Consider the following 114,906-nt stretch of genomic DNA (forward strand, 5'->3'; position numbering starts at 1 on the left):
AAAATATTTCTTTTATTTTAAGGCGCTTTATATTCGACAACGTTATTTTAAAAAAAAAAAATGTATTTTTATCATTTAAAAGCAGCATATTTTTTCTGAGTCAATATTAATATAGAAAAAATTTGAATTTTAGACAAGTAATAAGTATATGATTATTGATTTCCAACAATATTGCATTAATTATATTAATATATTATCACATTTAATTATTATTATAACATGCAATATCTACCATATTGTATCAACTTATAACTCAAAATTCAATAATATCTTTCCATAAATACCGTATAACAGTAAAAATAGATTCTTAGTATAAATAGATAATTTATTAAAAAAATCAAAAACATCATTGAGTAAAGGATAAACGATAATTGTGGTGCAGTATTATTAAAGTTAGAAGAGACTAAATGATATGATACATACTACGCCATGTCGCCATGATAGTTTAACGAAAAATGTTATAGAAGGTGACGTAGAAGCTTATATTGGAAGAGGAATGCCAAGGATGGAATACATGAAACAAATCATGATAGGCATGGGATAGGATAGCTACAGAGAACTAAAGGAATTAGGTTACAATGGAGAAGCATGGATAACTTCAGTAAACTAATCAAACGATTGAAGACGCAAAGAAGAAATCATTGCATATATTAAAATCCATAATAATCTAATAAACGTAAACATTTTAAGTTCCACGAATGATGTTTTTAAATTATAACAAATTAATTAACATTGTTATATTTATCGTTTTAATAAGTATAATTTTGTTCAAATTTGAATTTAAAATGTCTATAAAAAATAATTGCCTTTTTATATTTTATGGTTTCTGTATATGAACTGCTTTACATGAATCTTCCATTTAATTTTCAAAACTTGAATATATTATCGAAAGTTTTTATGAATTTCTAACTTTACCTATAAAATAGTTTTCATTTTTTGCAAATTTGACGAAATTCGTCAAAATTCTAATTTTAAATGTATGTTATAAAATTGATGACCTATGTGTATTTTTAATATTTTTATACAGACACATAGGAACTATAGTGAATAATTTTAACTAAATTTATAGAAAAAAAATTTTAAAATGTTGAAAAGGTACTTATAGGTTATCGCGACTACCTTTCTTTACGCGGCATAATTTAAAGAAATGAATTAAAAGTTATTAAAACTATTAAAAAACTAGGAATAAAAATAATTAACTCGAGGAGGAAAATGGTTCAGTCATGCATTTTAAAATTTTAAAATGCCTATATATAGATTATATCGTGCTTTTGACACCACATGAATTCAACCAAATAACTGTTTACATTATGTTAACGAGCAGTACTTTTTTGTTGCACCATTTAAACCTTAAGGAATCCCCAAAACCTTCCGAAATTCTGTGTGTAAGCACCAGTTTGGGGATCGACAGAATTGTAAATGGGGCCAAAGGTTAATTGATTGAACCCAGCATTCTGTAGTGGTAGTCTATCTGCAGTATATATAACTACGCCAATAATTAAAATAAATAGTTGTACCTTGGTATATATTGTCTTTTATTGCTTGTATAAGTGTAGACGTAGTCCTATGTTAAACTAAAAATATTCCGTCGTTTCTCGGCTAATACCGAACAGTTATTTGATTAGGGAGTCGCAATAACCGATAAATACCTTGAAATTCAACAAAATATCAAAAATTGTTTGAGAAAAAATAATTATTTTACAGATGAATATCGAATGTTTAAATACACCATATTTGATGCTCATAAAAAATTAATTTGGCTTTCAGGTAGAATTATTTTTATACATATATGAGTTGTAAAACTTATAGAGAACCTTATATATTTTCAAATCTTAAATATATAAATAAGTTTTTATAGTTTTCTATAACTACAAAATAATTTGCTAATTTTTACGATTTTTATGAAATTTATCGAAATTCTAATTTTAAACGTATATAAAAAATATTGTAGTTTTAAATTGTCGATATTTTTTAATTGAGAAGTTAAAAATGTATGAGTAGCATTGTATTTAATTTTAAGCATTTCTACTTTTTACCCAGCGAATAATTTAGAAAAAAAAAGAAAAATTTTTTCTCATTTCTATAAATTGTTGATAAATAATCACTAGATTTTGAAAATTTGATCCTAAATAGAAAATAATATTGTAAACATTTAGTGAAATTTTCAAATATCTACGATTATTCATATACAATCAGTAAATGCATTTTGTTGAAAATTGGGTTTGCGGAAAAATTGCGGTTTTTCTTTATTTTTTTTTCCCGACTATAAAAAAAAGTAATGGATATTTTTTACTTATAACTTCCTCAAAATAAAGCTAGACCTAATTTTACTGTCCCAAAAGGTGATCATAGAAATATAAAATATAAGACATCATTGTAAAGTCAGTACATTCATCGTTATATTCAAAATCTAAAAAAATGGATGGTTTCATTCAAAATACTTAAAAACTACAATTATAGAAAATAGTGAAAATGTAATTGTGTCAAAAATATGTATCAAAAACCAACGTCAATAGTTTTTAAAGTAATGAGTATTCTTAAATCAAAGAATCAGTTTGAATCATTCTAATATTTCCTGAAGTTTGCTCTTGTAAAACATCTTGCTTTGAAACTTGTTCTCGTCAATAATCCAACACAAGTATAAATGTATAATAAAAATAAAATAAACCTTATTTAACATATACCTACTTAATACCTACAACATTTAAATTAGATATTAATTTAGCAGATGTAAATGTAAATCTATTTCGATTATCTAGATTCTAGATACAAGTAGCTTTTAAGTTGTAATGCTTACATTATTATTCACATAAATATAATGATCTACTCAACCACCGTCGTCCATAATATAAAATAGGTGGAGGCTGATGACATCGCGTAAATACGTAATAATAAATACGGAAATGCCACAAAATGCAAGTACTCGGGCTTGGCGTCCCCTCCCCCCACAACAAATTCAATAAAATGATATATTACTTGTTTGATGATTAATAGGTACTTGCAATTCATACATATAAAATAGCTACTAGGTACTTGTGCCTATATACCTAAAATAAATTAAATAAAAAAACATGCTTTTTAATCCGAGCCTATAAGATTTTTTCTTACGACATAGATAACATTATATATATTTCCTCGAATTGTCCTGCAACGTGATATAATAATCCACTCATTTTATTTTTAAAGAAAGCTTTTCTGTCCCTTTGGCTTGTGTAGTTGTGTATATAATATTATAGTTGGACTACTAAGGCTATTCCTCTAAAATACTTCCTGAATATTATCCTATTTAAATTGTTAATAATATTATGTATTAATATCGATTCATGAAAATACGAGATTTACTTTATCTCAATGTCATAAATGCCATTTTATTATACTTACTACGTGGGTCGTATATATGTAGTATGTGCAACGCGCCAATGCAGTACCGAGTATAGATAGGTACATTGTTATTTTCTCATCAAACAATATCCCTTGGGGTAGGTATCTACCTAATATTAACATAATTTTGCTATACTATAGTGCTGCTATAAAATCCTTTAAATTATATATTACTCACACAACATGATGAACTAAAACAATAATTATTAAACGAAATAGATGATCATAGACTTTATAAGGCACACAATCGCCTTTATAAAAATAATAATTTATAATTTGTAATATGTATGAAATGCATTCGTTTCATAAATCTTATTACGATTCTTATAATACTATGGGTACCTAACTATTATCATATTAGGCATCTAAATAGATATTTATGGTAAAAATTATGTTCTACATTCCTTTAATGAGACACACAAGTTTCAAGTATTTTCCTGAAAAACTACTTCTTAAAAGTATGATTTGAGTGGTCATGTTACAAATGTATAAAATATTATATATTAATACTATTCCAACTAGATAGTTTGATACATAGAATTAATATTGAGTAAAATTAATTTTATTTTTCAATAGTTTATGCCAATATAATATTATACCAGCTGAAAGTAAATAGGTATCACGTTACTTTCAATATTTTTAACACTTGTGCGTACTGTAACTTATTATGTTATATATTTTAGCTTACCTATATTAAAAACTAGTCAATACAAGTATAAGTATTGAAATTATTTCACTTTGGTTGTTAAAAATGAAATAACTAAAATGCCCTTATACTTCATAAATATGTATAGTAACATTACAACAAAATAATTATTATAAAGGTTAATGTTAAACACAGTAATCAACTAAAAAAAAACAACCAGTATTGATCTTCTTAGCTGCCTACCAGTCATGTCATTACTGAATAATAAGATTTCTATGATTACCATTATCTCGAGTCTAATCATACAAGATATTGAATGATACAAAAAAAGAGATTGAAATTCAAGACTATATTAAAGTATTAAAGTACAAGTCAATTGTTAAGTATACAATATAGACCAACAGAATATGGATCTATAAAATAGGTACCATAAAAGATTAAATATATTTGAACAATATACTATTCACTCTATAATTTTATTCACAAAAATTACTTTGCTAAGTAACTATCTTAATATCTTTAAATATGAATGGGATCGCCACTCACTTATGAAGAATTACTATTTAAAGTGTAAACCCCAAAATTTAAGCTTTTTCTTATGTGTATAAATCAATATATGTAAAATAATGCTGGGAAGTTAAATGATATTAGTACATATATAAATGTATGAGTATTTTGATAGAATTGGAGATTGACATTTGCATTTTCAACTTAGGTAACAATTTTGTTATTTTTAAAAGCACTGAAACTATCAGTTTAATTATGATCATCACCAACAGTAAACTAGGCACAAATGAAATAACTGGACATTTTTTAGATTTCATTTAAAATTATTTAGATCAAACAAATAATTTTCAAATCACTTAATTACCGCTAATCATTCTACAACTAATGTTACCATACTAATAAATGAAATGTAATAAATAAGTATTAATGATTAAACCAAAAAATAGCATTTTCAATTTTAAATAAACTTTAATATTGGCTAAACTCAGGATTTTATAATAAACATTATGAACAAACCAAATATGCAAATGTATATATTATGTACATAAAAAAAGAGTTATAGGTAGTTATATATAACTAACAGATTTAAAAATGTGATTTGTATAGACCGCTTATTGACATTAAAAAAAAAAAAAAAAATGTTTTATTACATTTATAACAGATTTTATCTATTTCAAAATGTAACATTAATTTCAATTTCATGTAAACTGTATAATTTTACAATATTTTATTGAGCATATTAAGTTATTGTATGAATCTATGAATATATAAATAAACATGTACATAGCAATGATAATAAAAACATGATTAAACATTTCAATAAGGCACATTTGAGAACAAATAAGATACTGATTCACCATTGTGTGTCCGCCGAACTGCCTCAGCAAACATCATTGATACATCTATACACTAAAAAATAAACATATAACATTAATAAATGTGGAGTCTTTAATAAACATATGCTTTATATACACTTTTGTACATTTTTTAAAATATAATGCTTATAGTTTTGAATTTATAACAATTTGTTAAAAATCATTCTTGAGTTGTGATGTCATAAAGTTTGGGAATTATGGCATTAAACAACAAACTTTATTATAATAAAATAAAAACAATAAATAATTATAAACTTCAAAAAAAAATAAAAATTTGTATACAGCCTACCCCCTATAGTAAATTTTTTTTTGCTGAGCTCATAAAAATATTAATTTTACAAATCTTACAAATATATGATAAAAAAAATCATGAAAAAAAAATATTTTTGTATATATTATGAAAAATGATTTATGTTGGATTATTTTAAATATTATTATTATTATGATGAATAAAGCACTAAAATCCAAATTAATATATTATACTTACACGAATTTTAGGACATTCTTTCATATGCCCATCTTGTGGAATGGTATTGGTAACTACAACAGCTTCAAAACATGCATTATTAATACGAGATATAGCGGGTCCAGAGAATATACCATGAGTTAAAATTGCATACACTTTAGTGGCACCTGCTTCAGTTAACCTAAAAAAAAAGAAAATATTAAAATCTTGTAAAATAAGACAAATTATATTATAATAAGCTTTTACTTTTCTGCAGCATGACATATTGTGCCACAAGTGTCTGCCATATCATCAACTAAGATGGCAATGCGTTCTTTAACATCTCCCACTAGAACCATTGATGCCACTTCATTAGCTTTCTTTCTCTCTTTATGAATAAGAGCAAACTCAACATTTAGACGATCGGCTATTGATGTGACTCTGGAAAAATATAATTTTTAGCTATAAGAACTCTTAGATTTGCTAATTTAAATTAATATGGTACCTTTTAGCACCACCAGCATCTGGTGACACTATAATGCTGTTTCTCCATTCAGGTATGTTTTCTTTTATCCATTTTAGTACAGCTGGCTCAGCAAATAAATTATCAACAGGTATATCAAAGAAACCTTGTATTTGAGAAGCATGTAGATCCATAGTTATTATATGATCAGCACCAGCTACTGACAGCATATTGGCAACTAATTTAGCGGATATTGGTGCTCTACTCTATAATGGTAAATAAAAAATTATTTTAATTTTATTTTTTATGCCATGTAAAATAAATATATATTATATAAATATGTATGTGATTAATAGTATTATATGGGTATATATGTTGTTTTTGCCTATACCAAAAGCCACCCATTCACCGATAAGCAAGTCATATGTTAAGTGTTAGTAGCTTGGTCAATCAGTGAATTCATGGAAGTTTCAGGTAATTTATTATTTATTTTCAACATAATCCTTAACAATATTTTACAAAAATGTTTTCCACTGATAAACCAACCACTATATAAAACTGAAATAACTACTAGCTTGATAATTATTGATTAAATAGAATCATGCACCAGTAATTAATTTTTATAAAAACTCTAAGTATTATTATTTCTAATTATGAATTTATTTAATGTATAAAAACAGTTGAATAATAATAACAAAATATATCATCAAAAAGTTCCCCAGTTTACTGGAACTGATCAGAACAACCGACTTTAAAATAGAATATTGGCCTTTTAATATCAATTATTTTTATTAATTATGAAAAATAAAAAAAAATTATATACAATTATAGATACCAAATTTTACATGGATACAAATTGTAATGCAACTCTAAAAAAAAAATACTATACCTACTAATGTTTCTAACATTTAATTCTTTGAAATGGTAAAAAAACACAATATATTATATACATTGTTTTCTACAATTTTAAGTTTGAAACAATTAACTATATAAATTAGATTAATATGATAATATTGATATCATACTAATGAAATAAAAAAAATAAGATATTCAAGTATAAAATTTTAAAAATTATAATCAATAAATACATCAATTACAATTTTGAAATTAAAAATGTATGTTAAAGTAAAAATCAATTAATGATATTCAAACAATAAACATGCAAACATAAAGAAATGTTACAGAAACTTTTGTTTCAACAATTCCTAAAAAACATTTTTTTAGCACCTGATTGCCGATCACAAAATCTCGAAATAATTCCTGTAAAAATAAAGCAAACAAAAATATGAATTGGATGGCTAATTCATTTCTTGAAACTAAACAACTGTAATAATAAATTATAGCAATTAAAATAGGTAACATAAATTGTGTTAATTGCGCTACCATTTCACTCAATATAATTATTAGTTATTAAGACTCAAACATCACAATATGTCCAACATGGTTCTATTATTTTATAATTGGTTTAAAATATAAATGAAACCTATTATAGTTATGACTAACACAAAAATTAATTTATTTTACATAAATATTATTTAGTTGTTTTCAATGTTTATACTCGTAAAATAGATAATTTTATTAAGTGCTATTTTTATTTTATTTTTTTAATATGTGTATGGGTTATCAAAATGTAGTTTACACAACTTAAGTATTCAAACGATATTATAAAATAAACTATGAAACATGCAATCAAATTATTTCATCATGGATTTTAATTCAATGACATTATAATATACATAGTACAAATTACACTAGCACTTATTTTAAATGAAAATGTTACGCTGCAAAATTTACAATAATTATTTTACCAAGCATCGTATTATGTTAAATTTTTATTATATTATTTGTAGAATTATTGTTACCGTGAATAAGTACTTGTATCTTTAATATAGTTAAAATAAATAAGTTAGGTTGGTTGTGAAAGCAGGTAATTAAATAAATTGCATAGTATAAAATGATACCCTAAAACAAAAAAATATATATGTGCAGGTGTTCATGCCAAGAAAATAAAGTAGTGTAGATCCTAACTAAAAATAAAGTTTTTAATAGAATACAAAAAAGAAATTTAGTAGGTAGTAATATGTTAATATTATATAATATACACATGCGGCAAATAAGCTTTTACAAATATTGCTAATATTTCTTTTAAAAATGTATCCACAAAATTATTGTTTATAATTAAAGCAAAACATGAAATGATTAAGCTTTGTAGTAGGTACCTTTGTCGAGTTTAAAATTAAAAGAAAATTTCTGAGTGAAGCGTTAATGGTAACATAATGGTTACACTTTTGGCAACTATCCTAATTTTTGTCACCTATATATATATAAATAATAAGCCTTTATTAAATTAATTGCAACACTACGTGACATCCAATACTTTTCATTGTAAACATACAATAATTTATAACTGCGTGAAATTAACAAGTGATATTCAACATAAGAGAATAGGGGCTTTTAATGGCACAACTACAATAATAATATCAGTGATATAAAGAATCAATAACTGATACATTGAAAACTGACATTTCAAAACACACAATACCCAACAAGACGCATATTTTTTATAAATCCCATAAAATAATGTATGAATTTAGTTAAAATGCCCAGGTAAGTATATTTAATAATGTGTCATTGAATAAAACTATACCCGAAACTTCCATTCATTGCACTTGACGGTTGCCCTTGATCTATTATTGTCATTCTCGGGGATGTCGCCATTCTTTTGTTTACAGCATGAACAGTGAAAAATGATTAATAAGTAAGGTGCGGATTAGAGTAATATTCATCATGCAAGTAATAAAAGGAAAACAGATTAATTGGCATGTGAACATTTTGAAAAATATATATTTTTTTTAAATATCTGCACATAAGAAAAGAATCAAATGTATTATAATAATAAAAAATGAACTACCTAAATAACTATGAACAATTTTTTTATAGATACTTATGAAAAGGAATAACAAATAACTAATACAAAAGTATAGCCTAGTTTATAAGCCATATTATATTATAATAAGGACCTGTAGTAAATTTTATTATCAAACAAAATATAAGATTAAAAGAAAAACCTTTAGTACTAGAAGCATTTTAATTCTCTATAATAAATTTAAATAACAAAATCATCTTAAATTCAATTATCTTGAACAAATGGTATTTATTAAATGGTACATTTTCTTCTTTACACAAATGCAAACTTTAAATCATTGAGGCTGAGTTAATTATTAAATAATTGAAGTACATTATTTTATAATATTGCATATTCTTCCTTCAACATTATAACATTATTATACCTGATAATTTTAACTTTTAAGTTATTAATACTTTAAACAAAAAATAATTATTCTATTTTTTACATTTTAACACATACAAAAGATATTTTTTGTTAGTTAAGATATAAATAATTTAAAGAAAAAAAAATAAATGTACGTAGAATTGCAGTGTAAATAGTTTTTTTTCTTTTTAGTAAATATGTACTAATGTAAAATGAAAATGTAATAGTTACTACAATATTCTAATTGATAAATGATTATGGTTTAGAACTAAAATTAATTTAATTTAATAACTTACCTTATCCTTTTTATCTTGCCTAGCATATGGAAAACATGGTATGACAGCAGTAACACGTGAAGCAGATGCTATTTTACAAGCATTTATCATGATTAATAGTTCCATCAAGTTATCATTAACTTCACCACTACCACTTTGGATAATATAGACATCTTCTCCTCTGACTGATTCTCCAATTTCAACACTAAAACACACATTGAAAAAAGATTAAGGACTATGAATAAATACATGGAAATTACTTAACATAACAAGGCTGTAAATATGAAAAAGACAAATTTAGTCATGTACTTATAATTATTGTAATTATTTACATACCAATTTGAGTTATATAAAATAATAACTTAAGGAATATATTGTTTTTAATCATAATTGTACCTAATCAAGTTATTGCCAATTTTTTTTTCATTTTTTATAATTTTACAATTTAAATGGGTTTTTAATTGAAAAACCTTATAAAAACCATTCTCATCAGTTAAACAAAATCATTGAATATTAACCAATATACCCAGTTACTTAATTTAGAGCGAAAAATTAGTTTTTCTAGATGAATAAAAACATAATTAACTCTATTACATTATGTTAATGTGACAACATATTACTATGTTGCTAAGGAGTATAAGGATTATTGATAAAACAAAGCAATTGATGACAGCAGTTAAAACGACATAATACAGTACTTTACAATAGGTTATATACTTATAGAACATTATTGACCTTAAAGATACCTATTTTTTAATTATGTCTATGAAAGATCTTTATTATAAATACACTCGAAAAGATGATCAACAGGTAGCTTAAACAAAAAAAAGTATCATTGATGCTTACAGAATTTGATTGTTAGAACTGCAAAACGTCTTAAAATCATTTGTCTCGGTGACAGATAGCACCTATACGCTGTACGAGACACGTCTTTTCGATTGACATAGTAAACAGCAGTACAGTGGACGTGCATTATGTTGGTTGATGTTTTACACGTGTACCGGAAGCATTATGATACCTATGTCAGGAATTGAACGCGTATGGAAAAATCACGAGCATGGACGTCATTTAAACTGAGATACGCGCGCGCAAACACGTGTTTCCGCCGGACAAAACCATTTTCTTAACCTACAAAAAAAACGTATCCGGAAAACGGAACTGACGGTGAATTTCCATCTCCTTACCAACTTAATGACGTGAAGTGTGTCGAAGGGTCAAATTATATTCGCGAAAATGGATTTGTGACAAGTACACGACCTAGACAATAGATACCGGTACGACCTAAGCAGTACACTCGGTGACGTAAAACCTACGACGAGAAAAATCGGCAAAACATAAAACCAGTTTCCGCGGTGCTTATGATTAATATGGATGCGTGGGACGTGGTCTTGTAGCTTCTCGGCCGGAAACACAAACGGTCATAATATGACAAACCATAGAAGGAAAATAATGAAATTATGGGTTAGACACCGACGCGTCGGGGGGGCTTAGCTGTTAGACCGGTCGGGCGGCGCGCTTTCAGTTACCATGTTTCGAGGTTGCTAAACTTCTTGGTGACCACCTTGCCGACATCGATGCCCAACCGGTCGACGATCCGTTGCGCCAAGTCCGGGTGCGACGTGCCGCTGAACACCTTGATGTTTGGCATTCTGTTGTTGGCGACGTTTGATCGGGTCGTGACCAAATTTGATTTTACTAGACACCTGGCGCGAATGGGTTCGGATGATAACAAAGGCATACTACCACGGCGATCATCGTAATTCGTAACACTATGCAAACGCCCGCCTACCGGCTGCCGCGCGTACCCCACCGAAAGATCGTCGCTGCCGTCGGTGGCGGCGACCGTCAGTACTACGCGCCGGGCGGCGAGCTCTGGTAGTCCGGGCGACTGGCGAACCCTTAGGGCATCCGCAGGGGAACCACGTGCACGGTATAAAAATATATGTATATAATGCTATTACAATTAATACCGATGCCACTACTTAATATTATTATTATTAGTCCGCGGCTTATGGTGTTGTAGTCTACAACTAGGTAATCCACTTATATAATATTAATATGTAATACATTTATTAATTATACCTATCACAATTATTAGCACTTATGTCTTATATTATGGCCTTGATGTACACTGACACTCAACGGTGTCCAATTTTATATGTCACCAATTTTGTCGACCGTATTATTTAATGACAAAATCCTAGACGTTTGGTTTTTTTTAATTTTGACCCTAAAAATATATTAAATAGTTTATAAATGCTTTATTGTAGTATACAATATGGCGTTAGGAATATAACGAATTATTTAATAAAAAATCTGATCTTATCTTAGGTTTGCAATTTTTTTTTCTTAAGTGTTACAATTTAAAACAATTTTACAGTCAACTCTTCATCAAATACCTTGTGTAACTTATATATTAACAGCTATATAATATGTGTATTATGTGCAGTATAGTTATTATAGTTAACACAGTAACAATAGCAACATTAATATATAATTATATTTAACAGACACTTAAATTCTATACTACAGTTAATACCTAAACATAAATCCGATAAGTATCTTCTATTTCTATATATAGCTAGATATACGTATGGACGTGTGGGCGTGGCGACATATTGGACTTCTATTTTCCCACCTAGGATAAACCTATAGTTTTTGTGTAGGTAATTTAATTTTGTATTCTTATTTGGTGACATTACTATAGAAACCTTCCTCATACTTACTAACATTTGTCAAATTAGTCATTATACTATATAGTATGTATACCTTATAGGCGTGCGCACGGGAGGTTCCGGGTGTGCCTGGGCACCCCCTGACATGTAATTGGGGCCCTAAAATGTAAGTCCTATAGCATATATATGAATCCGTATTTTAACTAATGTTACTAGAATAAAAATAATATTTTTTCATTAACTTTGTCATTTTTGGCTATAATAATTTTTAACTTTTATACATCGTGATTTATAAAGGTAAAAATGTAACCTGTAGTTATATATCGGCTATACACTATACATAGCTTACTTCGCTTACATTTTTCATTGCCTTTTGTTAAGGTATAAGTGTATAACTGTAATAGTGTATTAGTGTAATGTTAAACAATAATTTTGTCTCGTCGACTATCGTACCCGTTATCCTCATACTAGTCATACCTCGTATATCTCGTATAAGGATTTAAGACTATGATAAAGGAGGGCAAAGTGCACTAGGGCACTAAATATAAATACATTTTAGATTATGAGTAAAGCAATGAATGTAATAGTTATTTACAACGATATATATTTTTTAATTTGTTTCTGTCTGTTATCACTTTTTAGGGCAGTAACAATACTTCGATTTTGGTAGGTTTTTGGTTGCAGATTATAATATCTAGTTGGTACTTTGAAAGGGTCAAAATTAAAAAATGACTTTAATCAAAAAACAACAAAATTAAAGAAAAACTGAAATTTTTAGGCAAATCCAAATCTTTGATAAAATCGATTTTGTTTTTTAATGTATTTTGAGAACGAATAACCAAAGATACCTACTTAAAATTTTCACTAAATGTTTATATTATTATTTTTTATTTACGATTAAACTCTTATGTAAAACATCTTTTGACGTTCCCTGAGGTGGGGTGGGAGGTAAATAATTTGTAGCGTTATAAGAGAATGCGAAAGATTGTCGATTGATATCCCCATTATTCAACTGTTGCATTATCAGCAATAAGTGTATGTGCTATTTGCACCTAATATATTATGTGTGCATTTTTACTTGTGACACGTAAGTGTATGTTAGTTTCAGTATTGAAATAAGATTAATTTCCGATGAATAGTTTTATAAATAAAAAACTCCTTACATAATACTTAACATTAACAACAATCAAATAAATAATGTTTAATTATAAAATGACTATTACAAAGTATGTATGCTAAATTTCAATAAAAATTCCACTTAAAAATAGAGTTTTCCATTTTTATTCCTTTTAATAAAATGTTGAATTCCTTTCTTAGTAGGTTTCTATCTCTATATTATAAAATTAAACTACTGTCAAAATGTCATATTCATAGCTTTGGTGATTCGAGCCAGGCAATGATAAATTCTAAGTCAAGGCAAGTTATTTTATACCCATATATATAGATAATTAAGATAATTATTTTTATTTTAAAAACAACGCTCTTTACAGAATCTAAAAAATAAAACTGTAGAAACGATAATTATCAAATCATAAATTGAAATGCTATTTTTTTTTTTTTGAATTTATATTAAAGAAAATTCTGTAAGATTTATTTGGATGTTTTAAATCTGTCAAGTTATAAGTTAATTTATTAATAATATACTTTAGTATAGATACTCTGATACTCAGTAGTTTCAGCTTGGACGTTTAAATGTTGAAATTCTTAATTGGGATTATAGCATAGGCAATAATTTTTCAGTGCTCATAACTTTGCTTGACACAATTATTACACAATATTTATCTGTTATCTCTACAAATTTATTTTTTAATATAATAGGTATTTAAAAATGTCAAAACCATAAACATTAAATACCAGTAAAAATGCCTGGTAAAAATTATAAAAATTAATCGGTATGACAATCATTTAATAATATATGAATGATAGGGATTTGGAGTTGATTGGAATTATAATATTTACTATATTATATTGTTATGATATTATATTAGAGCTTAATATATAAACGGTTTGGACTAAAATAACAACATATTTTTTTTTTATTATTCCGAATTGATAACAACGACGTGACTGTATACTGTATAGTAAATTAGATAATAAATTGTTGAAAATAATTGTTTAGTTTTAATTTGAATAATCTATATATTATAATAAAATAAAAATATATTAATCTACAAAATCTATCCTATGCGGTCATGCGGATATACTCTTACATATACTCGCATTAGTTTTTCTGTTTTTCACCGTACAGTATAGTACATAAATTATATAATGAATAATATTTCTACAAATTAACCAATCTTCTATAAATTTTTTAATTGGCAAATTAACAAGAACAACTTATGAGGAATCTTACTTATTTAAAAATAAATTTTCAAAAAGATAAAATTTTTCGAAATAATAAATATGGAAATTAATATCTATGGATTACCTTAAATAGCCAATTTATATATATAAATTATATAACTAATTTATGACTATTAAATGTGTGTAAGACATATTGAGTTTAAGATTTATTAAAATTGAATACATATCAACATTGTCAACTATTATCATCAGTGGTGGCCCAAGACACAGACAAACCGGCGCCTCCAAAAAAGGGGCGCCGGAAGCGCATTTGAAGATGTTCAAAAAATTGTAAAAACTTATGGCTTTTTTATATAATTATATTTTTTTGTAAATAATAACAGTGTGTAATAAATAATAATAATACATTCATCTACAATAATAAATTGTGTAAGACAATAAAAATGTTATAATATAAGCTAAATTTTCAAGAGCACCGTTTAAAAATTTGCCCGGACTCCATGTAATACCTCGAGCCGGCACTGTTCATCACTATTCGGTATTTTTATCATAACAACATATTAGTGTATTAGTATAATATAAAATGTAAAGAATAGTTTATAAAATATCCTAACCCCCATTTCATCATTTAATAATGAATTTAGTCAAATGATTATACGGTATTTTTAAATTTACCTACTTTTATGAGTGTCTTATGATGCATTACAAACTAGTTTTTGACAACATTAATGACTTCTTATGTTTGGGGCTTAAAAAATTTTTTTTTATCTCCTTAACAACATATTATTTCATGAACTAACGGAGTGATATTTCCAACAACAAATATTTCATGTTGAATATTTACAAACACATAATTATACTTCGCACTTTTCCTATTTCACCATTGTTCTTTACAATTACTTGTTGATTTAAATAAATAGTAAATACACCCCGGGATCTGCAAGACATAAGATCAGTAATATGTTAAATGACAGCCAATAAACATATTACGTTGATTTTATGTTCATCTAATACTCATCTTATGTTGTATTTTTAGCCATTTTTATTAATTATTAATTATATTTTACGCAGAAAATCTTTTAGCTACCTATTATATTTATTTATTATTTTTATTATCATTTAAATAGCAATTTTTATTAGTTCAGTTAACATAATTATATTTATGAAAATAAAAAAAAATTGAAAATATTTTATATTTATTAAAAAAAAAAAAATTTCATATTAAATAATAAATAATATACCTAATATTATTAAATAGTATAAACTTTTCAAAAAAAAAAAAAATGTGTGAAAAATGTCCTACTATTACACTAAAAATAGTCGGTAGGAGGGGAATGTTCATTTACCATTAGGTTTACCTATATTGTAAAGATTCAAAAGTCTTGAATATATAGTTTATTTTTAAACAATTAATATTGTACATATTTTTTCAAATAAAAAGAGTCTTATATTATCATATCTTAATTTTTACTATATAATATTGAGAAAAAAAATTGTAAGTTAGCTGAAATCAACCCTAGATCAGTCCATGAATGATATAATGTACAGTTTATAATTGAATATGTTTAGGTATAACACTTAATTTATTTTTGGTAAATGGTTCTAAGTTTAAATCAAGCCTATTTAAAATATCTAAATAAAAAATACATTTTTAATGGGTTCGTAAATTAATTTTCTTGTCAAATTCAATAAATCCACACTAATATACACTATATAAGACTATAGAATGTGGATTATAATAGTATAAATTAATAATTATACAATATACCATATGGATATAGTCTACATACAGTGGCGGATTTTTCGGCCCCTCTCCCATTAATCCCATTGGCATAAGTTAAATACACATATTTATGTGTATTTTTTAATTACTGAACCATTTAAGATTTGCGTTTTGGACTATGGACCAAAATTAAATCCTGGATCCGCCACTGTCGACTACATATATGTCGATATAGTTAAAGTTGTTACGAACATTCTATTGTGTATTATTGTATATATTAAATACTAAAATATATAATGTCTTAATCTATTATACTAGAATTATTAATAAATAACAATCGCTAATTTTTCTGATTATTAACACTTTTAATCTATAGTTATTTAATAATGAATATCGAATAAAAACTGGGGCAGAATATTCCTTTTGACTATATATTTGGCATTATTTACCATGTGGCATATAATATATTAGATTATTAGGAAACACAATTGTATGCAGTTATAGTTTATTTGCATATAAAACGGAAAATAAATATATTTGTGCTATGTATTTACTTTTTATGTTAAACTGGTAGTAACTAAATATAAAATATCGATTTCACGTAAATTAGTGCTAACCCTGACCTTTGGATAACAAGTATACATTATTATTATAATTCATAAACGTTATTATTACGTTGTTATTATAATTACATAAGCCTATATAATCTACAAAACATATTATGCAATGTTGAATTTATATTTTAATATAAAATAATTCTTCTTGCACTCTCATCTGGTATCAGCGTCTTATTAAGTTTATCAGAAATAATACATTTTAAGTAGCTAATTACTGAGGTACACCGTGTATAGTATCGTATACTAGTATACATGTATATCATAATATCATACAATTATAGTGATTCCTATAAACCAGCTTGGATTTATGATTATCAGAGAATGTAATTGTTCGATATTTAGAGTATCACTACATAGTTTTTGACTGCTAATATAGAACCTTTCCACTTCTCAATAAATTCTTCAAACAAATAATAAAATATATTTTCTGTTAATTAGTTCTTAAAATTATACTAGTATAGATTAATTCAAGTTGTTATAGCATTTTAAAAATTGTTAAAATAAATTGTATTATATACTATAATTATGGAATATTTGTTGTTTTGTGTTAACACATTTAAGATGGGTCTCCTAATTATTATTTATGGTTATACAATGTATATATTATAATTAATTTTCCTTTACGAACTACTTATTGCACTCTGATCGGTCACAGTGTTTTAACCAAAATATTTATAACCTTTCCTCTCCCTGAGTATTGGTGTATTAGGATTTAGGAACGCTAATACTGCAGCCATAATAAAAATTAAGATGTCATTAATAATTATTAAAAGAGATTCAGAAGATTAATTTAATAAAAAATAATATTTTGTTAATACATATTGTATATTACATGTTTTACTAGAGGTATTTATTTATATTTTATAAGTAATATTCATAGTACCTCTGGCTATGTAATCAAGCATTAAGCAAGATATGTCATTATTTCAACTATAACTTACGAGTTAATCACCGACCATCATATTGTGTTACATCAATTATACTGACATAAACAAATAGATACTAATATAATATAATATCTTGTCGACTATTATAATTTAAATGATTTCATCATCATTGCTCACCATGCTAATATACTATATAATATAGTTGTGGACTCCGAGAGATATAATTAGTGTATAACAGGCAACGGACATTCGCATTAACAGCACGTCAGCATGCTTTTGCTTTTGGCATAATATCCAATACCTTTAGTAGTAATATAAATAACTAAAAGTTAAAACTGATATCAAATTTAAAATAATTAGCACCCTAGGCAAGCATTTTTTCTGTAATAACCGTAATAATAATCCTAAATTATTATTAAGGGCAAACAGGATATCTATGATGTCTTACGAAATACAAATAATGAACTATGAAGTAATTACGTTAAAAACTTAGCTTGCGAGACGGGAACAGGAGGGGTCGATCGGATCCGCCCCTGATTCAAATCGGTTGGTTTGTTTAGTAATTGCAGAAGTTGTTGTTTACGTACACGTTGTATCTATAGTACGTTGGAGTCTATGAATATTAGGTATAACTGTATAAGTTATCCAGTAACCGCACATTCTACAGGATTAAAGATAATGCTGTAGCTATGCTATATACAATGAGAACTTGCATCAATGTTATTAGTAGCTATTTCTTTTAGAATAAATGTAGTGCTTTTTTAACATTAGTGTTTCGGGTGTCTGTTGAATTCGAAATGTGGTTATTGTCGATATATTTTTTAATATTTCTCCGTCATTTATATATATAAACGCGTCCACGACATTTTTTTTTTGAATATTGGCTACATTTCCATATTGACTTAACATCACTTTCTATTTCTTTTACGAAAATGTAAACATTGAATGGAAGCATATATACTTTTCTCTTTTAGTCTTTAACATTTAAATAGCCATGGCCCATAATTTCACAGAAAAGGTGAAACGTACCAACAAGGAAACGACGACCCGGCAATATAAAGTTTGTCGATTTTCGACCAACTGCATGACTGCATAAGGCATAAACTGGCCAATAGTAACATTGTGATCGTTAATTGTAGGTACACTTTTATACGTAATACCTCAAAGCCACAGATAAGTAACAATAATTACGATAGCGATTTATAATCAATGATAGTAATGTAACGTACTAACGCGACATTCTATGTTTTTCAGGCTATAGTTGATTTAATGTATATAATATTATAATATATATGTGTATATGTATATTACATATATGAATATACGATTTAGGTATTATGAGATGACCACAGTGAATTAACGCGCGATGAATTCATATGCTATAACTATACCATGAACTAATATAAATAAAGGCTTACAGTCTCCGCTCAGATACGTTTTTTGTATGCAATGATATCTCAATTGAATTACAAAATTAATACATTCAATACAGTGACATACTTGACTACTTAACACTTATTAATGCACGTCGGAGAGGTGCTCGTCTATTTATTTATGGTTCTATACTTATTAATAAAGTATAAAATATTTACCTATACAAAAAATTGAGAAGAATGCTTTTATTGCAGGCAATTAAATTACTTAATAGTTATTAATTACATTACAAATTACATTTACATTGTTCTTGAATTACTATTTACTTTATAACGCAAATGGTACCGCACTACTGTAGGCACATTAGGTGTAAATTATGATGAGCGTGTTAAATTTTAATTCAATCATATAGGTATCATTATAATTTTAAGATGGTTCCGTTTTACATAAATAGACTATAGACATATATGTATAGTTATAAAGTTATTTATTTTACTTTATTTAAGTATTACAGTAGATTGATTTAATTTTTTCGAAAATATTGCATTTATTTTATTGAAAGCTTTTAAATTTTAATATTCAAATTATTTCTACCTCCACAGAAAATAATTCTTCCACATTTCATTAACTTATTCATTTTATATAACATCCAAAATCTTAATCTGTGAATATTGTTAAAATGATACCATCATAATAAATTATTTTTCTGTATAAAAAATATTGTTAATTTAATGAAATTTATAAAACAACAACGTAGGTACATATTTTAACTTAATATACATTTTGGAATCAATACCTAATATTTCTACTTTCTAGTATTTAGTAATAATCAGGGTGGTTTGCAACAAAAACATAAACAGTATACCAAAAATGTGTTATTTCACACTTTTATGAACATAATTTTATAATATACAATTAATTTTTAAATACCTATACGAACTACAGTATATTATTCTGATTCCAAGGGGAAACAATGTAAAAAAAAAAAAAAATGAAGATGACTTAAATATACGCTGCTGCTGAAGAGGTAAAATGTGGATTTTCTCTAAGGGAAGCAGCTGGAAATCATAATTTAAATTATTTTGTTTTATTAATTTATTTTTAAATACACAAAGTTTGAAAAATTATTTAAGGAGAAATAATTATTTTACGATAAACGTCTATTATCATAAAAATTTGAACTTCTTTTTGTATATAATAGGTTGAAAAATGTATTAAAAAACCTTGTATTAAATTTTTGAGAATATCTTCTCAGAGAATAATTTTTAATCGACAATTAAATATCGTGCTTTTTACAGACAAAAAAAAAATTAAATTTACAATGTCTAATAAATTAAGTTTCATTATCGAAATATGTCAGTGTCACCTGTTGATGGTCGTTTCCTTGAATTTTTTACTATACGTAATTTTAAGGAGTAATGAGTGATGTGAGTTTTTCAAAACTAAGTTTGCATATAAATAAGTATGTTTTGCGATATATTTGTAAATAATATTTGATTTTCATAATTTTTACTAAGTGCGGTAAAAACGTAATTTTTAGGACTTTATGTAACTTTGATTTCGTGGGTGCGAGGATAAGAGTTCGCGTGAATTTCTAAAATAATTTTTTATGTTTATGTGGATCACGTATGCTTTATATTTTGTGTTCAAAAATAATAATTATTATTGTACCTCCCGCAATAACCAGTGACAGTGACCACCATCTGAATTCAATCGTGTAGGTATTATATCTACCATTCTACCAGTTACACAGCCTTGCGAGATGATATACATGAATATGATACGTATGAATGTGTGTGTCTGAAATGGACTTTGCATCGTATATATCCTGGTGTTCATTACGTCGTATCTTTTCATCGCTGTAACAACAATTGCCTATATAGTATAGGTACAGTTGGCCTTGTTCAGTTTGCCGCGGGCGTACTGATGCATCTTTTAAAATGCTTTCAACTTCAAATTTATTCTCCTATGAAACGTCGTGCTCAAGACCACCTCGTTATGACTATTGTTGTCGAATTTCCGAAATTGGCAATAGGTAACAATAATATCAAGTTCGCGTGAAACTTAATCTATATACCTAAACGCAATGATATACAATATTATTACGTACAACATAAATATGACAATTAAAAACTTTTAAAAAACAATTGTACATTTTTCACGGGCCGCGGTGGTTACACACAATTCACACAACTTCCTTTATGTTATATGTAATATATACTGTATTAAAAGTAGTTATATATATTATAATATATGTTGCATCTAATAGGTAGTATAGGGACATAACTGCAGCGCATAAACAACTATATCGTGTCGTCATGATGAAATGAAACTTTTATGTCACAATTTTATTAAATGGAAAATAATACGAACAATTATTATGTTATTAATATAAATAATGTCCTTGTGTTATTATTTCGCACATAATATCTACCTATATTTGTTACAGTCACATAACTGGTAGAATTTTGATGCAAGTGTGTAGTAGCACTAGTACCTAGTGGCTACTGGCTAGTACCTACCGGCTACCAGTTACCTATATGTTGGTATTCCAATATAGTCGACATCATTAAGATTTATTCATTTTTAATTGTTTTATAATTATTTTATCCATACAGCTATTACCCATCATCCGGCAGGTTGATTTTACTATTTCTATACATTCAAGTATATGACGTTATATACCTATATGATATATTGATATATATCATTATAATTTACATAATTTATATCCACCAATAGTATAAAATCATAGTATTATAATAATATTATAGGTAGAATGTAGATATAATGCGGTCATACGGATATAAACCCTCCGCATTTTCATAAATTGAAAAATCCGTTTCGAGTGAGTTTGGAATAGCCATTATTTAAACTTACGTTTGAACTAGACTACTTGATCTTTTTATGTAAGCCCATAGTTTATTTTATAATCAATGGCCCTAGTAACGGATAAAGACATTTTTGTTCATTTCATCACGGACAGGCACGTACCCGGGGGGTGTTTTGGGTGTTTAAACACCCCCCGAAATACTTGGGTTTTTGTATGGTTATTTACTTATTCAATTTTAATGTTAATTTTTTTTATCAATGTTTGTATTTAAAAAATGTATTTTAAGTATAGGTACCTAATTTTCATAAAAATTGTTTGTATATTTATTAAAAAAAAGTTCTACTTTTCAATAACTGATTTTCAAGACCAACCCCCAAAATTTTTTTCTGCGTACTTCCCTGATCATGCACAATACATTATATTATAGTTCATAACATGACTTATATTACGTATAGTATCTTTTTTATTGTTTTTAAATAATTTGTAAAAAAGGCATACCTACCAATTACTATTTTTTTTTTTTTTTGGAATTGTATATACTTTTTCTCATTTATTTATCCTGGCAACACTGTTTTTAATTCCTTCGCCAGCATGCTTGTGGCGGAAACCACCTACTAAGATAAGGCAATTGTATGTGATATTGAAAACAACGGCTACAGCTAAAGTTTAACCGCCTATTTTTTTAATAGATACTGAGACTGGAATATGAATAATTGTGTTCACTGTTCACTACGAATTTTTATTATCTGACGGGTTTTGTGCCACTAAATTAGCAGTTACTGGTTTTATTTTGTTTTATTCTTCTTGATTATTAATTTTAAGCCAGAGCGATTAACTTACTATGATGTTATGAGAAATCAATTTAACGATCTATCACCAGTATACATTTATGATTTAATTGTAAAATGAAAACAAAAAATCAAACAATGAATTCCGTAAGTAATAAAAGAGAGAACCTTTTAAATTGTTTTTATTTAAATCATTATTTTTATTGGGAAAATATATAGTAATAAATACAATTAGGTATTAGTACAATTTAATTAAAGTAATTTGTCATTTTTCAGAAAAAAGTACAAAATAAATTAGATCTCGAAGAAGTATTTTGTATAGCATGCAGGTGTATTTATTTACAACCAGTTACAATGCCATGTGGTCATACACTCTGTTTAGAATGTTTCAAAAGTATGGTGAATTTAACAGCATACCAGTGTCCATTGTGCCGCAAGCGTATTAGTAATTGGCTTCGAAAATTCAAAAATGATTGGGATGCCATGCTTAATGTGAACCTTTGGGAAGCTATACAACAGCAGTACCCAATAGAAGTACAGAAGAGGTTAAATGATGAAGATGATGGGCTTGAAGAACGTAATTATTAATAATTTTTGTTTAATACATATCTAGTAAATGTCCAGTTTTCACAATCTTTTCTATCAGTGGCATATTTACATCTTATTTTTTTTGGGGGAGGGTGGTAAAAAGTTTATTATACTTATTATATATTTTAATTATTTTTCTAACATATCTACGTACAATATTATGCATTATACTTAATAACTCATTAGGCTTTTTAGCTAGTTGGGGAGCTACATATTGTGAGGGAGTTGGGGGTTAATTCACTGATGGTAACTAAAAATCAAGTCATTTCTGTGGAAGAAGGGATTTATATTGCATGCCAAACTATCTTGCCACACCATATCCAATACTTCAAAGTTATGGAACCTTACCACTTGGAGCTGTGAGACAAGTATAAAATAGGAAATCCACTGAAACTGGTAAGAGAAAGGATCTTAAAGGCATGAACTGTCCCAACTCAATAAGGTCTTTGGGCCCAAGAAAACAAAAGTGAGAGAGGCATTTATTTGTTCTTCTATGGTCTGTAAATAACACATATTGTTAATAAATGATAGGCGAAAGTCATAAAAGCTCAGGAGTACTATATTCTTCATAACTTAAAAGTAGATTCATACGAATAAAATTAGGTAACTGAAAAATAGAATGCACTTGAGTACTTTGTAATCTAAACACTAATAAATAGAAAAATGTGATATAAATAGCTAGATATAGCTTGAATCAAATTTTTTTATCATTTCTAATAAACTTTGAAATATAAAGTGACTAATTAATAAAACAAAATAGGTTAGGTATATAAAATAGACTAATTAACAGCATTGTATAAATGTATTTATGTTTAGGCATTACAAACCATGACTTTAGTCGAATTGAACTCAAAGAAGGAGAAATAAAAAAAGAATTTGATGACATGGAAATGAATATTTTTAAAGAACAAGAAAAAAAAGAGCTGCAAAGTTTGGAGATTGCTAAAAAATTACAAGTACATTAAATAGATAATTTAATTTATCATTTTTAATACTTGTCATGTTTTAAATTCATTTTTTTCCTATTAAAAGGAAGAAGAAAATGTTAAGATTCAAAAACAAATATCTTTGAATGAAGAATTAACACGTGAAGATTCTTTACTTGCAACGTCAATTCAAGAAAATGTGAGAATCTAATTTTTTTTTATATTATTCTTGTCATACAAATACAAATTAATATTATTGATAGATAATGAAAGAACTTCATCAAGAAGAAATAGTTTTAATACAATCAGATTTGGATTTGGCCACAAAATTACATGATGAGGTGAGCATATAGATATATATAAAAAATAATATTATAATAAAAAACCAATGATTTTATGTTAAAGATATCGACTGAAACAAAAATGTGTATAAATAATTTAGCTTCTAAAGTGAGTGAAATATTTTTAATTTTATTACTTGTATGATTATAAAATAGAAATTGACTTAATTTTTTTTTCTAGAAAAATCAAAAGAAAAAAGGACCTCTGGATAAAATATTTTGTAAGATGTTTAATAGCTGTACATTGTTAGCTTAGTTTAATATATTTTATATCTGTTTAGCAAAGAAAACTGAGAATAATTCTAAGATACAATGGAATAGTATACAAAATTGTAGTTTATCTAGCACTAACTCTTCATCCAGTACATTAATCTCAAATCAATCTTCTAATGCATCATTTTCAAGTAAGATAATTTAAAAAAGTATGTTTAAGTATTGTCTGGTAATATGATAAAATTATTTTTTAGGTTTTCCTTCAGATCCATGTACAAGTTCTTCAACTACAGATGTATCTGAAATATTTGAAGATGAAAATTTGGATACTTGTATTTGTGGACGTTTGCAAGATAATTTGACTACAAATAATCCTTGTGCATTTTGTACAGCTCAAATAGCATTGTTGAACAAATTGTGGACTCAACAACAAAATGATTTTTTGATGGCTAAAGATTTAGAGAAAAAATTACATATGAATAACTTTGAAGATTATAATTTGAGGAAAAGATCAAATTCAACTGTTGGTCTTGGGCATAAGAAAAAAAGAAAACTGTCTAAAGGACAGTTAACATTGAAACAAGTATTAAAGGACAATAGCAACACAACATTTTGTAAATAGTATGAATTGTTTTTAAAGAAATATATTAACTAGGTATTAGGTATATAATTTAGAAAAAATAATTAAAGACATTGAAGATTTAAATACTTATAAATAGATTTTGTAATAAAGAGAAGAATTTTGTCAACATTTAGTTTTTTTTTACTCTTACCAAATTTAAATAAAACATAACACTTGATAAATTTTAATTTTAAATGAAAAGCTATGTAGCATACAATTATAATTTTTAATAATAAAAACAATATTCTATTTATTTTTGATAAAAAAAAAAACCTTATTTGTGATAAATTTATACATTCGTGTATTTACATACAGAGACTTATCGTTCTTCCAGGGTTAATGTTTCTTGTGGATACAAATTTAGTTCTTTCATGGTTTGAGTAACACCTAATGTTGTTAACTATAAAAACCATAAAATTGATTATTTAATAATGATATAAATAATAAAAAAAGTATAATTATTTTTACTTACATCTCTTCTAGGCCAACTAGAAATTACTTTAAACTCTTCTTGACTGAAGCCATTTATATATAAATAGTCAAACAATACCTAAAATATTAACTTGTTATTAAAAGCTTTAACTCATATTATTTAATTTTTTCATAAGGCCTTTCTTGGATTTTAAAAGATTGGTTGAATTCAGTCTTACAAAATGAAAAATCAGCCAAAAGAAAGGCATTGAGAATTAAATGGTGAATTAACACACAGTAGTGAAGGATTCAAATAAATTACTGTACACTGTGTGTTATATTTTAAAGGTAACGGGAATTAAATGAATGGATGATTTTGAATTTGATCCAGAATTTTTTTATTGCGTACTCGCAATCTTTCAATGCTCTATCTTAATCATACATTTATAGGTATAATTTATTGATAAATTCCAATGATATTTATAAATTTGATGTAATAATAAATACACCTTGTAGTTTAAATCAAAATAAAATATTATAATACCTATAATTACGAATTACCTAAATTAAAACTTTTAACATCAAAGTTGCTCAGAAAATTAAAGAAATCCAAATCCAGTACCAAAAATAGTAGTTCCTAATTAAGAAATTTTTATTTTACTGTGCATGCGCTGAATAGTTAAAAATTTGAATTTATCAATTACAGGTGTATTTATATATCATATATGCAGTAAAAAAATTCCAAATTAAACTCATAGTAATGCGTTTGAAATATTTTCCGTTACCTTTAAAATTGAACACACGGTATAATACTAACACAGTTTCAATCATCAGGACCACTATATCAAAAATAGTCTATTAATCCCTAGTAGATACATTTAAAATTTAAAATCTCTTTTTAGAAAAAAATCCAACTTTCTCAATTCCAACAATTTTATTCTAGTTTTGGGAAGATTTTTTTTTTTAATATTAAATTAATCTATATGCACACATATTGTGAATAAATAAATTGAGAGAGAAATTATTTTTAACTATACAATAATATTTCAAACTAAAGATGTTACAACAGTTAGATTTAAATAAATGTGTAATTGTTCTCATTTACCAATATTTTAATTTTATACTCAAAATAAATGAATGGACACAATATTTATGTATATTTATAATTTAATAATAAAATAAAATAATATGAAAAAATATTATATATGAACAACATATAATGAATAGTTTACTTGTAAATTATCTGATGCCAGAAACCGTCGTTCTAAAAACTTTCCAAGAGGAAGCCTGAATCTGATTTTAGCAACTTGATCACCAGGTTCTGGTTCTGCTGGAAGAGATGCTACAATACGTTGTCGAATAGCCTAGAAAAAACAAATTTATGTTAATAAATACAATTTTATAAATTTTATATCACAGTAATACCTCTTTTTCTGCAGCAATTTGTCTTTCTTGACTTTCAATTTGAGATCGAATTGCCTTTTCTTCCATTTCTTGCACTCTCTTTGTTTCTTCTTTAGCTCTAAAATGATGTTGATTAGTTTATTAAATAACGTTTTATAACTAGTATTTTAAAAATTGTAAATCAGAACTAAAAACCTACACACCTCAAATTAAAAATATGGTTCAAACCAATAATTATTATTAATAAGTATACCAACTACCAATTACGATTACATTAATAATTAAAAAAATTAAAATTAAGAGGACATTGTTCCCACATATTTTGTCTCTGTCTTACTAACATATAACAATTTCCGTGAAGCAAATTAATTTTATGCTGTTAGTTTTTATACTAAAGTCAATTTACCTATTATCAAACTTAAAAGATAAGAATGTTATCCAAGGCATTTCAGAAACTTTTGTTGATATTTTTATTCTAAGATGAGTTTAGCTGTAAAGAATATTACACCTTTAAAATGTTCTTAACACACTGTATTAAATTTATAATATTAATAAAAATCTCATGAGATGTTCAAGATAATTACCTTAACTTTAAGTTTTATAACAGGTAAAGTGACTAATATTAAAACTAACAGCATAAAAATAGATTTTGTTGAACACAAATTTTCTGTCACACATAAGACAAAGATAAAACATAAAATGACCTCTTAAAAGGGCACTACACCCACATTTATTGTTTCCATCTTTTAAATGTGTAACATAACAAATTTTAACACAGAAATTAACATTTAGATTTGTTAGTTCAAAAATTAGAGAGAATTGACTTATTATGAAACTTCATATTAAGAAAATTATATGTGTTTGTATGATGGTTTTTTATGATAGTTCAATTTTTTGGAGAATTCAGCATACATAAAATAATGTATTTAAAAATGTCCACAACTCCCTCATAAATTGAACTATTTTAAACAACCAACATACAAATAAAGATAATTTTCTTACCGTCAAGTTTCTAAATAAGTTGATTCACTCTAATTTTTAAACTACTAAAATGAAATGTGAATTAGTAAATTTGCTGTTATACGCTTAAGAAACATAGACAATAAATGCAGGTGTAGTGTTCTCTTAAGCTGTTGAAATATACCGATCAATAGCCAATGATTGTTGATAGGCTTCATCTTGTTCTACTTTAATCATTTCTCGCATATTACGTTCCCCTTCTTCTTTAATTTCCACTTGCTGTTGTATAGCAAACATTTCTTGAGCATTTATAAGGCTCGATAGTAATTCACTTATATTGCAATCTCCTGTAAAATTTATAATAGGCATTTAGTAATTCAAATTAAAAATTACAGAATGAACTTTAATGAAGTATTACCATTTATAACTGATAATATTTCTGTATTTGACCGATTGCGCGTAAATAACACTAAAGCTGGAAGCCTGTTGATATCAATAGCTCTCAAAGTTATTTCAGCCATTGCACCCAATGATAGAGAGGCTGATTGCAATATTCTAAAAAAATATATAAAAATTGTATTTATAATACAATTTTAAATTTATTACTAGTTACCTATTTCTGTTAGACGGGTGTGTCATGTCCCATCCCCATACTAAAAAATTTGTATTGAGGTACTGTACAACTGATTCAAAACATAATAGTTGTGTGCAAAATACATTTGACAACACACTGCGATCATGGTGCAAGTATACAGCTAATAAACGTTTCTAAAATAAATACATTCAAAATTATTGATTTTAGTTTTTATATCTTAATAGAAATAAAAGCTATTTTATACAGTAAAATATAATTTGTTGGTAATTGATTATATAATAAATTTCAAGTCCTTATATCATGTTAATAATACTTACATCTCTGGCAGGTTTAAAACATGCAATTTTGATAGCTTGATCCAACGTTCCCAAAAAAAACTGAGGTCTCATATCACCATAACGATTTTGAAATTCATCAATGAACTGAATGACACCAGCAAGTTCATCTTCAGTATCTTCAGCAACTAAATAATTTATAATCCAATTAATTACTGAGAATAAAACATATTATACAGCAAAAAAGTTTGTGATATTTTGAATTTTTTCTTTTAATCGATATTATATTAATAATAATATAAAATGTACCTGGCATGTATAGCTCTTTTGATCAAACTTACTTAATGGACGGATCCGAGTAGGTGCCTCAGTGTCCATGAACATAGTATCAACATCATCATCGTCGTCGTCAATACCACTTAATGATTCTGCTGCATCCTCAAATGGATCTTCTTCTGAAGATGATGACGATGTGGATGAAGAAGAAGTAGATGATGAAGGCATTGGAGAATCACTTGTTTCCATATCCACAACAGACTGCTTCAATAAATTTTTTTATTAATAATTTATTCAAAATGATCGATCAAAATACTATAGTAGTCATTAGTTAACTTGATATAGTGGTGCTATTACGTCTAACACTAACAAATAGTAGTATCATCTAAATAGTTAGCTGTACTCTGTATAACGAGAGAACACGTCACAAACCAACCAAAATCAGTTATTCTGCGCATTCCCCACTGATACCCAGTCATAAGTGAACCAATTTTGATAGAATGGTGATGCACAGAATCGGTGTGTTCTCGCACTGGATAGACTATAAGTAATTTTAAGACAACTATTCTAGCATGTTTACTTATCAAGAAATACATATTTTATAGGATACCAATAATCAATCACTCTAAAAAGTTTTTATTAGACAATTTAAGCAAGTTAAAAGTAATTAAATAAATTAACTATTGATCATGTTTTTTTTTAAAATCTAGTATATTTTATGAGGTTATGTCCAGAGTAAAAAGGTGATGACATTTTAACAGTGGCACAATGACTCAAACAGTTTGTATAATATGAATAACCAAGTCAGTAATTTTTGATTGATTTGAAATTTATTTATTTTGTTAATTTTGTAGTTCATGTACACCAAATAAATGAGATTGTTTATTAAAATTTTAAGAGAAATAAAATCAACATCATAAATTATTATTATAAAAAATTAATGGTAAGTCAATACATTTTTAATAGGTTTTTGTAGGGGGCCATAGTAGGTACCATAGTTGATTATAAGTTACATAATAATAATAAAAAAAATACTTACATTTAATCTAGTGTTGTATCTTCTTCTGGTATGTTTAAGTATTGAGTTTGATGGCTTCAATTTAAAATCATGCACTGGGTAGTTGATATGAGATTCTTCCAAAGTTGTAGCAGGAGTAACAAAATGCGGCCAACCTAACCATTGTTGATTACTTATAGGCAATTTAGTCAAGTTAGCAACAACTTCTTTCACTTGTGCAACAGTCTGATCAGACGAAAATGACAATTTATAAACTTGATATTCACTTGAAGTTGTAGCCTCCATTGTTATATTTAGAGTGAACATTCGCAAATTAGCTCTTTTAAAAAGTAGTAAAAGAAATATAAAATTAACTAGATAATATAATCAAAATATTTAATAAATATCATACCTTCCATTTAGCTCTTGATTTAAATCTTCATCGCCACTATTAAGATTCAGTTTAAATCTATCTGGAAGGTTAAGTTTAGAAAGTGTATCTTTATTTGAAGGATGTTGATTATTTGGCCACCCATTAAAATTTTGTAGGCAACATGGTATGTTAGTTTCAGCATAAACCATTGTTTTTAAATCATCTAAAATAAAAAGAATACTTATTAAGTAGATAAAATTGTTTAATATGTAATATTTCAAACATGATATAATTTAATTTAAAAAATCTTAAGTTGTACAAATTAAAGAACTTAATTAATTAGAGTATAGAGTAAAATTAAAAATACAAGGAATAAGGTATTATATTTTGTTAAAGTAGAGAACTAATAATAGTATTAACTAACTGTTTATCTACAACTTTTATAAATGGAAGTTTAAAAAAAATAAAGCAAATAATCTTTAAATTATAATATTAGAATTAAAAATTTAGCAACAATTTTATAAGTTTTTTCAATTTATTATTATTATTATTTTTGACATTAGTTTACCTAAAAATACCTATAAAAAATTTATAAACATTAATTTTATTACAAAGTAATAAATAAATGTATTTAAAAAATGAAAATAAATTATTAGGAAATTACCAATTGTTGAACTATCGTTGACTTTTATTGTGGCAATTATATGGCCATTTTGTTCAATTTCAATAGTAATTAAACGATGAGTTTGGTTTGATGTTGACGCAATCATACCCCTGAAATCATCTGCAACCATTACAGTTGGTGCATTTAGTTGAGTACTGCGTCCTTCGGACGGCAAGTGTTGGGTGTGCTTAGGCGTGACATGTTGGACAGCAGCCTGAAAAGTAATAGATTTTCAGATGATTCAGCTAAGCTAATACAAATATCACGTTTTGATAGAAAGCTCGTGTAATTACCAGTAAGTCCCAATCAAAATTCGACAAGTGCATCAATGCTTCGCCAGCGTTATCGATACCGGTGATGGCCTATAGTATAATAAGACAACAATATTAGAAGGAGGTCGACGGGAGTTCTTTGTCCCCCACGAACCAGAATATATCATTATTAATATTAATATTACCTGAAAATCAGCTATAATGCCGTTTTTGTCGTCCATGTTGCAAGACAGTAGGAGTGGTGTCGATAAAATGAAAAAAATCACCAGATGGATCAGTTGGACATGACGATTATTACTGTGGCTGGTACCTACTGCTAAGTGATGGGCACCTTGTCACCAGACGAATCTACTTGCGCAAACAAAATTGGGACGTTAATATCACTTGTGCGATAAGCGGACGAAACAACAATATGTGACGGTGAAACGCGCTGCGAATTGTAGCAGTTTACACTCTACGGCGATGTTATTATTAGTTTCAAATTAATACACTTCGAACGTTTCGACTACCAGTGTACACAGTGCTTTGTATCGATATTCGGCAGAGACTAGTGTTAGAATTGTGGGGCTGCAGCGCGCACACACGACACACAACGGGAACGTCGGGAACAACGGCGCAAGTCAGCTGTTTAACGGTGGCCGTGCGGGACCTCCACCATCAAACCATCAACCATGACTTGTCACTATGTAGCAATATAAAGATTATACAGTGATTGTACTTTGTGTACTTTACTGACGTGGTGGGTGAGTGGATGCGTCAGTGCGGGCGGGCGTAGCGTTCATCCGTTGGTATTGTTATTTGTTATGCTATTGCCTACTACTATATATATATATGTATAGTAGGTATAATATTATAGTTCATAGTACACAATATAGTAATGTTATTGTCCGATAGTCCTAGTCCGTACTCGTCGCCCGTTGGCTAAAAAGAGAAAACTCGATAGGTGACAACAGCTGCTGCTGCTGGTACCATCTGTTATTATAGTATCATATATTATTATAAGACGTATTTCCCGACTTCTCGTTCCGTGTTGGTGAGTGTCGAGTGGTATTGTACAACTTGACTTACCGATTTGTGATTTCCTCTGCCGTGCTGGCTGTCAGAAAAGATGGTTCTGAATGTTCAGACGGTACAAGACTCGTCGAAACGATAAAACTTCGTTATCAAAATATCAATTAACACGGTATTTTTTTGTTTTGTGAGGTATTGGGGTAGCACACCTAAAATTACTGAATAATAATAAAAATAAATAATGATTATTGATTAATTATGTATAAAATTAGCGGTGCTCCGGTAGCTCGGGTGGTACGTAAAGTACTAGATACCATAGAAAAATGTTTAATAAGGACATGTGGCACAAAATTAAGTTAAAAATTGTTCGGTACAAACTGTAAATTGTGCAAGAAATTGTTCGGAGTGCTTACACTAAGCTTTATCTGCGAAAATCCGCAAATCACGTCTTGTTCAAACATAAACAAAAACAATCGCAACAACGCTAAAATAGTCAAATGTCCGTCTTCAATTCTTTATTTGTGCCAACTAAAATGTTATGTCAGAATTTGCATAAATCATGAACAAATCAAATGGTTGCCTATACCATTATATTAACGTATACCCAATTGATATCAATTCACCTTGTGTATACCATTAGTATCTTCTCTACTAGACCACGCGCTACTTTTAACCTTTAAGGTCATACTCTATTATAGTCTCATAGGACCACAGAATAATTACTGTATGCATAGGACAAGGAAATACTTATACTAGAGAGCCTAAACAATTCTATATCTAGGCTCTTTAATTTATACTACAACTGAGTATAACAATCTTGAAACTTTTGAATCCCAGTAGTTCTAGATTCCAAGTCAAAACCCTCAACAAATAATAATTAATAACAGAACCAGAGTCTAGAAATTAGAAAACACCATAACCATGTCCATATGTTATCAAGTTGTTCGGTTGTTCCATATAATATTATCATTCTTTATTGTTATTATTATAACAATTTCGCGCCAATTTGTATGCCACAGCCCACAGGCCACTGCTACGCATACTGTATAGAACAATATTAAATGTTACCTTATGGCTTATTAATTTATTATGTCTCAGCATTCTGGCATTCAGTATTTCAGTTACAACTTTTAAGCTAAAAGTATATTACTTAGCAGTGACGTTTTATTAGTTATTAATTTTAACTTACTATAATTGTTAGTTGTTCGTTCGTATTCACTTAAACTGAATAGCAGAGTACAATTTTCCATTAACGTCGTTTAAATTTCTTTTATTTTAATTTGTACAGATTTGTATACGGTATTTTTACTGCTATTTTTTCGACATTCGTCACTTCGTTTTATGTAAATTTTGACAATACTGTGCAAAGATAATCTCTCCATTGTCTCGTTGGCCCTGATTAATTTTGGTAATATAATTGTGCCATTATTTATTAATTTATTATTTATATAATATTAATTTATTATTTATATAATATTAACTATTATGATGGTTCTACTCTGATTGACTTTTTTCTAAGATGATGTATGTTAAAATTAACATCAAGCATTTGAGAAGACACCAAACTCGAATGTGTTTGCTCTATCAAGTAAACTTATAATATACTAAATTTGTATGGCAGAATAAATTTTGTGTTGTTAGTTTTAATAATGTAGTGAATTATCTAATGTAAAGGTAAGAATATTATATATGCAAGAACATCTCATATGATTTTATTAATATATTAAATTTAATTCTAAACTTTTTAAAATTGTTTTATTTTACAGTTGTAACTTATTAAAGTATCAATAAAATAAAATGAGATGCCTTATAATATATTTAGATCTATATCCTTACCTTTAGGGTTGATATCTGGTAATTTACTCAAAATTATAGCTAATAACACAAATTTGATTCTACTGAACATAAATTTGCAATGTTGTAAATGTATGAGACTGAGAAATTACATGTAAGTTCTTAAGGGAGGTATCACACCCGCCTAATGTTGTCTCTATCTTACAAGTAGTTCACATTTTATTTTGTTAGCTTTAATAACGGAATGCATTTCAGGTAATTTGTTGATATTTCTATTTTAAGTGAGTCATGAAGATTCTAAAGCAAAAACTTTTTTGGGCGGGAGAGAACCGAGAAGTAATAACTAAGAAACAAAATTTTTACCATACAAATAGGAGAACTTTAACTATGAATTATTGTTTTTATTTTTTAGATATTACAAATAAAAAAAAAAAATTATTCAAGTTTAAAAATAATGGATTTCAGACAACATGAAATTTTTTGTTTAAGTGATAGGTATTAAAAAAAAATTTTATTTCACAGATAATGTTCTTAACTATATTATATATCAATTTGGATATAATTAGTCTTAACTATCTCTACAGTTTAAGTGGTTCTATTCCAAGCAAAACAGCTTTTACTATGTTTTACATGTGTAAGACAAAGACAACACATGCGGGTGTAGTATCCTCTTAACACCAGTGGCGTATTTTGGGGGGTGTCCACGGTGTCTGGACACCCCCAAACCAAAAAAAAAAAAATTAATATTTAATGTCGATAAATTTTGAAGGGAATTTGGCAAACAATAATATGTGATTCGTTTTTTTGACTAATTTAATATTATATAAAGTCATAAATTAATTTTAAATTAGTTAATAACAAATCACATGTTATTGTTTACCAAATTCCCTTCAAAATTTATCGACATTATATATCAATTTTTTTTTTATATATAAAGTAATACACTAATTAGAAAATAAAATAAATTTAGTTTTAAATAATATAATTATTATCCTATTATATTTTTAATTATTTATAAAACTGTTATTCTTATAGCATCACTGGTATCAAATTTAATAAGCAAAATACATTGTAATAATTATGTTTATAGTAGGTATTTTATACCTGTATGATTAAATTACATAAAAATTACTATTTTTAATTAAATAAATAAAAATGTTTCATTACAATATTTTATGAGTATATTATGACCTTTGTGGTAGTAGATGTAAAACAGAAATATTGCAACCAATTAACAAGTAAGTATATACCTATATTATCTGGACACCCCCCAAAAAAATATTTAAAATACGCCACTGCTTAACACTATTATCAAATGTTGAATAAAATTAATTGTACCAAGTAAAATTATTATCAACATTTGACAAATTAATGATTTGTTATGGTAAAAAATTGTATCCTAGGGCCCTCTCTCTATTTACCCAAATATTTAGATTAAAAATAAAACTAATTTTAATACTAAATTTAAATAGAATATTTTATATTCATTAGAATTTGTATTGGGTACCTCCTATTGATATATTTTAATAATAAAAGATAGTGCTTGTATTTTAATAATTATCTCATGACCTATCATATAAATTATATAATTTTTTTTCTGTTAACACACTAAATAATAATATGTTTATGTAACTAGGTTTGTTTTATTTTTTTAGGTAATTTAATAAAATGACAAAGTCTGCTATGCGAGGTGCATTAATTGTTTTGGAAGGCTGTGATAGATCTGGAAAAACTACACAATGTGCAAAATTAGTTGAAGCTTTAAATAATATGAAAATACCAGCAAAAAAAATATCATTCCCAGATCGATCTACTCCTATTGGTTCATTAATCAATGATTATTTATCAAGGAAAATAGAGTTACCAGATCGATCAGTACATTTATTATTTACTGCTAATCGTTGGGAACTAGAACCAGAAATTCGTAAACAAATCGAGTCTGGTGTAACATTAATTGTAGATCGGTACTCGTATTCTGGTGTAGTTTTTACAAGTGCCAAGCAATGTGTGGATTTCAAATGGTGCTGTGGTCCAGAAAATGGTTTACCCAAACCAGATATAGTTATGTTTTTAAAATTATCAACTGGAGAGATGGCTAAACGGTCTGGTTTTGGTGATGAAAGATATGAAAATATTGAATTCCAACATAAAGTTGATATAAATTATGATAAATTTAAAAACGATAATTTTATTCAAGTAGATGCAGCTCAAGATGTGTCAATGTTAACAGACACTCTTTTAGAGCAAGTCTTAAAAACTATTGACACTGTTAAGAACCAAGAATTAGACGACTTAGTTTTGCAATAAAATAAATGTTACCAATGCTATCACTTTTAATATAGTTAATGTTTTATATTTTAAATCAATATTTATAATAATTCTTTTTCAAAAATAATCATCATTCCTCTATAGTCTATATATCATGTATTTAATAATGTATTTATTAAATGCTATTAAGTTACTTTTATTTAGTTTAAGCTTTTATAAATTAAATTAATACGGGTATTGCCATTACCTATCTGATTTTAATTCAACTATAATTAATATTCATAAGTTATTCTTAGTCATTAATTTTGGGTAAAATAGTAGGTATTCATTATTTTGTTTAAACTATTACAAAAATAATTATATTTTTTTATGTATACTATTTTATATTAAGTAAATTTTAAATAACTCATGTTTATTTATCTGTTGATATACTCAATACATAATTTTGTAAAGCACTAATCAATTAAATGATAACATTTAACAACCATTCAAACTAATAAAATTTAAATCATTGATTATTTGATTATATATTATTTCTATTATTTAGCAAATATCATAGCAATAGTATAATTAATAATGAAACAAATATAGTCTGGAACACCTGATTTGTTTTGTAGTTCATACTAGAGACTTTGTATAAATAATATAGGTATAAGGGTATAAGGCTCTTAAAACATTCATTTATACCCACTGTGCTGTAACTGTAACCATTTATTCTAAATGTTTTAAAGGCACATACTATTGCCAGTATTGACACATGTCGTTTAATGCGTACTATCAAAAAATGAACGTTGATTGGTGACTACTAGACCTATTACCTAGATATTAATTATACAATTATTACTGATTTTATCTTTCTTTGAAATTCGATATTTCGACGGTTAAAAAACCGTGAGCTATATGGTTGATAATGACAAATAATAACCACTTCCAAATTATCGCATTACTGTGAGACGGTTAGCATTCATTTTTTAAAACCCCTACTATAGACATTATTCATATTTTAGATATACATTTGATTATATAAATTAAAGTTAATGGCTCAAATGAATAAGTAGCAAAAGTCAACTTATTTGGGTACACATTTTTCATAGTAAGTAACACTAGTGTTCTACATACAACATACCAATATATATATCAGTCATCAGTGGCACACTTGTATCTGCCGACTTCCACTGAAGTTGAGGTTTAGGTTAAGTTTTTTGTAGTCTTAAATCAGATTTTAAAACTGTAAAAGGTTTTGATTGAACACTTTTTGGAAGTAAATTAGATCTTTTATTGTAATTCAAAAACTAATGATTAAATTAAAGATTAATTTAAATAGAGAATTTTTACTTTTTTCGTGCTATTTTTAAACATTAAACATTTTCTACTTTTTTTAGTTTCTTTTTGATTTATGCAATCATGCATGATGTCATTTTTAAGTTTTAGTAAAACAGCATAAAACCAATAAATGGTTCTCAAATCAAGAAGTCTCAAAAATTATTTGTTTGGAATTGAATCAAACAACATACATGGTGTGTTGTTGTTTATAATATATAATGAAGTTTTTAAAATGTTAAAATACATTTTAATAAGCTAGAAATATAATAATTATTTATTAATACCTAATGATAGGTTGTATTACAATCAATTTTATTTGTTTTTGGAAAATATTAGTTCAACTGTTGAACTTAAACATTCAACATACCATAGCTAGTAGCTACATTACTATTTACCACGAATAATTTTATATTTTAACATATCATCAGTATTTCTTTAATTGTTCGTACCTAATACCAATGGTTTTTTTTTTCACGGTAACAGAACACTAGGCAAAAAAACTACAGCAATTAATACCTGTGTGATCCATAGTAGAAAATAGCTGATGTATCACAATTGCGGGGAGAGAGTTGGGATTTTTACTTTTCAAGTTGGCACCGTTGAATTTGAAAAATTGAATGATTTAATTTTTTTATTATCACTCCGGGAGAACTAGGGTATCACCAATCACCATATCAATACAATAATATATATTTTATGTTACGACCTACGGAAATTAGGTATTATTATTTACTAGTAATACTTGAAAGGTACCTAATGAATTTTATTACCCATTTATTTTGTATATTTTCGTAAGTTTATTCCAAAGTAATAAGTACGATAATATAACGATATTGATGGTATCTAATACTCCAATCGTTTAGTATACTTAATATATACTCAAGGTTCGTCGTAAAAGAAATGATGCCAGATGACAATCCAGTGAACGACCAAAGGATTTCTTTATTTTTAAGAAAACTTTGGACATTGGTCTGTAGTCAAGAAACCGATAATGTAATTAAATGGAGTGAGGTAAATTTACATATTTAAATTAATTTTTTAAATCATTTTTGGGTAATTACCTATTTGAAAACTTGTTATTTTGTCCTAGTAGGTTTATCTGCTGATAAAACCTATATGAAAACACGAGTACTTATTTCCTTTTTTTTTTATTTTGTAGGATGGTGACAGTTTTATTATAAATAATCCTGTAGAATTCTGTAAGGTTCTACCAAGATATTTCAAACATAATAATTTTATGAGTTTTGTACGGCAGTTACACATATGTAAGTTAATTTACTTGTATTATTATATATACCCAATGTGTTGAAGTGAAATAAATCAAATGTGGTGGTAGTAATTCACTAATGCTAACATTTTTAATGATTTGCTATCTACTAACTGTATTAAGATAATTATCTAATAATTTAGCTACAATACCTAATATTAATATATTTCTATTCAAATGTCAAGTTTGAATTTGAAGTATCTATTATTTTCTTAATTAGTTGTATATACACTATCTAATTTTACTGAACCAATATAAAAATGAATCTAAACCTTAAACATTACAGCATAGTAGTACCAATTTGCTCACTGGTTTTAAATTATTATAACATATTAGATATTAATTAATCAATATTATTAAAATAATTTTTTTTTAAAGTCGAGTCAGATTTAATAATAACAAAATATTGGTTATAAAACTTAAAATAAGTTTATCTATAATCAATTGTTAAAGTACGTGAAAAATATAACTCTAGAAAAACTAAAAATACTGCATTGATCCTAGTAAATTTAGTTGGTGAGCGACCCAGTAGTCTTTGAAGCTTACTTTTAGAATTTTGAAGACTCAAGCCACTACTGATATGATAAGATTTTAAAATAATAAGCTTTCACTTTTTGATTAATACAAATAATAATATACATTTTTGTACTAGTTATATTTTAAAATATAATGTTGTATTTTTTTTATTTATTTTATATTTTAGATGGTTTTAGTAAAAGAATATCTGATGTTGATCACACATCTAATCATGGAACATCTTGTGAATATGCTCATCCATATTTTATGAAAGAACATCCTTGTTTATTGTTATCAATTAAGCAAAAGAGAGGGGAAAAATTGGTGTGTAAATATTGTTATAAATTATAAACATAGAATGGTAAATGTATTTATTTTTTTATTAATTGCTTAAATAGCATCAAGGCATAAAAACCGATATTGATTCCATTGAAACAATCAGTACGCTGTTAAAAGAAGTGAACTCAGTTAAAGACAAAAATAAGATGCTTGATTCCAAATTTACTGCTATGAAACATGAAAATGAATGTTTGTGGCGTGAATTAGCAGTTATTCGACAAAAGCATATGAAACAACAAAGAATTCTCAATCAGGTTTGAATTGAATAAAACACATGGTTTATACATCAGTTAATAATTGTTGTTTTACTAGTTATTGTACTCATAGTAATATGTAACATTTTAAGTTAGATAATACTTAAATAATAATTATGTTTTTTATTTTCAATTGAGAAGAATAAAAAAAAAATGATATATGTATAACTATGAGAAGTATAATATTATACATATACTAGCTAAACCCCACACACTTCATTGCTCGTACAAAATGCATCTGTGTTTAATTAACTAATTATGTATCATTTGTTAAAAATAATCACATAACTTTAACATAATAAAGAGGTATTATTGAGGTCATTAATTGGATAAAAACTATCCTATCTTACAATGGAGACCAAATACACACATTGATCATAATTTCATCAAAATCAGTAGTTTTGGTGTGTATCGTGGACATACCCGTTATACACTAATTATTTTTATTTAAAGTTATATAAATGCTTAATAATATGATTATAAGAATTGTTCTTTGTTTTTTCAGTTATGCTAAAAATGATAATCAAATACTTTTTTTTATAAAATCATTGATTGCATTTTATTTTTTTATTGTCGATGTGTCAGACTAATTCAATAAAACAAATTCAAATTGATAAATTATGGAATTTAGAATATGTATAAATAATTTTATTTGAAAAAATTATAGGGCTGTGAATTTGTAGGAAAGTGAATTTTTTTGTGGTTGTGAAACGTAGCTTGTAAGTACATAATTTTAATTATGTGTAAACATTCCATTTATAATACATATTTTTATTTTGAATCTTTTTGACGTTTTTATTTTTTCAGGTCATTTTTTGTCTTTTTTTACTTTATTTTTTTGTGTTTTTAATTAAATTCCAGCAATTAATACCTTTGAAAATCTTTTAAAAAAAGTTTCAGGCAAATAGCATTATTAAAGAATCAATCAATTTTTTTTATAATTTTTTTTTTTATTAAAAATACATTTTTATGCATATAGTATATTAATATTATTATAAATATAAAAATTAAATTAAAAACTATTTTAATTACATACTTTAAGTTTTTTAGTTCATTAAATTCACAGCCCTAGACTAATATATGTATAAATTATGTATAATAAAATCACTAAAATCACCTCTAAATTGCAATCATTTATTTCATGAACAATCTTTTAACTGAACTTTCTGAATAGGAGTAGTATATCATAACTAATATACCCAAGTTTATTAATATTCAATTTAAATTTTAAATTTTGGGTTGTGTTCATTAATATTACTATCAGTTTATTAGTATTAATATAATACTAATACTAGTACTTATACTAGTACTTGTACTTATAATGTTTTTTCATGATTTCTTTTATCATATTTTTTATTGAAACTTAATAGTAATTTATATTATTATTTGCATTAACTGTATTTTTATTATAAATATTTTAAATTGCAGTTAATCCAATTTTTAGTTACCTTAAGACAACCTAGTACTAATAATACATTGTGTCGAGAAGTAAAAAATAATGTCAGATATGTTCTCCCTATTATGCATCATAAAGCATCAGAAAAGACAAATTCTGGAGAAACATTTACTGTGAGTTTTTATTATTTTTTATATATACATTAAAGGTTTTGTTTTATATTTATAAAATATATTTTACTATTGAAAAGAATCCTAAGTATAAACCATCTACGTCATCTGGACCTGTGATTCACGAATTAGATGCTGCTGATGTCCTCAATTCAAACGAAGATAGTAAAATTCATCAAAGAATTCTTAAGTAAATTTTTTAATTTATTATAAAAATAAAATTTTGTCTAAATAAATATAGTATTATTATTTTTTTAATTATAGTGAAGCAGTAGAACCAGAAGGTGTGGTACTTAGTCCTAGCAGTGTATCACAAATGTTAAGTAGCCCTGGTGGTTCAACAGTTGAAGAGATATTTGCTCCACATGATATCATAATGAACTCACCATTAGATGATTTGATCAGAGAAGTGTCAGTATCTCCTACTGAAGAATTATTTGAACCAAACACAACTATTGTGAGTGTTCCTTCATCTAACTCAGTAACAAAGATTAATAAAACCAGTGATAAAATATCTAAAAAAAGAACAAAAAAAGATATTAATCCTTCAAAGAAAAAAAAGATAAATATTGCTGATAATGTTCTAAATCAAGAACCTACTCCTTCAGCAGTACCATATATCATTAAAGTAGAACCAATGGGAGACGATCCACCAGTAATTTCTATTCCTGACATGGATTTTGTTGAGCCTGAAGTGTAAGTGTAAATTTTAAATATAATTATTATTAGTTATTTCATATTGTATATTCTAGTAAGATACTAATAATAATTAAGGTCTGATTAATTTTTTTGAAGTGGCTGGTGAAATATAAGTTAATATTTTAAATATTTTCAATTTTAATATTTTCAAGTTATATGATTTAATTCTTAATGCTTTATTTCTGCATACTTTTTTCATGAGTTCTTGGGACTCTGTTACGTGTTTTATAGTATCATTTATATTTACTTTTAACAATATATCTGTCAAAACAATAACACACATGGATTGACATGTTAATATGTTAGCTATGATGTTCATGCAGTCTAACGTTAAATTTTTTTTATGTTCAAAAATTTAAATTAAATATGTATTTTTAATATTTGAATTGGCTTTTGATGTATTTGTATTATGACCCTTTTTAAATGTTTCCCCTGGTTGGTTATAAGATTTTTGTAATGAATAAATTAATATTTTTTATTAAATATTATGGATAATATAATTTTAATTGCGTATACTTAAATATTTAGTTGTTCCTTTTTGTATATATTTTGTTTTCTGTTTCAGAACTATTTCTAATAATGATGATTTATGGAATAATGAAACAACTTCAAATTCTGATAATATGCAGCTTGCTAACCCAGAACCTAGGCAAGTTAATATATGTGACGGGAGCAGTTCTGTTTCACCAAATTACCTTAATAATGTTATACAAAAGTATGATGTTGCCTAATTATTATTTTGTTTTAGATAATGATAAATAGTGTCTAAACTATGAATTCCAATTTATTACATTTTCATTTTTAGGGTGAAAAATCATTTATTTATAATCAATTATTTTTAATTAATAATTTTAAAGAAGTTTACCTTAAAATTTAAAATTACATATTTGGTAGTGAGTGATTGACTATATATTTAATTTTTGCTTATATGTTTTATTTATATATTGATATTTTCGTTATATACCGATGTATTTCAAATAATAGTATAAGTTTCTCTAATATTCTATATAACAGACAAACATACTTTTTGCAGGCATGAAAAAAAAATAATTATGGTGTTATGTTAGCTCTGTATAAATTATTATTATTTTTTTTATTTTGCAGGGAAGCTGTTTCTAAACAAATTGATGTGGTTCAAGCTGACTTAGAAAGTTTATTGAAAGGATTAAATGATAAATACACATTTGACGCAAATATGTTTCTTAATGTAAGTAAATTTTTTTTTCAATAATAATAGTTTTTGAAAGTTAATTAAAATTTTTATTTAGTTCATTAATGATGATCCTACAAATTTAAATTTGCCTATAACATCAGAAGAACAGACACTCAATGACGGTATGTACTGATTTTATCTTTTTTATTTAAGTTTGATTATTTCTTTATATTTAGGGTATAATTTTGTGATATGGCTTGGGAAATGTTAAATTTTTTTAGCTTTCTCATAATTGTACATTCAATATTCGATTGTAAAAAATATATATTAAGAAATTATCCATTTTAATAAGTACTCTTTTTGAAATATAGTATAATTTTAAATATTTATACTGTTTTAATATTTAATAATTAATGATTTATGGTTTGATTATATTCTAGCCAAAAATGGGTTGAATGTTACACCAGATAATCAAATTGTATCATGTCTATCGCCGAATACATATGATCTAAATGATTTAATGACAGCTTCAGCAGACTGGACGATACCAAACACTCCCATGTCGTTTGATTCAGCATATGAAAATGATGTATTAAATACTCCAGTTATAACTGATTCTTTATTAAACACTGACTCATTTTATCCAAGTATTTCCTCACCAGAAAAATAATTTAATCATAGCTAAGTATAGTTAAAGTTAATAATATGTATAATTTTTTGTTAATTTGTTATTATTTTGATGTCATTAAGATCAAATTTTGTTGTAAAAAAAAAATATCTTTTTCTGATTTTAAGTTTTATTTTTATCAAATTAATTATACGTAATTTCTTCTCTCCGTTCATATTTACATAGTTCAATTAAATAGTTTTTTTTTTTTTTTTTTATATTTATATTTACATATACAATGCAATTTAGTGTTATTGATTTGTATTATGTATCTTACAAATTCATACATATTATTTACTTCAATTATTTAACTAATTTTAATAATTAACAAAATTATAACAATTTTTTAAAAATTATTTAATACTTTCATCATGATGTTTCGGATTTTAGAATAACGAAAATGTTTGTTAAAATATAATAATGTAAAATACATAAGTTTATAACTAATAGGTAATAGTATAACTTGTTATATGTAAGTTGTCATACAAATATTTAAATCCTAGTTTGTTTAATTTATCAATAAATGTTTCTATTTATAACTATTTTTGTCTAGATAACAATGCGATTTATTTAAATTCATCAACACAACAATAATAATATATTATTAATTTAATATTTAATTAATAAAAAAATTAATAATACAATTAAAATTTTAACATTTTATCTTTACAATTAACAAGTAGGATGTGTTTAAAAGTATGTTTAAGTTAATTGGATGGATTTATTAAAAATTCTAAATATTTTTGACTATGAAAAATATTTAGTATTTCAATCAACAATAAATGCATCTCATACAGGAAAAAAAATATTTTTAAAATATTAATACTTATTAATTTAAGTACTATTTTGTTTTGTTGTAAATAATTATTTAAAAATAGTTGTTACAGTAAAGTTAAGAAGTTTATATATTATATATAAATTATACACTGATAAAAATAAGTTTATCATACAACTTATTTATTATGTATTTAACTTGACCAATGATAATCTTTTACAATATAAAGAATAAATAACATATTGGAAGATATTAAAAATGTTGAGAAGTTTGCTTCATATTTTGATTATTTTTTTTTACTTGATACTTGAAATTTTGCTATAATTATTAATTTATACTATAAAACTTTAATATTTTTAATAATGTAATACTTTGACTTTTAATATATTCAAAAGGTGTGTGTATAGTATACACAACAGACAACAGTTAATATAGATTTATTAGTATAAAAAATCCAGACAATCTTTTTACTTTGATAGGCCTCTATATAAGTAGTTAAGCCATTCCATAGGATGTTTTTTCATGTTTTAGAAAACAATTATGAATAGATGTATTTCCATTATTTTAATATAAAAGGAAAGAAATTTGAAATTATTATGAAATAATAATAAATGTGCAAGTTTAAATTAAGTGTAATATTCAATTTAAATAGTCTGTGTATAATCACAATTTATTTCTTAGGAATTAATTTCTATTGGAACAAATAAAATATTGTAATTATTAAATAGTGAGTTCATGAAAGTTAAAAAATAATGTTTGTTATTTTTACCAATTTTTAGATTTTGAGCGAATCAAGTTATGTAAATTATACCAATAAGGTATACAATACAAGAATTATCTTTACTTTTTTAAAACTATAAATAAAAATAAAGAAGTAATTCAATGGTAAATTTACAGAAAATATTACTGATTTTAGCAATTTTAATTGTATTTGAAATTATTCATTATGTGTAGATTATTATAAGTTATAGGTAACTTAAAGCATATAGGAGCATTTATATAGATCCAAATTATGTTTACTGAAAAATATATAGTATGTACTCATTGTTCATTGATTATAATGTAAAATTTTAAAATTGTTGAGTTTTAAATTAGGCATAACAATGTAAAGTAGAGGCCTAGCAATAAATGTAGACAGGTAGGTAATGTAATTTTGTCTAGGTAGTATTCAACTATATTACAGCATATTTTTTGATACCCACCTACCTACTTATTTACTACTTTACTTAAAGTTAAAACTTTAAAAGTTTTGTAAAATAATTCAAGAAAGTTAGGTACCTAGTTAGTTAGAACCCTACCTAGTTATGAATAGACATAAGTTTATGAGAATTATGTAAAATCATTTTTATTAGTTTGAATCCTAAAATATCAAAATACTGGCAAAAAAGACCCTGCGAGAAATTTTTAAAACATAATCTTAAACAAAATAGATATAAATGTTGTAACTATTATAATTATAATATGATTTGTTGTAAGCTTAACAACCAATATTACAACAATCTTTAACAATTAAATATAAATATAAAAATTAATGGAACAAAATTGTATTAGCTAATTAATAATTTGATTAGTGAATAATAGGTATGTGGCATATGCAATTAAATTAATTATTTTTTGGTTCGGTTATGAATATCGAATTTAGAACACACAAATATTGTAGAAATATACTATGGGTATTAGGTAGTTTATATTTTATAAACTTTTATTTTTTTTATATCTGTAAGATTTAGCAGGGATTTCAACCGAAATTCCTTCGAATTTATATTTTGTTTAGTATACCTACCTATTTAGTATATAGGTATATTTAATATTTATTAAAGGTTACCTGCTTTTTGATCATAAAACATTTATGCATTTTACCGGAATGTAAAAATTAAAATAAATCCTAAAACCTAAATCTATAACTATATTTTGAAATTGTGCTAATAATTTATTTTAAATGGCCTATGTTAAGTACTATAACAATAGGTATTCTACATTTATCGCTTTTTTTTTCAAAAATGTTGTAAAGTCCTATTTGTATGCTAATTATAATGTTTTTAGACGTTTTGATGTATAGGTACGTGAATTGTATTATGTAATACATGGTAAATGGTAATTAATAGTTGGATGGGCAGACCTATACGCTATACCTACGCCTTCGACATAATACGCGTGGTAGCTACGTTCAATTAATTCGAGTAGGTACCTTGCTTTCCGTCTTTTTCTAGTCGACCTGACGACCTGAAAGCCGGACGCGATCGGCAATGATGAGAGTATTAAAATATAGTATAATATTGTTTACACCTACTTATGCAATATTATATAACAATGCAGTATATATATTTGGGATGCTACGTAAACATTAAAATATGTTAAAATAGTAAATTGAATAATACTAATCTCTCTATATAATATATACACAATATAATTATCATATACCTTTGGGCTTTGGGAATAATACAATTTTTTCTTCCAATTTTGTACTTAAAAAGTAATTACAGTTTAATTTGAGAGTCATTTATATTATTATATATCATGTAGATTCGAATTATTTATTCTAAATGCTCAGTTGAGGTTTAGTGTGTTGTATCATGCCTATCGATAGTTTATTTCATCCCTGTAACTATGCGATTAGACAATAATATTCGTTTTGGCACATCGATTCAATTAATTATTATATTTGAATAGAACTCTGAGAATCCGTTACGCCCGTCATTGGCCAAACGACAATTACGTCATTTTTGTCTGCAGTTTCCTCGGATTGTTCGGGCGACGACGGTATTGGCGATGTCTGTGTACGACGAGACCTTACGCTTTTGCTAAAGAAAAAAAAAACAATATTAACGCAAATAACATGACGTAATTACGTAAGTATAATTTAATAACAATGTTTCAGACATAATATATTGAATTTTTGAATGTAATAACGTAATATTATATGGTTTCGTGCCATTATTGTACTATGTTCATGGCTATATAGATACTATACGTCTATACCTACCTATACTAATTAGTTCTGAGTTTCTGACTTATAAATAGAAGTAGAATAATAATTACTGTGTAGTTATTTTGTAATTATTACCGCAGACCGCATCGAGCACTACACAGACTTTGGTAGTATATATATATTCCTAGCAGGTAAATAGCGCATTGTGTTAATCAAATTAGACCCAGTCACCGACACTGTTACACCGCCGATGTTGTATTATTATAGGTATAATATTTATTTTTGTAATTAGTTATAACTTATAAATAATTAATACATATACAAATTATAGGTGAATACTGGATAATATATTAATATGTATACAGGTTTTGATGTCTTAATCATAAGAAGGTGGACGGAAAGTATAATTATATATTTTCGATATTTTATAGTTGGTAAACGAACAATACTTATGAGAAATTTTGTATAAAAAGTTGGGCGGATAAGTTAATGTTACCCCTTCACTAAGACGAAAATTTGGTGTACGGAACTGTTGGTAATGTGCTGGCACTGCGGTGTAATGAACATTTTACCATATTAATTAACCTAAACAATAAGGTAAAATAAAATAACTGAACAAAACTCCCCAATAAGTTTTCCACGGTGTAGTATGACTAGTATGCAGAACATAATGCAATGGTTTCTATTCAATTATTATTTAGTTATTACTAGGTATTTATCATGTCCAATTCCAATCGCATGAATCGTTTTTTTTTAATGAAGGACAATCTTAGAAATTTACTAGTTGGTAGTTGTCACGTCATTAATCATTACGATGGGTTAATCGTATAACATTACATATTTACATTAACAAAATAATTAAATAAGATATAACCTCTACCAGTTACTAGGATCCAAGATATACACATAGGTATACCTACTTAAAACACATATTATTTCATTTTTTTTTAGGGTAGGGAAAGATGGGGAATGCCACCCTGCTCTTGAAGATTTCCGCCATTGATCATGTCTAGTATAATTGTGAATTATCAATTCCCAGTTTATTCGTAGGGTATGTATGTGCTGTAGATCCACGATGTTGATCAACTGATCAGAAACAATTACAAAAAATAATGATAAGGATTTAGGAAATTCAATCATTTTTACACTTATATACATGTAAGTTGTATTATGTAATATTATAATATTATGCTTTGATTTAGTAACATGGACTATATCCATTGCACCTTCTCTGTACTAAGTTAAGATATTATAATACACTATTTTAACTATGTGTTTGCAAAGCAAGATCATTCTGAATATCGAAAACCGAACTTACTGATTGTTTTCGGATTGATGGGCATACAGGTCGTCTTGGTCCTGAGCAATGTACGAACATCGGCAGCACATTCGTTTGCTGTGTACTTTGAACACGTGGGTGGCCAATCGTTCAGCCCTGGCCGCTTTGTACTCGCAGAACACGCACTCATACGGCTTCATGTGGGTGTTGAGATGCCGTTTCAGACACCAATTGTCGACTCCCGACCACGGGCAAAACGTGCAGCAATACCGTTTCTCGAAGTTTTTCCTACTACCTTTTCCCTTCGGTTTCGTCGTCATCGCCGCCGTGCTCGTCGGCACCACTGAGTCCACCGACAGAATGGTGTCTGGCGCAAACATCACCTATCGAACATGCACGTGGTTATTAATTGAGTTATCACTGTTATTTGTTGTCGTAAAGCTTGTATAGCTTAAACACGAACGTTATGATATTAAACGATTTAGTAGTATAGAATTTGTTCAACTATACGATTTCTTAGGCAGTTAAACGGAATACAAATACAATAGTTATTAGCCAAAGTAGATATGATTATAAACATATAACCACAAGACTTAAAAAGATAACGCAAAACATATTTTACCCATATTATTTAGGTGCGCATGTGTAGCATTATCATACTAACTCATTTTTTGTTTTAAGAGTTTGCTAATTAATCTGGTTCAACATAATTTATTATTTAATAGCTTCGTATAAAATTAAAATTTTGATATTCAACCTGCTATCAATGGATGTACCCACCACTCAGTGTCTATAATAGAGAGATATTAATTTATATTAATAATAATATTCTAAATCCATTAATTACTAGTTACTATAGTTAACACGCATATTAAATATGTTTTGTAGTATAGGCATTTTTACAGTTTACACTGTATAACTCTGAACTTGTCCACCACTATATTATACCCTGCCCAGCGAGGGAACACGACGGATCCGACGAAAATCGGTTTTACTGAGCATCCTCGCACAATGGCGCGTTCTCTCGACGGATAAAGTATATATATAGTTGTTGGCGTTTTTTGGGTTACAATTTTTGCACACGTTCAATAAAAAAATCGAAATTCAAGTCAACAACTCACCGGTTTTATCTGGTTAGTGGGTATCGGTATTTGTATAGTGTGCGTGCCTGTCTGTTCGTTAAAATTGACTACGGCGATATTGACGACCGTCTGCTGCTGCTGTTGTTGCTGCTGTTGCTGTTGATGGTCGTCCAGCACTAAAGTGGGCATGGTGGGATTGTTGGTGGTAATGATCGGTGCCGTGGCCAACGGTTGTTCGTCGATCCGCCGCGACACGATGATCTGCGTCTCTGGTTCCAGCGGCGGTGGGTCGCCCGAGTACAGCGTCACTCTCTGCTGATGGTGTACCGCGGCCGCCGACTTGGCGAATGGATCGCGTTTTACTCGGCTCAAGCAGTACTCGTGTTCTCTGTGCATGCGCGTGTAGTGTTTCTTGACGTGGTCCGCCCGATTGAACTGCTTCTGACATATGTCGCATTGGAACGGTTTGTCCTCTTTGTGTATGTTCTCGTGTCTGGTGTACAGGTCTCGCCGGTCTGTGGCGTACGGACAGTGGGCGCAGTTGAATCGCTTTTGAGCGGTCTGCGTTTCCGTGTCAGCCGCGTTCAGTCGCATTTCGTCGTCGGCGACGTCTTGTTCGGCGGACGTTGATACAACGGATGCGGCTACGGCGGCGGCCGCTGTGGCAGCTGCAGCTGTGGCTATCGCCTTGTCCGCCGCTGCCTTCAACCGGCCCAGATAGCTGGTGACCTCTTCGAGCACTGGGCTCTCCTTCCACGACTTCCGGCCAGCTTGTTGATGTGTCCCGTGTTCAGCCACTACGTTGTGTTGCCGGGCCAAGTGCAGGCGGATGCACTTTGTGTATGCACTCGCGTACGGACATTGTGGGCATTGGAACACCTTGACGTCGGCGTGTGTGCCCAGCCAGTGTTCGGCCACACTGGAAAGCAGGCCCATTGAATCGCACTCCTGACACTTGAATAGTTTCTTGTCCACGTTGTAGCTGCCGATTTTTGACGTAGTCCACGCGATCGTTTCGTTGCTGGTCACCCACGGGTCGTCCTCAGGCTGCGATTGTTCGACGAACGACTCGGCCGCGTCGTCGTTGTCGATCATGCTCAAGCCCTCTTCTACCATTTTGTACGCGTCTTGACCAGCAAACTGCCTGTCCTCGGATGACGATGTATCTTGCCCGTAAATTTTTTTCGTAATCTCTTTGAACATGTCCTCGTAAATATCCATTTGCACGTCTGCCATTGTGGGCTACCTATCATATAATTCCACCAACTGGATCGTTGTACGGGGCACGCGTCACCCTAAATTTAAATAAATATTTGAAACATTAAAACATATATATTTTTTTGTATTGTATATAGTTATGAAAGTTGTAGTAAAATTAATAATCATAGTACTATAGGTATACTCTGATGCGCTTCAATCGCCAACGTTTCAAATTTTACACTTCTTAGTCCTTATCATTTAAGATGATAATTATAAATTAATTTAAATAACTAAACAATACAAATAGATTAACGTATATTTTAATACGATTATGATATTCGCCTAATAATATATGGACCGCCAATCTTTATAAATATCTGATACCTATATTTAATTGATTCGTATAAAACATCTGTTCCATCTTTTGCAGGATGATCTAAATAAATAAATCCAATTTTCTATTCCGTTTGCCTTGTACCACGAAGATATTGAAATTTAGGAGTATATTTTATTTAGATATAACATATTATATGATACGAATTAAAATTGGATTATTTAATAGAACTAATATAAATTAGCACATTAGCAATTAAGCACAAAAATGTTTATTTTAATGCTATATTACTACCCCTTTATACAATTTTTTAGAATACATTTGAAATGTATATAACAGGAGTGGCCAAATTGTGGCTCGCGAGCCGCGTTCGGCTCTCTTCATCGTCGTATGCGGCTCGCGGTCTTATTTACAAAAACCAAAATTTTATTTTTTTTGCATATATTTATATAAAAAAAAAAATGTTTTTATTATTATTATTTTTATTTTATAATTTCATATTTCGTAATTTGATATGTTTATCGGATGTTAGCTATCTTTATTATTTTTTATGGTATAAAAGTACAGATTAGATAATTTGGTTCTTGATATAATTGCATTAATATATGTGGCTCGCGTACATAGTCATGTTGGCCACCACTGGTATATAATATAATTATATTATCATTAGTACAGTATTCTTTACGTAGTAACTTTATTAAATAAATAAATAAATATTATACTTTAAAGTTTAAAATTACATTAATAATTATTAATTATTTATGTGTATGACTTGAAATAATTGGAATAATATGGTATTATTTGTTTTGGATGTTATTTTTCAAATATTCTTTTAATAATGCTGTTCTTAAAAGAGGTATCTTTTATCCATGTTAATTTTATTGCTATAAAATGCTATCAGGAATCAAAATTTCAACTATTTCTTAAGTAAACAACGTTTTATTTTTTTATATTTATTTATTATGTGTACACTTGTAGATAAAAACCTACGTCATACATTTTATATGAAAAAATAACACAGGCCATATGTTTAGGAAGTTTATTTAGTGATGGAACTATAAAACAAAGCAAAATGATAATGGTTTTTAATTATCATAATTTTATTGTATATAATGATAAAGTATTTGAAAATTATTAATTATTATTATGCGTAGAATAATTTATTCGTTGCATTGGCGGCTACATATTATATTTTTACATTTGGCAATTGTTTCATTTTATTAAAAAAATCAATATTTTAATGTATACAAAAATATTTTAGTTCATTGGATTTAAATTGAATATAATATCGATTATGTGTGAGATAATTAGCGATAAACGTGGTTAAATATAACAATCGATTTTTAACTATATGTATAGGTATTAGTATTAAACAAAGTAATTAAGTAAGCATATGCTGCTCACTCTTATTATTTTCTTTAGTTATCAGTTTATTTTTATTCTGATTTTTTAATTTTCAAATTTACCTAAGATACATGTTTTAAATTACATTTGCATTATAATCTTTTTTTTCTAAGAAAAACTGTTTATATCTAAGCTATTTTTTTATTTTGAAAATATTGTCTATCAAAATTCAATCGAGTAATTTATGAATTATTAAAATGTATAATATATACTGAGGATTATTCATTAAAAATATCAAATATTATAATATGTAATATTAGATCTAATATTTATTGTACATAGGGAAATTTTATAAATTTAAAATAAGATAGAGTAAAGTAATATTAAATACAAACATTTTAAAATCATCACGAATCCCAAAATTATATGTCCAAATTTTGATTTAGGTACACAAACATTTTTTGATAAATCATTTGATAAACATTTTAGAAAAGAATTGAATGATATTTATGTTTAAAAAGAAAAGAAAATGGTATCATTAATTATATATGCAATTAAAGTGTTTAAAAATGTTGTCCTCCATAAGTATTCTAAACAACAAAATTTTAGTAAATTAATTATTAAAGAAAAATGGGGATGAGCATGCTAGATCAATCACCATATATAGGGTACAATTGTAAAGTACTGTTCAATTGGAAGTTAATAATTCAGTTAGTACGTTTAGTAGTGATGAGAAATATTATTAGGTAATATATAATTATTCCTATCTTATAATAATTAATAAATACTACAGAGTATATAGAAATATTTTAAACGGGAATTTTTATTATCCAATGCAAATGTTCCATGGATAATGATGGACTAGTGCAGACATGCAGTTTAATCAAGACCTACGTCGCAATAGCTTACGAGTATATTTAATATCGATTTTGAAAACCTTCCTTAAAACAAAATATGATATACCTACATAATACTATTATTATTACATCACGATATTACACCAGTATTTGTTTGGTTACCTATACATCAATGTAGCACAATTGCCTACCTAAGCGCCGTGTAACGAATTTGTCGATATACCTACCACCACCGATGACGTCGCCGAATAAACTATAATAATATTAATATTGTTAATGTACAGAAGTTTTTTATCATCGATCTAGACAGCGGTGAATAATATTACTATTGTCTTCGATGTCATCATCACTGCAGATATATTAACAAGTTGTTTCCACGTCTTCAGCGGAGTAGCCGCAGCAAGGCTACATAGGCAATATTGTCTCAGGGGTCGGGGAATACAATTTTTTGGAGGCCTTACACGTGTAATACGGGTACTGGCGAGGCGATTGTCAAATATTTTGCTGACGAATTACGGTTAAAATTTAATCAATATGAACGTGATGGGTCTTTAATTCCTATTATATATGGTTGACGTAAATATTTTGCCTCGGGGGCGCTGTAATGTGTATCTATGTCAACGCATGTCTTAACATTATAAAGACATATTTAAATAATGTAATAATATCATACACTTCGACTGTCACGTCGAATACAATACAAAATCGTGATAATCAATAAACCTGGAACGAACGAGTACTGCGCGCGGTACACACTTGTTGTGTGATAACGCGGCACTGGTACGCTACGCAGCATTATTATGACGACGAGATCGTTATATATTGTTTTAATATTTATATATGGTAATAAAGGCGTGTTACTGTTAGCTGGAGAATATATGCAGCGTCAAAGACGGTGATACACGTGTTACTATATATCGTTAATATTATTATACCTAATCCCGAACGGATACGCCAATAATCATTCGTAATATCTTATATAATATAGCTGCGGCCGTCGTCATATGGGTCTGCGTGGTATGTAGGTGGGTACAGTAATTTTCGGTCCACACCCGTATTATTTATTGCCATAAAATATATTATAATAATAATTGTACCATAATATCATATTATACCGTATAATATTGTCGTCGTCGTCGTCGTCGTCGATGTTGTTGTTGTTGTTGTTATTGTTGTTGTTGTTGTTGTCGTGTATTATTATTGTTATTATGCGTGTCTTGGTTACGTACCGATATCGCAGAGAAGCCGTGGTGTGTTCCCGCGGCGTCTGGATCAATTGCCGACCGTGGCCGAATGGTGGTGACGCGGATAACGACGACGGCACGACAAATGACCGCGCGCCCAGGGAAATGATAATAAACGACTACCACCACAAACGTATATGATGATTGACTTAAATAAATGCATTGCGACGTGTACAGAGAGTATTGTGGTCGTCCAACAGCTCCCTCTGCCGGTAGATGGGTACGTTTACCCGGCAATAACTGACAACAACGGACATCCGCCGTCCGACGGCAAACGGTTTGGTTTTGCGTTTATCGGCTGAAAAAAAAATCCGGGTAAAAAAACGAACAACGGATCTGGAGGTTGGGATTTTTAGTTGTTTTTTTTTTTAATACATTTTTTAGGTCTCAGACTCAGCAACAGCAGCCGGGCGAGGTGGAAGAGGAGGTGTAGGCGGTTTGCGTGTACGCTGCACAGCCTTGTGGGTAGGTGTAGAGCGTTGCGGGTAAGGGCGTAGCTACGAAAATCGTTCGATCGGCTACAGCTTTTGGTTGCTAACGGCGACCGGCACGTTGGATTTCGCAGCCAGATAGCGCGAATCCTGCAAATAGCACATTTCCGAACGGCCAACCGTGGGAGCTTTTATATACGTTTTCGTCCGTGTCATTCGTAACATACGTGGGAGGAGGGGAAAGGGTTAGAATTTTTAACGGTATTTTTTACAACTTGAGGCGAGAATTGTCGTAAACAATCGGATTTACGAAATCGTTACACGTCAAAATCGATGGTCGTTACTATATTTTACTTGTCGTACTTTGAAAGCATTTTATAATAATAACGACGTATAGTTAGCACCTATATACATACGTTTTATATTGTCAACAGTAGACGGTTAACCTAAGTAGGAATATACGACTACAGTAAATATTGACTTTATATAGGAGCAAAGGTATACGGTTCGTTATTGCTTATATTGTGTATAGTTGCCTGTGATGGAGGAGATTCGTATAAACGTTTTTGCGTATTTAAATGCGCGGATACGTTTGTAATGTTTGTATACTCGTACAATATTTATTTATTCGTTTGTAAACGTCGAACACGGTTGTCAGGAGAAAGGAAAATATCGGCAACACGTTTGACTCGCAATGTGCGATATGCTGATGTACACGTCGATACACGTCGCGTGTTAGACTATATATACCAGAATGGTAAAAACTGTTTAATTCTTCTTTTTTAGTATGAAAAGTGACGTTCATTTCAAAACGTATTCTCAAGAGTACCTACGTATATCCAAAACGTATATAATATTCATAATAGTACATTTTTAATGTACGATTTAATATATTTTTATAATATATTATTTATAATGCCGTTGGATAGTTTTACAAAATTATACGTCATAATAACAATAATATGATATAACCATACATATTATTACAGTACATGACGAAGGAAATAATATTTTGATGGACGTCGATTTCTGTGTGTGAATCGTCGACGACAGACCATATTATATAATATCATTATGACGATATAATAGGAAAAAAATAATAATAATAACAATATTAAAACACGATGAGGGCCCGCGCAGAAGAGTGACACACAGGTATATAATAAGACCCCACCGCCACAGTCGATACCGCGCCGAATGACGACGATAATATAGTTGTGGGTCATAAAATATTGTATAGCAGCTCCGTGTAAATGTAAATGTTTACAGGTGTTTGGAACGGTAATGGGTCTGTGCCGTTTTGGCCGCACTGATTGGTGAATTACGGATGACCCGGTTTCCACAAGTCTTTGTGTGCGTGTGCGCGAGCGCGGGCCACGCAAGTGCACGAAATGTGTCGCCGCGGGTGCGCGTGCGCCCGGTCCACAAGCGAGCGATCGCAAACGCGCGCGCGCGCGCGCGAAAGTGTCGGTGTGCGTGCGCGCGCCCGTTGTGTCGCTCGCGCGCGCTCGTGCGTGTGTGTGTGTGTGTGTGTGTGTGTGTCGTAATGCGGGTTGGCGCGAGCGTGTGCGTGTGTTTGTACACGTGCGCGTGTGTGTAGCGTACGTGTGAGCGTGTGCGGGTGCGGGCGCGTTGCCGTTTTCGCGCAGGGTGCGGGAGGGTCCTTCTAGTCGGGCTAATCCGCCGTCTGTGTGTGTGCGTGTGCACGCGGCGTCAGGTCAACTGGAGTAGTGCGTACTCCCGTAAGCCCTCCGCGTCGTCAGTTTTTTGAGTGTCTCGGTCCGTGCGGTGGGCTCTACCTCGCGCTGGCTGGCTGGCGAGGCTCGTCGTCCTCTATTACACACACGTTATTATTATTATTGTTATTATGCCGTTGTCGCTGCAGCATCGTACCGTTCCGTTATATTGCAGTGGTGTGCACGCGTGCGATAATTACTGTTATTGAGTAAGTAATCGTCGTCACTGTCTATTTAACGCCGTCGCGGTATGTGATACGTACCTACCGTACAATACAATATTACTGTATCGCATCATATATATATATATATATATATAGAACACACGATATAATATTTTGTTATTATAATATGCGATATTAATAATAATAATATGTTTCGTTGTTCTTGTGCGGCGCGCGTAGCCGTGTGGCGCTATTTTTAACGATAATAATAATAACAACATAGTGTCGCGAACCGTCGTGCGCGAAGGTATATCGCCGGAAACGTTCGTTATTGTCATTAAGTTGTATGCTTATATATAATAGTATTATGATGCGGTTGGCAGGCGATCCGTGTGGCGTACCGTCACCGTCGCCGTAGTGGGCGAGACGAGACGCGGATAGGACCGCGACCGGTGAACGGGTCAGACGAGGAAACCAAAACCGAATATCACCGGGACAGATCGAACACGGCCGTGGAAGTCAATAGGTTCGTCCGGGTGCTATAGCCGGCCGTCGACGATGCCATTCGGCTGGTCGCCGGGCAGCAACGATACTAGCACCGGGACCGATAGCGCCTGCACCAGCACCAGTGGCACCGGCGGGAACGTCGGCGTGTGCGGCGAATGGAGTACGGCCGGACAGCGCGACGGCATCGCGTACAGGCCGTGTGTACCACGTACGCGGCACGTCATGTACCTGAAATCAGTTGACAATCCTATCTGAATGATCCAGCGCAGCGGTGTCTCAAAAGGTAACACGTACCCCGTAGACGATTCTTACCCCCCCCCCCCCCAACCCACCCAAACCAACACCGCCACCTGGTCATTCACAGCCCGTCCGACACCCCGCACCGGTCTTCCGCCCCACTTGTACACCGACCCACACACGCCCTACAGTCGTCTACTGTTATACTCTTCTGTTCCTTACTCGCGCGCGCCACCCATCACCCACTCCGCCGCTACTCGCAACCGTCTCACCCGTTGTGATGCTCTCCCTTCGCTACCCTTCCCCGCGCCCGTTCCCCTCATACATGGGTACTCCACAAATGCTTCCCCCCAAAAAAAACGATAGCACCGTGCAACGGGCCGCGATTAATTATATACCCATCGCATGTATAGCTTTTATAAACGTATACATTTTAATAAATTATATAATCATTTCGATACGATTTAGAAATGCAATAATATTATCATCGATATGATAACGATTTGATCGTTATTGCCCGTCACATTATTGAAAGTTGTTGATGCAATATGATTATAAGCTATACACTTTATATAAAATTAATTACATACCTATTATCTATACGAGTATACAACGTGTCTTGTTTAGTAAAATTATAAAGAAATCCACATGGCGTGATAATAGTTTAGTAATAATACTTATTTGTATTTAAAAAATGAAAACAATTTGAACAATTTGAATTAGGTAATGATTTTTGTAGTATTTGAGGGTGCTGCATAAGTGCATAACATAATAATATATATATCCGATTTATATTTAAATATTTGTTAACGTTACTTAAAGTCTTAAATTGTAAACAGTATGAACCTAAATTTGAGAACATCGTCCAATAATTAATAAATATAATTGTGTTATTGTATCTATGTAGTTCACACATAAACTTTTTACACCTGTTATTTAAGCGTACCTACATTTTAATTTTAATGTAATTGTCATAACGATTGAAATGTATTCATACTATTTCTCGGGGAACATATTTTTCATAATTATGTTAATTGTTCGTATCGTAGATATAAAATAATGATTTATTTTTATGCACAATTTTCTAATCTGACAACAAATATGTACATTCAAATTACTATATACGCTTAAACATGGCACTTCATATTGTGAAACCGGACAGTTGTAGGAACGGAAAGAGATGTCAGTTGAGTTAAATATTTGCATATTTTTTATTGATTCAGGTTGGAGGAAAATAATAGCGCATCAATATATTGTACATAAATATCAGCATTTATTATTATTATTTTACTGACTATATTAACTAGCGTAAATAATATTTTATTTTGCAGTTGTCTAAGTGTTTTAGGATTTCCCCGTTTTTAGATTTGATTTTTACGAAAAATATAAATTTATATTTTATATACTATAATATTTATTCAGAATACAAAAACTTCATTAAAAATATAATTATTTAGAAAAAAAATTAATATTTTCAAATACAATTGTAATTGATAAAATGAAAAAATATGTTTTTAGTTTTTATAAAAGATCTTGATCGTTCTAGAGAAAATCCAGCTTTGTTAAAAATATTTTTAAATATTTCTTATTATTTAACAAAAATATTTGAAGTTAACGAAGTGAGTTGAATTTTATTTTGTTTATATTTTTATGTTTAACTTTGTTGTAGTATTATTTAAATTATACTTTTATATTGTCAGACTTTTAAATTTTGTTACGCCGTGATTTAAGGTCTTATAGTATTAGTATAGTTGCATATATTTCCTGGTTAATCAAGTAGGTTGTTATTCTAATTTATGTATATAACGTTTTTTTAGGATTAATACAGTACCATACAGCTATTAATAATTTTTAAATATTTGGTATTTATTTAATCGTTATATGAAAAATATTAAAATCTGAACTGTATTTATTTAAATTTAAAAGAGTACCGCCATTTGCGTTGTAAGACTTTTAATGAGTATGGTGGATTACTTGCTGTAGTATTATTGGAACTTAAGAAAATGAACGAGATTTTAGGATTCTGTATTTGCGGTACATGAGTTTTAGTATAGTGTTGTAAATTTGTGTATATGTTTAAAAAACATATTATATTGGTATTTGCTATTTTTTACCATTACGTCAAATCATGAATTATTATTTTTTAGTTATTGGAATATTATTGTTATTTTTATAAAAAATGTTAGTATATATTAAATTATACTTAATTCGAATAATCCACGCATTTAAATTTATTTATGTGATAGGAATAATTTTAAAATAATTTAAGTAAAAAACGTTTAAACTGGAACCTTATTATGGTCAGTTGTGAATGTTGTGATTGTTGTGAATTTAGGATTTTAGAATATTGATAGGCACTTCTCAATTCGCCTCCCCTTTTACCCCATGCCTCATGCTTACTTTTATAGTTTTATAATAAACATATAAACTTATAAAATGAATATAAAAATAGTTATATTATCATTAGTTATATATAAAAAAAACAACTTTAATTAATATTAAATTATAGTTTATATCCTCTTTTTTTAAATCTACAAATTAATAATATTTAAATTTTATATTTTTTCCAATAATTTTTTCATCTATAAGGTATGCATAAATTGAATCGTCAATTTAAAGTATGTAGATAAAAAGTTATTTTTATTATTCAATAATGTCAAACAATTGAGTTTTCTGGTATCTATTAAAGTCGACCTTAAAGTAAATTTTTATTCGTATGACGTATGACTCGTATGAGACAAGAAAAATAAAATTTAGTCATATATGGTTAGAAATTGGTGTACAGATATAATATGTTATATGCTTAGTATCTAATCTATATTAGGATATCCATCAATTAGAAAATCTTGCATTAATTTAGATACATTTATTATAATTGGCGTATAGATGAGAAATACATTTAATTTGTTTATTTAAAAATTGTAAATACTAAATAAGATCTAAAATGTATACATTTTAAAGGAAATTCTTTTTACATACAATTTGACATTGGTATTATTGTCCTGTCTCCAGAATGTTGTTGCTCAAACTTCTTTCCGTCTGTAAGAAAAATCACGTAGGTGTTTACTCTTATTTATTGCAACTTGCGGACTAAAATATGGCGTACCAACTTATAATGGAAATTAATTTTTGTTATATTGTATTCAATTTCCAAAAATATTGTAATTTGTAATGATAATAAAGTGTATTGTAGCCTATAAATTGCATAATTATTGGTTTAATTTTTGTAATTAGAATAATCGAGTAACATGGTTAGAACTTCAAAAACTTTGTCATACTATAGCATAATGACTATACGTTGATGTATTTATAAATAAAACAGTGTTTAATTAAACGCTGTCTACTTTTAGTACACATTTTACAATAAAAACTGATAGTATATTAATTCTCTATTAAATTATAGGTTGTTGTTAATATCGTAATTAAAAGTGGTAAAAGCTTTGTCATTAAAAATGTAAAACATTAATAATTTAATAAAATGGAAAAAGTTACTTATTATTAACTATTATTATCCATAACACATTATAGTGAACATTGTATTATTTTAATTATTTTTCTTCGGCACAAGTCACTATGTATATAAATTTGTAAAATACATTATCTGGAATAAAATGTGTGAACGTTACAGATAGATAAACTAATAAATTAATTGAATTGTATTCAAGAAAAGTTTTTTTTTTAAATGCGTTTTAGGCATAAAACGTTTTAGTATAAATACGAGTCGGACAATTTCAACGATGAAAATCTAATATGTATATTGTATATAATATATAACATTTGGGATAATGCCATATCGTACTGGTGACTGATGGAAATGTTTATAAAGATGATAGATTAGATTAGATTCCAAAAAAAGAGACCATCAGCTTAAAAAAAAATGCTGAGAAAAAACTTGAAGATAAAGAGATAATTAAAAAAAAAAAAAATTATGACTGTGGCACTTGAATAGTTTCCCCTCTTAATCATTTACTTTCATGAAAACTAAAGTAAATACTTTTTTTTTAGGAAAAAAATACAGTTAGTAATAAATGACAATAATTTATCAAGTATAGTTTTTATTTTTTTAATCAGTGTTATCAAACTTAAGGATCAAATAGATTATATTTTTAATTTGATCGTTATTATTTATCAATTTAGTTTTAAAATGTTTCATTGAATAAGTATATATATATTAAATAAACCAATAATAAATTATATTATACAATTTTTTTTCTTTTTGTATAAGTACCTATATATTTGATTAATGTTGCACCTATCTAATTCATTATTTTTTCTGATATATAGATTTTGAAACGTTAAAATAGTTGGATTTAATTATACAAATATTATTGTATAGAAAGTGCGGTTTATACTACATGTTGCTGTTAACGATAGTAATTTTGTATATTATTTTAAAATGGGATTCGTGCCTACTATTAAAACAATACAATATATTTAAAAATAATAATTATTAATTATTTTATAAATCATGATAAACTGATAAAATTTTACTTTAAAAAAAAAAAACGAATTTAATGTATGTTTGATTACAATAAAAGTTAAAAAAATATAACCATAATAAAAAACTGTACTATACTAGATAAAATTAATAGCTAGTGAATTATAAATAATTAACATTTACTAACACTTATTGAACATAGTGTGAGTTGGTTCTATTTTCACCATGGTTAGTATTAATTATTATTTAAAATATTTAAAACTCAATGTTATATCGCAATTTAAATAATATATTCACATAATATGTTTTTACTAATATAAATTCATTGGTATTTTAAAATTATACACGGGAAATGAATTACATTTCAATTAAATTTAATGATTATTTATTTAAAATGAATATCAATTAATGAAATAACTATTTTTCATTTTTAGTTTAGTTATAACTTTAATAAACATTTTCTTTTTTTTTGTACTCTATGGCAATAACAAAGAATTTTATTTTTAGTAAGTGTAAAATATAAATGTATTACCAATTATATTATAAAAAATTTTACGACAATGTATTTTTTTAAACAGAACATAACTTCTTGAGTGTATATTGTTTATTTGTTTATATGTACAGCCATTGAATATAATATAATAATAACGATGATCATTTTTCCAGGTGAAATTTTTTGTTGAAATTAAAATGGATATCATTAAATACAAGTTGAAAACAGAACGACTGATAATTTAAAGGGTTCGACGGAAACATTTTTTACAGAAGTTTTTTAAGGTCATAAATCACGAACTAAAAAACTACATTCAATACAAATCACGAATGTATAGTATACGTACAATGCTCTTGCTTTTTAGTTTCACGTCTCTGAAGGGACATTATCGATCATGTTCTGTTCACTGTTGTTTTTTCACACGATTAACCACTCCCATCGTTTATTTTTTATTAAATGCATACAATTTTATGACAAGAAATGCTTTCCATTATGCTTTTTTTATAATTAATTGTTACAAATTTACCAACAATCTTATTGAGGTAAAAGAAACTTAGTCATTTAAATACCTACAATAGTTTAAAATCTTAATTTAGTAATTTTAATTAAAAATTAATATTTATTAAATTAATCTAGTAAAACGTGTTCTAAAATTAGATTATACATAATTAGGAAAGCGGGTAACGGTTTATTTAATTTAACGTATACGGCATGGTTATTTTAAGGTAAACACTAATTTTCTTGTTAAGTATGAATATTTCTGGAAATGAATTTTTATTTTTAATAATTGCAAGTCATAAAATAACATTTTTGAAAACTTTTTTACTATTATTTATCAAAATCAGTTTTTAATTTTACTTTTTTTAATGGCCGCGTAGAATTTCAAATTTATATTTTATATTTCAAAGCAGAATATTTTTCTGACAACTTTAATACATTATAAAAGTTGTATTTTAGATAAATGTTTGATTAGTTTTAATTAATAAGTATTTAAAAATGTTTTTAGCGGTAAGGAGTTATAAGTGGTGTACCATAAATGTTGGTTTACTATATACATTTAGACATCAAATTTCATACATTGAAATTCTGAAAAATATTTTAGTTTTTTTTATTTGTTACATGAAACATAGAAGGTACAATTATTAGTCTATAAGATACAGCAAAGATATATATATATATATATATTGTACACAAACAAAAATCAATAGAAATAAGTGGAATAACGATAAGGAAAAAAGCCGAACATGAAAGACACTTACAAAATAGATTTTATAATTTGGAATATAAAACTCAAAATTATAAAAATATAATGTTTCTCAAATTCGTTGTTAAAGAGATTCCAAAAAAATAATACTTTTCGAGAAAATGAATATTTACTTTTATATAAAAAAAACACTATACACGGGGAAAACTACACTAATAAAACTAATAAATAATACTTTTTCATATCGATGGTTATTTAACTAGTTCTATTGTATAAATATAATGTTTATTTTTTTTACCTTGAAAATAACCATGATGAATTTTCATATCAAAGCTTTCATGAAAATATTATATATTTATAATAAGCTGAATTATTATTCAGAAACTGTATTTAATAAATAAACATGTATATATATTTCTTCACTTAATCAAATATATTTATTATGTCCCAGATATATAGATTTTGTATAGGTATTGCTAATAAAATTATTTTTTTTTTTGAAAATTCGATATTTATGCTTTGCATGTTTAACATATAATTATTTAACGTACCTATGTATCAAAAGTTAATTATACTTTTTGATAAATGTTTTTCCAACCCATTCATTTTGTATTCATAACTTTCAAAGTTACTGACATGATAGCTATTTATTATATAGGATGATTTATTAATTGTGTTTAATATTTAATTATGGATAGAAATAAAAAATAATAGAGATTTATGTCTACAACATACCAGAAAATATCAGAAAATACTTATAGTTATGTTTATTTTAGAAACAAGTAATCTGAAAATAATAGTTGCATCACAGCATTTTAGAAATTTTATTTTATTGACGTATGCCACTGTTAATTTGTATTGATTGATAGCATAAGGTATTTATATCGCATTGCATAATTTATCAACTCGGTAGTTAGAGATATTATAGTAATATAGAAAGAGTTTTAAATCGTGAAAATTTATTAATATGGAAATATAAGATGTCAGGTTTTTGTTTACAATTATTATGTATTGTACTGAAATAACACAGTTTTTATTTAGAGTTCCAAATGTCATTTGACTATCTAAAATTTAAATATTTAAATTTAATGCAGTATAACTATTAAAGTGTTTTTTTATATGACATAAATTATTCAGTTCCAAATTATATTATTATAATATAAATGTATTATTAGCATTTGTTATTTATCATTATGAATGAAAAACCGTTTTATATAAAATGTTATTATATCAATTAGATTATAACTAAAGGAAATACAATTTAACTTACATCATACTCTGTATATGTCTGCATTTTCCCAGATTCTGTGTCAAAATATTTGGTTTGGCCTTAATATTAAAATAAATTAAGTATTTATATTTAAATGTTTACTTTTATTATTTCAGGTTTATTATCTAAAATTTTAAAATATAACTTAAGTAGGAATTGTTTATTTATTTTTGATTGTTTTATTTTATTTACTACTGAATAATATTGAAGGAAATATCGTTCGTGTTCGCTAAAACATGGTTATAATAACACAATAGCGCTTTCTTCCATAATTTTATATAATATGTAGAAATCCAATAGAGAAAAAAAAAGAAATTATCTGAGGTGTAATAGTACATATTATATTATGGAAAAAAGTTGAAATCGAACAAATCCCAGAAATTCCAAGGCAAAACGTGAATTGACCATAACACTTGGGAAAACCTTGTTGTGATCAGCATAATTTTGGTAAAACTATAGCAACTACATATTTCATATCGGGAATTATATTATTTTTTTTTTTAAATATTGAGTGCATATAAATAACGATAAAATTAATATACCTACTTGTATTATACTATAATTAATAGTAGTACAAAGTTTATATTAAAAATTAAAAAAAAAACTCATTAAGTTTTCAAAAATCAATTATTATTGAATAATATATTTTATTCAGATATTTTATTTATTTGGATTAAAACTATATTATTATATTATGTACTATATTTAGAATTATTATAATATACTCAAGTATAGAGTTTTTATGGTTTTAATCAAATTATATTGTTCACAACTATAGGTTTGCCAGGGCAAAAGTCGAAATATGACGTTTTGCCTAAGTAGTAGGGTAGTTCTCGTTTTGACCAGGCATTTCTGAGGTTTGTCCGATTTCGACTTTTGCCCGTATCATACACGTATATTATTTCAATTACTATAAGACCTCAGTTGTACATTTCGTACTCGCTAGAACACAGAGGTACATACACCGGTAATTGTGTATGTGCGTACGTATGTGCGTGCGAGCGTGCATGTGTGCATGTGTGTGTGATATAAGTGATATAATCTGAGTGGCGTGCGTTAGTGGAATGTGAGGCGTTTGACATGCGTGTGATATCGGTACGGTGTAGATGGCATAGAGAGTGTAAAAGAAATTATACTTGACACGCCAGAGTCCAGTGATCGTTGCACACAGTAGATATTATTATACGTATTTATGTATTATTATTATTTACAGTGTAACATATAGGTACAATGTCGTTGCCGGAATTGATCGGAAGCGTCTTTTGGAACCCCCGCGGAAGTGCCGGCTGGCTATATATAGGTGGATATAGTAAATAACCGGGTTATGTTGTGGGCAGGTACGCCCGGGGCGGGACTGGGTCCCCGGCATATTGATTGGGGGCCCGGTGGGTGCGCACGCGCGCGCCGATCACCGCTGTACGGTCATTCACTAAACGTCGGCTGGGCAGCTACCACCACCACCACTGCTACCGTCGTTGTCGTTTCGCTTAAATCTACTACGAGACACACCCGACCGCTCGTACGATCGACGAATATGCTTAAAAAATGTCTAGTGGTATTTAAAAATCAAATGAAAAACCCAAAACTCTTGGAACCCCATTCGAACAGTACGATGAAAATATGAGATCATAATGTTGTGTTTGACTATACGTTTTGACTCTCTATGAAACGACAAATATTATTGTGCAATTACTAATACTAGTTGCATGTTATTTTTTTTTTTATTATTCCATGCCCATCATTTAATACGAATTAAGCCATTTCAGTATAATATCTACAATATTCATGTAAACATTTAATTTATATTTAATAATAATGGTTGAGGAAATTCATCGTGACAAATCTATGTATATATGTGATATCGTTCTTACATCTGTAAAAGTAACATTGTCTGTGAGGTTTCGTTGAGTAGACGCCACGTAGCAACGTCGGATTTTTGGTTAATAACTATTGAGGTTTTTAGGGGATGTTTTAGAGGCACCAATTTTCTGCTGTAATAGTATACGAGGTGTCCGAGTGAAGCGATTCGTTTGCAGTGCTGCCAGACGTGCAGCGGTCGGATACTTTTTAACCTTATGGTATTTGATTATCACGATGGCGTAACGGATATGATAATTCTAAATCATAAATTGATATAAATGATCATTGATAAATGTAAATTTTACATCTAAATGTATTCTAAAAACAATTTTTGAACTTATAAAAATTAAAAAATTAAATCGGTGATTTTTATAGTGTAATTAGTGTATCTGTGTATGTGTATGCACGTATAAGAAATTACTAAACTGTTATTTATAAAGCCATGTGTATTGATGATACAAATATTAATCCGTTTATTATGATACGTATTTTTCGTAGACTGCAGTTTCAACTATAAAATAAAAATATTACAATATTAAAACTATAAAATTGTTTACAGATGCTCACAAGTGATTAAGATGTGACGGCGATATATATAGGCAATTTCGGTACACTTGTGTGTGTAGATACTCGACTTATATCGAGATATATATTATATAATGACATCTGATAATAAATAGATTAATGCATGTGCTCACCTTTTCTGATCTCAATGTAAAACATTATATTTGGAGTAATAAAATCAAGAATTTAAAATAAATCTCAAATAAGTTATTTTAAAGATCACAAGTGATTTTAATATTGACTCTCATCACGCCCATTACTATTTAATTAGTTTTAAGCTACAATATTATTACTATTAGTTATACTGTTAAGTAATGACTATTTACTTATGATAATATTAGTAATGAACGTCTTATAATTTTAACAAATATTCAATAAATAACAATGTCTTTCAATGTCATATACATATAAGTTATTAATAATTATTCATAAAAAATTAAATTGAATCAATTTTCGTATTAAAATTTTAAATTTAAGTAAAAAATAAACATTTAACAACAAACTAAATTACTTATTGTACTTGATTTTGAGCAACATTTGCAATTTTGATCAATTTTTTTAATTTTCTCGAAATATATTAGGTACTAGACATTGGTTATGTTATATAAGTTTATATGCTATTTTTGGATTGCACTATGCTTAAATTAAAGAAAGTGTTTTAAGTGTTTTAAGTGTTTTTTACTGTTTTTAGACATACCGAACAAAAGTACATAATTGTAAATCCAATAGCTTTTACTATAATATAATACCATTATTTTTAGATACAAGTTTTTAATTATTTTTAACTGTTGAAACTGTTTTGAGGCAGTACGAATATATTATGCTAAGTTTTAATATTCGAACATTTTATGAATAGCCGTTATTCATAAATCTAGACAATTCGTAACGTTTATTGGTCAAATCCACAATTCATCGAAAATATAATTATTCAAATAATACTTATTTTTCGTTTGTTTTAAAATTCCACGTTTATTATTCATATTAAATAGACTATAATTTAAAACTATTCCTAATATTCCCTTACCTTCCAATCTTAGTATAGATACAGGTATAATATTGATACGTCATTATAGTAGTGCTATATATATATATTTATTTAACTACTTACTGTTGTGTATACTATTATAATGATACATATTAAAAAAATTGTTTTTAACTTTTTAATAAGTATGTTGATAATTGATGTAAGTGATATCACAGAAAACAATTATATTATACCATATTAATTTAAAATGCATAAGAAAGTAAGTGCTTGTAAATTAAAATTATTGACGAATTGTTTTTAAAATGTTATACTTAAATATACCAGCTATCCGTAGTTTCATTAAGCACGTTCACTTTTGAAACCTTAACCTATGCAATATTATTTAATTTTTGGTTTCTTTCATAAAATAATAATTTGGCAATTATAGTTATATATCGAATCCAATAATATTTTTTTGAAAGAAAAATATCAGTAAACGTGGTTTTCACAGAGATTTGTTAAAGATATTTTTTTGAAAATACTTACAAACTTATAATATAAATAATTTAAAACACATTAATTTATTTGATATTTTATTAAAATATATATTGCAGTAATTATGTATTTTATAGTTTACAAAAAATTAAGGATCTATCTCAATTACTTTAATTATTCGATCTCTTTTTTATATTATGTATATATAAAACTAATTAAGGGAAAGCTTGACCTTATTTTTAGGTGGTTAAGCTAACCGCTGTATCACAGATTTATAAACTAAAAAATAACTATGTGTAGCATTTTATAACTTTGTAATTTAACATATATACTTCAATATATTAAATTAATTTTAAAGCTATAGAGTAAAAAATATAAGACTACAAAAGAATATATGCGTAGATTACATATCTATTTTATATTATATATAGATAAGTATGTTATTTATATAAAAGTATATAAATGATGGGATATAAATATAATATTATAGTTTACTATATTAAATTATTTTATTGCCTTTATAATACAAATAGTTTTAGTTTTTGTAAAGAGCAAAAAAAGCTATTTGTTTTAAAATTATGTGTGCTTTTATTTTGTTTTATTTAAGATTATGTTTTTGGATAAAAGAAGTTCTTCAAAAGTTTCATATAGTTTTTCTATCGATTGAAAGTTGATGGTACAGTGATTATGTTTTAGAAGGTCATCATAAAAATGTCCCAGTTGCTTTCAACCCTAAAACTATTTTATTTTTGATTATAAAATTATAAATAAAGATTGCCATAAAAAAAATAAATCATCTAAAAAAGAATTGTGAATTTCTTAGAATAAAGTTTAGTTATATATAAAATATAATAAATAATATTGGGTGATTCACCAAGCATGCTCGCCCCTTTTTTTTCAATAACGCAATTATTTATAGTCTAGTTTTTAGAATTTTAAATATACTTTAAAACTATATTTACGAATTCTTGAGACTTTGACCACTCAAAGAGTATCCTGTGGTGATACAAACTTCGGTTTTTCAAACTAGAATCCGCTTTTTATTTTAAATTATTTAGAGGATAATTTAACAAAAATGTTGATAAATCTAATTTGGAATTTGATCAGAGTTTTAATACGATTTTTAAAAATGTTGTTAGGTTTTATTAACCCATCAACATTTTATGATTTATAAAAATATTTTTATAACTCATGTGTACTTTAATACCTTAATAATTTCTAAAATGAATCTGTTATTTTATTAAATTTTTAAATCTAATAAATTCTATAATTAATGTAAAGTTTAGTTAATTCATCATTCATGTCCAACTAATTATGGAAGTAGTTAATATGATAGTATAATTTACAATACAAAATGAATCGTACCAGGCTTCTTTTCCAATCTTCCATTGGAGTTTATCTGTTTAGTTTTTTTATAAAAGTTAATCGGAAAAGTTTGTTGTATTTTCAGAAAACATAAAATTTTTATATTTTTTAATATTAACATTTCCCTAAATATTTAAACAAAACGATTAATGTTCAAAATAAAAATTTAAAACTATAAAAATTGTATTTTGATTTTATTAAATCAAGGTTGGACGACGAGTTGAAGTAGCAACCTTAACTTGCCCACTAGTTTGGGCTGTTCAAATAAAAATAGTCACTCGTTATTCGTTAGCAAAATCGCTGTCATTTTTATGGTTATAAATTAGATGTTGGTTTAGTTATTATTTGAAACTATAAATAATTCAATATAATGTATTTGAAATTTGAATAAAAGGTATATAATATTATGGTGAATATTAGATGTGATTTTTTATAAACAAGTACTGTTTTTGATTAAAGTACTAAACACTTTGTCTAATCAATTGGTATATTTAATAAATGACAAATGATTAATATTAACTTTAAAATAGACTTAATTGTATTCATTTGAAGGTTAATGCTAAGCATATTAAAACCATACATTTTATGTTAGTTTATTCTGTATTAAAAGTTGTATTTTTATGTGAAAACATATATTTTTAAGACCTTTTATTAATACATTTAAATTTATAACTTAACTATATATTTTTTAATAAAGTATTTTTAATAAAATTAAAATAAACAATAATGTTATAATAATTTGGTAATGAATGGCAAAACAGGATAAAAAAAATTTAAAAAAAATAGAATTAGTAAGTGAGTAGTTTCATTAAAATAAATCTTTTAAGAAAATTGTTCTTGTAGTTCAAATTTCAATAATTTTTATTTGCTAAAGATTTTATTGATATTTAAACTGTAGAGATTTTATTCATGATAACTCCGAGGGCCTAATTTAAAAACTAAAAAAACAAAAACAGATTTTAAAACAGCTTAAGGTTTAACTGTGGTTTTATTTATTTTATTTTTTTTACTATTATAAGTGTGTTAGGACTATACATTGTAATAATTAAAATTGGATTCAAAAAATAATAATTATAACAACTTCGTAATTATTATTAATTAGACTATGGGAATTAATTGTGGTTATGACCTGTTACTTTAACTGCTTACACTTTTGTTTTTAATGATTTTATATGAAGTTTATTTTTATAGAAATTTGATTTATATCTTTCAAAATTTAATTACCCATATTTGAATACAATTTTTCTTCGTTTTTAGTAAAGAAAAATATGACATCTGTATACATTTTAATAGCTAAAATTAAAGTCTTTTATTATTATTTAATAAATATCCTTATTGCTATTGTTAAATTAATTTAATAATTAGTAGACAACATACAACTTTTTTACTCAATGGCATAGATTAAAAATTACCAAAACTAATTAAGTAAGTACTAATACTCTATCATCTTATTCTATTACTGTTCGTCTACATGACTTGTGTCTTTGAACTATATTTTATATATTAAACTATGAAATTATAAAAATATATAATGAATTACAAACTCAACACAAGCTTTTAGCTATTAATATCAATAATAAATAACTTATTGAAATAGAATTCTACAAACAAATTTATTTTTAATAATTATTAATGATAAGAATATTATTAAGAACTAGAGTCTTAGTTAAGTTATAATAAATAATATGACAATTTGAAAATCAATAATAAAATATTTGTATTTAATAAGCAAATTTATTAACCGTATTAAATTTATTTTAGTAATGTGTGTTAGCACTTTATCATGAAAAACCTAAAAAGTAAAAAATATACAAATAACAAACAGTAATATGAATTTGTAATAGATAGGCATTTAATATTTATATAACACATGAATTATAATTTATAAATTATTATATATCGGTTTCACCATGATAATATACTTATTTACTTACCTACCTAGTTCATAGTATGAATATTCAATGTGGTAACACTACATAATTTATATTACTACTATCTTTTTTTTTTTGTTTATTTCAATATGTTTTAGAATATTATTTTTAATTTAGTATTATTAGTATTGGACAATACTTATTAGGTCACATTTATATATATATATATATTATAATGTTATAAATCATATATATGTATATATTATAATATTTGTCATTATTATCATAAAAACAACGGGCTTTGAATTATTGCAAAGCTCTTATTTGATCAATATTATTAATTAGTATTTAGTAATGATTATATTTTATTATAAATTAATTTTCGAAACATCGTTAACAGAAATAATTTATAACTAGGAAGATGTGAAGTTGTCTCTAATTTTGGTTATCGTAATGATTAAGATAAAACTAAGTAATATATTACATAGTAACTATATAAGGTAGTAGTAATATATAATTATTTATTTTTTATAAAATAACTATTTATTATCTATTTTTATCAATGGATTTAACAGATTTAACATTAAAAAATAGGTAACTCAATAGATAAATAAAATAAAACATAAATTATATGGCATGTTTTTAATTCATTTAAAAGTTATTGTATCAATTTATTAGAATTTATAATTTTATATAAATTATACCAATAAATAGGAATAATAGAGCTTGACTAAATAAATATTAGGTACATAATAATATATTGTAATATGTTAAATGTTTAATTCTTTTAGACTCAAGTCAACTTTTACCGAATTAATCTTTTTTTATTTTAGAATATCTCTTTTATGGACTATTATCTTCAATACATAAGAATATTTAATGAACTTGTAAACTATTTATTCGAGAATTATTTTGTTTTACATTCTTAATAAAATTATCCGCTGAACGATTTACAGTAAAAAAACGAAGAAGTTGTCATTTGAAAAATAAAAGTTTGTATCGCCATAGGGCATTCCTTAAATGACAAAAAAAAATTTAAAAATCATTTGTAAATATGATCTTAAAGTTTAATTAAAATTTTTAGAAATTATCTTTCAATAATTGCATAATTAATGAAAAAAGGAAAGTGAATACGCTTGATGAATCTTACACAGTTAATAATAATAAAAAATTCATAAAGAAAACATTAAGTTTATGTTGAAATATCATCACTTTATTATAATTTAATATAATTTATACATCATAATTAATTGTATTAAGCAATACACTTGATAAAATATGGAATGATATTTTAGTATAAACATTAATTATTAGTTAATGGTGACATTTATAATACATAGATTTACTATAAAAATTGAAAAAGGTTATTTTGGCAATATTATTGATTATTCTTAAGTCAAAGTGAGTACCTATGTTATTTTTGTATTTAATAAAACCATTAAAATAGCTAAAGGTAGCTAGAAAACATGAGGTTAGATTTGGTCAAAGTGTTAATACTACGTGACCAAACAATCAATCAAGATCCATTAGCTTAGTTTTTAGTAATGTATTCTACCCTTGAGGAAAAAAATACAATGCTTTTAATTTAGCATTATAGTGAAAAAAGGAAACTAAAGTTATTAGTCACGTACTCACGTATATTGCAAAGGGTAACTTAATTGAATAATCAATTCCATTATTAAAACACTTTAGCTGTAACCAGTGCAACCCCACATATGGTATTTTTTTTTTAGGCCATTTAAAGATTTTTTAAATTACTTTTGCACTTATTATATGTTTAAAATTTTTATAAATTTCCTATAAAAAGCTAAAAGTTGAAATATTATTTTACAGTGATTTAGGTTAGAAGAATAGTTATATCATGTTTTTGCTTATTATATTTTTTTGAACTTGATCTTGTATTTTATTTTGTTCTTTATTTAATGCATTTTTATTTAAAACACTTTTCTATATAATATTAACTGATGTTTATTAAGTATATTTATACATATTTAAGATTAATAGGATTTTTCTATTGTCTTTGTATTTCTAATTTTTTTTTCTTGTATACATTTTTTTCTTATTTTATAACTTCTGGTAGAATACGTGTTTTTTTTAAACAAAGTTTTGTCGTGTACAAAAAAGTTTCGTCATATTAAATATTTTATACACGTAGATACATTATTTTAACATGATATTTATCTTTTTATAGATGAGTGTGCTTGTGCCGATTGAAAGGGGCGATCCAGTTGGATCACAGGGTGGGTCGCCACCGTGCACGGCCAGGCACAGGTTCACTCCTCCTGGAAATCCCAGTACACCGACAGATCCACTGCCTGTGCCTCCAGACGTTGCCGAACCGAACGCGGCCATTGAAACGCAAGTGACGACCGCTCATAAGCATCCATGCATATCTTGTTGGTGTTGTTGTTGCGGATGCTCTTGGTAAGAATATATATTATATTTATATATTATTTTTAAGCTATACAATATATATTTAATAGTCGCTGTGAAATTAAATAGAAAGTATTTTGATTTTTTTTTATATGTTTATTTGGCAATATCGGGCAATGTGAACAGCGAATAAAACATTTTTTTTTTTACAATAACGTGTGAATTTCATGTTAAATTTATAGTATGATTACTTTCTGCGAAAATTGATACAGATACGATTAATTTCTATCTATACATTTTATATATTATATATATTGGTACTGTCAATTCTATTCATAATTCTTTGGTGTTTTTGAATAAGCATTTTAAGTAGTTTCAACAGATTTAAAGAGGTAATTAATTAGTTTGATATAATAATGATTCGATTGATTAAAATTATTTCCATCATTATAATTGGTTGTAGTAATTGACTATCGAAATTAAAGTTTCTTTTATTATTTCCATATGTAACAAAAAAAAACCTGCGTGAAAATTCCATTGGTTTTTTTATCATACAAATGATATAATCTTAATAATATTCTTAAAGATATCCTTTAAACATAAGTTATTTTAAAATAATTATTAAATCTATAATGATTTATTCCATTTAAAAATGAACAATGCTCGTACATAGTTTAATAATTATAAAAATTGTTAATTAATAAAAACAATAATTATAATAATACTATAAAAAGCATTATTTTATATATTTATTGTTTACAAAACCTGTTATTACATATTTCCTGTGAAATATGCATTTAAATATATTACCCCTTAATAGTTTATTAAAAGCAATATTTGTAACATTTACAAAATAATTTAAATTTCGATAAGTACTAATAAAATTTAGTTATAATATATTTTAATACGAGTATATAATATATATATATACATATAAATACTTAAATATATTATATTATTTACCAATTAGTAATGTTATTGAATAACGTATATTAATATTTAAAATTTTAAAAAGAAGATAATAACTAATAATAATAGTAATATAATGTTCATTGATCATTATATATATATGGAAATGTTGATTTTTAGGAAACAATGACAATTCTTAATAAGGAAAAAGGAAATAATAATAATCTAATTAATTAAACACATACATATTGCGATAAATATTTGCGCTAGTTATGCGGAAATTTGTACTGTAGCTAAATATAGGTACATAATCTATATGGGGTTTTTTATATTTTCAATATAAAATTTTAAATTATTACTAAGAAAGCGATGAGTGATAATATTATCTAATAAACTTTGGAAATGATGATATCCCCTAAGTAATGATATAATTTTTTTACCATATTAGGAATTTTCATAGTTTATATATGCATATTGAGAATACGATTCAACTTTTACATAAGAAAGTTTTTGCTTTATTTTATGTTAAAAATTTTCAGCCATGACATTATACTGTGTATCAATAATTATTTAAATGGCACGAATAAATAGTAGAGGGTAATAGTGTGTCATTTCTGCTTGAATTCCCAAGCGATTAATCATCTGGAAAAAAGCAATTGAGGGCACATATTGCTTGACACCATTAGAACACTGTTGTGTTTACTCCTCCGTGCCAAGCCAATACAGAGTTTAATATATTTTTTGTACACAAAAATAAAAATTATGGTACCTATGTTTAATTAATATTTAATATACAAACATAATATACGTGCATGTAGTATGCGGGACACTTCCGTCGGTCATTTTCCAGTAACCATTTTCATAAGACATTTCCCTGTCCAGTTCAATACATTAAGATTGACTTGACTTTTACGAAAAAATAAAATATAACATAATGTATATCTAATTAAATTTCTTCAGCATTCGGTGTATAATTATGATCGTCTTTGTGAAAAGAAATCTCATTATTTTTGTTGTATGTGCCCTACCACGGCATTTGTCAGTAGTCAGTACCTATTTTATCTGATACATTTCCTTCTAATAAGTTTTTCTTTTTTTTGCGTTCACTAGTAGGTCTTTTTCTTTGAAACATTTTATATAATCTATAAATAAAATATTATTTAAAAATTTCTTAAATCGTATTTAAAAAAGATAACGTGTAATAACAATAAATAGAATCACGCAAGAAGTGTAAGAATAAATGTTATATGTAAACGAAAAAAAATTCAGACAGTGTAAAACAAAATTACTTAATCATCAAAAGGTGACTGACAACTGACACATCAGCCATTAGTTTATTATCATCGCTCAATCTTATTATTTTTTTTTAAATGATTTTAAAATTTTGAAAACCAAATTGCAAATATTTGTAAATTATCTACAAAATGTTATCATTTTTAAGTCGTTAGCTACATAAAAAAGGGGCTACATAAAATTTGACTCCCTCCAATCTTATTTGTTTTTTAACCTTTTAGGAGAAACTTTAAGCACGTGCTTTAAGTATTAGTTACAAAAATATATAACAATAAATGTGTTATTGTAAAAACATTGAAGCAGGTTCAATGTAGCACATGAACACCCACAGATAACATTTTAAGGGGGGGGACAAAATAAAAAAATATCAAATTTAAACTAAATAAAGGTGTTATGTTATTTCAATATATAAATATAAACAAGGCTGTACCTGAAGGGTAGTTAGGAGTATAACTCCAACACTGAAATTGTCTCACATTACGCAAAATTAGAAATTTAACATCAATTTTATTTTATTTTATTAATATGATATTAATAATTTATCATTACAACTTAAACAATTTCAAAATAAGATATAGATTAAAGTTTTTGATTTAGTTGAAGCTGAATAATTCATAGAAATAATTATAAACGAGCTTAAAATGTACATAAAAATTGGACTAAACCTTTTAATCAATTTTTGAAAAAGCTGAAACTTCTTTTAAAATATTTTGATAAATGAGAAAAAAATAAAATTCTAAAAATAATTGCTTGTTAACAAAATTGTGTAAATATTAATGCCGACTGGACTGAAAAATATTTCCATACCGCTATAATGATTCCATTTTTGATGATTTTATTAATCAGTTAAAAAAAAACATTTTCTTTGTATTTATTTCTATTGAACAAAGGAATATATTCGTCGATAAAGACAAATGATTTTAATTTGTACTCAAATTGTTTGTGCTTGGATTTACTATTAGCTGAGTTAAATTTTTGAAAAAGAAAGTGTCACATAAATTTATACCAGAACGGCCTATCGAAGTACTTGAAACATATTCTAACTGCAGCCGAAATTTTTTTCCAAAAATTTCATATTTATTAAAAATGATAAATTTACCGGTGTCAACCTCGACACACAAAAGGACATTTTTTTCTTTAAAATTAATTAAGAACTATTTGCGAAACGTTACCGCTGAGGCTCTGGATATAGACCGGTTTAGCATTACTTAGTTATAGTTTACATAGAAATATTCATATCGATCCAGAGATATGATCAACCGTTTTTAAAAATAGAAATTTTGAATTTCTGTTGTAAAATTGAATTTTATTTTATATTATATACTATGCGTATTTAAATAATTATTAAAAATTCTAATAAATTTATATATAGGTGCTTAAAATATATATGTTTAATAATTGAACTATTTAAAGCGTTTAAAAATTGTTCATTATTTTATCACCGCTTGCTAAATCACCGCGAAAATTTATTTTAAGTATGGCCTTGCATATAAGTATGCTATACTTATACCCTGTTATTTTAATAGATAATATTTGAATTGGTATTTCATAGTAAATTAAAATAAATTATAAGAAGTACAAGAAAAAGTAGAAATAAACTTCAAATGAATATTATTAATTGGTATCAGTAAATAAGAACTGCATATTTCTTTTTTCACGGGCAAGTGCTCTGCCTTACCAACCTTTCTCTCATAAGGCACCCATGTTGTAGTGTATTGGATGGGTATATTTATTGAACGAGAAAAGTTGGGGAAGTATCCATGCATTTTGCATATGTATAAAAATATATATTGTTAGTGGACAATTTAAAAACATAATTATTTTTAATAATTTATAAAATTATATAATATTAAAAAAATATAAAATGCTACAGCATATGTGTATTGAGTTCCAAGACATATTTTTCATAATTTTTTCTTTTATTTAATATTTTATTTTAATTGACTTATTTGTGTACAATCAGTGTTTATTTGCATGCGTACAGGAGTAGGATATGCAAGCTATGGTAAGTAAAGATCAATTTATACATTAAGTGTATTTGGAAGTGTTAATTTTGAATTTAAATAAAAAATAATTCTTTAATAATAATAATATAAATAATATATTTTTATACCTATTAGCTAATACTATTTACGTGTATTCTTTTATTAAATGTACATATAACTATATAATCTAAATCATCATCCATAAAAAGTTAAAGTAGCTGTCAAAATACATTATAAAACTGTAAACTGTGTAATGTAATAAATAATTTAAATGACAGATTTTAAATATATAAAAAAAACTAAAAATCATTACTTTGTCACTGATAAAAATCAAATATTTTTCGAGGTTTTAAAATATAAGCATACAAAATAAATAATTGATAATTAAAAAATATAATAACACTAAAAAAGTAATAAATATGATTAATATTAATATGCAGATTCTGTGTTGTTATATTTATATTAGTAAATATAATTAGTATAATAATCAAACCTAATAATAATAATATAATGTTTTATTTTATAACAATATTACATACATTTGAAATTTGAATAAGAATTGATTTTAATGCTTATGATTACAAAAACTATATGGGATCATTTGAGAAGATAAACAAAATTATTATGTTTAATTTATATCATATAATACCATTAGCCTAATCATTAGACTATCCTTAAGACTCTAATGAATAATTATTATCGTGTATCTGTATTTATACCATATGTACATATATTAATAGTTATATGTGATTTTTAAAAGTCTAACATTTTACAAAATATATTAAGAAATATATTATTTAACATTATTTATCCTTTAAAGAAAATCATAATAAAATTATTCTTATCCTTATCTCTAACACGGTTTGTTGCTTTTTATTTTGAATTTTCACGCATACAGGGATCGTTTTTGGTAAGTATTATGTATAGATAAAAAAAATATGATCTACCAAGATGACTAAAGATTAATATTAATATTTATTATGTACCAATATTAAAAATTAAAAATTAATGTTAACTAACATTATTATCGTAGATGTATTCATGATTTTATGCTGTATTAATATATTATATTTAAAAATATTTTCACAACTACCTAATCTATCAGTTATCGTCGTATTTCTACCTAACCATTTTTGCGATGTGTTATACATAAAAGTTCAAATATATCATGTTCATAGTTATACATTAATTTAGTGTATAACTTAAAATAACAGTTAAAATCAAACATTGTAAACGAATCTGTCAATTACACAATTGGGTGTGCAATATATAATTATATAAATATTATTATGTATTAATACACCATAATATTCTTTTAGGACTAAAATAATAAACTCATAATATAATTATGATTATGATTTATAATAAAATATTGGATTTAAATTGGAAAAATATGTTGAGCTAACAATACTTATATATACTTTCAGTTTCCCATTAAAAGGTCATCCCCCCAAAACAAACGGAAACGGGTCTAGCGGCGGCATAATCGAAAATCCCGTCGAGCTAAGGTAAATTTATGGAAATGTATGCACTTGTACAGTTATGAAAAATAATATTTTGTAACAGGTATTAATCACAAACGTTAGCAACTAATTTAAAGTTGCACTAAATAGATCTACTTATGTTTTTAACTATAGACAAATTTATAAGAAATAACTTTTTCTAAGATATATTAAATATATTAGATTTGTGTAAATACATTTTTAAATTAAGGCCATAAATAAATGTAATTCAAAGGTCTTCAATACTATCTATGCAGATACCTAAAATCTACTTTAAACTGGGGCCAATACATTTCATTAACTTAATAATACTACTACATTACTACTTTTTCTATCATTTAATTCTACTAAAAAGTAAAAATATAATAGAGTGATTTCTCTAAAATTATTAACTCTAATGAATTAACTAATATAAATTATTAAAAATATTGGAGATGTGATGTTTAAAGTTTCTCTTATGTTTATCAAACTAATAAACTCCGAGACAATTGTCTACTTTTATGTATCTTCAATTTTTTTAATTTTTTTCTATGCTATAATATCAAATGTGATAAAAATTGTAATTATTATTATTATCATTACAGGCCCCCGTTGGACGAAATACGAAGTTGGAGTAAATCATTTGATCGACTTCTAAAGTGTCCTGGTAATTAAATCAATAAGTACTATAAGTATATTATATAATTTTATTGTGTTCTGTTTTCTTACTCATACAATTATATAATATATACAATATATACATACATCAGTATCGAATTAATAAATTTCTTACAAGGGGAACACATAATTTTCAAAAACCACTCATCAAAATTCCTTTTTTTCACCAAAGCCAAAATTTTAATATAAATCAATATAGAAACTATAGGGAGTATTTATTAAAACATTTAACACAAAATCAAATTTAGAAAACATTTTCAGTTTTGGATTAATAAAAAGGAAAATGTGTTTCTTCCTTATTTACAGTAAATATTGTGCTGCCATTTGACACACATATACACATCTATAATAAAAAACATATTATTATATTTATTACGTATAATATAATTGTGCTAAAAAGGTATAACATAACAAATATCATTATTTATTTTATTCTTTTTTTACGCAGCGGGAAAAAAGATATTTCGTGATTTCTTACGATGCGAATACAGCGAAGAGAACATATTGTTCTGGATGGCAGTTGAAGAGTTAAAAAAAGAATCGAATCCTGATGTAATAGAGGAAAAAGCTCGGTTCATTTACGAAGATTACATTTCGATTCTATCTCCTAAAGAAGTAAGTGTATTTTTAGAGATTCGTAGTAAATTGTAATAACATTAGAACAGGCAATAGTTATTATTTACGTGCATTTTAGGATATTTAAGTATTTTTTGGACTATTTCTATAAGTTGCAAATTTGTTATACTATGATATTTTAAATATTATTTGGATTAACATTGATTTTGTATTCATTGAAAAATAGATTATTTAAATTTACAATAATCAATGTAATATTATTTTTTTTTATCAAGTAAACAATAATATACCTAAAGTTAATATATAATTATCTACTTAAAATATATGTAACAATAAAATTCACTTATTATAAAAAAATCTATTTTATTAAATTATGATTTATAATAGATATAAAGAATATCTAATAAACAAACCATAATAATTAATAATCAGATAAAAATGTTATGAAATAAAAATAGTTAGATATAATGATAATATTATATTTATTTAATTTCATTGGGTACTTAGGTATATTCATGAGATTTTACTGTATTTTCTTATCAAAATAAAATGTATTTTATATTTATGTAAATATTTTTGAGAATAAAAATATGAAAAATAAGAAGTAAGTAGGTAAGTTCTCAGTTGATACAGGTAACCCGACTAATACGAGTAGTACTTATTTTATTTTAAGTTTTATTTACAACACGTATTATTTTTTTTATTTAGGTGAGTTTAGACTCTCGTGTTCGTGATATTGTCAATAAGAACATCAATCAACCATCATCTCATATGTTCGATGAAGCTCAGCTACAAATTTACACGCTTATGCATAGGGATTCTTATCCAAGATTTATTAACTCATCGCAGTACAAAAAATTAGCCAAACTCGAAAATGGAGCTACCGGTAATGCTCCAAACAGTGGCCAACAAACCCCAACCAAACGCAAACAGAGCAATATATGAAAAATAAACTTGGACAATTTTTCAGGTACTTATAATATTTATTACGTTGCTGACTTTATTTCATTTTGAGTTAGCTTTTAACTTTTATAAAAAAATTATTTTCAATTTCAATAAATAATTATCACTAAAAGTATATGATTTAATATACATACAGCCATTCGAATTTTTGTGTTGTAGTTAGAGTTGATGAAGTTTATTGAAATCTTTGAAGCTGTACTGTATATATAATCGAACCTTAGTTAAATTATGTTTTTATTGTTTATGTAAATATTAAAAAAAAACTAATTAAAAGTAAAAGTACTTAATTAGTCGATATCTATTAAGATATTATTTTTATCTGTGGAGACTATGTGATCCTAAAATGGAACATGATGTATATTCTTATGTTTTTTTTGTCCAATTTTATTTTCAATTCTCCTATGTTTAGTCTATTTATAAAAATTATGTAGATCAATTTTTTAGGGGAAAACTTTAAACCAGTTTTTACCAACCGTTTTACTAAAACTAATGTAATTTCCTAAAGATATTTTTGTATTTTTTTGATATTTTTATTTCTATATAAGATCAGCGTTATCTATATCGTAGGCAAATAATATTATGTTGGATTTTATTGGGAATTTACATTACTTATTTATTATGTTAATTACCACTGATTAAACAGTAATAATGTAACAGATAATAATAACCCTTGTAATACAAGTAGTTTACTTAAATAAAATTTGTTTTGATCAATAATATTGAAAATAGAAGTTTTTTGTCCCTCTTTAAATTGAATAAAACTGGAGTTATAAAATATTTCATAACTATTGAAATAAAAATACTTTCATAATTTGTTTGAAACTTCGTTTAGTACCATAATTAAATTGTTTTCGTAGATTATATTTATTTTGTGGTTTCGGTTTAGTTTTTCTCTTAATTTATGTTATTAGCAAATATTTTCCATGGGTCATGACTTTTAATGGTTTTTACTACGAATTTTGTCAAAGTTCTATAAATATTTTAATTTTATACAATCAATTATGTTATTTTTAATTTGTTATTATCAAATATCATATTTTTTATTTGATTTCATTATTCCTTTATGGCATCTTTGATTTTTTTGAATTATTCTTATTTTTTTCTTATTGTGAGTTCAGCTATATGATATACTTCGTGTTAACAACTCATCAGTGAGATAGGATATACAACACCCGTATCAGCCTGTTTTTTTTTCATTATTAGACTTAATAATGGACAATATAAAATTGTAGATTCAATGTCGACAGAAGATCTAGTAAAATTTTCCATTTATTTTTAATATATTTATGCACGTGTTAACAAAAGTTGATGAATTTTTATGATTGTAAAACAAACTTATATTAAGCAAACCTATGAATATTATTCTTAAATGTAAAAAAAAATTAAAACTAAATTATAATATTGGTATTATTTTTCATATTTTTCAGCGATAATAATTCGTATTTGGTGTTCAAGCCTGCGTTTGGACCCATGTATTTGGGACCAGAATTGATAAAATGTTCGTAGATTAACATATTATACAGGTAGAATAAGGAAAAATTTGTATTTAAAACCGCGATGTAAAAATAAATTAGGTTTTAATTATTAAGGAAATAAATGTTTTATACATAATAATTAAAAAAATTTATTTCATTCGCAACAATACATTTTTTGTATCTTAAAAATAGTAGTTATTATAATTTTATATCATCACTATCTTGTGTTTGTCATGTGAGTACTTTCATTGAAGTACCTAATTGTTTTTATATTAAACTTACACAACACAAATTCTTTTCTCTAAAAGTATGCAATATTTAATAAATTATTATGTGTAAATATAAAACAATAATGATTAATGTCATACATTATAAATAAGTTTATATTAAAACGAAATTGTGTTACCTACAAAATTTAATGCTATATAATTGCATATAATAATTATTTAAGACTAATATACGCAATACTCGGTATTCAATACAATTTAATTCGATACACTGATGGTATTTAACTCAATTTAAATGTTTTAATAGAATCGTTAATTTTTGTAATTGTCATACCTACTTCCGTTCTATATGATTTCGTACAAACAATGTAATAGTAAAACATAATTTACTACATAATCTTTCTAGTCTAAAAAAAAGACTGTATAATTTTAATTCATTTATATGATTACCTCTGTCATTCTTGTATTAGTTTTTTTTATTTATTTTATTTTTATGTCATATAAGAAGCTTTTAACTGTGCCAATTAATCTTATGAGTTTATGATTATTATTGTTTTTTTTTTTTTTTAGTATTGTTAATATGACATTTAAAACAAATTTAAAATGTACAATACTACGGAACACACAATTTCCTAGACTTGAATTAAGGTGCACTTTACGCACACATTTCTAATGAACAAATTTAGTATGTTTCTTCAAAATATAGTATAATACATATTAAAATATTATACTTAGTTCAGACTAATAATAATTATTTTAGATACACAATATAATATTATGTATGACCGGTAAAATTAACATAACAGGGTACAACATTTTCCTTGTTTCATAAAATATTGTACTCCCAGGATTGTCGTGAGAGACTAGTTCATCATTCTTAATGAGAACTAAGCTTTCAATCAAGTTCGATAGTAGACTTTTATAGGCATAATTTAATATTACTCATAAAAACAATATTATACTATGTAAACATTTTTTAGTAATTTTACTTGGGTAGAACATTTATATTGAAATTATATAATTCTTGTGAATTTCTACCGTTGAAAAAAAACTGCAGTAATTTATTTTGTTATCCTTTTAGTATAACACCTCTATATTGTATTAAGCACAACTTAACAATTATACAAAAATAATAATGTAAATAATTCTTGAATTTTTTGGTTCATTAATTAGAAATTAATGTGAAATAATATGATCGTTATGGGTACTCGGCTAATACATAGTTGAAGTGGAAGTTAAAGCATGTTCGAAATTTTGTTTTTGTATTATACTTATACGAGTTAAATTGCCTATATAAATTATCTCGTTTAGATCATGGTAATAGTAATAATTGTTATAGGCTAACGAATTATATTGAGTTGTCAATATGAATGTTCAATTTTAAAACAATAATAATTATTATTAGTACTTATTAAATTTATTACTATCATTTTTAAATAATATTTTAGTGCGTAATAATGTTATTATTACATTATAAGGATAATGATTTGACAACGAACTGTGAATTTTTTTTAACACTCGTAAGATTTTATAGAATACGAAATGATTAATCTTAATTAAAATGACTGCTTTTATTTCAAATTAAATACAAAACTGTATGTTAATTGAGTATATATATTATTCTTCATTTTTATGTTTTAGACGAATACAAAATAAATATAACATAATAAAAACATAAACCAAAATATTTATTATTTCCTTTATGATCTTAACAGAATAAACAAACAAGAATTGTACATATAAATAAGTAATGATATTTTTATTATTTTTGTATACATTTGATAAATAGTGCGTATAGGTACTACATTCTTATGTATTGAAAAACTAAATTATTATTAACTACTAATTGGTTAACTACTTGTCCTTATAATTAAAATTTAATAAAACCTTTTTTCTTTTCTTCTGACAAATATTGTTGGAATTTCTGGAAATGTTCACGTTTAGGGTCCCATTTGTCAAGAAGCTGTTTCCACTCTGCATCATAATCTTTCTGGAGTCTGTCAACAACTTTAAGAGCAGCATTTTTTTGCGTGGGATTGCATTTCGAACATTGTGTTTTTAAGGCATCAGGTAAAATTTCTGTAAAACGGAAATATTTAAGATTAGTGTTTATATTTTATTTTATTTCTAACACATTACTATGTTCTATAAAAATAATAAAATAATGTTTCATGTAAAAAATATCATTGGATTAATAACACATTAACGTTATACACATACCTACTATCAACAGTTTATTTTTCTATTAGGTGTTTGATTTAAATTTCTAATTTTAGAATAAATTATTGAAATCTCTAGTTTAATCATAAGGACCAATATATTTCACATATTTATGAACTAAATTTAATGTACTTTTATGAAAGTCGGGCTGTTATAATATAACTATCAGTGATAGCCTATCATTTATTGGTTTAAAAAATAATTAAAAAGTAAATAGTAATATATATACCGTAAAGCTTGGTGATTTAGTAAAAAGTGTGTTGGTTTTAATAAAAACCTACTATCTAACTCACTAGCAGAGTATTGGGAATCATACTGAATGGTAAAGAAATTATATCTAACATGTTAAAATGTAATTATTTTTGTCAACTATAAAGGTGCAGTTAGTATACATACTTCTTAGTTCAGCTCCTTCGGGAGTACACGGTTTTTTGTCCAACAAACATTGAACGTAGCTATTTACTAATCTTTTGGAAGCCAGAACTTGGTCAACATCAATATGGTCGTATTTAGTAGTGTAAGCGGGACCGCTTGCGGCTACAGCATCTTTTTGCGGCGCTCCGACCGTTTGGTCCACTGCGAACACCGCCAAAACAACACAGACTACTGCAATTCTTGAATCCATGGCGTACAATTGTATACTGAATAGACAACGATTCAGACTGGCTTTTATAAGCACTAATCATTGGAATCAATCGTGTGTTGTTTTTTTTTTTTTTATACTTTGCCAAACTAAGACAAAGTGTGGTATAACAGCATTATAATTTATGCTCGATGACCTTCTAGTGACGCGTGATTGTCGTCATAGTACCTACCTCTTGAACTCATTTCCCCATTGCCCGACCCACCAGTTGGTTAGTACTTATTTCCTTGATTACCGCCTATACTTGTTATGCATAAATATTATTGTTGTGGTATCGAACGGCCTGACCAGGAATGCGTTTTTATGTTCAATTTTTGTGGTCCAGGAGCGTAATACATCATAATATTGCCGGCGGTTCTTCTTGGAACACAAATAAATTACCTGCTAATTATTATAAAAAATAGTCTCAGCAAAGTATGTTAAATTATTATTATTATAATTACATTTTAGAGAAATTTTGTTTACCTACGTCAATCGTACGTCATTATGATATCATAATTTTCCGTTAAACGTATTCTTCGAAATATCATTATGTTTACAAACTCATAATTGCGTACATCAAATCGTATTCGTGACTCCGTATGATAAATTTCGTTAAAATTAAAAGAAAAATTATAAGTATAAAAATTGTATGATGGTTATTTTTTATTGGCGTATGTATAATATTATTTTATTCTACTTAACATTTTTTAAATTAATATTCGCTATTCTTAACTGTTAAATAATAAATATTTTTTCACAGGAATTTAATTTAATCCAATATAACATCAAAAATATTAAACGTATCATAAATAATAAATTGTATTATTGTTTTTAACTGACTTATATTATAACATTCTATGTGTGTTGATATCTTGACTAATTCATTTAAACAATATATTTTTATTAGTATAAGACTAGATGAATTAAAAATCATAATTTTAACATACAAATTGTTTTGAGTGAACTTCATTGACGAGATTACTATAATTTCATACGAAAGACAAATCTGAAGAAAAACGAATTTTTTTTTGTCGAGATGTTTTATGATAAATCTATATTGCTATTAGTAATTTATTTTTTTTATTAGTAAATAATATAATAATATTATATATTGAAGATTTAATTATGAACAATTTATAATAATATGAGTATACAGTGGTGGCAAAAAATTTCAAGTTTCCACGAATAATATTTTTTTATTACAAAAAATATACAAAACTGATTTTTTTGTTTGAAATATATTCAATTTTATCAACATTTTAACTTGAAATTTCAATTAAAAAATTTATTCGAGCATTTATATATTTTTAATATTTTTAAATTGAAAAATTGAAAATCACTTATGTGGGATCTTGTTTTATTTTTTAAGCTGACAAAGCCTAAAATGTATTACCAGTTCCTAAAAACAAAATTCAATTATTTCAAATGCCTATAAATAGTTTAAAAATCTCATAATATTTTGATATTATGATATATATTTTCAGTAATATATCATATTATATAGATAATTCTAATAAAAAAATTTGGTTGAATCTCTGATTATTTAGGATTATAAGTTTTTGAGTTATAATAAAAAAAACCCGATTCGATTTTGCAGCGTAAAATTTAAATGTGTATTTATTAAAATAATTTTTTTTTTTTTATAGTAATAACTAATAGTATAAGTAAGTATAATAATTTTTATCTATTCAAAATATTAACTAGATCTACTTTACTAACACAGAAAATGTATTTAAGTTGAAGATTAAAACATTTTTTAATAATTTAAAATGTAACTACAGAGACAGAAATATAAACTAAAACAATATTATTTTAACAGTAAAAATATTTATATCTTCTCAATATTACAAATTATGCATATTTAAAGTTATAATTTAAGGTCGTTGTAATGTATGTGTTAAATTCAAAAAAAAAATACCCCTTTTAAAATCAATACATTTATTGCTTCAGTATAATAAAATGTAATAAATGTTTGAATTAAGTAAAACATTATGCATCAACATTCGCTACTTGATAAGCTACTCCTTATTCACCTACTGTAACTGTTTAAAAAATAAGAATATTTAACTCCAATATCATAGATTTTGCATTAAGATAATAGGAAATGCAGTTTAATTTATGTAACCTAAAATCTATCAGATTAGATAAAAAATTAATACAATCCCTTGATTTAATCTGATATTATTAGAAAAAAATTACCAAAGTAATTGTACACCCACGTGTGAATTTATATGTAGAATAAATTATTTCAATATAATTCATTAAATATATATCTATAGAAATCACACTAAACATATAGATTTAAATTGAAGAATAGATCTTAATAACTCTTATTGCAATAATATAGTACATTCCTAGTATGAACTTTATAAATACATGATTTTCATAATAGTATAATACAAAGAATCATACATAATTTGATGAAAGTTAAACTTTTCACAATATTCCTTATTTATCAAGCAAATTAATACACATATAAAAAAGTTCTGAAAAATAACAAAAAAATAACTTTTCAGAAAAATGTTTTAAAAAAATATTATTTAAATTAATTGATTATGAACACTTCAACCGAATTATAAGCACTTAGTGCTAATAGCCAATTTGTCGATATAGAATAGTCAAACAAAATAAAAATAATAAACAATTCCGTGGTAAAATATTATGTATAGAAGATAAGTTTCCTAATTTAATTTAAATAAACTCTTAAAATTAATGTTAGGAAGTAAAAGATAAAAGTTGTTGTTTAATAAACCTAATAAACCTATTAGTTCTAACTTCTAAAATATCTTTCTTAACACAATATATTAGAATTAATTCATTATAATGAATTTGATTGAATCATTTACATTTAAAATATATTTTTTACAGAAAACCCATATTATAATATTAATTAAAAATACTTTAGTGCAACATATATTATTTTTTTTAATTTTATGAAAGCATAAAGGATTTTGTCAATAATTTAATTTTAAAAAACAATCTTCAAAAATCTACATACAAATGTGTGATCTGAGTACTGTTAAGCATATTGTTTTACAAAAATTATATACTATATATAGTACGAGCGTATAAATAGTAATATAGTATACTAGATAACGTGTTTTATAGAGTAACTTATATAACCTAATAAGTATGCTAATTTCTTTATACATTATAATTTATCCATAATATAATTCAAATCTATTAAGTATTAACTGAGAATAAAATTTTATTTATATTTTGTAAATCTATTAACTATTGTTTTATTCATTAGAAATTAATGTTAATTTTTTTAACTAAATTGTATAATGGAATGAAGAGGAAATATATATATATTGCCAAAATGCTATAAGTACTCTAGATTATTAAAAACATGGGTTATATGGATGTTACATATTTTATTATGTTACATGCTATAATGTATAGTCTATGACTTTAAAACGTTAATATTGTGTCCAAGTACGCTTACTTTTTAAATTTTAAGCAAATATTTAAATTATTCTTTATTAGTTGACAAAGAAAAATATAGAAATGTAATGATAATAATTAATTTTCAAAACAAGAAAATATGTTGATAAACTAGTATAAAATGTGGTTACATTTTATTTTAAAAGTGACCTTGCTTTAAAAAATATACTTATTTGAGTGTACATTATACCTGTTTTATATTTTAGTAGAATAATTATAATTTCCAAGACCTTGAAAATCATTACAATAAAAGTATTTTTTTTTTAATCATTACAAAAACATTTTTTTTAATGTAAAAGTATAGTTACTTTTATTTGAATGTTTTACGTGGCTCGTTAGTAATAAATATTGTGTAATTACTTATTGATATAAGAATATAATAATTAATATTGATAGGGTAGGTTTTTTAGTAAGTAGTTTAAACATTATGATTACAAAATATCTTAAACTGCATTCAAATATAAATTTGTAAAGCTTTTAAGAAGTTATTATATTTTTAGTAATGCAATCTTGATGCTGTAAAGATGATTCATTAAATATAAATATATGTTGATATTTATCAAATTTTTAAAATAAACTACGAAGCATTTATTTTATTGAAATAAAAAATAAATAAAAAAAAACAATTTTTCCTTATTATAATTATAGACTATAGTTGTCATTATAAGCAGCAAATAAATTAAATATTAGAAAATTAGTAATTAAACACTAATTGTTATCAAAAAAATCAATTTTTATTTCTTTATAATTTTCTTTGTATAAAATCCACACTTAAGTGAAATGTTATAGTCAACTCTTTGAATGTAATTAAAATACTATCTTCTTGATAGAATAATTTTAAGTAAACATAACATAAGGATATAGAGATTATAATAAGATATCACTATTTAATATGAGGTTAATGTCAACTTGAATTAAGGACTAAGCTTATGCTAATGCAATGGAAATATAATTTTAGGGTGTTGCGAATATCAGAAATGATGACATAGATCTAATTGCAACGGTATTAAATCGTAAGACATAATTTATCTCAAATAATTACACGATATAATCGGAAATCGGGAATAAAAAAACTAAAATAAATTAGTACATATTGTTTTTTCTCCATTCAACTTTATAAAGCTTAAAGATTTTTCAAAAGTTCTTGATAATAATCATCGTTTCTTTTTTTTAAAATTATTATTCATAAGATTGGTGTTTAAATTTGAAAAATATATATAATTAATTGAAAATATGTTTATATAATGTATAAATATATATTATATTAAAAATTTAAGTATATAATTATTTGAACTTATATATTTATTTATATTTATATGTTAGACTTTTATTTTATTTGAATATTTTACTATCTTATATACAACGATTAAACATACAATATTATTTTATAATATTTATTTATTTTTAGTTTTAAAAATTACAAATTAGGTTTTTTATTATAAATTAATTGACGCTAGGACTTTACTGAAATGTATAGACTTTAAACTTTTATATAAATAATTATCAAAACTCTTAAAATTTACTTCTAAAATGTATTGAAACTTCAAGAAGATATACTTAAAGATAAAATTCAATTTTAAAAAGAAAAAATCCTAAACATGTTGAATAAAATAAGCCAGGGAAGTCACTTTGAGACTAAATAAAAATTAATTTACTAAAAATACAACTAAACTGAAATTACAATCAAAATTGAAGATAAAAACATTTTTTCTACTTTAAAAATGTATTTAGTTCTACAAATAAATAAAAATCAAGAATTGTATTGTTTATAAGTTATAACTAATCAGTAATAATTTATCGTAACGATAAAAATGAATCTATAAAATAAAAATTTTTGATATTTATGGTTTAGTCAACTGAATGCCACAATTTTTAAAGAATTTTAAATAGATAAAAAAGGTAAATATAATAAAGGTACTATAATTTTATTAAGTTAATCACCAAATGAAATTCTGGCACCATCATCCGCAGAAATCATCTTTAAAAAAAAATTCAATCAATTTTATCTGAAATACAAGTGTATCGGTGACCTCAAAAGTCTTTTTTATTGTCTAGCAATACAATAATAAGATACAAAACAAGTTATTATACTCGTGATTCAACAAGTTTGAGGCAGTTTGCCTTTAAGAAATCCATAATTATGATTTATTACTTATTTACGTAGTTTTTATTCTTTAAAATTACATGTATTTTAAATTAATCAAATAAAGTTATTTATTGATTCATAGAGTCTTTTATAGAAAAATATTATTTGATTTAAAATGTTTACTATATTACATTCATATAATGTAAACTCAAATCATTGAAAATATTAGTATAAATAAATGTATAATTTAAAAACTTAACTATTCCTAATGCAAATAATCTGGTTATTCATTAAAATTTGAACTCAAAGATTTCAATAATTCTTAAATATATTTATGAATGTAGCAGATATGATAATTCTAATTTTTGAAATAAACAGGATAGAATAAAAAACAAATTACTTATAGATAATTTAGGTATGGCACGAGTTTTGTACAATATTAGGAAGAATATATCGTGAGAGTTTGGTTGTATTATGATTCGAAGTGATTCAAATTCAGAGACAGTGAATATGAAAATTAATGTATATGATAAAGAGGGAATACATAGGAAGAGATGTATTGATAAAATATTGAATTGAACAAAACGAGTTGGTGTGAGTAAAGATGAGGTGTAAGACATACATCTTTAAAGAGGCGGGTCCATTTTCCTCCAAAAACAAGATACCGTTTTCCTTCATTATCAGTTTTCCTCCAAAACAATAAAAAATAATTCTTGACCATTTTCCTCCAATAAATAAAATAATAAAATCATCATTCGTTGTCAGAATGTCAAATTAAAAATAAAATAATAATAAAAATTTAGATAATAATTAATAATAAGTTGTTGATGATAATGCAACCAGACAATAGGTAAAATATAAAATATAGTAAAATCACTACAGTATATAATATTATATTATTTTATAATTATAAGACATTTTAAGCAATAAAAGAATATCTATTTAAAGAAAATAAAAATTAAATATAATATGAATAATTATTTTACTTTTTGTAATTACATACCTAGAAATTAAGCGACCAGAATTTAATCAACAGATACGCGCAAATGTGATCCTAGCCATTTCTATCTTTATAACTCGGAACGCAACACTAAAAAATTGGTTAAAATATTGGAAGAAAATAGACATCATTTTAGTTAAAAATAATCTGGAGGAAAATGGACAGTGGAGGAAAACGGTATCTTGGTTTTGGAGGAAAATGGCTATGACCTTTTAAAGGTAAGAACTAGGGTGATCAAATTGGGATCGAAAAGGCAAAAAAATTAAAGATAAGTTATTAATATTTTTATTTATTAAATTATTATTAATTTATTAAATCATACATTTTTGACCATTATAATTTTTCGCAATACCTAGAAAATTATAATGGTCAAAAATGTACACATGAATACATGATACCTGAAAAAATACAATAATATGCTTCCAAAATATGCATTGAAAAAAATGTTGATGAATAAGATATTTGACGGAAATAGCTATTAGCTATATTAAGCAATGATAAATCACAAAATTCGATAAATGATAATACTTGGCTTTCAGAAAATTATGAATTTGATTTATTTTACCTACCGAAATAATTTTAACAGAAAGAAAGTAAATATTATAACCTTTTTATATTTGTTCTCTGGCTCTATTAAAAATAAAAAGTACTTTATAACTATTATGAGCAAATGAAAAATAAAATTAATACCCGTGATGCAAAATCGCTCTCAGTAGGACCGTCAACATCGCGCTAGTAAAATCGCAGAAACGCTCGAAATGCAAAAACGCTAAATCGTTTTCAGTGGGGCCGTACCTACAACGTATTCTTATAACGTATATAACTTTTTCTTTTTTTCCTACTAATTTTACAATTAGCATAAAATTCTGTTTTTTATCTATATATTTTGAAAAAAAACTTTTTTAGAATTGAATTACATTGATTTTTGTACATCATATAATATGTATAATAGTTTATTATGTAAACGATAACGACATAAGGTTGAAATGGAAAAAACTCTTGAAACAGCATTGAGATCAGGAGTACAAACAATACAAATAAATATACAATTTTTAAAATTAACCAACTTGTAAAACACAATTTAAAAAAAATATTTCATTGTTTTAATGTATTTTATGTTTATGTATTTTTAGATAACAAAATTGTAACTCATGGCTATAAAAGTTGAGTTCTTTGAATGTATATATAAATAAAAAAATAGTTTATAAAGATATTAATTTAAAAATTAGATATTTAGATTACCGTATTATTGATACGGTGATTATTATGTAAAAAAAATATGTCCGTCAAGATTATTAGGATTATTTTAATTTACTTCAAATGGAATATTTGTGAATTATATTTGCATTATTCCATCTTAATATTTCAAGATAAATTTTATTTATATTGGTTATAATTGTACCCTACTATATATTATAAAGTCCATTTTAAATTTTTCAATTAAATTTTCGCAGTCTTCGTGCATATATTTATTATTTATCACTATCAGTATCCATAAAATGTACATACTATTGCTTATAAATTCCCACACAGCAAAAAGATTTATAATATGAAAAACAATATTTTTAACGATTTTTAAATTAGTATAAGTACTTTATATAAAAATAAAAAATATTAATAATATTAAAACTTCTAATTAATTAAGTCACTAGAATAATTCTTTAACTAACTTATTTGACTAAAAAATATTATCCATTTAAAAAATAGAGATATTTAATTCCTATACACTATCTTAATATCGATAGATTGCGGTACATATTAACAGATAAGCATTACATTCTGTTCAAAATATTTATTCACACAAAATGATTTATTATTAGACCACAGTTTAAAAATACTTTAATATCGATATATATAATTTAAAATGACAAATGAATATTTAAAACATCAACTAATATATTAACCTATTAATAGGCATATTATAATATAGCAATTTAAAATAATGAAAATTTACAAAATGTGTATGAAATAAAAACTATCAAAAATATAAATAATATATGTGTATATAAAAATAAATAATATCAATTACTGAATTACATAAAACATATTTTAAAAATAATATGTTTTCAAGTATTATAAAAACTACTTCTATAATTATAGGTGCATTGAATTATTATACATAATTTAATATATATATATATATTCATATATATATATACATATTCAGAAGAAAATACAAAATTAGTTATTTTATATTAATAAAATATATAACTAAAAATTTAGTTTTCATTATTTAGTAGTATCGTTGCTAAGCTTTTGAAGAGATAATTTTTCGTCATCATCATTGTCTGCCATATACTTTTTTAAGTATACATTATTTGGATCAAATTTTTGCAACAGCATTTTCCAGTATTCTGGTTTATACTGTAGTAAATGAGCTAAAACTTTTCCTGCTTGTTTTCTTTGTCTTTCGTTACATTTAGCACATTCTGTTTGTATTGCATCCGGAACAATCCCTACAAAACAATTTCAATTTAATAAATCGTAATGAATATAACACGTAAATATTTTCATAATAAAATATATAATTTAGAACCAATATAAAAAAATATTAAATAAATGTATAAGTAGTTATACCAATTTGACTTTTAAGTATAAATCACCCATTTGTTCAACTTTAAATTTATAGAAAATATGTTTTTTTTTATAAATACAAATATTTTTAGTTTATTATTTTACATTATAAATCATTATATCGAAGAGTATTAACATTTTTGGGAATATATTTTTTATAATTGGAAGCCATGGAAAAATAATATTTATCTTATATAAATGTATTATGGATTGCGTAATTTAGTGCAAGGTGTTTTTAGTGTTGCGTACTCAAGTTTAGTTAGGCGTTTTCAATATTTACAAATTTAATTAGTGTTTCCTTGAATAGTCTTGTTTGTGTTGCTTATTCTGTCTTAACTATGACATTGAAGACTAAAAATAGTAATATTAATTCTACAATTTATACTAAAGGCTTAGTTTATGTAGAAATATTAGTTTAAATAACATTTGAAAATAGTTATGAAATATTGATGTTTTCTAGCCTTGTCAAATTTTAATATTAGTGAATAGTATTTAATATTTATTAACGATTTGGAAAAGTATTTAAGGGCATGTGATTTTCTGTTGTTTGTGGAAGATAAAAATATTTTTGCATCTATTTTTATATTAATGATAGGGATACTTAGGTAGTTGAATAAATTCTTAAAGTGGTGTATTCTAAATGTTTGTAAATGGGTGTGTATTTTATTTCACTGATCTAGAAGATCAATTAATTGACGTTATAATTTTTGTGACACTTTCATAAAATCAACTACTATTATTTATGACCATAACTTATTTATCCAAGACATCCAAGTTGTAATAATTTATTAGTTATGAGTCTTGTTTAAATCATGTGTTCAAATAAAATATGTTCAAAAATATTTTTTTAAATAATATTTTAAATGTACACTTTTTTTTTTTATTAAAAATAGAAAAATTTACAATCTGTATACAAATAATACAATAAGTAATTTTGTTGACATTTATTTAGTTTTACTTAGCATGACAGCTTGAAGGAAGGGAGCGTCCATTTACATTACTTCCAATATGAACTTAATTTAGTGAGTATTAAATATTAATTATAAAATCACGTGGCCGTTTTCGTTTGAGACGACGGGGAGGGTTGTTAGGCAATGCGGTAAAAGCTAGGTTGGCAATGAGAAGAATCAATGTAATATTATTCTCTAGGTACAAGCTAAATAATTATTTATTGTGTCTTAAATATTTCTGTAAATATTTTTAACTTCTAAAAAACCCAGATAAAAAGTTCATAAGATAACATATTTTAAATTTATATTTTTGCATACTAATATATTATAATTATATTTAATGTATTTATACTTTTTTTTTGTTATTTATACTCGTCAAGAAACTAATTATTTTTGTAATATTAAATCTTGTCATAACTATAAAAATTACTTTTAATGAAATCTAATAATTAAATTTTTTTTTAATAATTAGGCCTATATATTAATATACTTTATAAAAACTAATTCTGTATTGAGCTTAATCATGCCATGAGCTAAACAAATGTTTAGATTGAGTTTAAAAAAATATTACTTATTTATAAAAAAGTTGGTTGATTAAAAATAAAAATAATGATAAAAATGGTAGGCACTCTTTATAACACTATATATTTAACTTAAATCACTATAAGTTAATACAAGTTGGATAATGTTTATCTAAGGTCACAGACTACCCCAAAAATAAGTTATAATTAATTCAATTTATGAATTTTTCAATTAATATTTTTTGATTATTTTAAAATAAACAATTTTTATATCTTCTATTAATTTTAATAATTTACACAAAGAGAAAAATATAATTATTTATATGCAAGACATATATTTTAAATGTATTTATTATTTTGACATCTAAGACTCATATAATCAACGTAAATAATAAAGAAACGTTATGACCATGGACTTCCGGGGGGGGGGCAAGATGGGACACTTGCCCCCTAGAATTTTAAATTTGTTTTCCAAAACATTATCTATACTTAATTGAAATAATTTAATGTAATAATGACGAAACAAAATAATATTCTATAAATAAAAATGTATACTAATAATACCTAATTGTAATAATTACGAAACATAATAATGTACAGTAAATAAAATGTATAAAAAAATCTTCATTTATTTTTTTAATTAATTCTCCCCCCCAACCCCAGAAAAATATCTGGGGACGCCCATGGTTATGGTACACTCTTGGCCGTATTATATGGAAAATAAATATGTATGCTTACATTCTGCATATGATTAAATGTGTTTTTATTGCAAAAATATTAATAATTTTTGAATAAATTATAAACCATATTATGTATTATTATTTAAGTAAATATATAACCATTTATTTCTGATTCAACATTAATAAATAAAAGTAACAAATATAGTTAATGCCGAAATAAACATTATTTTTGATTTATTATTAACAACATTTATTAATTAATTAACCGTATATTTCTTTGAATATATTCATATTTCCATCTCTTACTAAGTTCAAGTATAAATTAAAGAAAGAAAATGAATAATTTTAAAAAATTCAGTAAATCAATAATAATGTGCTAATAAAAGTATATAATAGTTCAATTAATTAAAATTAAGTTACTTTTAAGCTTCCTTCGTAGACAAAAAAATAATGATAATATATAAAAAGCATTTTATAGCGCGTCGATAAATTAACTTTTCCTAAGAGGATGTAAAAACCACATAAATAAGAAAACCTAAAATACATAATAATATGGTTATACTATACCGGGGAGTTATGTATACAGAGTTAATAGTCTCGGTGATTTTATTCTTATAAGTTATACCTATTGTTAGCAAACACGGTTGTCATATTATTCTATGTTTATTTTTCATTTATTTAATGTTTGATAATTGCTTTTTATTATTTTCTAACAGATTAATTGTATTTTAGATTCTGAGTTGAGTTATGTACTTATCGAATTTACAAAGATACGTGTTATTTTTTTTATTCAAAATAATAGTAGTTAAAAAAATGTTTCGATATTCAACAATGGGGTTATTTCTTGTTAGAAAATTGGAACTAGTTTGTATTAAAGGTCAAAATTGAGAATTCCCAATATATTTTAATTAATCGGAAAAAACAATCAAAAAATGAAGGAAAATTTTTACGTTAAACCAGTTTTAGACAAATTCGATTTGGTTTCTTTTGATAAAATAACCCAAAAATTAGTAACCATAAACACATGCAATTTTCACCAAATATTTAGCATTTTCGTTTTATTATATCATTTTTAAAATCATTAGTATCTTTTTGAACTATTTATAAATATTCGAAATTTTCTATTTTTGTAGTTTTTTTTTTTTTTATAAATGTTGATTTAATATTATTTGTTTGGTCAAATGCTTAAAAATGTAATACAAGGTTTCTCATAAGTTGTTTATTTACCAATTAAGACATATTTAAAGTAGGTACATGTACAAAATATTTTTTACAATTGTTTAAATTTAGAATTTTGACGAAATTCGTTAAATCACGAACAGTTTTAAATTATTTTGTAGTTAAAACTTCATAAAATTTATTTTTTTTTTTCTATGATTTTAAATTGATTAAAAAAATTCTCATAATTTTACACTTAATTTTTCATGAGCGTTTCAATTCAAATTTTTACATCATTAGATATACAGAAAAGTGTTTAAAATACTCAACTAAAATATTTATTTATAAGTATTTGAATTTCAAACGCTGACAATATTCATTAAAATTACGGAAATATTAATCTTGTTTGTAGATGAAAATGTATTAAATGTGCAATTTTATTTTTAAGGTTTGAAAATTAAATATAAAATTGCTCATAAGTGGTTCATAATAAAATCAAAAAATATATAAAATTAATAAATAAATAAATGTTTTTGAAATTGAATACTTATATTATTATTATAGATTCGTAGACTGCCTTAAACTTGTAGTAAATTATATGAAAATGTATGCAGTACACCAGTACATAATACGAGTATATATATATATATATATATATATATAAAAACCTTGACATTTACGTAAAAAAAAATAAGAATGTTTTTAGTTTTTATTAAAAAACCAAAATTATATATTTGTTATTAAATTAAAAAAGAATATAAATTCAATTTAAAACATTATAGTCCTCTATACCTTAATTTGATTTCATATATTTACGAATACTTATTTATCTTAATCCTAATTTAAAATATTTTTCAAAATAAAATAATATGAAAACATTTTGAAACAGTTTTTAAAAACATGTGTAGATAAAAATAATTATTTTAGAATGAATTATTAAATTGTGTTTACTCTTTCTAATTAATTTAGTTTATTGTATAATTACAGAGTGATCCTATGGTTATTAATGTTATACACTATTTATAAAATTATATTATTTATAATATAATTTATACACTATATTTTAAACAATATAAATATTGTTTAAAAAAACTGTATTTATATTATCAAGACCTTACTTTTGAGCTCCAAACCCTCTCTGGTACACGGTCCTCGGCTCATAACACAATTGAAGAGAACTTTTATAATTCGTTCATTGTTCATAACAGCTTCAATATCAATATAATCGTATCGAGTTGAATATGTTGACGTTTCTCTGATAGTTTTACGTCCATCGTTGATTGGTGTCACATTTTGATTCACGCTCTGCAATCTTTGTGCGCTCGCAGCCGGCTTGACTTGAGTGTCGCACATCACAGTTAAATAACAAAAAATCGTAAACAAATTCATGTGTGCTGTACTTACATTAAATAGTCTATAAAACCAAATAAATAAACACAATTGTTTATTAATATATTTTTATTTTTATTTTATTAATTCTATGTGTGTTTGTATTAAGTTCTAACGACTGTTTAACATGGGATTTAGTGTAAAAGTAACGGATCGACCGATGGAATAGTTCAACCGATTCGCACTTAAGGACGTCTGTTGTTGAACGTGAAACGGAAACGTAGTAAAAAAAAAAAACGTGCCCATATCAAGGTCACCGTCATCCTCTGCGTAAACATGAATGCCAGATTGCCATTTTAAATTTCACCCGCTCATCTCCCGACGTTAGTGATAACTATTATCAATAAATGTACATAGATTTCTACTCTGTGGAAGCTCAATCGCAAGCCATTCAAAAATATATAGTTCAATTGTGAACGTCATTAAGTAAATTATATTTATTTGTATATAAAGTTTATATAAAGTATTGCTTTTGTGAGTGAGATCTTAATGAAACCTTGATGTAGAGGTTTACCTAAGTTTTTAATAAATTGGTATTTCATAAAATTCAGTAATTTTTTATAATAAATACTTTAATAAGTTTAAAATGTATAATATGCTTATTATTCAAAAAATATTTCAATTTCAGCAAGAATTTAAATTTATTATAACGAATTGATCCTCATATATTTATAACATGTCCAAATTATAAATCATATGTAATTTAACAAATTTCATTAATAATTTGTTATAACATTTTATTAATACGACATAAATTATAAAAATACAATAAAAATATAACTGTTTACTATAATTTAAGTACTTAATAAATAAAGAATTAATCTATAACTTGTGTGTGAATAAAACTAGTAACTAAAGAGATAAAAAATAAATTAAGATTAAAAGATCTGTAGAACCTATTTTAATATAACAATCAAGGATATTGCTTTAAATTGTGTTATTCCAATTTAATATAAACTATGGCTGTTATTTCAATATTTCTATTGTATGACTTGTATACATATTTTGTTATTTTATCAAAGTATAATTAATTATTTACTGAAACCTATATTTTACACTCCTATAATAATATATAACTGTATAAGTTATTTAGATATCATACAAATATACAGAAATTTTAAAATATCAAATTTCAATTTAAGACTGCTATTTGAAATAATAATATCATAACATCATATTTATTTCAATCGTTAAGTAAATTAATACATCGATCTTCGATATATTTTATAATGGTGCATAATATACACCCCACTTAAATATTGAAACAACTGCACAAAACCGGTCATAAGCGGAAAATAAAAATAAAAAAACGAATCATATAGTGCGCTGACGGTTGAAATATAATTGAACTATCTTTATGTTCAAGGAACTTCAGATAAGACCAAAGCAGATTATTGTAAAACATGGTAGCTGAATTCCTTGAACATTAATGCATTATAATAAATATATGCATGAAATGTGATATATATTTATAATAAATTGCATAACTTCATAAAAATTTTTTATAAAAATAATAATTAATTCCAATCAATTTATCTGTAAACAAAATAAATAATTCAACAGATAATCATTTTATTCAGCGTAAAACAGTTTATTTTTCTATAATAATCAACTACTTAGATTCATTAATTTATTTTAAATTAGATACCTAGGCTGTTGGTACTTAAGTAGGTTTACTATAGTTGTTAGATAAAATCATAAAAATAATATCTTATGCCTATACATTTATTGTTTATATACCCTTATATTAGCTATATATATATATATATGTATATAGAAAGTAGTGTAATACTGTATTTATTAAAAATTACTTCAAAAAATATACAATTTTTTTAAACTATTTATATAACTATTTGTGATATTAGCATTATCAAACATTTTAAATTACATTAATATATAATTCAAATAATACAAGAATTGATTAAAATATAGTTTTTTATTTACTAGGATTTAAATGTATTTAGAATAGATAAAATTAAAAACAATTATTTAATATTAATTAACTATGTTTTGTACAAAATTATTCATTATACAGTTAACAATAATAATTCACTATAAAATATGTATTTCCATTTTCGATACTTGCATTAGTTATATAAATATATGTTGAATTCATCTTTATTTTTAAATATAAATATAGATTTTGTCTTCCAAATAATAGTTTAATGACGAAAAAAAATAACCGTTATTACTCATTACATATACTTATATTTTTCTTACTCGTTTAATTCATAATTTCCTTGTAGAATAAATAACAGTAATTTTAACTCTATTTCGTACACAAATACACAATAATAACTTTAATAGTTATAGAGTCAAGGTTTTTAAGTTGCCGTATAAGATATAGGTGCCGTTGTTACTACCGTTGCTTTTAATTGCTGTTCGTGTTGATGTTGTTGTGGTTGGTTTTGATATTGTTGTGGTTGATGATGATTTTGTTCGTGTTGATGTTGATGTTGCGATGGTTGGTTTGGATTTTGTTGTGGTTGGTGTTGGTGTTGATTTTGCTGTGGCTGGTTTGGATTTTGTTGTGGTTGGTGTTGATGTGGTTGGTTTAGATTGGGTTGTGGTTGGTGTTGATGTGATTGGTTTGGATTGGGTTGTGGTTGATGTTGATGTGGTTGATTTGGATTGGGTTGTGGTTGATGTTGATGTAGTTGATTTGGATTGGGTTGTGGTTGATGTTGATGTGGTTGATTTGGATTGGGTTGTGGTTGATGTTGATGTGGTTGATTTGGATTGGGTTGTGGTTGATTTGGATTTTGCTGTGGCTGGTATTGATGTAGATTTGGATTCAAAAACTGATCATTTCCATTCCGCTCTAAGTTGTTAATAAATTGCTTCATATATTCTCCATTTGGATCAAATTTGGCAGCTACTTCTTTTAATATATCCGGTTGGTGATTATTCAGGTAACACATCATTTTTTCAATCACTTTTTTTTGTAATTCAGTGCAATGGGCACATTCGTTTTGGATAGCTTCGGGAACCATACCTGCTACGACAAAAGGTGGGTTTAATCAAATTTATTGTAATATAAATCTATATCGAACATTATACCTTATAATCAATTATACAATTAGTTTAATACATATGTATAATAATATATTTTACCATTGAATGCATATGAAGAATAAATATCACAAAAGTATAGAGTATAACTAAATACAGGTATTATATTTTGATTCAGTGACGTAAATTCGATTTGGTGAGGTTTTCCCAGAAACAAAAAAAAAGTCATTATAAAAAAATCCTGAGAAATTAAGAGAAAATAGAAAATAAAGAAATTACTTAGCGATGTATTAAAGAGTAGGTCTTTAGATATTATGTTTTAAAATCAAACTAAAAATATATATTATTTTGATAATAATACTGAATCGAGTTCTAACACAACTGAGAGTACTCTACAATTTAATATAGTTATTATTTTCCCTGAGAAATTTGAAAACAAATTAACTTCCAGTAAAATTATCGAGAATAATATTTATCTTGCCAAATTAAAAAGATTAAAGAAAAAACTCAACAAATAATTATCTATTTGAAAAATCAAACCATAATGAACTTTAAGTTTTTTTTTATCGCATCCAACTCAAGGATTTGAGGAATTGTGTGAAATTATATGTATAAATAAAAATATGATATTAAGAAACTAATTAAATTTTAATAGCATAAAAAGTTCGTTTTTTTGTTCGGTATATCTCTTATTCTTTAAAAATATTGAAAATGATAAAAAGCCCATTTAATAAAAATACGATTTAGAAACTAATTCTATAGATCTATATCATTGAATTAACAAATATGAAATTAGTAAAAATAATTCTAATTGCACAGATAGTTTTATGTTGCTTCAAAATCAATTATGTTTTAAATATTTAATTTATGGACTAATTATATCTCAAAGACAAGTAGAAGTGAAAAATAGGTAAGAAATAATGTTCCGTATTATTGAAACTATGAAGTAATTTGAGAAAAGAGATCTTTCTTACCACGGAACTAGTAATTTTGAAGCTACTTACAATTTATTTAACAACAATATAGATTGTGGTAATTTTTTAGAACTTTTTATTTTTTTTTATTTTAAATTAAATCAAATTCATTATTAAAAAAATTGTTTGAAATAATCATGTAAAAAAAAAGTGAAAAACTTAAAAAAGCTTGGATGGAAATGGCAAGTATTAGTATCATTAGTAAAAAGAGAGGTAATTTGGAAACATTTATACTTAAAACAACAATTAATAATATATTATATATATTATATCAAAGCTAATTAAAAATAAAATAAGTCAGAATTGGTATAATAATTTAATTAATCTATGTATTTTTATATGATTTCATTGATTCTATGATAACACCTATTTTTTATTTAAAATTTATATATTTTTTTTTATGTTTTAAGAGTATTAGATGCATAAATAAATGCATTATATGTATGTACATTTATACGTCTTTAAATCAAATAATAATGAAAAATATAAAATATTTAAAAACTTGAAGACATATATTAGTAACCCCACTTTCTCAATAAAAAACTAAATCTATCTACAGTTTTGTTAAAAACAGTTGTTCTTTTTAATTAATTTTTTTTTTTTTGCTACAATCGTCACTCCTAGATAGTTAGTTTTATCGTTCTAGTTAGATAAATTGTAGTATTATGTATTAAAAAATAAAATTGCTTGTAGTTACGCACAAATTAAAAACTATAACGTATAAAACTATAGTTGACAAATGTGAACTAAAAAAATACTGAAAATTGAATTTAGTTAGTAATTATAAAAGATTGATTGTGATTTTCTCATTGAAAAGTAAAACTCCGACATCCAGCAATAACATATGTTAGTAAAAAAATTACTGAAAAATTGTGATATTATTTATGGTATATCTATTTTGAATAAAATTAATTTTGTTGTAATTAAAAAAAAAAGGTTCAACTCGAAATGTCGTTTAGAAAGTTTCGTGTATACCTTGTCATTGAGCCACTATTACAGTGACCTATCCACTTGAGAAGTTAAATTTAAAATCAATGATTAATAATTATATTTGAAAAACATTTTTAGGTAAAAAGTGCGTCCTAGCACTTCATATTTTTCAAAGGATATATAACTGTTTGTAATTTATTTTATCATTAGTCATAAGGTGTGTTGAACTAATTTTTGATAAAAAAAATATTTACATATATATATTATATTATGATATTAAATTATATATTATTAAATTACTGTATTCACGTACTTAACGTATTGAGGGGGAAATCATGGTATAAATAGCTTAAAATTAATCAAAACATTTTTAAAATATCATTATGTATACCTAGAAAATATTAGTATACAATATACATAATAATAAATATTTAAAATCCTTATTCGATTACTTTTTTTTATTTTTAATTACAAAATTACAACCAAATATCTAAGAATATTAGTTAATAAATAAACACCTTTTTTTTTATTTTTAAACTAAAAAAAATATTTGATAAATATAAAAACCTATAATTAGTTTAAAATTACTCTTAATATTAAGATTATTTTAAAACTTATGTGAAACCTTGTTTAACTTTTTAAAGATATTTTAATTCGAATAAATTACGAAATTTTTTGATTATGTTAAAGTTCATAAAAAATATTAAAATAATATCATGTCTATAAAATATAAATATTTGGTGAAAATTTATAAAGTATCTATAGTTATTAATTTTTAAATTACAACAAAAGAAAAAATTTATTTTGCCAAAAACTATAGTATTATGTAAATTTACTTTTTACCAAATAAGTACCAATAAGCACCCCAAAAATTGAAAATTGAATAATTTTTACTTATTTAATAAACTGAAATTTTTTATGAATTATGACGCACTAAAAATTTTAAAAAACACACTATTGTAAAACCAATATGATCATTGCTCCGCTCAGAATCTTATAAATCTAAGTTTTTGAAATTTTCACACACATTTTTATTTAATTAATAAGGATTTATAATATAATATGGATATAAGAAATAATTGTTAACAACTTTTACTGTTTTTTATTTTTTTTTTACTTCTAGTTTAATGGCAACTTAATATTGTCTTTTGTTTTTTTTTTAACTATAGATAACTAAAATATGAAATATTATTAAAAAATATACCGAACTTTCAATTAAATAAATAATTATTAAAATGATTTAAAAAATGTTAGAGGATATGTATTATAGTGAATTTTTTATGGAGTTTTTTTTTAGTTTCTTTCAAAAATGATTCATATTATGAATAATAATATATTTTAAATTTAAATGTTTATATTTTAAATAATTAATGTAATTGATCGTTACTGTTAACCAGTAATCACTAAACATATTTATATTATAAGTATTATAATTGTAATTACACTCAAAACATACAGAAATGAATTTTATATTTAATCTTATTATTTTAACTATTTTAATAAATTCGAATGTTCTAATGTATACTTACGTTTAATATTATTAGCTTCCGGACTGCACGGTCCGTTATCTAAAAAGCAATTGAGATAATTTTTGCGAATTTTAGAATTTCCCACCAGTCTTGTCGTAAAGTGGTCAATCGCGTGTTTTTGTTCTTCTTGCCTCTGATTTTGGTCACCATCTATTAGATATTGTGGCATTGGACCACAGTGTACCGTTGACACGAAACCTAAAATAATCGTTATGAAGACCAACTTGAACATGGTTGTTCTAGACAATAGAATAATTTCGTTTGAAATAGCAGTTAGATAGATAGTTTATTCTTGTGATCAAGATTAATTATGCGACCTATCGATAGATACGCTGTACTTTTAAACATAGCTGATTTATCCGGAAGTCACCTCTTAATACACTTGGGTTTCATAGTTCACTGAAGACGGAAACAATGCGGAACTGATTAACCGAAACTCTACTTGACTTAAATGTTCGATTAAATAGGTGAATATGGTAACTAATAACATTTATTATGTGTCACAACGTTTACAAACCATTATTTTTAAGACATATTTGAATTCTTGAAGTACATTAAGTGTAACAACAAACCTTCTAATTGTTACACATTTAGTTTTGCATGTTTGACAAAAGAGAGTACAATTAAATAAAAAATTAAAAAACCTTGAAATATTCTCACGGCGTATCTAAAACGAATTTTCCATAAGATTCCTTGACCGAATTAACTGCTGTTATAATATTTTAACAGATTATGGATATTTGTAGATTCTTGTTCAGTACATTGTTATAAACGATCCAAGTAAGTACTTTTGTTTCTGTAATTATTATTCAATTATTTTTATCATATTTGTATGGTTTTTAAATCTAACAACTAAATATTCTTCAGAATTACATTTACCTTGTGTCATAAAGTAACCTACCTACTTCAATAATAGTGTGTTATAAAGTGCATATTTTTATGAAATATTTTAGTACATAAGGCCATATCACGATACTGATAATACAGTGAGATATGTAAATATTTCTTTAACTAATAATAACACATAAGATAAAATCAAATAAAGTTTAATAATTAATTGAATTCTTATAACTTATAACCTTTTTAATTAATTTATGATTTATAATCATAATACTCATATGTATATATATATTATATCATGATATTAGCTTTGTGCTTTATATTTTCCCTAGTATGCCTAATTAATAAAATATGTTTATTATAAACAAAGGTTAATATTTATTAGAAAAGTAAATTAATTTAAACTGCAGCCAATGTTAAATATTATTTATGTTATTTAAAAAAAATAATTTTTATTTATTATTTATTTTTAATTAACTATTATTTTTCCAATTATTAAATAATTTATTATTATAATATAATATCATATTTAATAAGTTTCAATTTTTTTTTCCGTAATTTATATTAACTCTATATTTATAATTTGGGCATTCATGCTATTTGAATTAACATTAATATAATAAAACACTAATAATAGTATTTACAAATGATAAACTATACATATGAATATATAATACAAACAAGTAGAATATGGTTGTAATATTCTAGTTAGAGAAAGTTAATATTTTTATAGTTATAACTTATAACTTATTTAGACTCTGTACTATGAAAATGCTATTGCTATACCTTAAGTAATTATTTGTCTAGTATTCTCATAGAAACACTAATGATAAAAATTATGAATCTCAAAAATATTCATAACAATTGAGTACAATGTACACTGAACATAGATCATCTTATTTCAAGTTATATCACCCAAAATATTACACTACCTAGATGAATAAATTACTCTTAACATTAAAGTAATTAAATATATATGTATTTATAGACAATATAAATAAAGACCAGTTTAATAATCCGCTTTAGATGCAATCTAATTAGAGCTTATAAATAATGGTTTTCAATTTTTGTAGATTAAATAAAATAATTAGCCATATATATTTTATGTTTAATTTAAATTTACATTTTTTTTATATAAACTAAGTATGCTTTTTATTTTTATTTTTCCTAAGGTCTCTTCCTTAGTGCTATGACGATGGAGTAGCTTAAAACGATAATTATCGTGTAAAATGAATACTTTTGTGTACTCTTTTTCGGTAGTGTTTTTAATTAGGCTTAAATATTAAGTTATAATAATTAATATTGTATTATTATGTATTAAGATAAGTTTTGACATCTGGGTCATTCACTGACAAATATTTAAAATAAATTAACTATCATTGCATGATACTGGTAATAGTGAAAATGTAAAATAAATAATATAAATAGTACCGATTGGAAAATTTAATGGTTTATAGGATGAAGTATGAAGTGTATAAATATGTGTGTTTAAGTATATTATATACATATAATAATTTTTTTATCATAGACCTTAATACTTTGAAAGTCCACTCGATATTAATAATGAATATATCTTTTACTGTCATTACTAAAGATACAGGATTTTAATAATTTAAAAAACACATCAAAATTAACTAAAAAAATTGCAAAAATATACTTAAAGAAATGAAAAAAATTGGATTTTTAAATTATTATTATATATATTATGTAGGTATATAAATATATCATTAATAAAAATTTATAATTCTATTAAGATTTTTCGAGTTGCTTTATATATTCGAGTACTACGATACAATATAGAATTATAATATTCGATAAGCATATGACTACTGTAAAAAATCTTTAATAATAATAGTATAATTAATATTTTCAAGAATTCATAAATTTACTTTGAAGTTTAAAATTTAAAAAAAATAAAGTATCACAATGTACAAAATTACAAAAAAATGTCCTATACTATATGAACTGAATTTTAAAAATATCAAAAATGGCGTATAACATAAAAAAATGCATTTATAATTGGAAGTTCTAAAAAATTCAAAATAAAATGTATATAATCTCGATTTTAACTGAAGCATAAAACAAATTCGTAGTTTGGTTATCATTTTATAAGATTAAAGAAAAAATAATTCAGTCATCAACAATATACGTAACTCTATCTAGTCTTTATCTACTTAAAGTTAAAAGAATTAATTAAATCAAAATTCAAAAGCATATTACCTAAAAAATAACAATATTGTGAATGTGTTGTTGACATTTTACAGTTAAACCTCTAAACTTAAATTTTAGTGACGTTAAGTTTTTTTTTTATTATTATTATTATTGGAATAATAATGAATGGATATATTATGCCCTTGAAATGTTATACAATATAATATATGAATTTCAGTAATTTAAAAACTTGATTTGTCGAAAACATGTTTTGGTCTCAGTCCATACTTTCATCATTAACCCATCCAATAACTGCTTTATTATACATACTATGTATGATTTTATCTCGATTAGCAATTACTTAATAAGTGGACCCCTGGCACGTGAGTAAATATAAAAGAGAAGTTATCTCAAAAATACATTATTATTATTTTACGTAATAATTTCAAAAGCTACAGCAGAAAACTTTGAAAAATAACCTTTTATATTATAGTCTATGTTAACTTTTCAATCAATAATTTTATAAACAGTATTTACTACCACAGAAAATTCTCGATAGCTCTTTTATTCAGTTTATAAATATAAGTGAGTGTATAATTAATATTTAATATAATTACATAGTCAGAGAAAAAACGTGTAAAACTTTGAGAGTATAATATGAATGGACCAAGTCATAGAAGCTCCCTTCTCTCCCATATTATGCTTTAGTACTTTAATTAATATAACAATTAAATAGTTGTAAATGTTATTAAAAATAGTGTATTCTAAGTTGTGATATCACAACTAATGTCATGATATATACATATATATTGTCACACAATTTCAAAACCTTAAAATCCTATATAGAATTTTATAAATAATATATACCTACTACTACTAATCAATAATGAATAATGACAAAAATAAACACAACAATTTGATTATTATCTCATATATTTGTTAATGTATAAATAATAAATATTTTATTTAAAAAAATTATAAAGTATTGTATAAAAGAATTATTTATAAATAATATTTATGTATAATTATTTATAAATACGTGCATAAATAAAAGTATTTATGAAATGTGCAATTTTATATATATAAAAAAAATGCATTGCTCATTTGTATTATAAATAAATAACACAATATTACTATATTATTTTTTGATTAATTTAAACGTCAATGTTCAATTTCTTTGCCTCTTCCGCATAACGTTGTTTGTATGTTCCTTTAGGATCGTATTTTGCTTCAAGTTCTTTCCACATATCATTTTTCTTTTCAAATAGAAACTTAATGATTTTTTCAGAACCCAGTCTTTGTTTTTCAGAACAGTCTGCACATTTATTTTCTACTGCTTCTGGTAACAATCCTGTAACCATATTATATTATACAAGTGAAATATTAATCAATATATTTGGTAACATAAACACATTCATATTGTAAATAATTTATGATTTTTAAGCTCAATATTATGTAGAATTTATTGTTACTTTTTGATAATGAAAAGGTTTAAGATTAAAAAAAAATTACACCTTGCATTGAGTAATTAACCTAACATAAAATAGATGCCTTTTTTTTAAACGAATCCATGTGTAATATTTTATTAACCAATAAAAATATATTTATATTAAAAGTTGATAAGACAAAAACAGAAAAAAAATTATTGTGTAACGTATAAAAATGATATCTCGTATTTTAATTTAATTAGTTTGCGTTAATTGATCAGCTTCTTTTTGATATGCCTGATTGATTGCCCCATGCATTTCCGCTATAGTGCCCATTAATTCAGGAGGCATATATTGAAATGTATTAGCAAATGCTGCATTCAGAACTTTAACTCCTACGTCTGTAAACAACTTATTTATGGTGAATATCTTACAAAACAATTATTTTATGATTTTTGTACGTAAAAATGTATACAGTAATAACTAGTTAAGATGTTTTTTTATTCACGTTTCAGTAGAAAATACATTGACGTAACAACATAAATACATAATTCACTATTGGTAGACTATACTTATCTCTTTAAAACAACTATTTTTCCTTTTAGTATAATATTATGTAACATGAATTACGTATAACTAAGTACGTCAAATATAATTATTATATTTTTAGTGAAAAATTTATGAAACCAAATTATACATTTTGTACATTAAATAGAAATGAATAACAATAACAATTAATGTAAAAATTATTTTATATAAAAATAAATTATCATAAAAAAAAATAATAACGTTTATTGCAATATATGCTATATCTTTGACGTGCCTATAATATATATTTTCATAAAAAACCAATTACCTATAGAGATAAGAATATTTTAGGTTTAAAAAATATTAATATTTTATTGGGAGGATTAGATAAAGATGAAGTTATACAAATATACATATTACTATATTAGTTAACATATCAATTAATGTTGTCTTAATAGTTTAATACATTTTATATAATAGCAAATTCTTAGAATATTTTTATTTTATATTTTAATAGTATCTACTATACTTATATAACTCAATAAACGGTTTTCGATTGATTAAATAAAATACAATTATCAAAAACGATATATTTAATTTATAAAGTATAATTGTCCATCGCCGTTAATGGATAATTAATCAATGCGCAAGTTTAAAAAATAAGTTAATACTTACGTTTAATTTCCTCGCCTTCTGGTGTACATTTTCCTGTATCCATCAAACACTTGAAGTAGCTGGCGACCAAGCGGTCGTTGTTCAGAATTTCGTCGATATTTACGTTATCGTATTTATTAGTATATTTAGCCGGTGCAGTCTGGACCACAGTCATCGTTGTAGCGACGCAAAAAACAACTGCTAGAAGGAGTTTGATCATTTTGTTGTATTACGTTTTAGTGTATTGTACTGAAAAGCGAAAAAAGACGTCTTATGGCGTTCAGAAATGAATTGTAACTTGAGGAGAATTATTTTCCATTATATATAGCTATCACAGTCCACAATTCAATGCTAAAAAAATATCTACATATTTTACCATGACGTCACATATTACAGGGGCTCGTTAGTGTGCTAAACGAACCGAATCGAATATTTTTTGGAATTCCCCTCTATATTATGTTTGTACAACACTAAACAGGACATACATATCAGAAATATCAGACGTACCTATTTTCTTTCCAATGTAATATGGTAGTTAATATTACCACCTTGGAAATTGTGTATTCCGGTCACACATGGATAAATAAAAAATTAATTCTCAATAAACGTAACAAATCCTAATCTATTCATTTACCTACTTACTTTGGTTCTTAATTCATGGACATTATGCCTAAAATATAAATGTATTGATTGTAAAAATAAAATAGTAAAAATCATTTGATTTTTTTGAATATAATATCAATTACGAGTTATTGAAAAAGTGACGAACT

At 25.7% G+C, this 114,906-nt stretch overlaps 11 protein-coding genes across 21 annotated transcripts; 4 read left to right on the forward strand and 7 right to left on the reverse strand.

Annotated features, from left to right (window-relative positions):
- Nucleotides 1-5,246: 5,246 nt before the first annotated feature.
- Nucleotides 5,247-11,693, reverse strand: LOC113555606 (ribose-phosphate pyrophosphokinase 2). Of its 2 annotated transcripts, XM_026960062.1 has the most exons (7): nucleotides 11,390-11,693; nucleotides 9,885-10,068; nucleotides 8,965-9,036; nucleotides 6,360-6,583; nucleotides 6,122-6,295; nucleotides 5,897-6,056; nucleotides 5,247-5,443 (listed from the first exon to the last, which is right to left on the reverse strand). In XM_026960062.1, exons 1-7 carry the CDS (start codon nucleotides 11,599-11,601, stop codon nucleotides 5,351-5,353), a joined length of 1,119 nt encoding a protein of 372 aa, XP_026815863.1. In that variant the 5' UTR covers nucleotides 11,602-11,693; the 3' UTR covers nucleotides 5,247-5,350. The 2 variants fall into 2 exon arrangements, with proteins under 2 accessions (XP_026815863.1, XP_026815862.1); XM_026960061.1 differs by lacking the exon at nucleotides 8,965-9,036 and having other exon boundaries at nucleotides 11,390-11,601.
- Nucleotides 11,694-22,923: 11,230 nt separating this feature from the next.
- On the forward strand, nucleotides 22,924-25,883 carry LOC113555593 (E3 ubiquitin-protein ligase rnf168-like). The gene is made up of 9 exons (XM_026960041.1): nucleotides 22,924-23,211; nucleotides 23,341-23,641; nucleotides 24,469-24,608; nucleotides 24,685-24,777; nucleotides 24,842-24,919; nucleotides 24,984-25,028; nucleotides 25,101-25,140; nucleotides 25,201-25,323; nucleotides 25,387-25,883. Exons 1-9 carry the CDS (start codon nucleotides 23,182-23,184, stop codon nucleotides 25,752-25,754), a joined length of 1,218 nt encoding a protein of 405 aa, XP_026815842.1. The 5' UTR covers nucleotides 22,924-23,181; the 3' UTR covers nucleotides 25,755-25,883.
- A 78-nt stretch (nucleotides 25,884-25,961) lies between these two features.
- LOC113555592 (FAS-associated factor 1) lies at nucleotides 25,962-32,645 on the reverse strand. 2 transcript variants are annotated; one of them, XM_026960040.1, is made up of 14 exons: nucleotides 32,167-32,645; nucleotides 32,003-32,071; nucleotides 31,710-31,923; nucleotides 31,085-31,268; nucleotides 30,715-31,012; nucleotides 29,741-29,936; nucleotides 29,442-29,587; nucleotides 29,143-29,297; nucleotides 28,948-29,084; nucleotides 28,714-28,876; nucleotides 27,591-27,687; nucleotides 27,398-27,529; nucleotides 26,227-26,304; nucleotides 25,962-26,154 (listed from the first exon to the last, which is right to left on the reverse strand). In XM_026960040.1, the coding sequence occupies exons 1-14, from the start codon at nucleotides 32,200-32,202 to the stop codon at nucleotides 26,074-26,076; spliced, it is 1,986 nt and encodes a 661-aa protein (XP_026815841.1). In that variant the 5' UTR covers nucleotides 32,203-32,645; the 3' UTR covers nucleotides 25,962-26,073. The 2 variants fall into 2 exon arrangements, with proteins under 2 accessions (XP_026815841.1, XP_026815840.1); XM_026960039.1 differs by having other exon boundaries at nucleotides 29,741-29,939; nucleotides 32,167-32,643.
- A 211-nt stretch (nucleotides 32,646-32,856) lies between these two features.
- On the forward strand, nucleotides 32,857-37,208 carry LOC113555594 (thymidylate kinase). Of its 2 annotated transcripts, none has more exons than XM_026960043.1 (2): nucleotides 32,857-33,164; nucleotides 36,442-37,208. In XM_026960043.1, the coding sequence occupies exon 2, from the start codon at nucleotides 36,455-36,457 to the stop codon at nucleotides 37,091-37,093; it is 639 nt and encodes a 212-aa protein (XP_026815844.1). In that variant the 5' UTR covers nucleotides 32,857-33,164; nucleotides 36,442-36,454; the 3' UTR covers nucleotides 37,094-37,208. The 2 variants fall into 2 exon arrangements, with proteins under 2 accessions (XP_026815844.1, XP_026815843.1); XM_026960042.1 differs by lacking the exon at nucleotides 32,857-33,164 and adding an exon at nucleotides 34,002-34,400.
- A 1,856-nt stretch (nucleotides 37,209-39,064) lies between these two features.
- On the forward strand, nucleotides 39,065-45,005 carry LOC113556311 (heat shock factor protein). Of its 2 annotated transcripts, none has more exons than XM_026961172.1 (11): nucleotides 39,065-39,388; nucleotides 39,537-39,642; nucleotides 40,348-40,484; nucleotides 40,559-40,753; nucleotides 42,182-42,322; nucleotides 42,400-42,509; nucleotides 42,584-43,015; nucleotides 43,584-43,733; nucleotides 44,123-44,225; nucleotides 44,287-44,353; nucleotides 44,612-45,005. In XM_026961172.1, exons 1-11 carry the CDS (start codon nucleotides 39,278-39,280, stop codon nucleotides 44,839-44,841), a joined length of 1,782 nt encoding a protein of 593 aa, XP_026816973.1. In that variant the 5' UTR covers nucleotides 39,065-39,277; the 3' UTR covers nucleotides 44,842-45,005. The 2 variants fall into 2 exon arrangements, with proteins under 2 accessions (XP_026816973.1, XP_026816974.1); XM_026961173.1 differs by having other exon boundaries at nucleotides 43,584-43,667.
- Nucleotides 45,006-48,035: 3,030 nt separating this feature from the next.
- On the reverse strand, nucleotides 48,036-56,196 carry LOC113556313 (protein charlatan). 2 transcript variants are annotated; one of them, XM_026961175.1, is made up of 4 exons: nucleotides 55,754-56,196; nucleotides 50,943-52,198; nucleotides 49,861-50,204; nucleotides 48,036-48,414 (listed from the first exon to the last, which is right to left on the reverse strand). In XM_026961175.1, the coding sequence occupies exons 2-4, from the start codon at nucleotides 52,137-52,139 to the stop codon at nucleotides 48,270-48,272; spliced, it is 1,686 nt and encodes a 561-aa protein (XP_026816976.1). In that variant the 5' UTR covers nucleotides 52,140-52,198; nucleotides 55,754-56,196; the 3' UTR covers nucleotides 48,036-48,269. The 2 variants fall into 2 exon arrangements, with proteins under 2 accessions (XP_026816976.1, XP_026816975.1); XM_026961174.1 differs by having other exon boundaries at nucleotides 55,868-56,195.
- A 1,810-nt stretch (nucleotides 56,197-58,006) lies between these two features.
- Nucleotides 58,007-87,002, forward strand: LOC113556314 (regulator of G-protein signaling 17). Of its 6 annotated transcripts, none has more exons than XM_026961176.1 (10): nucleotides 58,008-58,520; nucleotides 58,597-59,003; nucleotides 75,673-75,905; nucleotides 80,020-80,061; nucleotides 80,940-80,951; nucleotides 81,469-81,549; nucleotides 82,128-82,189; nucleotides 82,649-82,815; nucleotides 83,485-83,746; nucleotides 85,167-87,001. In XM_026961176.1, the coding sequence occupies exons 3-9, from the start codon at nucleotides 75,673-75,675 to the stop codon at nucleotides 83,719-83,721; spliced, it is 834 nt and encodes a 277-aa protein (XP_026816977.1). In that variant the 5' UTR covers nucleotides 58,008-58,520; nucleotides 58,597-59,003; the 3' UTR covers nucleotides 83,722-83,746; nucleotides 85,167-87,001. The 6 variants fall into 6 exon arrangements, with proteins under 6 accessions (XP_026816980.1, XP_026816977.1, XP_026816978.1 ...); XM_026961177.1 differs by having other exon boundaries at nucleotides 58,008-58,258; XM_026961180.1 differs by having other exon boundaries at nucleotides 58,009-59,003; nucleotides 80,041-80,061; nucleotides 85,167-86,999.
- Nucleotides 87,003-87,108: 106 nt separating this feature from the next.
- Nucleotides 87,109-88,313, reverse strand: LOC113556316 (ejaculatory bulb-specific protein 3-like). The gene is made up of 2 exons (XM_026961184.1): nucleotides 88,058-88,313; nucleotides 87,109-87,520 (listed from the first exon to the last, which is right to left on the reverse strand). The coding sequence occupies exons 1-2, from the start codon at nucleotides 88,284-88,286 to the stop codon at nucleotides 87,312-87,314; spliced, it is 438 nt and encodes a 145-aa protein (XP_026816985.1). The 5' UTR covers nucleotides 88,287-88,313; the 3' UTR covers nucleotides 87,109-87,311.
- Nucleotides 88,314-96,965: 8,652 nt separating this feature from the next.
- LOC113556315 (ejaculatory bulb-specific protein 3-like) lies at nucleotides 96,966-102,279 on the reverse strand. Its single transcript, XM_026961183.1, has 2 exons — nucleotides 101,821-102,279; nucleotides 96,966-97,275 (listed from the first exon to the last, which is right to left on the reverse strand). Exons 1-2 carry the CDS (start codon nucleotides 102,089-102,091, stop codon nucleotides 97,049-97,051), a joined length of 498 nt encoding a protein of 165 aa, XP_026816984.1. The 5' UTR covers nucleotides 102,092-102,279; the 3' UTR covers nucleotides 96,966-97,048.
- Nucleotides 102,280-104,415: 2,136 nt separating this feature from the next.
- Nucleotides 104,416-108,817, reverse strand: LOC113558185 (putative mediator of RNA polymerase II transcription subunit 26). Its single transcript, XM_026963688.1, has 2 exons — nucleotides 108,537-108,817; nucleotides 104,416-105,089 (listed from the first exon to the last, which is right to left on the reverse strand). The coding sequence occupies exons 1-2, from the start codon at nucleotides 108,766-108,768 to the stop codon at nucleotides 104,416-104,418; spliced, it is 906 nt and encodes a 301-aa protein (XP_026819489.1). The 5' UTR covers nucleotides 108,769-108,817.
- Nucleotides 108,818-112,563: 3,746 nt separating this feature from the next.
- Nucleotides 112,564-114,440, reverse strand: LOC113556317 (ejaculatory bulb-specific protein 3-like). Its single transcript, XM_026961185.1, has 2 exons — nucleotides 114,158-114,440; nucleotides 112,564-112,878 (listed from the first exon to the last, which is right to left on the reverse strand). The coding sequence occupies exons 1-2, from the start codon at nucleotides 114,354-114,356 to the stop codon at nucleotides 112,682-112,684; spliced, it is 396 nt and encodes a 131-aa protein (XP_026816986.1). The 5' UTR covers nucleotides 114,357-114,440; the 3' UTR covers nucleotides 112,564-112,681.
- Between the last annotated feature and the right edge of the window lie 466 nt (nucleotides 114,441-114,906).

Source organism: Rhopalosiphum maidis, chromosome 4 (assembly GCF_003676215.2).
Source record: "Rhopalosiphum maidis isolate BTI-1 chromosome 4, ASM367621v3, whole genome shotgun sequence".
NCBI lineage: Eukaryota > Metazoa > Arthropoda > Insecta > Hemiptera > Aphididae > Rhopalosiphum > Rhopalosiphum maidis.

Excerpts from the sequence above, each read along its gene's own strand:
- LOC113555594 (XM_026960043.1), top strand. The coding sequence starts at position 36,455 with ATGACAAAGTCTGCTATGCGAGGTGCATTAATTGTTTTGGAAGGCTGT.
- LOC113556313 (XM_026961175.1), bottom strand. The coding sequence starts at position 52,139 with ATGGCAGACGTGCAAATGGATATTTACGAGGACATGTTCAAAGAGATT. Across the intron at positions 50,205-50,942 it reads CCACTAACCAGATAAAACCG|GTGATGTTTGCGCCAGACAC; the intron begins GTGAGTTGTTGA and ends CATGTTCGATAG. Across the intron at positions 48,415-49,860 it reads CATCAATCCGAAAACAATCA|CAAAAGCGTAAGGTCTCGTC; the intron begins GTAAGTTCGGTT and ends TTTTTTCTTTAG.
- LOC113556314 (XM_026961176.1), top strand. The coding sequence starts at position 75,673 with ATGAGTGTGCTTGTGCCGATTGAAAGGGGCGATCCAGTTGGATCACAG. Across the intron at positions 75,906-80,019 it reads TGTTGTTGCGGATGCTCTTG|TGTTTATTTGCATGCGTACA; the intron begins GTAAGAATATAT and ends GTGTACAATCAG. Across the intron at positions 82,190-82,648 it reads TCGACTTCTAAAGTGTCCTG|CGGGAAAAAAGATATTTCGT; the intron begins GTAATTAAATCA and ends TTTTTTACGCAG.
- LOC113556315 (XM_026961183.1), bottom strand. The coding sequence starts at position 102,091 with ATGAATTTGTTTACGATTTTTTGTTATTTAACTGTGATGTGCGACACT. Across the intron at positions 97,276-101,820 it reads AGAGGGTTTGGAGCTCAAAA|GGATTGTTCCGGATGCAATA; the intron begins GTAAGGTCTTGA and ends ATTGTTTTGTAG.
- LOC113558185 (XM_026963688.1), bottom strand. The coding sequence starts at position 108,768 with ATGTTCAAGTTGGTCTTCATAACGATTATTTTAGGTTTCGTGTCAACG. Across the intron at positions 105,090-108,536 it reads GGAAGCTAATAATATTAAAC|CAGGTATGGTTCCCGAAGCT; the intron begins GTAAGTATACAT and ends CTTTTGTCGTAG.
- LOC113556317 (XM_026961185.1), bottom strand. The coding sequence starts at position 114,356 with ATGATCAAACTCCTTCTAGCAGTTGTTTTTTGCGTCGCTACAACGATG. Across the intron at positions 112,879-114,157 it reads AGAAGGCGAGGAAATTAAAC|GATTGTTACCAGAAGCAGTA; the intron begins GTAAGTATTAAC and ends ATATGGTTACAG.
- LOC113555606 (XM_026960062.1), bottom strand. The coding sequence starts at position 11,601 with ATGCCTTTGTTATCATCCGAACCCATTCGCGCCAGGTGTCTAGTAAAA. Across the intron at positions 9,037-9,884 it reads GGCAAGATAAAAAGGATAAG|AATGGCGACATCCCCGAGAA; the intron begins GTAAGTTATTAA and ends TGTAAACAAAAG. Across the intron at positions 5,444-5,896 it reads AAGAATGTCCTAAAATTCGT|TGTATAGATGTATCAATGAT; the intron begins GTAAGTATAATA and ends TTTATTTTTTAG.
- LOC113556316 (XM_026961184.1), bottom strand. The coding sequence starts at position 88,286 with ATGGATTCAAGAATTGCAGTAGTCTGTGTTGTTTTGGCGGTGTTCGCA. Across the intron at positions 87,521-88,057 it reads CGAAGGAGCTGAACTAAGAA|AAATTTTACCTGATGCCTTA; the intron begins GTATGTATACTA and ends TCCGTTTTACAG.
- LOC113555593 (XM_026960041.1), top strand. The coding sequence starts at position 23,182 with ATGAAAACAAAAAATCAAACAATGAATTCC. Across the intron at positions 25,029-25,100 it reads TAAATAATTTAGCTTCTAAA|AAAAATCAAAAGAAAAAAGG; the intron begins GTGAGTGAAATA and ends TTTTTTTTCTAG. Across the intron at positions 25,141-25,200 it reads ACCTCTGGATAAAATATTTT|CAAAGAAAACTGAGAATAAT; the intron begins GTAAGATGTTTA and ends ATATCTGTTTAG.
- LOC113555592 (XM_026960039.1), bottom strand. The coding sequence starts at position 32,202 with ATGGACGACAAAAACGGCATTATAGCTGATTTTCAG. Across the intron at positions 31,013-31,084 it reads AATCAAGAGCTAAATGGAAG|AGCTAATTTGCGAATGTTCA; the intron begins GTATGATATTTA and ends ACTTTTTAAAAG. Across the intron at positions 26,305-27,397 it reads TGGCATCAGATAATTTACAA|GTATTGTTTGACTATTTATA; the intron begins GTAAACTATTCA and ends TTAATATTTTAG.
- LOC113556311 (XM_026961172.1), top strand. The coding sequence starts at position 39,278 with ATGATGCCAGATGACAATCCAGTGAACGACCAAAGGATTTCTTTATTT. Across the intron at positions 43,734-44,122 it reads CTTAATAATGTTATACAAAA|GGAAGCTGTTTCTAAACAAA; the intron begins GTATGATGTTGC and ends TTTATTTTGCAG. Across the intron at positions 44,226-44,286 it reads ACGCAAATATGTTTCTTAAT|TTCATTAATGATGATCCTAC; the intron begins GTAAGTAAATTT and ends ATTTTTATTTAG.